The 137,643-nt window shown below is 44.5% G+C and overlaps 14 protein-coding genes and 2 non-coding genes across 23 annotated transcripts; 9 read left to right on the forward strand and 7 right to left on the reverse strand.

Moving 5' to 3' along the window:
• Positions 1-7,985: 7,985 nt before the first annotated feature.
• LOC133885007 (AAA-ATPase At3g50940-like) lies at positions 7,986-10,036 on the reverse strand. The gene is made up of 2 exons (XM_062324633.1): positions 8,896-10,036; positions 7,986-8,790 (listed from the first exon to the last, which is right to left on the reverse strand). The coding sequence occupies exons 1-2, from the start codon at positions 9,886-9,888 to the stop codon at positions 8,368-8,370; spliced, it is 1,416 nt and encodes a 471-aa protein (XP_062180617.1). The 5' UTR covers positions 9,889-10,036; the 3' UTR covers positions 7,986-8,367.
• Positions 10,037-11,690: 1,654 nt separating this feature from the next.
• On the forward strand, positions 11,691-15,174 carry LOC133885080 (uncharacterized). The gene is made up of 9 exons (XM_062324714.1): positions 11,691-12,063; positions 12,817-12,931; positions 13,013-13,125; positions 13,426-13,551; positions 13,648-13,768; positions 13,867-13,951; positions 14,067-14,180; positions 14,271-14,310; positions 14,742-15,174. Exons 1-9 carry the CDS (start codon positions 11,881-11,883, stop codon positions 14,892-14,894), a joined length of 1,050 nt encoding a protein of 349 aa, XP_062180698.1. The 5' UTR covers positions 11,691-11,880; the 3' UTR covers positions 14,895-15,174.
• Positions 15,175-15,674: 500 nt separating this feature from the next.
• TRNAV-UAC (transfer RNA valine (anticodon UAC)) lies at positions 15,675-15,747 on the reverse strand. The gene has a single exon. It is a non-coding gene; the product is annotated as a tRNA-Val (tRNA).
• A 188-nt stretch (positions 15,748-15,935) lies between these two features.
• Positions 15,936-18,794, forward strand: LOC133885006 (uncharacterized). Its single transcript, XM_062324632.1, has 7 exons — positions 15,936-16,169; positions 16,518-16,681; positions 16,755-17,330; positions 17,446-17,673; positions 17,786-17,926; positions 18,027-18,227; positions 18,314-18,794. The coding sequence occupies exons 1-7, from the start codon at positions 16,067-16,069 to the stop codon at positions 18,593-18,595; spliced, it is 1,695 nt and encodes a 564-aa protein (XP_062180616.1). The 5' UTR covers positions 15,936-16,066; the 3' UTR covers positions 18,596-18,794.
• Positions 18,795-18,909: 115 nt separating this feature from the next.
• On the forward strand, positions 18,910-18,983 carry TRNAV-AAC (transfer RNA valine (anticodon AAC)). Its single transcript has one exon. It is a non-coding gene; the product is annotated as a tRNA-Val (tRNA).
• A 4,107-nt stretch (positions 18,984-23,090) lies between these two features.
• LOC133885234 (transcription factor MYBS3-like) lies at positions 23,091-24,490 on the reverse strand. Its single transcript, XM_062324913.1, has 2 exons — positions 23,806-24,490; positions 23,091-23,697 (listed from the first exon to the last, which is right to left on the reverse strand). The coding sequence occupies exons 1-2, from the start codon at positions 24,424-24,426 to the stop codon at positions 23,443-23,445; spliced, it is 876 nt and encodes a 291-aa protein (XP_062180897.1). The 5' UTR covers positions 24,427-24,490; the 3' UTR covers positions 23,091-23,442.
• A 3,556-nt stretch (positions 24,491-28,046) lies between these two features.
• On the forward strand, positions 28,047-31,284 carry LOC133885210 (RGG repeats nuclear RNA binding protein A-like). 3 transcript variants are annotated; one of them, XM_062324883.1, is made up of 7 exons: positions 28,047-28,430; positions 28,609-29,023; positions 29,124-29,268; positions 30,302-30,460; positions 30,550-30,609; positions 30,708-30,928; positions 30,960-31,284. In XM_062324883.1, the coding sequence occupies exons 1-6, from the start codon at positions 28,265-28,267 to the stop codon at positions 30,915-30,917; spliced, it is 1,155 nt and encodes a 384-aa protein (XP_062180867.1). In that variant the 5' UTR covers positions 28,047-28,264; the 3' UTR covers positions 30,918-30,928; positions 30,960-31,284. The 3 variants fall into 3 exon arrangements, with proteins under 3 accessions (XP_062180867.1, XP_062180865.1, XP_062180868.1); XM_062324881.1 differs by having other exon boundaries at positions 30,708-31,284; XM_062324884.1 differs by having other exon boundaries at positions 28,048-28,430; positions 28,609-29,014; positions 30,708-31,284.
• A 6,361-nt stretch (positions 31,285-37,645) lies between these two features.
• Positions 37,646-44,429, reverse strand: LOC133885009 (probable receptor-like protein kinase At2g42960). 2 transcript variants are annotated; one of them, XM_062324637.1, is made up of 9 exons: positions 44,178-44,413; positions 42,663-43,347; positions 42,431-42,535; positions 41,578-41,700; positions 41,310-41,480; positions 40,997-41,126; positions 40,591-40,800; positions 40,411-40,502; positions 37,646-39,127 (listed from the first exon to the last, which is right to left on the reverse strand). In XM_062324637.1, the coding sequence occupies exons 2-9, from the start codon at positions 43,328-43,330 to the stop codon at positions 38,002-38,004; spliced, it is 2,625 nt and encodes an 874-aa protein (XP_062180621.1). In that variant the 5' UTR covers positions 43,331-43,347; positions 44,178-44,413; the 3' UTR covers positions 37,646-38,001. The 2 variants fall into 2 exon arrangements, with proteins under 2 accessions (XP_062180621.1, XP_062180620.1); XM_062324636.1 differs by lacking the exon at positions 37,646-39,127 and adding an exon at positions 43,436-43,470 and having other exon boundaries at positions 40,069-40,502; positions 44,178-44,429.
• Positions 44,430-50,216: 5,787 nt separating this feature from the next.
• On the reverse strand, positions 50,217-54,085 carry LOC133885173 (uncharacterized). Of its 2 annotated transcripts, XR_009903199.1 has the most exons (4): positions 53,762-54,085; positions 52,299-52,985; positions 51,016-51,788; positions 50,217-50,754 (listed from the first exon to the last, which is right to left on the reverse strand). XR_009903199.1 is itself a non-coding variant. In XM_062324838.1 (3 exons), exons 2-3 carry the CDS (start codon positions 52,838-52,840, stop codon positions 51,719-51,721), a joined length of 612 nt encoding a protein of 203 aa, XP_062180822.1. In that variant the 5' UTR covers positions 52,841-52,985; positions 53,762-54,085; the 3' UTR covers positions 50,217-51,718. The 2 variants fall into 2 exon arrangements, 1 of the variants encoding a protein (XP_062180822.1); XM_062324838.1 differs by having other exon boundaries at positions 50,217-51,788.
• A 14,739-nt stretch (positions 54,086-68,824) lies between these two features.
• Positions 68,825-72,329, forward strand: LOC133883895 (probable cytokinin riboside 5'-monophosphate phosphoribohydrolase LOGL8). 2 transcript variants are annotated; one of them, XM_062323289.1, is made up of 7 exons: positions 68,825-69,104; positions 69,407-69,504; positions 70,027-70,057; positions 70,595-70,694; positions 70,792-70,862; positions 71,591-71,792; positions 71,872-72,329. In XM_062323289.1, exons 1-6 carry the CDS (start codon positions 68,865-68,867, stop codon positions 71,765-71,767), a joined length of 717 nt encoding a protein of 238 aa, XP_062179273.1. In that variant the 5' UTR covers positions 68,825-68,864; the 3' UTR covers positions 71,768-71,792; positions 71,872-72,329. The 2 variants fall into 2 exon arrangements, with proteins under 2 accessions (XP_062179273.1, XP_062179272.1); XM_062323288.1 differs by having other exon boundaries at positions 71,591-71,734; positions 71,872-72,323.
• Positions 72,330-85,425: 13,096 nt separating this feature from the next.
• Positions 85,426-90,554, forward strand: LOC133885013 (serine/threonine-protein kinase PBL34-like). Its single transcript, XM_062324638.1, has 6 exons — positions 85,426-85,860; positions 87,316-87,653; positions 87,748-87,883; positions 88,649-88,785; positions 88,867-88,990; positions 89,685-90,554. Exons 1-6 carry the CDS (start codon positions 85,683-85,685, stop codon positions 90,296-90,298), a joined length of 1,527 nt encoding a protein of 508 aa, XP_062180622.1. The 5' UTR covers positions 85,426-85,682; the 3' UTR covers positions 90,299-90,554.
• Positions 90,555-90,985: 431 nt separating this feature from the next.
• Positions 90,986-94,928, reverse strand: LOC133885014 (hypersensitive-induced response protein-like protein 1). 3 transcript variants are annotated; one of them, XM_062324639.1, is made up of 5 exons: positions 94,720-94,928; positions 92,736-92,949; positions 92,104-92,224; positions 91,672-91,860; positions 90,986-91,574 (listed from the first exon to the last, which is right to left on the reverse strand). In XM_062324639.1, the coding sequence occupies exons 2-5, from the start codon at positions 92,922-92,924 to the stop codon at positions 91,213-91,215; spliced, it is 861 nt and encodes a 286-aa protein (XP_062180623.1). In that variant the 5' UTR covers positions 92,925-92,949; positions 94,720-94,928; the 3' UTR covers positions 90,986-91,212. The 3 variants fall into 3 exon arrangements, with proteins under 3 accessions (XP_062180623.1, XP_062180625.1, XP_062180624.1); XM_062324641.1 differs by lacking the exon at positions 94,720-94,928 and adding an exon at positions 93,913-94,062; XM_062324640.1 differs by lacking the exon at positions 94,720-94,928 and adding an exon at positions 93,803-93,959.
• Positions 94,929-96,581: 1,653 nt separating this feature from the next.
• LOC133885016 (protein RESTRICTED TEV MOVEMENT 2-like) lies at positions 96,582-98,144 on the forward strand. The gene is made up of 2 exons (XM_062324643.1): positions 96,582-96,912; positions 96,995-98,144. The coding sequence occupies exons 1-2, from the start codon at positions 96,807-96,809 to the stop codon at positions 97,825-97,827; spliced, it is 939 nt and encodes a 312-aa protein (XP_062180627.1). The 5' UTR covers positions 96,582-96,806; the 3' UTR covers positions 97,828-98,144.
• Positions 97,969-101,778, reverse strand: LOC133885015 (ATP-dependent Clp protease proteolytic subunit-related protein 1, chloroplastic-like). The gene is made up of 9 exons (XM_062324642.1): positions 101,485-101,778; positions 100,305-100,420; positions 99,995-100,204; positions 99,791-99,895; positions 99,629-99,691; positions 98,721-98,832; positions 98,546-98,607; positions 98,270-98,452; positions 97,969-98,194 (listed from the first exon to the last, which is right to left on the reverse strand). Exons 1-9 carry the CDS (start codon positions 101,675-101,677, stop codon positions 98,093-98,095), a joined length of 1,146 nt encoding a protein of 381 aa, XP_062180626.1. The 5' UTR covers positions 101,678-101,778; the 3' UTR covers positions 97,969-98,092.
• Positions 101,779-105,188: 3,410 nt separating this feature from the next.
• LOC133885705 (plant cysteine oxidase 2-like) lies at positions 105,189-107,963 on the forward strand. The gene is made up of 5 exons (XM_062325440.1): positions 105,189-105,854; positions 106,572-106,690; positions 106,805-106,970; positions 107,082-107,285; positions 107,480-107,963. Exons 1-5 carry the CDS (start codon positions 105,545-105,547, stop codon positions 107,566-107,568), a joined length of 888 nt encoding a protein of 295 aa, XP_062181424.1. The 5' UTR covers positions 105,189-105,544; the 3' UTR covers positions 107,569-107,963.
• Positions 107,964-120,370: 12,407 nt separating this feature from the next.
• Positions 120,371-121,865, forward strand: LOC133883862 (plant cysteine oxidase 2-like). The gene is made up of 4 exons (XM_062323247.1): positions 120,371-120,592; positions 120,707-120,872; positions 120,984-121,187; positions 121,382-121,865. The coding sequence occupies exons 1-4, from the start codon at positions 120,458-120,460 to the stop codon at positions 121,468-121,470; spliced, it is 594 nt and encodes a 197-aa protein (XP_062179231.1). The 5' UTR covers positions 120,371-120,457; the 3' UTR covers positions 121,471-121,865.
• The last annotated feature ends 15,778 nt before the right edge of the window (positions 121,866-137,643 follow it).

Below are 137,643 nucleotides of genomic sequence, written 5' to 3' on the forward strand. Positions count from 1 at the left end.
GCTAGCTAAGCTTGGCAAGTACGTGCATGCATGTCCCATGCATAAAGCTACTACAGTAGGAGTACTATTTTGCTTCCCGAGTAGCACAAGTGTGCTCGTCTCACTGGACGTAAGTAGAAATATTCATGAAACAGCAGCCACAGGGTGCCGACAGCATCTCAGGTAGTGTTGGTCCCGGAGCGGATGCCCTCATGCGTCGGGGTGGCCCGACAGCGCACCGGGACCCGCCTCCTTTTTGGCGCAGGACACTTGTGAGCGCAGCATTGCTGCAGAGAAAAGCAATGCCTCGAGACTTGGTCCCGTGCATGGTGTTGGCTCGGTAGGACCGCTCAACACAGTGCATCGTAGGGATGCAGTTACCCTGTCAGATCGGGTTTCCACGACTTTTATACCTGACGGAGCCAGGTTCGAGTTGAAAAACAACCCGTGAGGATATCGGGTTGGGCCACAACTCGGATTGGGCTCGGAGCCGGGACTGTGTTTGTCTCGAGGGACGGTGATATTCTATGATAAGAGTGGATTAAAATATTTTAAAATATAAATTAAATTAGGTCTAAAAACTTTATAACATAAATATATCTTAATTTCTATCTAAATATGATCTAGATTTATCTAGTGTGTCTACTCTACCGCTTAAGATGATTACAACCTACTCTAATAATGTTATTGTACGTATGTAAATACAAAAATATAAATATATTGGAGAGATAAACTCAGTATAAGTGATTTTATATAAAAGATACCAATTGTGAAACTAATATCTAAAAAAAACTAAAACTAATAAACTATGTAAGTTGCTCATAGGTTAGAGATAAACACAAATAACCTACCATATAAAAACCTACACTGAATATTGCAATAAATTAAAATAAACATATATAATCCTAGACAAGGTAATGGTTCAAAAAGCAAGAACAAAAGTCTACTATCATTAACTCATTACCTTTGGATGGGAATTTGGATATATGATTATCATTCTCTTCATTAATGCGTCCAATCTTGTACATTTGACTTCTTTGCAACGATTAATTTAGAATCACTAAACCAAAAATGCATATGATCAATCCATTGCAACGATTAATTTAGAAACTAACTTGGTGCTTTCTGGAATACTTAGCTAGAATAATATATTTGAATACACACATACAAATATATACATATTCAAATATATATTTCCTTGATTTTATACTGGTTTAATAATTAGAAAAAGTTTTAATTTATAGCGAATTTTGCTATATTTTTATATGCTAAAATTCAGGGTGTTACAAATCTACCATACTTAAAGGGATCAGAGAAATACTATCTTCCATCGGATCTTTTGTTTGATCAACTGTTACTTTATCCTTTATGTGGAAATTTCGTAATGCTAGTCGAACATAATTGTTATCCCTTTTACCTAGACAATCTGTCATATCTAAAATATATTTTCCGATATAACACTAAACTAGGTTATCTTCCGTTTCTGAACCACTCTGTCATTAATAAACTTATCTCGTGCAATTTCTTATGGGTTTTCACTTAATATCGTCATGACTCAAGAGATCCCAATATTTCCAATCTCAGGGCTTAATTCTGAGTATATCCACTAATCAAATATGCTTGATATCCTATAATCAATTTTAGCCCAGTGATAAATCATGGGATCATCCAACTTCAGGTGTTATTCTCTTCAGAATACCAATATTATCATCTATAATCCCACTGATAACTTTGATTATTTATGGGTTGTTTGGCATCCACCGAGACCCTGCCAATGATTTTCTTTAATTCATTGGATATACTAATAACTCTAGGGTTCTGATTCCATAATCTCTACTAATCAGCTGTGGTTTACCAGTCCTTGCATGGTAATCATCCTTGATTCCAACACGTACTTGTGTTTGTATCCTTAAACGATATTGTCAGTGATATGAGAACCAGGGGTCCCCGAGTCCCGAGGCCAGGACAACAGAATGCCACGTGGCTCCTTCACTCTAGTACCATCTCCCCGAGGGCCGAGAAGAGCCAGTTCCGGGAGGGGTGCTCAGGGCCATGAACAGTAGTTCCCGAGTACCCAGAGTTCCCCGAGGACCAGAGAAGAGCCAGTACCGGGAGGGGTGCTCGGGGCCATGAATAATTGGCCCCCGAGTACCCGGAGTTCCCCGAGGACCCTAGAAGAGCTAGTACCGGGAGGGGTGCTCGGGGCCATGAACAGTTGGCCCTCGAGTACCCGAAGTTCCCCGAGGACCCGAGAAGAGCCAGTTCTGGGAGGGGTGCTCGGGGCCATGAACGGTTGGCCCCCGAGTACCTGGAGTTCCCCGAGGACCCGAGAGGAGGCAAATCCGAGAGAGTGTGCTCGAGGCCATGAACAGTTGGTCCCCGAGTACCTAGAGTTCCTCAAGGACCTTAGAAGCCCCTTGCCGGTGGACCCCACAAGGACTTCAAGGTGAGGTGTCAATCGGTGGGAGGCCCGATGCTGCATTTAAGGGGGAGCGTGGCCGGTCACATCCAACCACCCCCTCCCACGCCTGTTGTACTGAGTACGTCAGTCCCTGCCACCGCCTGGCAGGAGGGCGTGGGGATATTTAATGCGATGGGTCCCATCGCATGTCACCATGCGGGGCCCAGAAAGGAAACGGTTTGGAGATATCGTCACTGGGCTCGAGGCGTATCGCTGCCACCTTGTCGTGTCAGATCTGCTCTGACCGAACGGGCATGCAGGGCAGTTCAGCGGCTGCCCGATGGGTCCCCCTCTGCACCTGCTAAAGTCGGGCGTAATGGGCGACGGGACTGGCCGAAGGCGCATTTTCAACCCCTGTAACATCAAACTGTAGCCCCACAACGATTGCTTTCTATTTATGGCTCATGGGAACTCATGCCCCCGTTCTGTGCACGCCGAGCCTCCCCTGATAGGATAAAAGGGGGATGCACTCCGTAGAAGAAGAAGCTTTTTGAGAGGTCGAAGTCAAGCCAAGCTAAGGTTCAACAAGCGAGAAGCAAGACCGAAGCTCAACACTTAGACAAAAAACCTTGTAACACAGAGATCCAGATAAAGGCATTCCAAGAGCATTAATAGCACACCAGACACACAGGAGTAAGGTATTACGCTCCGTGCGGTCCGAACCTGTCTAAAATCCCTTGAGCATTCTCTTACTAGCCGACGATCATCCGTTCCGCCTAGATCTCATATATTCGTATTAAATCCACATAAGAGGTAGATCCAGAATCAGGCCCCGGCCGAATCTCAAAGGGGGTCCCTCATGATCCCCGCTTGCGGTGTTCATCCACCGACAGATATGGTTTCCAAGTCAATGCGAGGCTACCCCACTTAAAAGGGATTCCGACATAAGGGTGCCTAAAAGATATCTGATACTTATTCCGAGTACACGGAACTCAAAAGACTTTCACGGCTATCGGAGTTTCCATGATCGAAGATACTCTCCGAAAGGTGAACAAAAGAACAACTCCAAGGTAAAACTAAACAACGACTCAAGTTGAACTAGCTGGAGTATCCATTGTGACTGATATCCATTGATTTATGGGTTTCCGATTATGGGTATCTTTTCCAAGGGTCTACATAACCTTCCATAGTTGTTCCAGTTATTGATGGTAATACTTCGATGATGTAGACTAGCGCAACAGTCAATTACTTCTAGGGACAATTCTTGTAAAGTGGCATGAATCCTTGCAATTAAAGCAGAGCTTTTGTGTGCCTTTGGGTGTTGCACTGGGTCACTACTGGACAACTTGCTATGGAATGATCAGGCTGCCTATAGTTGTAGCAGATCTTGCTGGGGTCTGGTATCTTCAAAGTTCCTTTTTGTCGCAGGTTTTCACAATTTTGGTTACAGAACACTGGATTGGTTTGGTTGGAGATGGATCATGGGGCTTCATTCTGCATAGATTGATGGTCTTCTAGCTTTCATCTCTTGTAACTAGATTTCCTCTTCTTGGTGTTTCTGGGGTCTTGGTCAACATTTCCTCTTCTTGGTGTTGCTGGGGTCTTGGTCAACATTTCATATGCCAAGAGCTTGACTGATGTTACTGAGTTCTTGAGCAATTGCCTAAATCAATTGGGTCTGATTGGCCATCATTGCGAGAAAGTTACTAGCAATGAGTGCCTGTGTCATGTGATGTTCATTCTTGTTATCTTAATTTTTCCTGTTACTTACTCAATTCCTCTCCTTTAGGGACTTTCTGTATTTCTGGATTGCTTTCAGTGCCTTGAGTGTCTTCTTCATTTGATTTGACATTGTCGCTTATCTGATTGTTTTTGTCTTGTACAGACTTTGTGGATGGGCTGCTTATAGCTTTTCGTCTTGCGGCTTGAGTTTTAAGCTCTAGGTGTTAATCATCTTCGCTTGATTTCTTTAATAACATAACCGGTAGCTTGTTGTTCTTCGAGGATAGAGTAGAAAGCATAAGATGAGTTAAGATTCAATTTTGGTAGATGTGTAACAGGAGCACACAACCAAGAACACGCAATGAACAACCAACAAGAACCAGCACTACAGCATGAACAATCACAATTAATTTTCCGTTACTACGATACGATAAAAAATAGAGGTTAGGCTTCATGCTTCACACAATTCCTTGTGTAAGCATTAATCTTGTTAGGGTTCTCCACATTTAAGTTTTGAGAAAGGGTGGGTAAAGAGAAATCAATAAGTTTTGCAACAAAGTGCTAAGGAAATGTAAGATCAATAAGAGGTAGATAGGGTAAAGAAGAGTTTTTCTTTAAAGAGTTTGTAATAAAACTGAAGTATAAGTAATGTCCATGCTAAGGTTGCGACCTACATCCAATTACGGCTCTGATACCATGTCTGTTAAGACCCCGAACCCAGGTTCCCCTGTGTCTCCTGTATCAGTCATTGGATCAAGTAGCTGATACACACAAAATTAAACAGAATAATATCAAATACATACTTTGAATACAAATAAATAAAATAAATACCTGAAAAGAGAAAAGATGGTCTAGTGGACAAGAATCCACAGCAGACCATCCAGGCAGAAGAGCCAACAGCGCAGCGGAGCGAAACGACGATGCAACTCAATGCCACAGGCAACAAGGGTGCGGATGCGACCTTAGACTTCTTCTCTTTGACTTCATCTAGGTTGAGGCTGATCTCCAACTCAACAATCTGAAAGCAACAATACTGAGTACGGATGGTACTCAACAAGTCCTATACTACTTCAAGGGTTGATAGATGCATAATAGGTATTTCAAGGATAAGGCTTTTCGGCATAGTTTTGAGCGTAAAGCAGGTTTTTATGCAGATATCCAGTTATATTCTCCATTATTAACCTTTTGAAATAAATGTAACAAAGCTTTTAAAAACAACTGCAGGCATCTTCTATTAGTACTGAGTATCACGTCAAGTCCTCAATGTATTAGAAGGTAACCTGGTAGCAAGGATCGATGGTGGTGGACTTGGTGGATCGATGGTGGTGGAGGGTGTGGTCCACCATGGACCTATAGCCATGGACCAGGGCCTGTGGGGCCCACATGGCGGTGAGAGAGGGGGCGGAAAGGATAAGGTCGGTCGGCCTTGCTTGTGCCGGTGGCTCGCTGAGAGAGAGAGGCGGAGAGAGCTCGAGGAGGGGCGAGCTGAGGGCACCGGTGGAGATGGCCAGGAGGGAGAGAAGACCAACGACGGCAGGAGGAGACGGTCGGAGGGAGAAGCGGCGGTGTGGCCAGGAGGAAGTCCGGTGGGGTGAGGCTGGAGAAAGAGGAGGGAGCTCAGCGGTAGGGAGTCCGGCCAGGGAAGGGGCTCGTGGTGGTGGCTGCCGGAGAAGGAGGAGGTCGGCCGAGGCGAGAAGGCCGGAAAGGGGCGGAGATTGGCGGTGGAGGGACGACGGTCGAGCAGAGGGGAGCGGTCGGTGGAGCGACGCGTGTGGCGCATCGACGGAGGCTAGGCGGCGCGACGGGATGCGCGACGCGGCGGTGCCGGAGTTTGCGCACGGCCGAGCGGAGCGGTGGTGAGACTAGGCAGAGCTCGGTCTGGTAGCGCATGCTAGTGGCTTGGGCTGGCGGCGCGGTTGCGCAGGGGAAAAGGAGGAAGGAGGAGGGTTCTCACCGTGAGGACTTGGGCGGCGTTCACGGCAACTAGATGCGGTGGTGCTCGTGCGGCGACGCTTGCAGAGGAACACACGGTCTCGGGACGACAGCTCGACGACACGCGCACAGCTGGGTGGCGACGGCTCAGCGCACTCGGCAACGAGCACTTCGACGGTGCGCACGGCGGGGCAGCACGACTACGCGCGGGAGGCAGCCGAGTGTCGCGGCGCGGCGACGACCGCACAGCTGTGCGCGGATGAACAGCAGCACGGAGGAGCACGCGGCGGTGCGCGAGGACGCACGGGCGCGAAGAGGAGAGGCAGAGGAGCGCACGGTTGAGCACCTGTGTGTATGTATGCTTGTGTGATGCATATGGCTGGATGGCTTGTAGGTGAAGCAAGAGAGGAAGAGGGAAATTGTCTTTTGGCTACTCAATGGAAAGATCAGAGGAGGCATGAGCATGGGAGAGGATCGGCATGAGAAGTGGCAACTGTTGATCTTTGTTGCTGCTATTGTACCAAGAGAGCAAATGAGAGGGCAAAGAGAAGAAAAGAGATGAGAGAGAAAGAGAGAGAGATGACTTTTGTGCCATAGTGAACAGAGAGAGAGAGAGAGAGCTCAGGGGGAGAGAGAACAGAAAGAGATGAGATGTAAGAGAGAAGGAGAGATATTTGTGATAAACCAATTTGGATTGCATGGTGTTGTAATTGGAATGTGTGACAATTCGAATAAAGGTATTCGAATTTGAACTAGATTGTATTATGATTTGATAATTCAAATTGATTGCATTTGAATTGAGATATATGACGATTGAATGAATGTACCGAATTTTGAATTCGAATATGTGATGATTCAATTGAATGGGATTAGATTTGAAATTGGATGATTCAAAGGGATGTATTCAAATGATTTGATTGGCATGCGGGTATGAAATCGACAACGATTCGACAAAGATTTGATCGAATCTGAATTTAGGATATTTGAGATCAAATTCAAATAGGAGTATTTGAATTCGGATCTAAATTTGGATTCAAGATAAGATTCGATACTAATTCAAATAAGTTTATTTGAATTAGGATTTGGATTTGGCATGGAGTTTGGTATTCTTAGGAATGGAGCATCGGGATTTGGATTAGGAAAGGCCAAGAGAAACTAAAATGGATTCGAATTTGAGAGAACTTCAAATTTGAAATGCCACACAATGAACCATAAGAATCACTAAACCAAAAATGCATATGATCAATTCATTGCAACGATTAATTTAGAACTAACTTGATGCTTTCTGGAATACTTAGCCAGAATAATATATTTGAATACACACATACAAGTATATACATATTCAAATATATATTTCCTTGATTTTATACTGGTTTAATAATTAGAATAAATTTAATTTATATCGAATTTTGCTATATTTTTATATGCTAAAATTCAGGGTGTTACAGAATCTTCATCTTTACTCACCCATCTTCTCATGTTTGCAAATGCTTTAGCTCTTACCCTTATTTCTCTTTTGCTCTTGGTCTTATTCTCCTTCTTGATGTGATCAATAGTTTTAATCAAGTCTTTTATGGAGATTCGATGATCAATCTTGACATCGATCTTCTTGATATTTTTCTCCACTTAAGAGATGAGCTTGCCGACTTCGGGATCTATTTCTTCATCACTTGATGTGTTTTGCTCATCATCTTCATTGCTCTTTTCATCTCCATCTCCATCTCTATCATATTCGCTTGAGTTTGACTCTTGCTCTTGTCTTCTCATCTTCATATTCATGTGTGGGCATGGTGCTTATTTGCTTGTGAGAGTAAGGTTCTTAGCGTCGGATAAGGAAGAGGCTTTCACCTCCATATTCATGATTATCTCACAGGCGATGATCTTACCAAACACTTGACTTAGAGTCATCTTCTTAATATCATTGTTGTCGTAGATGATGCAGACTATCAACTTATACTTTGGAATATTTGATGTTATTAAGCTTAGTAACAAGCACATGATATTTCTCATCCCGTACATTATTTGTGCCTTTATGTATTTCAATGAAACTATTCCAAATATCATGTACATTAGTAAGAGAATAAATATGATTAAATACATCAATATTTAAAGATGATAAAAGGGAGATAATGGTAACGAAGAAAGAAGAAGCCACAACAAAAGTGATTAAATAGTAAGAACAAGCATCTAAGCAATGTGCTAAGATTTTATACTCTTTATGATTGATATCATTTATTATTTATCACTTGCTTTCAACCAGATCGCTAATTGCTTTCATCTCTTCTATTCTCTTTTGTTTGGAGGGAATTTGCTTGGGGTTTCATTTTTCGACACTATCTCTGTTCGTCTTTCTTCTCACCCAGCTGGTTATTTGCATCCTTGTGTTCGGTCCTGATCACATTGGCATCCTTCATTTTTAATTTCAGGTGATCGATAAGATCATGGAGTGCGACATCAGTGTCATCATTCCTCATCAGGACCTCAGAAACCTCTGCGGGTGTCACCGTCACCTCGTTGATCAGCTCCTCAATATCCGGATATGTGACATGGTAGTCGATAGAATGATAATTCTTGGCAAGGATTCGGAAAGCCTCTGGGGTGCAATACCCCATGTGGATGTGCATGTCCATCCTTCCAGGCCGCAATAGAGCTGGGTCGAGCCGCTCCTTGTAATTGGTCGTGAAGACGATAATCCTTTCCTCCCCACTTGTTGACCACAACCCATCAACAAAATTGAGCAGTCCGGACAGTGTTACCTGTGCAGAGCATCCAAATTCTCATCAGCAGGGGTGAGGAAGTCGTGAAATCAAGAAGAGAAGGGGTGTGTACACATAAAGTATTCTGATTCCGAAGTAACTCACCTTGTCTTCTCCCTTGTTTTCTTCTGTAGGATTCGATTTGTCACCTCCCTCAGCTTTGTCCCGTTGTTTCAGCTCGATGGTGCAGTCTATATCTTCAACCACGAGAATGCATCGGTTGCTCATGCCAATAAGAAGCCTCCTGAGGTCTGAGTTGGACTTGACCTCAGTTAGCTCGAGATCATATATGTCAAACCTGAGATGATTGGCCATGGCTGCGATCAGGCTGGACTTGCCGGTCCCAGGTGGACCATACAGCAGGTACCCCCGCTTCCATGCCTTTCCAATCTTCTTGTAGTAATCCTTTCTCTTGATGAAGCTGTTGAGGTCATCAATGATGGACTGTTTCAGCCTCTTGTCCATGGCAAGTGTGTCGAATGTAGATGGGTGGTGGAGGTCAATTGGGGACCACTCGTCCGAGTACTCGGTCATGTATATCCTTAGAGTTCTATCCTGGTCTTTTATGGCCTTAGCTGTGGTCAAAATGAACGGGAGGTATGATTTGAGGGCTTTCTCCTTGTGCTTCTTGTGGAAGCTCACCTCAAAGGAGCGGACCTCTTGCTGGCTGCCATAGCAATTGTTGGAGTCACTTGAGTTGTCACGGCAGATGAGGCACCATTTGAATTCAGTGCCATCATACACGTCAGACATCTCTTCACCCTCCGCCATGCTGACCATCATCTTGTCATTTTCGTCCATGCTACTGACGCGCAGGCGCTGCTGCATGCTGGTGTTGATGCGCGTCGCAAGGTAAGTCTTCACGGCATTGTAGATGTGGTTGTTGGTGAGGCCATCATTCTTCTTCTCAATGATGATCGTGTGCTGCGACGACATGTGTGATCGTAGGTAGCCGACGCTGGAGAACAGCATGTCGCGCACCTCATATGGCACCAGCTCGTTTACCACGCTGCGCACCAGCATCAGAGATGCCGCGACGGATGCTGCTGTAGTGATGGCCTTCTTGTAGGTCTCGAAGGCCTTGTCGCAGGACGCCATGGTGAGCAAATTCTTGCTCCTCTCTTGTAATCCTTTTGTTATGAACTTCTCTTGCTCTTTGTTCTTGTTGATATGGAGCGCTAGTATGAGAAGATGAGGCTGAGGAAGGGAGAGGAGTTGGTGTTGAATTGAGGTGGAGCACTGGAGCTTGGGTGGTACTTGTATGCTTGAGTTGGGAGTGATTGATGACTTCGTCTAAAAGGAAGAATTCCGAATAAAATAGTATGCTCTTCCAACTCCTAGTAGTGTGGTCTTAGTCAGAGGAAAATGACATCACATTATCACATACCCAGGTTTTATTGTTGAATTGTAAATGGACATTTGCTGATGAAGTGTGATAACGACCTTTTGCTAATTGATTCCTTGAAGCATTGATCCTGCACTGAACACAACTTTGAATAATATCTAATTCATAGTTCACACACTGTAATAGTATATTTCAACTACCGAATAAAGTGAGAGGAGAAAAGTAGGAGCATCTGCTTGATTTCCTTGCCATCCAAGCTTCCTCTGAAAATGAAAAATTCTTTTCTTCAGAGTGCCCTGTGCTGAAAGTTTCCAACTGGAAGGAGGAAGCTTCTGCTGGCAAGGCAACGGCGTCCCAGGACCGCTCATTCTCCAGGACCCTCCAGATCCCGGGCCGTCCGCGTTGGCTGAAACGGCACGTGTTGAAGACTGCAGATCAGAGTCAGATTGCAAACAACTGACGACGAAACGCAGCCTGGAAAGCATCTATTCTTGTGTGTCTCTCTCGTCTCAGTTTCGTTTGCTTCCGTCGAGACTGCAAGTTGCAGCCCAAGTGTAGCAGATTGGCTGTGTTAAATTGGACTGGAGCTCAAACGATTGACCGCGTGTCCAACTGACGTGTTGCGCTGTGACACGACGAGTGGCTGCATGGGCTCCTTCTGGTTGGTAGCTTCTGTGCTCTTGTGATGTGGACGACTGTGAAGCCCTTGGTGCTATTTCTCATGAAGGGGTGTTCTGAGGAGGGGATTGTTTAGAGAATTTTCGGGATTTAATTCAGATTTGAATGAATGCCCAGCGATTTATCCAGACGTTTTTTAATTAATATATATAGGAACAGGAAATTCCATCAACTGCTGGTTTCCAACCCGGCATATCAGGTATCACCGGAGACCAAACACGGGATGAGCGGCTAGAGAATCCCCTACACTATTACACGCTACCGGCAATAAGAAAACTCTGTAAGCCTTAAGCCCCTCCTCTCCCTGAAAAGCGCACTAGGTTCGCTTGGAACAAAGGAGCCACTACTGTATACCACCACTACCAAACTGCAGATCCTCATCCTCGCCGACCGCAGTTCTTCTGACTCCCCATTTCAACGACTTGTCGCCTGCTAGAATGTATCGTCCTTTCAACAGGAGATAGATACCGACACTTGTCTATCAGGTCAAGTGGACATATCGTCCTTCTGACGGACGAAGGAGGATAGAATTACAAAATTTGAAATTAGTATTTGTAATTTTTGGATTAAAAAAATCTACAAGCCACATCCCGACTTCTCACGATCTAAGGCTGTGTTTGGTTGAGACGAGTTTTTTGGTTTTTGATTGAAAAGTTGCCTTTTGACTTATGATTTTTTACTATTAGTTTTTGCAATAAATTTTTAGTTTATTAGCACGTTAAAAGGCAAAAAAACTCATTTCAATCAACTTCTCAGTTTTTAGTTATTTCATAAAAACTAGTTTTTCAATTTTTCAAAAACCAATTTCTCAGCAGTATGTTTGATTGAGTTTTTCCTAACTTAAAACATAAGGAAAAAAAAAAACAACCAAACAGGACTTAAATGGGCTAGGCCAGGATCCGCTTTGTTACCAATGCTCCCCGACAACGACGACCCACCAGCGACAGCGGAGCATCGTCATCGGGTTCGCCGAAATTCCCCAACTCGCGTCGCCACTTGCCGGTGTCATCCCGCTCGCCGTCGACGACCCCAAGTCCCCAACCCCGGCGGGCGAGGCCAAGCGAACGATGGCTGGGTCCGAGGCGGAGCAGGACCAGGAGCAGAAGCGTGCGGCGGCGGCGGCGGCGTACGACTACGAGGGCGACGCGCGGTGGGCGGACTACTGGTCCAACGTCCTGGTGCCGCCGCACCTCGCCTCCCGCCCCGACGTCATCGACCACTTCAAGCGCAAGTTCTACCAACGGTACATCGTGAGTAGCTGCTGCCGCCGCCCCCGAGGCTCTCCTCCCCAAGCTTAGATTCCTTCCCTTCCCCGCCGCTGCTCCTCGAGCCGTCCTCGTAGGGTAATAGGATCTCATCTGACGCGCTCTCCGTGTTTGCTGGAGGTCTGATGATGTGCTGCTCTGCTTAAGCTTGTTGAGGTTGAGGTGGCGATTGTGGTCTTGTGGGGGAGGTGCTCGGAGTGATCCACTGGTGTGGTTGACTGGGCAGAGATTTGAGCGTGCTGGACTGCTTGCTTCGGTGGTGATGGTAGTAGAGTTGCTTGCTTGCTGTAGGCTGTACTTGAGCACGATCTCTTGGATGTATTGCTTGCTTTGAACCCCGGATCGGTATTTCCAGTTGGTGGTGACCTAGGATGTGCTATGAACTTGGTGCTACTGGTATCAAGTAATTCCTTCTTTCTGTTACTGCCTGCTGTCTAGCAAGCACATCTCGAGACTTGAGCTACATCTCCTTCGAGCTTGTGATTTCACGAGCGTGGAATGCAACATGCTCATTCTTAGTTTAGTTTCTTCATTCAAGCCATCTGTTAAGTTTAGTTAAGATAACGGTTATGCAACTGTGCATGCAGAGGACGTTTATTTGTATCACGAAGTTTAGATATTGAAAAAAAAAACCTTGCCAGTGGTTAGCTTTTCAATTAATGCTATCGATTGTGTGCAACTAAAGAGCAAAGCAACACGATAATACAAGCATTTTGTTTTCCTCTCTTAATTTGGTAGGATCATGACTTGGTGGTTGAGCCGATGTCATCTACTGGTTCCACTCTGCCCACCAAGCCAGAAGCAAGGTCTTCATCTTCAACATCCAGCGAGAATGTCAGGGTTCGTAATTCAGGTAATACCTTTTGAACTCTACTGATCATAAGATCCATCATTTTTTTCATCTATCTGATAGCTGAATTGATTTCATGTGTAGGATCTAGTTCCAGATCAGCGCCACCGCCACCACCAACTGCAACACAAACAGACAGGGCTGCAAACCCTTTACGGTTCGATGCACGGACTATCCATTTCTCCATTAATGCCTGGGTAAGGAATATGTCACCTTTTTCCTTCCTTTATTGAATGGCGGATTACCTATGCTTAGAATATTTATTGTCAGAAGAAGTTTATTGTTCTGTTTGCTCCTATAATTCTGATCATCATTGTGGGCGTGGCATCTCTCTTTCAATTGGCCGTAACGTTAGTTACGAACTGGCCAGCTATCATGTGTAAACACCATTGCAATGGTTTGTGTTAGATATCTTGTCCTGTTACTCTTGTCCTAAACATTATCCTTGCTTGTGGCAGTTTACATGGGCATGGCATACTCATACTGTTATGTTTCAGGTACTCATAGTTGCTGCTCTGGGAATGCTTCCAATTTTGCCAAAACACCTTGCAGACAGAGCTTGCAAACTTTCATTGCTGGGAACAACATTCTCCTCAGGATATTCTCTATACAGTACTTATGGGGTAAGTACCTGCCTTTCTGAAGGAGGAGTAATTCATCTTTATTTCACTGCATTCTTTTTGCCTGATGGGACTTTGATCATTTTTTTCTGCATAAAGAAACCAAGAGCATGGAACATGCCAGCAATTCAGGGTTGGTTGCAATCTGTACTTGGAACCAAGGATTTTATCCATTTGATGTTCTCTTCTATGCTCTTCATGTCTCAACTGCACTTAAAGAGTATGATGCACTTTTTCCATTGCAATTTCGTGACTCTGATGCCTGCTTTTTGCTTCTTTTGGTTATGCTTGCTACTTCTAATTTTCTCCTTGTAACAGTTGCCGCACTACCTGTGCTTTGCTGGGCACTCGATCATGTTGCCAGATTTCTAAGGCGTAATTTTGCCCGTTCCTCTTTTTATAGGTAGTTGCATGTTCCAGTATCTGTGACTGTGTAACTCATTTCTATGTACTCTGGCACAATTGGTGTCCACAGTGGCACAGCCCTATTTTTAATGGTGTATTGCTGTGTTGTTCAGGAGATACTTGGAAGATCCTTGTCTTTGGGTAGAGACAAATAACACTACACTGAGCCTCCTTAGTTCAAATGCTGAAATTGCCCTAGGCTTTCTTCTGATCATATCACTGTTCTCGTATGTTAATTCAGCTTTCCATACAATTCTGAGAAACTTATGATGCCTGAGGAGTTACATCTGATGAGCTGTACCTTTTGTATCTTGCAGGTGGCAGCGTAGCATTATCCAGACATTCATGTACTGGCAGGTAAGTTATCCCCAAAACATTCTAACTTCTGTTTTATCTATCATTATTTCTTTCCGTTTACTTCCATTAATAAGGATAAAATGCATGAACACACTACGTGCTGCGTTGCTTTGAGAATATTATCAAGTGCATCTTAATTCCTAACATCTGACTATATCTGGTGAAGTACTACTGACTAGTTGGGCATATATACTGATTTACCTTGTTTACTGTACCATTTCAATTCCGCCCTATTTTTTCCTACAATGTTTTTATCCATCAATGACTGGTTAGTATTTTGGTTAACAATTGCTTCTGGATTAATATTTCTAAACATCAACTGTTAGGTGCACCGTTGCTCTTTAGAAAGCAATATATCAACAGTTAGCAACCAGTACATTTCTTGACTGCTTTGCTTATCAGCTTTGTTCACATGCTTGTATGTTGTGCAGGTGTTGAAGCTGTTGTACCATGCTCCTGTAACATCTAGCTATCACCAGAGTGCCTGGGCGAAAATTGGCAGGATCGTAAATCCATACATACATCGCTATGCCCCTTTCCTCCAGACGCCCATTTCCGCAATCCAAAGGTGGTGGTTCAGGTAGAAAGACGGGGAAATGATACCTGCTGCTAAATATTGAGGCTCTCCGATGGTTCCAGACCATTACACAAAGCCTAGCACTTTGTTGCTTTCTTCTGTAGTGCAGCTATGCACTATAACCCTTGCAGGTAGTGACTTTGTACAATGGTTAATACCTCAGACTTGTTGAAGGGGGCGAATCATAAACTCTGAAAGGTGCTGTTTGCCTGTAACCTCTGAAAGGTGTACCTTAATCATGGATCACGAGGCTGAATTATAATTCCTGCCTGATTAGGCGAACTCTATCATTTGTTTGCACATAGTGTTGGTGTGATGCTCCGGGCTTGTGCTTCTGCCTGTGTTCTCGTCGCACTGCTGTCGTCGATGTGTAAAGAGCTTACTGCCTAGCAGGGGTACTATTCTGCCTTGGAGCCTCCGTTAGGTACAAAAATGAAACGCGTAAAGACTAACACGGCGTAAATCAGTTCCCGGCATCTAAATCAGCAGCAGAAGTGCCATAAAACATCACGGAGATTTGCCTTTGGATATATCTACAGATGAAATTTGTTTTGATATGTTGATGGGTTGGCTCTAGCAAATGGGAAAGGCACGCACACGCTAGCTATGTACTCTGTCCATTTCAAAATACATGAGGTATTTAGATTCAAATAAGTTAAACTTCATAAATTTTAACTAACAATTAGTTAAATTATACGTATGTTTAATATATAAAAGATGTATCAATAGATTTGTACTTCACATATTTTTTAATAACATATCTTTTAACTTGGCAAAAAAACACTTGTGTTGCTGCCCAGGATCGAACTGGAGACCTTCAGTGTGTAAGACTGACGTGATAACCACTACACCACAGCAACTTTTCTGATAATTAGTTCGAACTTAACTGTCATAACTTTAATTTTCATTGCGTGAGCAATTCCGCTCTTGTTTGGCATCTGCATGCGTGTGCTCTGATTCCTGAAAAGAGGGGAAATATCTGACGAGAAAAGATCCCAACTCGTTTTCAGCTCAAGATCTTTCTGCCTACCCAAGTCCAACCAAAAGCAAGGCCTGGATAGGGCAGCAGCTACAGGTGGCAGCTAGGCCCCAATTCTCTCCTATCTATCCCTGTTCTACTTCATTCCCCAGTCAGTCAGCCTCCCATCTGCCATTGCTGCAAACTGGAGCTCTATCTGTATGGGTTTGCAGGTGATGCATGGCAGGCCCTGCGCCTCGCGCTGCTCCTCGTCCTCGTCTGGGGTGATTCAGGTCCAGCCCCTGAAGCAGTCTCACCATCCATGTGAGTGCTTTTGTGCTAATGAGCGATGACTAGTTTCCATGTGCGTTTTCCTTGCTGCTATTTCCTGCACGAATACGTGGTACTTCTTTTCCGTTTTCTTTTGATGGAACAGAAGATACTGTGAAGGCGACAAATATGCACAAAAAGGAAAATTATTCATGATCCTTGACAAATTCATGTTAGAATTCAACCAGATTTGTTCTGTATTGCACTTTGGGTCGCATGTGAGACCTCCACTGGAACTGAGGCAGGGAGAAATAATCATAGCTTTATTTGTACCATATAGCTAGATAGGTCCCGGGTCCTGACTAATTTACTGAGGTGTTATCCTCTCTGTGCTGTTTACAGTGAGTGGAAGGTCACTTTCCTCTGAATCCCTTGCTGTACTGGCTTTGCATCTCTTGCTCAGACGTCACAAATACCATAATGGGGACATTGTGAGAACTTCTGCATCTTCATCCGGTGTGCTTCAAATCACAGAGAACAAATCAAGTAGCTGTACAAAAGAAAAGGTCCTCACTGTCAACAATCCACCCCATTGTTTTTGCGCTCTACTATTGGAAATATTTACGGTGCAAATTTCAGGTGGATGCAGAAAGAAAGGCCCTGGACGATGCTCTCGACAGAAATAAGCAGCTTGGCAGTCTAAATAAAGAGATGTCCTATTGGATGGATTTGGGTTGCACAAACAGCAATTTGCAGTACAGCTTGTTAATGCAAAACCTTGGCGAGTTGGAAAATAGTTTGGCTGGTAAAGAGTTAGCAGTGCTGGAAAAGGATATTCACGTACATATCGAACAACTTGGAGCATTGAAATCGTTTGATGCGTCCATGTCCAGGGCCACCCTAGACACCCTAACGCATGCCTCACATGAATCGGATTGTTCTCTATTTGACAAAATTATTAAGTTTGATCCTGAGACTCCTCTGAAGGAAGAAGACACTGAGGTGATTATCCGAAGCGGCAAGAATCAAGAGAGGAAACTGAAAAGAATAAGGGCATCAGAAAAAGGATCTGGGATCTCCTTGAACGTGTCTAAACGAAAATCAAGAAAATCACGGACATTGAGCAGTAGTCAATTTATATCCGAGTGGAAGAATTATCCGGGACGGCGAAGGAGCATTGCACGTGAACAATCAGCATTGTTAGTGACTATCAAGGTATATATTCTCATCATCAGCATTCTTGTTCCTACTAATGAATTACAGCAATCCATGTCATACAATTCAAACTTTCACTTCAGCTGCTTGTCCCTTTTTTTCTTCTTTGGAATAGGAATGCGCAAACCTTGAGAAAATTAGAGAGAACATGGTAAAGGAGGGGCAGGAGGTCAACTATCACAGGTGGGCAATGGCAGCTGGAGTTGATGAAGCAGAGCTGAAGAGCAGGCTGCAGGCAGGTTACTGCAGCCGAGAGAGGTTGCTCGTGACCACCGAGTGGCTAGTCAAGTACATTGCAAGAACATACACCGGAATGGGTACGGCTTTCGATGATCTACTTCAGGTTGCAACATTTCATCTTAAGCCACCCTTTTGATTATCTATCTCCCATAAATGCCTTGATAACAACTATTGTTGTGTAACTGATGTAGCTTGTTGGAACTACACTATTACAGGCTGGGAAAATGGGAGTCCTTGATGGCGCCGAGAAGTTCGACAGCCAGAAAGGGTGCAAGTTCTCCACATACATCAAGTACTGGATCAGGAAAGGGATGCTAGCTCTCCTGGCTGAGAATTCAGGAGTGACCCTGCTGCCTGTACGTATGCCTCTGAAACCATCTGCTGACTGACATGTTTTTCTTTCAGTTTGTTTCATGTGAGAGACTGGTTGCTGATGAATTGGTGATGCAAGTGTAGGCAAGAATGGAAAGCATCATTCGTAAAGTGAAGGAGGCGCGGCGCGCAATCCGGCACAGCGCAGGGAGGAATCCATCGGATTCAGAGATCGCCACCATGGTTGGCGTGTCGGTAGCCAACGTCAGGTTGGCGCGGAAGTGCTCTCGGAGAGTGGTGTCACTCTACACAGATATTGGAATTGGTCAGAATGCAAAGTTCGCGGTATATATCACCACCGCCGGCACATTCCCGACCAGCATCCAATCAAACAACCACTAAAGTCTGACGAGAATAGTTGAACATTGCAGGAGGTGATTCCGGACACATCTATGGAGGCTCCAGACGAGGCCATCTTCCGGAGCCAGCTGAGGGAGAGGCTGCTGCTCGTGCTGGACAGGCTCCCGGCACGGGAAGGCCACGTACTGAAGCTGCGGCACGGCCTGGAAGACGGCAAGTGCATGTCACTGGAGCAGATCGGCGGCGTGTACCGTGTGTCCAAGGAGTGGATCAGGAAGATCGAGAAGTCGGCCATGGCGAAGCTCAGGAACGAGGACGTGCGCCGTGAACTCAACGACTTCTGTGGGTTTTAGTGCTCCTGGATTCTGATCTATCCTGTGCGCAGCAAGAACCTGGCATCTGGTACATAACTGCACAAGGGTAGCATGTATAGCTTCCAGAAAATTTGTCAACATACTTTCTGAAACTGTGATAGCATCAGACAGAACTTGTATATATCAATTGACATTTTTCGCAATATTCACATGACACTTATTGCTCTGGTGAGTAGCATATGTAGATGTGGCAGTGTGTCGCACCATTATAGGTTGGTGTGTATACTGAAAACTGAAGGTGACGACTGACAAACATCTGAAAAATAGAAAATGAAATTAATATAAGTGCAAGCGGTGTCGTGGTGTAGTTGGTTATCACGTCAGTCTAACACACTGAAGGTCTCCGGTTCGAGTCCGGGCGACGCCATTTGCTTCTCTTTTTGCCTTTCTTGTTTTTCTTGATCTCGGCCTAGTGTTTGATTGACCGTCGTCGCCAGCCAAGACGCGACAGGGCCACTCGTCTAGTCGTCGGCGTCCACCGTGCGCCGTTGGCATTGAAGATGACGGACGATGAGGCGAGCTAGTATGGGTGTGATTAGTTTTATGTATGGGACTAATTTAGTCTAATGGATACCTATAATTTTATAGAGAAATGCATTTAATTATTCATGTGTAATGTTTTAGTCTGATCTGATAGATATAAATATACGCTCGTAGTATATTCTGATCTTATACGTATAAAATTACTTATCAGTATTATAAAATTATTTTCATACAAACAACTAATTATAATATCAACTATTACATTTACTCGTATAACCTCAAATTCGATTAAAAAAAAACTCAGCTCGATCTGTTCAAACAAATACAACTAAATAAATATTTTTACAATAAATATGATTCTATTTAATTTATTTCCCCTCAACCTACGTATACTATCTGTATAATCAAAATCTATATACGCAATGTATAATCAAAATCTATATACGCAATCAATCGCACCCTATTGGTATTGGATCCCGATGTGGCAATGTGTCACCGGCGGCTGTGTGCGTGTTGGTATCATGTGGCTACGGAAGCCTGCACTAGTCAAGAAAGGAAAGGAAAAGGCCGCCGCCTATAGATCCACCAGAACAAAGTAAAAGGCCAGAGACAGGGTAGCTCTGGCTCACACCTCACTGACACTCAAAAGGCTCTTTTTAATTTGCAGTGCGTCCAAAATTCCACTACTACAGTCAGATTTCCCTGCAGGATGATGATACCTTGGCTAGCCAAAGATTACACGGCCAAGAAATGCCTGCATGCTCCTTATCCCATACAAGATTACATCCCCTGTGTGTGTCAGGTGACTAGTCATCCCATCTGATTTATGTTCATGTGGCATACGAATCTTGTGTCACTCCACCTGCACATGCATCCATCTAATCTGTCTCCAAGTAAGGCTAGTGTATGTGCATAACCTTGGTATTTCTCTTATTAACCTTATTTTGTGATAGCGATAGCAGGTTGTTTCGCTTTTGCAAAATAATGCAAAATACCAGCCCGACAAGTAGAGATATCATACGAAAAAGGGCCGTCTTTTATTTGAATGAGATATCTGAATCTTCAGTCATTGCTGGTGGATAAGCATCGGATAACCACACTCGTCCCTTGCTGTCAATTGCACAACAGAAAGCCGATTTGCAAGGTAGAACGTAGTATCTGGACATGTTTCCATCTTTGTACTGACAGAAAGCATGCATATAGGTTGTGGTCTGTGAAAACGAGATTACACCGTAGAACAATAGGCATTCAAGTTGGTGCCCTGAAAGAGCACACGAGTGACTGAATCCGGACTATGGACCTGCACCTAACTCCATATATGCGACGCTCGTATTTTTCTCCTTCGCTCTATCTGACGTGTGGGCCTTGCCCGTTCACCCTTAACCTCCCTCTCACCGCACTTTCCCTGCAACCGTTGCACGACGCCCTCGATTCGGCATGCGTCCCCCTCCCTTCGTAGCCGCAACCGTCCCATCCCTCTGTAAAACACAAATCAAGACCATCACCCAAGTCCCACTCTGCATCGCCGCACCCACACCACTTCATCCCCACGCAAAACCATCACTTGGGCACCATCAACTTATCGCCGAAGTTTGCCGCCGCACTCCACCGTTGTCGATCCTCTACGCTCAATCCCGACATCGTATGAGCACATTCCTACATTCCCCGACCACACCTCATCGTCGCCCGTTGTTTCTCGTTGCAAGACGGCCACCGCATGGAGCTCTAGCCGCCACCGAAGCCTCGTCGTTGAAGCTCGATGCCACCAGGACATCTTGAGCTGCTCCAACTCCGTCCAAGCCCTCAAACGAACTCGTTGTCACCTGCACATTGTCCTTCGCCGCTTGACGTCGAAGCTCGGGTCTCACGACAAGGTTTCCTCTCTTCTCCGACCGTGCACCGCCGTCCGAGCTCGCTGTCGACGCCACTCACTACCGATTATGAGGTAGACCCAACTCCCGTTGTACGATCCCGCATGTAGGGCCGAGATTAGATCAAGGGCATACCTCTCTCGCTAACCAATGAGATTGTGCCATGTCCTCTTTAACCCAGTCAGCCTATGTGAACCATGTCAGCACCACATGGCAACACGTGTCGGCCACGTCATCCAATCTAGCCCCGTCAGCGGCCACGTCAGTGCACTGACATCAGCATGGCTCGATAAAATAGAGTTTTCTACATAAATAAATAAATATGTTAATTCTTTTGAAAAGGTAATTTTGCATTTAGGTCTATAAACATTTTGGTTTTCACAAAAGGCCCTTGCCAGCTACCATTTTTACATTTAGCCCCTTATAATTTATTTATTTACATATAGGTCCTTAAATTTTATAAACAAGCCCTTATACTTTTCTATTTTACCAAATAGTCTCTGTTATTTTACAGAAAAGGCCCTATAGCTTAAAAGCTTTATAACTTTTTTATTCGAGCTCTGTTTTAAGCGATTCTTGCGCTCATAGGATCGTCGTAACAAGTACTTTCTATTAGAAGGCTTTTATAGCACTTTGCTACTGTTTGGTATGTTGTTATTAGTGTTTACTTTTTGTTGTTTGTCGGCAGTCACCATGATTAGTTAATAACGTTCTAGAATAGTTCGAGAGACTTCAAGATCAAGATTTCGAATATCACCGAGCAGCATCCAGTCAAGTATCCTTGATCACATTGATCCTATTGTAGAAAAGTGTGTATTTTACTTTTAGTTGCATGCTTGTCAATATGAATCTCATTGCTATGGTTTACTAGATACTTCTATGATTATCATTGTCGCTTGTGCTATAGTTTGGATACCAAGGGTAGAAATGCTTAGTCATGTTGTCGGTTAGGGTGATTTAAATGTAAATCTGTTAAATGGTCTATGCAACATGAATTGGTTTGGATAATCTTTTGTGGCAATATGGAACATAGGGATTCTGAGCAATATGTGGTATGATGATGGTGCGAGTATGCACTGTGAGTTGGTGGTAGTAACTGTTTAGGATTCTAAGGATCGGTTTATGGACATGTAACCCAGCACAACAACACAATCACGAGACTTATATGGGTATGACATGGCCAATTAATTAGTCACCCTCCGGTTCTGTAGGCATCAGTGGACAGTTGAGTGACACAAAAGAGGACCTCTGTAGTAATAGAATCACTGTTAGCAGTAAAACCTTAGTGGATGTTTACGGGTTAGCAGGAACTTTGTAATGGTCTTGTAGTGCTCTCCTGGTGACACAACATAAGAAGTATGTAAGTGCTTGATCAACATAGCAACATAGAGACTGTCATCTGGTAATGCGAGTAATGAAATTACGACTCTTAGGTAAGGTGTGTAAACTCTGCAGAGTATAAAACTGATCGATCAACCGTTTGGTATGGTTGGTTCTGGTAGTGAGGTAGTGGTAAATCGATGAGTTGGTAGTCAAATATAGAATATCTAGTGAGTTTGGTAGTCAGATGAAATTTGATGAGCTGCTTCTCTTAATGTTGGTGTCGTCACATATAATAAATAGGACTATGTCTTTTTGAGTCCTAGGTTCGGATGGCTTAGTTGCAGTAAGTCTGAACCAAGCTTTTCTTGTTTCAAGCCCTCATGTCATATTTTTCCACACCTGCGAAGTATGGTATGCACTTACGTTTGCTATTTTCAATAATAAATGATGTTCAATTAGAAATTACTACGTGGAATTAAGGAAGTTGAAGACTCAATGAAGACGAAACGTCCTATGTTATGTTGCTACCAGTCGTTTGCTTGTGGTTTTTGTTGGAGTGTTCTCGTATTCTTCCGCTGCTGCTCAAAACTTTAGTATTTGTTTCAATAAAATTGTTTTTATTCGATACAGTATTGTTTATTATTAATAACGTCACTACATGTATGATAAAACTGATTCCGGCATATATATAGTTTATATCTGGTTTGTTCTTTTAAAATTTGGTGTGACAATATATTGCCAGATTAAGGAGTGTAGGACACTAGGAGCCGGCCATAAAAGACAGGCACTATTTAGAATTTAGATTGCTTGCAATGGACAGGCCATATCAGCTTTACAATTAAGCGGATGATAGGATTTGAGTCACACCGCAAGGATAACGTTCAGTAAAGAATATTTTTCTGCTTCATTGAGCAGCAGAAGTGCTAAGGTAGTACAGCTGCTATTTTCAGGTAAACAGCATTTTGATTTTTGTGATGAGTATCTGGATAAGGCAAGCATACAAGATTACAAACTTTGTCTAGAACCGTTTCCATGACTCTCGGCCAATTAGCTTCAGCACATTTGCCATTTGACTCTGAAGAATTGCTGACATAGTATGTTGTGAATTGATAGACGACGACGACGACGTAAGTGGCATGGGCACGCATGCTAGGTTCCAATAGATGGAGTCGACAGGGACATGCCGAGCTCTAGGTCCAGCGGGGAGCAGTGGTGGTATCCATGAGCTTGCTCCGTCATCACTGCAACTGTCTCTGAAACTGATGTTTCTGACGAAGGCCTCATCCTGTCAATGGCCGTCGACTCCTTGCACGATGTTTTCGGAGACAGAAATGTAGATGTGCCCTTGCAGTTCAATGGGTCGGATACAGCAGAAGCAGATCTTCCACTCTCACGATTCTGAACCTGCCATCCAAACAACTAGGCATTCAGAAATATCATTGATGCTAGAGTAAATTGAAAGATTCAGACGAGTGCAGTGGTGATTCAGTGAATGCAACTGCTGCGATTTACCATGTCGAAGAGGCTGGACCGGCGTTTGCTATTCTTCCCCGCGCCGCTCTGCCTCAGGAAGAATTTCTGCGCGTGGCTAGCGACTTGCGTGGGCGTCCTCGTGGTGACGAACCCCCGGGAGATGCCTCTCCAGTCGCCCTTGCCGAGCTTCTCGAGCCCCACCAAGAACAACCTGTGTTCCTCCTCGCTCCACGGGACTCCTTTCTTCCTCTCCCGCAACGCCATGCCGCCACGAGCACCATCATCGGAGAGGTAGCCGCCGCCGTCGGTGGCTCTCTCGTTCGAACTCTCATCGATCGACAAAAGCAAAGAAGACGACGGCGACGATGGCAAGAACAGAGGAGCTGCGACAAGAGCATAGGCAGGAGAAGAACCCTGCAGCTGCAGGCAGTCCATGCTGTAGCTCTTCTGCAGCTGCAACGCCGGCGAAGCGGCCCCGCCTGCCGCAGCAGCAGCATGGAGCTGCACCCCGAATAGCCTCAGCCCCGCGGCGGCGCCTCCGCCGCAGCGCATGGTGGCGGCCTCACTTCCTCTCTGGCCTGCGGTGGCGATGTGGCAGCAAGCTATCGAACCATGGCCGTAGCTGCCACAGTGAGAGCATCTGCTTGCCACGGTATGCATGTATAAAAGGGAGGCTATCTCAATTCTCAGGGGAATTATTGACTTGCAGGCTGAAGAACAGCCACTTCAAATATATGGCTATATGATATACTATTATTGTTCTGGCCTTTCCAAATGCCAACACTGAGATAAGAATAATTGGAGCCGTCATTTTCGTGTACGTAGATTGGATTCTTTAATTTCTAGGTGGCCATACCGCCATTGCACTAATCTCGTACAATATATATCTATTATATTATTATTTGAGAAAGAAAATAAATTAACCTGTTTGTTCTCAAAATCACAAAATTATCACGTTAACCGAAAAAATCTAGACCACTCATTGTTATGAATATCTAACGTTGTAAATTAAAACAAAGAGCCCATATCAAAACAATTAATAAATAGCTAAATCGAAATCAAAAGTACATATCAAATACGATTAATAAATACCTAAATTTGAATTAAAATTATAAAAATAGCAGTTCGATTTTCATACGGTGAGAAACAAAGTATCTGAATAAAGAGCCCATATAAAATATAATTAATCAATAACTAAAATTAATAATAATTAAAATTAGGTTAGAATAAAAAATAAGATCCATATAAAATAAAATCTTATAAAAAATTAAATTATTATTAAAATAAAATATCTAAATAAAGAGTCCATATAAATACAATTAATCAATAACTAAAATTAATACTAAAAATAATGAAATGTTCAAATATCTTACTAAGATAATAAATTAAGAAGCGTCGTGTAGCTCAAGTTCGTGACATCAAGTAGCCAGCATGTATGGCATAATACGCAGGCAAGATAAACATATTCTTATTTTGGTTGAGCTATCTACATCTGACAAATAGAACCAATACATATATACAATCTAGGTACAAGTTTGAAGTATAAATAATTTTTTTTTCACTAACATAGTTTTTATTTCATCTAATAATTTTATACATTTTATAACTAAATGACTCTAACCTCGGAGAAAACTAAAGAGACTATTTTTAATCAAATATTATCATAATAAAATATTACAACGATGCTAGCCACGCTATTAGCGTTGGTCAACTTACTAGTTATATTATTATTTGAGGGGAAAATAAGCTACCATATTCGCTTTTAAGGTCACAAAATTACCACATTAATTAAAAAAATATTCTATACTACTCATTGTCTTGAACATTTAACGGTTTAGATTAAACCAAAGGCTCATATCAAATACGATTAATAAATAACTAAATTCGAAATTAAAAATTATGAAAAATTAGCAATTCAATTTCCATATGTTTGGGAAGCAAAATATCTAAATAAAGAGTCCAAATAAATTAAGTTAATAATAACTAAAATTATGGTCATAATAGAAAAAATAAGGATCCATATCAAATATAGTATTATAAAAAATCAAATGCCTAAATAAAGAGTCCATGTAAAATACAATTAATCAATAGCTAAAATTCATAATAAAAAATAAAAAGATTAAAAATTCATACCGAGATAATAGATTAAGAAGTACAGTGTAACTCAAGGTCGTCACATCAAGCGAGTAACAGGCAAGACATATCACGCAGCAAAGTCAAACATATTATGATTTTGGTTGGACTGCCTAAAATTGACGTACGACTTTGATATTTGATCAAAAACATATACGAATCAAACCAATATGTGTATACTATTCGGTACAAGTTTAGAACATAAATAATTTTCATTTCTACTAACATAATTTTTTTTCTAATATTATATGTTTTGTAACTAAATGATACTAACCTCATAAAAAACTAAAAGGACTTTTTTTAAGTCAAAGATCATGTAACAAAAAATTATATCAAAATTAGCCAGACTATTAACGTGAAACCACTTGCTAGTTTTAGCTAGTTCAATCAGTACGAGCAAAAAATTTCAGTAAAGCGCCTTTTGTCAGCCCATGATGGAGACAGGCATTACATGACCAAAATCACTGTTCTTGATCAATTTGAGAAGAAAAGTTAGTATATAATTGTGGCAGTGTTTTGTTTAGGTTCAGGCCCCCCCTCCCCCCCCCCCCCCGCCCCCGGGGCTATCTTTGCTTTCGGCCTGAAGATATCGGATAGCTACCTAATTGACCACTACATAAAATGCTAATCTTTGAACCACTAACGCTTGCAGCCTCTAATCTCAGGTACATAAAAAGTGAATGGTCTGCAAGATCCAAGATCTCGATTACTCCACAGATTTATCTAATCCAATAATGCTCCTCAGCCAAAACACACGCACACAGCTGCTAGTAATCATACTGTAGTGCCATATTATTCTCTCTTATCTTTTTATGACATGCTTCTTTCTCTTATTTTTGGAGAGGATATTATCGAATTGCTCAGTTTTTTCTCATTTTTTTCAAAAACATTACACTTTTGTTTTATAGGTGAAGTAGTGAACACCAACATCGATCACAATTACAGAAGCCGTCACAGCTCAATTCTCTCGCTTATTGGGCTTAATTACGCTGGTCCACTATAGTATCGAAGCCCGAGCCTTTTCATTTTTATATTTTTGAAAATAAAAAATTACAAAGTGAATGTCTATTTGAAAAAATTACAAAAATAAGCTGCTATCGCCCGTTGAAAAGGCGACAACCACCTGTCACACATCCAACAGGAAATTGTTTTAATAAATAAATATATCACATTTTCAACGGACGATAGGTTAAAAAAAATAGTGTTTCATTGCTTCAAAATTCAAAACACTATCAAAATAATCATGAAAAATTCTATTTTTTTTGTTGTGTAGAGAATACTATGATCTAACTCTTTAAAAAATTTCAGACAAAAAAGTATTTGTACAATGAGAAAAAATACAGATTATGTATAATAAAATCTGTCTTTTTTCTCATTGTAAATATCATATTTTTATATGATTTTTTTAGAGTTATATCATAGTATCCTCTACAGCATATATTTTTTCAAAAAAATTTATAACTATTTCGATAATATTTTGAATTTTGAGAGCAATAGAACATAATATTTTTTATTTTTTAACATGTCCCTCGTTGGAAGGATGCCATCTTTATTTTTTTAATGATGTCACCTGATGAAAGGATAACATCATGTTATCGCACTTACAACGGGTGATAATAGCTTATTTTTATAATTTTTTAAACGGTTGTCTAGTTTTGCAATCTTTTGATTTTTAAAATATAAAAATAAAAAAATCCATCTACCTTTGAGCGCAGGCCCATAAATCCAAAGCCCAACAAGAAGCTTCTCGGGGTACCCAGGCAATTACCAAATTAAATGACAAAAATACTCCCAACACGGGACTCCCAAGTTGGTATAGCCGTAGTTATCTTGAAGAAATGAACCCATTTTCTCGTTATTTCATAAACGGTGGTCTGAAGTAAATTGTATAAGGAAATTTTATAAGATCTAGTTATAGCGTGAGAAGTAAATTTTGTGGGATTGAATCTCATACGTAGAACTTAATATTTATATGATACATATTTTTTTATCATATTTATATGTATATGTGTATGACACAAATAAAGATTTTACGAAATATTTCTTAGACTCATATAATTTACTTCCTCATCATGATATGTATCTTTTTTTTTCCTCCTTCACGCGCCTAATTGTTGGATAGAAGATAAACAGTCTAAATTAAGTTTCTGTAATGGTCTTTCACTAGTCTAATAAAATTTCCTCCCGTCACACCCAAGCGAAGCTATTGGCGGCTAGGGTTTTGCGGTTTCTTACACTGACCAAACCCTAGAGCTCTCGCACCCATCCATGGCGATCTCGTCTCGGGCAGTCGCGTGCTAGGTTTGTATTAGGGGTTTTGTGATTGGAGTGAGTGGTTGCTTCGGCCTGTGGATTGCGCGCGGAAATGGCGTCGAGGAACCAGTTCGATCTCCTTGGCGACGTCGACAACGACGACCCATCCCAACTCATCGCCGCCGCCGAGAAGAAGGCGGCCGCGTCGCCTAGGCCGCCGCCGGCGGCGCCCGCGCCGGCCAAGCCGCCCACCAAGTCTCCGCCGCCTGCGCAAGCTGGTGAGTTGACAGTGATACGGTTCTAATGTCGTGGTCGATTTTCGTTAGGGATTATCGAATTCGAGATCCGCAGTTAGTTGTTCAAGTCCATAGTTTCGCTTTGTATGTGAAATTTCACATTTTTGTTGCGTATTTTAGTATTCGCCACTTGTGATATATTGCTCTTTTGTTATTGCAGTGAGGGAGGCAAGGAACTATGGTGCGCCACCGCGCGATACAGCTGGACGTGGCGGCCCAGGACGTGGAAGGGGTGTCCGTGGAGGCAGGACTGGTCCAAGACGAGATTTTGGCAACTCCGATGCCAACGGCTTTGAGGGAGGCTATGGTGGTAGATTTGGAGATGAGAGAGTGGCTCGTGGTGAAAATGGTGAGGGAAGGCAGGCAGAGAGGGACCAAAGGCCGCGCCAGCCATACCGTGGAGGTGGCCGTCATGGTGGCTATACTGATGGGCAGGATGGGGATGAGTCTGGTCATCCGCGCCGGGCATATGAGCGCCACAGCGGCACTGGCCGTGGCTATGAGATGAAGCGTGAGGGGGCTGGACGAGGCAATTGGGGAACTGTGACTGATGAAGGCCTTGCACAGTTAAGATGGTTCATTGAATCTTCAATTTTGTGCCTGGTGACTTGTTTTTAAGTTAAGATGAATCGATAGGATTAGAGAGCTTTGACATTTTTTGTGCGTGGCTAATAGGGACGCTGTGGATGCTGTTAATGCTGAGGAGCCTGCTGCTGTGGTGGAGGATGAGAAAAAGCCTGAAGATGCTCCACAGTCCGAGGTTGAGAAGGACAAGAAGGGTGTGGAGAATGAAGAGGAAGAAAAGGAACCTGAGGATAAGGTATGTTTCTGATCTGTATGTACTCTGATGCCACCACCTCATCACATTATAATGTATATATATGGGCCTGGATTGGCAAGTGCATTTTGTACAGGGTGGTAGCACTCTTTCTGGACATGCCAAGTATCACATGTTTCATGGTTTTGGATATTATGCCATTTTGTAAATGCTCAGGAGCTCTGGATATATTGCTGAACTAAAATGTAGAGTATAACCAGTAGACTTATTTTGGGTTTCTTGGTTCCATTCCCATCAAGCTTCACCGGACCGTCTAGTTATGTACTGCAGAGTTTCTTCCTTAAGAGTGAGATTTTTGTCACAGTACCAAAATGGGAGTTGCGTACCTTATTGGTAGCTACCTTGTTTTTTTTTTCATGCTCTTCTGATTTTCAGTATATTAATTATGCTCCTTTCTGAATGTAATAAGGCCGTATCAGATGTTCACTTCACTATTTTTTTCTGCTCATCAGTTTTCCAGTCATTCTGAATTTCACATTGTGTCAGATCATTTTGCCTGCAACTAACTGTAACTACGGTGAGCCATTGAATCACTGTATTCACCATTTCTTAACATTGAATTTGCTCACTGAAAATTCCGAGTAAGGATATCTTGACTGACTGTTTCCGGATCCTTGGGGTAAAAATTCTCCAAGTACCCCTCCCCCCCCCCCCCCCCTCTCATCCAAACACCCTCTTAGATGTAACAATGGCATGCATCAGTTGAGATGCTGCCACATATCGAATTGTGGACTTCTGCAATATTTTGGCCTAGAGTTTCTGCCACATAATCGATCTGTTTGTAATTCCCTTTTTTCTGGGTGGTTTTATGGGACTTTTGGGTTTTGCAAATTCAACTCCTCTCTGCCATTCAGGTGCTTTTATGTGGATAGATGTTTGCGTTCTTTCTGGTGCTTTTCCTATCAAATGCCTGCATGTTGAATGGGATTACAAGTACTTATTAAGAAGTTAGGATGCCGCTTTATCATCCAAAAACACCAGTTAGTGAAAGTACATTTGCTCTGACTGTTTACAGGAGATGACTTTGGAGGAGTATGAGAAAGTACTGGAGGAGAAACGGAAAGCTTTACATGCACTTAAGGCTGAAGAGAGAAAAGTTGAAATAGATAATGAGCTGCAGTCTATGCAACAACTATCTGTTAAAAAGGATGCTGATGAGGTGTTTATTAAGCTGGTATGTTTTATTGTTTTACTCGTGGTGCTCCTTGTTCTGTCTATGGTCAGCTCATGTTGATTTTCACTCAACCCTATGCCTGATTGTAGGGCTCGGACAAGGACTCTAAAAAGAAAGAAAATGCCGAAAGAGATGAACGTACTAAGAAGGTATCTTGTATTTTCACCTTGTTAAACTTCTGAGTTCCTGTTTGATCTCCTAACCGTTAAGTGTGTTTTCTGTTTCCTTTGTTCCCTGCTCCTTCAAGTCCCTCAGCATCAACGAATTCTTGAAGCCAGCTGAAGGTGAGAGGTACTACAACCCTGGTGGCCGCGGCCGTGGGCGTGGGCGTGGCCATGACAGGGGTCGTGGAGAGCGTGGGGGATTCCGCGGTGGTTACAACGGTGGCTATCGGGGACCAGCTGCTGCTCCAGTGATCGAAGACCCGTCTCAGTTCCCAACGCTAGGTGGGAAATGAAGGATCTCATCCTCTGCCCTGGTCTAGCTTGCTCGGTTCATGCTCTGCCCTGGTCTAGCTTGCTCGGTTGTCTCCTGGCTTTGCCTCAAGATGGTGTCATCGTTGTTGAGTCTTCTCTTCTCCGCGTCAGTATTATGTTGTTGTTTGTTGCTGCTACTGGGCCTTTTCCCAGGTGTTTATCACCGTGTTGTGTGTCCCGTGTATACCCGAGGTGCACCAAGTGCTGTGTTGCGTTGTCAGAGGTAGCTGCTTCTATTTTTCTGGTAGGACGATGCATTCGACGTTTATGATGTGCTTCTTGGTTAAGCGATTTTGCTCAGCTGAGAATGAAATCGTATTTTATTCAAGCGGCTATCTGCGCTTTTCACATCCACAGTTTTTCCTTTGAACATTGCAATTTCTCTCCTAGAGTCTTGCGTGGTCGATCGCATCTGTATCCTGTTACGTGCTCGAGCCACAGGCGTAGGGACAGTAGATGACAACGCACCTCAGCTCAACGAATGAATTGAACATAATCCGCACGAGTCTAAAGATGGCCAAATGGGCCAATCGGGCCGGCCCGGTATGGGCCCATCTCGGCACGGCCCGAAATTGGCACGGCCCGATTGGCCCATTTACTGTTATGGGTCGTGCCGTGCCAGCCCGCGTGCCGAGCCGTCGGCCCACGGCACAGCCCAACTGTCACCGTGCCGTGCCGGGCCGGCCCACGGCACGGTCAGCACGATGGGTCCGGCCGGCACGATGGGCCCGTTCGGCACGATGGGCCAGTTCGGCACGGTGGAGGCACGACAGGCCCGTTTGGCACGACGGGCCCGACCGGCACGGTGGAGGCACGACGGGCCAGGTCGGCACGGGAAGGCACGACGGGCCCGGCCGGCACGGTGGAGGCACGTTGGGCCCGTCACCACTCAAAATATAGGAAAAAATCAAAAATAATAGCTAAAAAAAATCCAAAAAACAATAAAAAAAAATATGAAAAATAAATACATAACATCTTTATTGATTGATTGCCTCGTTAAAAACCTTTCTACTAGAAGGAAAAAAGAGTACAACCAATGATTATGCTCCGAAAATTACATGGTTTCATTAGAAACCCCAGAATTTTGCTTGCAATTTTTAATATGCTTCCTCAAGTGTCCCGTTCCATGTGAAGATCTGGCACCTATTTCTATGCTGCATATATTACACTTAGCAAATCTTACCTGTTCCCCGTTAATTTCTTTGAAGACCTTTTCAAAATGTTGTCACACTTGGGACCATGCACGTGAGTTCTCGGCGTCTTGATCCATGAATTGAAATATGGAATTAGTTTCTTGATGTGAAGTGAATACTGGCTACTTGGCTAGCAAATAGGAAAAGAGAGATGGGTGGGCAGGGTGGGCAATGAGAATACATGGAGTTTGAGATGGAGTAGATGGTATTTATAGGCCACGATGAGAGGAGAGGTAGGTGGGGGTGGGGCCGCGGGGGTATTTTAAAAAAATAAACAAAAAACATGAATAAAAAAAACTTAGAAATAATAGGGGCACATGATTAATTCTAAAAATGAGCTTTATTGATAGGTTGCCTCATTAAAAACCTTTCTAGCAAAGGAAAAAAGAGTACAACCTAGCTCAGAAAATTTAAAATTACACGTTCTCATCAGCATCTAGATACAAATTTTGGAATGATTCTTCAAGCTCAGTATTTTCTGCAGTGTGTTGCATTCGTGCTTCAGCTTGTTCCCAATCCTTTACTATGGTGAGTATTTCAACCATCTCACTTGACAGATTTGTTCTTCTCTCTTCGATTATCCTTCCTATAAGACTGAAGGCAGCCTCAGAAGAAACTGTAGATACAGGAACCGTTAACAAATCTCGCGCTAACAGTGAAAGCACTGGATAATTCGTCTTGTGCTCATACCACCATTGCAATATGTTGAAGTTTTCTTATTCGTGGCTGATAACGTCACTGTCGATGAAGGTAGTTAGCTCCCCTCCGGATGTTGAAATTCCGGTGCCCGTAGACGATCGTGACGAAGAGTCTGAACTTCTTGATGAAGAACCTGCACCAAATATTTTCCCCCACGTTGTCATCTTCTTACTTGTTGTGGGTGCTAGTGGAGGTCGTTGCAGGCGAACTCCGCCATACTTTGTTTCATATTTACTATAAACTTCGAATAACTTAGAACGAACATTAGTATAATAATTAGAATAATCATGGCCAAGAGCATCATCACCTAGAATTGCGAGAACTCTACAGAAAGCTGCAATTTTAGCTCTAGGATCTAAAATAAAGGCAAAGGCGTATAACAAAGGAATTTCTTTCCAATACTTTAAGAATTTAGATTTCATAGGAACTACACAATCTCTTAAAAGATTGTCATTTTCATAGTTGTTTAAATGAGTAGCAATTTCAACAATATTATGCACTACTAAACAAGATATTGGATAATAAACTCCTGATAAACTCACAGTTGAATCATAAAAAAATTCAAGAAACTCCAGTATCCTTTCAGCAACATACTAATGCGCTTCCGTGAGTAAAGTTTGACCCCCATGCTGATGGTAATGTGTATAAATAAGCACATCAAATGTGCTCTTATATGGTATAATATTTTTAAGCATCAAGAAAGTAGAGTTCCATCTCACCGGTATGTCCAGAGCAAACTTACGTGGACGCACACCCATTGCAACACAATACTGTTTATATGCTGCAATTCGTTGGTTAGAGAAGTTCACAAAAGATATTGCAGTACGAAAATCTTCTAAGTATCGCGATAACCTCTTCAAACCGGATTTTACTATAAGATTGATAATATGACAAGCACAACGTTGATGTAATAAGAAAGATTCAGCATAAGTACTAAACAACGGAGTAAGAATATCCATTGCTCTAGAATTTGCACCGGCATTATCTAAAGTGATAGAAAATATTTTATTCGTGAGGTCAAAGTCTGCAACTACTTGAGATATTTTTTCAGCAATATTTTCACCGGTATGCGTGTTGTCAATCAAGCGAAAACCTATTATTCTCTTTTCTAATTCCCAATCATTATTAACAAAATGAGCAACAACACTAAGATAATCCTCTCTAGCCCTACCTGCCCATATGTCCGAGGTCAAAGCAACTGAAAATGTACATGTTTGCAACATTTCTTTAAGTTTGCTACGACACGTATTGTAGTATTTTACCATATCCCTACTAGTTGTCTGTCTAGAAACATGCATGAACCTAGGATTATGAGCTTGCTTAATGTAATCTTCAAATACAACAGACTCACCGATATTGAGTGGTAGATCCGCTCTTGCAATGAAGCGACATAGCTCTTTTCAAGCATTGGCAGAGTCGTACTCCCAATGATGAACAGAGCCGTCGGGGTTGTACTGCAACACCGTCTGCTTCATGGCTGCTCTACTCTTTCGCTTGCAACTTATGACGTGCCTCTTCAAGTGCCCCGTTCCACCCGAGGACTTTGCAGATAATTCATTTTTACAAATATAACACCTAGCATACCTGACACTTACCCCATCTTCCTCTTTGTAGATCCTTTCAAAGTCTTGCTAAACTTCGGAAGTACCGGCTCTTGATCTTTTAGACCCGCTGCTTGCTAATGTGTGCGTATTTGTAGAGCCTGACGATGGAACTGCTGCTGCATCACCTGGATCTGGATGTGAACCAACCGGAGGTTCACCGTCGGGTCCATCATCACCTGCAGCACTAGTATCAAAGGGGCCGTAGACCCCTGTGAGTCCTTGGAGAAAAAAATCATGATCTATGGATGTATCATGATCACCGGCATCCATGATCAATGTCGAATGACACTACAAAAATTGCAAATATTCAGAGTTAGAAATAATCAAATAATAAAACTAATAATAAAATAAGACTCAACAACGATGCAAAAAAATCACCAAGATTTCTTCAACTTCAAGATAGCAAGTCAGCAGGATGACGATTTTGGAATTGCTCGGATTTTTTTGCAACAATTCAAACTAATTTTGCCAAATTATCGCTAATTCTCACGAACTTTGAGACAAGAATGAGAGGAGGAAACAAGAGAGAAAATAGTGTTGCTGGTGTGGAATGGAAGGGCAAGGTGCTCCTCTATTTATAGGTGAAAAATGGTGATTTTTGCAATTTTTTTCGAATTTTTTGGAGCTCAAACGGTCACAAAACGGCTATAAAATTCAAAAATATCGGGTTAACGGGTTAAACGGGCCGTTCCCGGCCCGTTTAACCCGTTAACCCGCGTGCCCCCGCCGGCCCATCGTGCCCCCACGTGCCGGCCGAGCCGTGCCCCCCGCGGTGGGCCGTGCTGTGCCGTGCCGGGCTGGCCGTGCCGTGATGGGCCGCCACGTTCCCGGGCCGTGCCTCCTGGGCCACCCGTGCCTGAGCTGGGCCGTGCCGGCCCGCCGTGCCGCGCGCTCGGCCCAGGCACGGCCCGTGGCCTCGTGCCGTGCCGGCCCGGCCCACCTCGGCTCGGGTCGTACCGTGACTGGGCCGTGCCTACAGTTCCGTGCCTCGGGCCGGTCCAGTAAGCACGGCCCATTTGGCCATCTTTACGCACGACGACCTTGCAGAGAGCCGGGTTGGGGGGAGCGCACGAAGGGCTTGCGGTCGTCCTCCCCTCCCCCCCTCACCCCGTACAGCGCGTCGCCGCCTCCGTCAGGTGGTCGCCAGCCACCAGATCGAGTTCTACTCCACGCGACTGTGGCCAAAAGTCGTGGTTGTCTTGCGTGCGAACAGGTACGAGGAGGGAGAGGCAGTTGAGGACACGTGTTCACATGGTGGGCCCGTCGTGTATTGGGAGGAGCAAATCGTACCACGTTGGCGAAATCCAAAGTCAGCTACTGCTGCATCTGTTTTCTTTTACTTATTATTTAGGATATTGATACGATCTCTAATAAATATATTTGACTATTATTATTAATAACTATTTTTTAAGTAAAAGTTGATAAAAATTAGATGATGTCAAAGTATTTTTTATGATAAATTCACTACTAGTATTTTTATATACTAAATCCTAATAATTTTGTGTATATTAGTGATCAAAATTTCTGAAATTTAACTACATACATTCTAGAACAACATCTATTTAAGAATGAAGATAATATAAAGCCACCTCATGTGCTACAGTTGGAGAAATTCAAAGGGCCCAACAGCTCGATTTCTTGGTCTGGTCTTCCCTGATCCAGCAACTGTCCGCTGCGTGTTTCGCATTTGCGAACAAACCACTTTTGTCATCGGCGCCATCAGTAACCATCGCCGCCGGTTCCACCTCTTACGAAGGCTACTTACTAGTGATTGAACCGTGTTCTTCGGTAGACGAACAACCTACAAGAACACCATCATTGACTCCACGATGCTATTTGACGAGATATATAACTATTCCATATATTCATATATCTTTAAAAAGTTATATAGGATCGTCTATATCTTGGTACAGGGATAATCATAGTTCATAGCTGTTACGGAGTAAGATATGACAATAAAATACAAGAAAGATGATGATTTCCAACCGGAAAACTCTCTCTTATTCAGAAAGAAATTTTAGATATTCAAAAATTTAATAAACATAATAGATTATGTCTGAAGGAGTCCAAATAAATTACATCCGAACACCAACTGACTATATAAGATGGGGAGGAGGGACACGTCAAGATATATCATCTCACATCTAACCACAAGTCTTTAGATCTCTGAAGTCATGAAACCCCTCAAAAAGTAAATTAGGTCTTAAGCATTAAACACAGCTAAATTCGTCTACTTTTTAGAGTTAGACATCCAATACTTTATCATTATACTGTGTGATCCAAGAATAATCAAAGAAAGAAAAGATGTTTGGTTATTACCCAAATCAAGAAACCTGAAACTATATAAACCTTGTATCTTTGTGTGCGATATACTTCTACGGCTACACATGTATCTCTATTTTCCTTATCACAAAATAATATACAACTGAGTTTCAAATCCTCGATACTATGCTAATAAAATACATCGTGCCAACAAAAAACATGGCTTCCAATTGCATACTTAAGCAGCCATTTGCAGTTCATAGTCTTCGTTATTTTGAATGCAAGGCTTGTCACCAACAGCAGTCTAGATTATAGCAGAGCACCAGAGCAAAGCCACCTGTAGGATTCTCACCAACTTACCCTGGTAACTTAATCTTGGAGGAACCCAACAGTACAGCCAAAATAAAAGAACCTAGCTTAGCCACATGCAATTCAGCACAGCATACGCTAAGTTATCCATCAAAGAGCATGAGGATGTTCGCAAAAGAAGAAGAGAGCCTATGGCAACAGTTAGTTCGTAGCCCTAAATACATGTATGCCATGACTTGTTAAAAAGACTAAATCAATGATTAGACATATAGTAGCACCTTCTTAGTTACACGGAAACTTGAATCCGTTCAGAAAGAAAAAAAAGTGCATTTTGAGCAATGGCACAATTAATTCCATGAAAGAGGTCCTTCTATTTTACCATCACCAACTTGTTATTGTTTCATTTTCATTACCTTGTCCTAGAAAAACTTATAAAGGAACAAAGAAGAGTACAACTTATCAAGTACAAAACCTCACATAGTACCTGGTGGTCTTAGTTGCCCTACTATCTCTAGGAACTGTTCAGCTAATGCAGAGTGCAAGGTGATCAGATCAGGTCAGGTGGGCAAAGCGACGGTGACCAATAGCAGATGCTAATCTAGGCTGCAAGCAATGAAATCAAACCTGTTGTGTGCAAATATCTAGGACTCAATTTTAGTTTATTAATCCAAGGACAGAGAGAGCTGAACCTCTTACAACCACCAAGTTATATTCTAATTTCTAAAACTAATGCATTGAACCATCAGAGACAAAATATCCATACAAAGAAGGGATACAGAAGAGATATAGGGATTTATCGGTGCATCAAGAAGTAATAGTCTTGCATACAAGTGCTAACTGCTAAGAGCAAGATAAAATACTAACACCACCATCAGAAATCTTTATACTTCTTATGTATTCAAAGCATGGTGGTCAACATATACTCATGTAGGATGGCAACAATCCTGTTCAGAAGATAACTTCAGTGTCCTAGCAGATTCAGATGACAGGATTCATGTTCACCAATAGTCGCCACAAGAGCACTTTCCATCCTTGAAATGGTGGAACCGCTTATTGTCCCTCACAATGAGCTCCCTCCCAACAATCCTCGACATGATCTTGATGGCATTGTGGCAGTCCCCACAAATCCTGAGGTTCTTAATGATGCGAAGCGGAGTCCTTGCTGGGGTGCTAATCAGACCATAAGCAATTGCAAGCCTCTCACTATGGTACAGTAATGCCTGCTCCTTTGCCTCCTGATCAATGTCATGGAGCACATACCTTGTATCTGGGACATACCTCTGCTCGTTGACCACCTTCTTTTCAATCTTGGGTGGCAGCCGGTACTCTGCCAGTTTGTTCCTCCCATCAAGCATGTTAATCCCAAGCCGCCTCTTCGGGGGTGGGGTTGGGAGCTTCTTAGGATTTGCTTTGGATGGATCAAGCGAAATCAGCAACTCTTCTGCCCGGTCCTCAAGATCAATGTCGCCATTCATACGCGCCAGGTTCAAGAGTGACTCCCACACCATGGCAGTGGGCTCGAAAGGCAGCTTTTCAATGTACTCCACAGCCTCATTGAGATGCCCCGATTTCCCCAGGACCTCAATGATCCCAACATAATGCTCCACACCAGGCTCAATGCCATGGTCCCTGGACATGGCATCAAAGTAAAGAAACGCCTCCTCAATGGCCTCCGAGTTGGCACAAGCGTTGAGCACAAGCATGAAGGTGTGGCTGGTCGGCGCCATGCACTCCTTCATCAGCTTGAACAGCCGAAGTGCCTCGTCGCCAAGCCCGTTCATGGAATAGCCATCGATCATGATGTGCCATGAGTCAATGTTCCGGTCGGGCATATTGTCGAACGTCCTGCGGGCGTGGGGCATGGCAGCGCACTTAGCGTACATCTCGAGCAGCTTGTTGTTGACCTTGAGGTCGCCGCGGAAGGGCGAGCGGAGGAAGAAGTCGTGCACCTTCCTGAGCTCTTCGAGCAGCTTAGGGTTGGAGCAGGCGGCGGCGAGCTCGTAGAAGGCGGGCGGGTCGGCGCGTGCCCCCTTGGCGAGCAACTCCACCGCATCCTTCACCCGCCCCTCCCGGCATAACGCCATCAGGTCCCCCGGCCCTGCCATAGGCTCAGGAGGCGGCGGAGTGGCGTGCTGCTGCGGGGGCGGAGGTCCGTAGCTATGGGGCGGCGGCGATGGCGCCTGCTGATGCGGGGGTGGAGGCCCGTAGCCGCGGTGTGGCGGAGGCGGCACCTGCTGCTGCGGTGATGGAGGCCCGTAGCTGTGGCGCGGTGGACGCGGCTGCTGCTGGTAGTTCATCGGCGGCGGTGGCGGGGACGGCCCCTGCTGCTGGTAATTCCTCAGTGGCGGCGGAGGGGCCTGTCCCTGCGGGGACCACTGGGGAGGGGGACCGGGAGGAGAAGGGTGCCGCGGCGGCACCCACTGCTGCTGCTGGGGCTGGTGGACATGGTTGGGGGCGGCGGAGGAAGGGTGGTAAGCGTAGGACGACTGTGACGAGGAGAGGGGCCGGGCGAGGACGTGGAGGAGGGAGCGGGACCTGGCGGAGGAGAAGGCGAGGGAGCGGAGCGGGCGCGCGGCGGCGCGGTGCATGGCGGCCATGCCGGACGAGGGCTTCTCTTTGGGATTGGTTTAGGCGACGCGAGCGAGATGGGGAGAATCGGGATTCGATTCGGGTAGATGAGATACTCCATTTCCGGGGGCGCGAATGGAATGGGCTCCGCTGGTGGCCCATGGGCCGCGCCGGTCGCTAACCACCACGACCAGCCGGCTCCGGCTGCAATCCACACTCCACCCTCAGCCGGGGTGGAATTCCATCTTACTCCCACTTTTCTCAGAGATCAGCACTCGCTGCTCGCAGTTTCAACAGAATCATATAGAATCCACAAGCAGAAGGCATACCAAATAGGGATTCTCTCAGTGATCAGCACTCGCTGCCAGCAATTCTATTCCACCTTTCCGTTTGAAAATTTGCAGAGATTTCACCAAAAATAGTATATATCCGACAGGAATTTGTAAAATCCCCGTGATCAAAATGACGGCTTCCACAAAATTATAGCTTGGCAAACAGAAAAGGAAAAGAATACTGATACTAATAGTAAAAGGTTCAAGTCACTCATCAGGAAAGAGGCGATCATCTTCTGTACTGGCCGAGAGATCCTAACCAAAAACCAGAAAAGAAGTTTCTGTACAAGCTGCTGGACCAACAGAATACCGAACCGGAATCACAGTAAGTCTCAGGGGATCGACCAGACTCTGCCTCTCTCGCTACTGCCACCAAGGATAATACCTACATTACAAAATGCAATGCCCTCCAATGCTCGTCGGTCTGAAATCGAGTTCTTGGTCATGACGATGACCTGCTGTGCTCTCTTCAGGAGTTAAGACTGAAACCTCGCGGACGGCCCAGATTCTCTTCGATCACTGCTTATCTCGAACTCGCTTGAGCTTGCCTTGGGCTCGCTGCCTGCGTTGTTGCTGTGGCCCCTTCGGCTCCGACGGTCCTTCAGAAGATCAAAACAGAATATCCAGACTTAATGAACAAGGGTATGGAATGGTTGTATCAGGGGAAAAAAGGAGTTGTTGTACAACCTCCCGTGACGGCACATCTTCTGCCTCGAGCATCCGAACAACCTGACCCATAGTGGGTCTTTTCTCAGCATCTGGGTCGACACACCGCAGTGCCACTAGAAGAGCACGCTTGAGAGCACGTGTGGCTGGTTTCAACTCCATGTCAGGGTCCACTACCTCTTCGGCTCTTCTCGTGCCGACCATCATTTTCAGCCACTCCACTAGATGCACCTGCATGAAATCCGTGCTGTAGTTAATCAACATTCCAAGCCAACAAGGTATTGTTCAAGAAAATATCCGACCAAAGCAGGGCAACTGGAATGAAATAAATTGTCTCCCCTTTAGGTGCTATTTTGCTCTCAAACAAATGAGCAACAGTATGGAGTGCTTCAGCATGCATGATACACCAGAGATGGTAGATGCCCACCTCATTAGAAGGCCGACCATAGTCAACTGGATCCCTCCCAGTAACTGCTTCCAGTAGTAGCACACCAAAACTGTAGACATCGCTCTTCTCGTTTAACAGACCTGTGTTGGCATATTCAGGGGCCACATACCTGAAACGGTGGCAAAACAAATGATGAATGTTTGTTTCCATGTCGAGCTCCCATAAAGTTCATAGCTTTCAAACATGAAGAACAAGGTTCTTGACATGTAAAAATTCCTACTGCCAATGAATACCACACATTTTAAGTGAGCCAAGCTAAGTACTACAAAAGAATAACAAGTAAACAACATACCCGAAAGTTCCCATGACTCGAGTTGTGATATGGCTCTTCCCTGCACCCAAGAGCTTGGCCAATCCAAAATCAGAAAGCTTGCCGTTGAACTCTTCATCAATTAGGATATTGCTCGATTTTATATCACGGTGCACAACTTTTGGTTCTATGGCTTCATGTAAATAAGCAAGCCTGTATATTGTTCAGTTACATTCAGTTATAGAAAATGCCTTATACAACTGAACATATGCATAGAAAGAGGCAAAATGATGAATGGTTCATTTCTTACGCCTTAGCGATCCCAAGAACGACTTTCATCCGGGCTTCCCAAGTAAGAACACCATGTTGACGCATGGCACCATGAAGCCACTGTTCTAAGTTCCCGTTATTGACATATTCATACACAAGCATCCTAGAATGGGGCAAGGTAAAGGAATGATGGGAAGAAAGCTCAAATAGAACTGCAAAACTAAATGATGCATATGGAGCAAATATATTTTCATGAGGTACATTCAGCGCTAGAAATGTTTAACAACAGGGTGAATATATATGGAGAAGGCAAAAGCAAGCATGACTATTACCAATGTACCACTAAATCATTGATCCGGTAGTAAAAACGAGGAGCATGTGTCTGCTAGGTTCAATTTGTCATGGAACTGAATGGAAAAAATACACTGGTGTTGACTACAGGAACAATCCTCAGAAATCACTACCATAAATGTAATGGGTGTTTGGTTCAATGAAAAGACATGTTTCAGGGGTAGAAAAACATAAAGATATGTAAAGAACAAGGAGCATTCAGAAATTGGTGAATTGTAGAAGTACATTTTCAGAAAGGAGTTTATTACAGCAGAGTGATGGACCAATAAAAAGATGCACACCTCCTAACTTCACAAGGTTTGCCATTTCTATTCAATATGGCATCAAAAAATAGAAAAAACAAATGAAATAAGAGAATGCTCAATTGAGGACTTGGTTGCAAGCCAGATAAAAAACCTTTTTTTGGGAGGGGCGTTGGGGGGGGGGGGTGCTATAGTGCATTTCGCTATGAATCAGTAATCATCTTGTGCAAGTAAATGAATGCGACGGCGGAAACAAAAGGTGGGCATCAGTCAGTGCATTTGGTCGGGTAATATCTTTACCTGTGGATTCCCTCAACGCAATATCCTAGAAGGCGAACAAGATTCTTATGCCTGACATGGCCAATAGCCTCAACTTCAACCCTGAATTCTTTTTCTGCTTGACCCCTACAGCGACATATCAAACAAAATCAATACAACGAGACTGTCAAAGAGGACAGAGTAACAGACTAGTACTTCAAGTTCTATAAAGAAGCTGTCCTCTAAGGTCATAATAAATTTCAGAGCTTCTTACATGTTATTAAGAAGCTTTTTTATTGCAACATCACTCCCATTTATGAGTTGGCCACGGTAAACTATCCCATATCCACCCTCTCCAATGACATTCTCCTTAGAAAACCGATTTGTTGCATGCTCCAAATCCCTCAGAGTAAACCAATGACCCCAACCCAGATGTGAAAACTCTGGGAGACCAACCAAAGGAGATGCAGAGACAGTTGCATATTGAAGATACTGCCTCCTAGCATTTCCCGAGCTGCCTTCGTCACCAGAATATGAACTCCCAGCCCTGTCACATTGGTACGCTGAGCTGCATTGGCTCAAATTATCAGCATCGCATGATTTGCTCCTGACTAAGTGCGCCAACATTTTCCCTGAATCTTTTTCATAATGTTTCTCCTGCACTACCAGGGCATGGCTTTCTTGCACACGAAAGTTTTCAACGATTGCATGCTCACGCGCTTCATCTACTGTGATCTCCTTGGAGACATCCGGAATTTGAGATGCCGGGATCATATCAAAAGGCTTCTTTGGCTTCCTCGGATATATGGACCAGAAGCACATGAAACCTAGTATAAACAATATTACGACCCAAATACTGATGCCAATAACAATCCATAGCCTAAGACCGAAAGGCGGCGTCCTGGATGATAGTTCTGCCCGCAGGATTTCACCTATCGACATCTTTATTCCTCAGCAACCTACACACCACTACCAGTAATGTGATGTGACGTTAGCTTAGCATTACACTGAAGAAAGAAAGACAGGCACAAAGTAAGATCAGAATACCCATATTTGCATTGGCAACCGGAGGAGAGTTGCATCTACACAAAACCATACAAGCTTGAATGAACACACCAACAAAAGTACAGCAATAATAAGCTGGCTATAGCTCGGAAAAACAATCATCATTCATCAGGAACACCAAAATACGAGGGGGAAACGGGAAGAATATGGGGTGCAAGGTCCATGTGATGCGGATTAAATGAGCAAAAGAAGCAGAGCATTAATGAATCGTTTTTCGACTACCTGCCCCTCCCAAGGTGAACAGTGCTAACACCAAAGAGCGCATCTATTAACTCTGGAAGTGCAGAGAGCCGGATCAAGAACACCCGCATTAGGAGTAGAGGGGAGGGGAAAATCGCACCTTTGTGGAGGAATACTAGGCAATCCTATCCAATAAGAGGGAATGCATAGCAAATAATCCAAACTTCCCTCTATCCTTTCTTGAAAAAACTGGATCTAATTTTCAAGCTGCACTATCCAAGAAAGGAATCCAGTCCAATTAATCTTGAATGAACAGCGACCTCATTGGATCAATAAAAAGAATCCTCTCGTTTCCGAATGAAAAGGATTAGGCGATGACTCAGATGTTTAAGATTTAGGCATAATAGCTCACACCATCCGCCAAGAGTAGCTTCCAAGCAGAGGCAGCACTGGAGAAGGCATTGTGCTCCAATGCCAACAAAACAAAAGCAAATGGAAAAGGAAATATGTGGGGAAAGAGGAGAGAGATCACTGCCCTTACAACCTCTTGATGGGGCGCCCCTGGTTGGCTTCTTCGATCAGTCCCTTTGCTGCGTCAGTGTGGGCTTGGAGGAGATGGCCATGGGAGGCCAGCTGGCTCATGGGAGAGGAAGGCAACGTCGGGGATGGATTTGTAGAAGAGAAAGAGGCGACAGTAGAAAGGAGAGAGAATGAGAAAAAAAAATGGTGCGAGGAAATGGAACGAAACAGCTGTAAAAGGATATGGGGCAGCCAATTTGCTACGGACAGGACAGCAGCTGAGTTTGGTAGGATGTGGCTCGTGAGTGCCGATGATGGCGCAGGTTTGCTAGAGCTGCTGATCTAAATTTGGGAAAGTTGTCTTTTTAAGCCTACAGTATCTAATTTATTTTAAAAAATTAACCTCACATAATCATTATGAGAACTAAGAATTATAAACTATTATTAAATAGAACTTTTAATTTCACTCCAAAACTGGTCTAGGAGCTCTACATCTTTCTAATAGAATGGTCATGGGTTGAATGCTGTACATTATTATTATCCTTTATTATTAAGTGATTACTCAGTCTCGGGTCTAGATCTGTTCATGTGCAACATGTTTCGAGGAACCCGATCTGACCTAATCCGAAAAAGCCCAACCCAATTCGATCCGACCAATGCATGGGTCGGGTTCGAGCTTCAAAACATAGCCCCACAGTTCTAGCCGGGCCGAACTCGGGCTTCAAAACAGGCTCGAAACTCGAAAAAACCCGAAAAACCTGACCCAATCCCAAAAAACCAAAAAAAAAACCCAAGCACGATCCGAAAAATCAAATATCAGGCCAGGCTCGAACTTAGCAACACGGGCCGATGTCAGGCTCGGACCTGCAGGTTTCCTGTCGGGCTTTTCAAAGCCTCACCTAAAACTCGGTCCAGCCTTACGTTTGAACAGGCCCACTGTGTTTTGAAGTTAGCGCCTAAGCCAAACTTTAGTTAAGATTCAAGCTTGACGAGATGTGTTATGGAGCGATTAACCTAATTCATGGTTTCAAAATTCGTCAATAGCCATTTGATATTCATGAAAAACTGGTCAATTCAATTCGTAGTAAATTCTAAATTCGATCGGTTTTCAAATTTAAATTAAAAAATCACAAAAAATAAAAAAATACTAAGACAATTATAAGACCTTCTATAATTTTTTTAAAAAATAATGTTATTTGCATCATATTTTATATAGAGAAATTTTTAAAAGAAAAAGAAAATTACTAAAACAGGTCGTACGAACATGATGATTTGTCCATCACGTTAAGAAAAAAATATAACATGAAACACATATTTTTCTTATGTAAAGTGTATCTTAAGATAATCTTTAAATTTTGTTTCACTTCACTTAGAGTTTTATTAATTTCTACATAATTTCTACAAAGTTCATAAAGCATAAAGCTTATGTGTTAAGAAACAACATTGTAACTAACTTTTTCATGTCTACCACTATTTTTCCTACATAAATTACGGTATAAGTGAACTAATACAAGTGGTTTCACTATTTTTTGAGGTGTGATGGGTTAGTTATGAACTAATCTAGTTGCAATATATTTATACAATCCTACATGTTATAGTAAATATTTCATGAGTTCATGCATTTTTAAAAGACATAGGATTATGTAAGAAGACTAAAAAAATTAGTTTCATAATTTTTGGATTAGCAAGAATTAACTATGCATTTAACCCGCTTTAGCAATTAAATTTTCTAATAGAAAATATACAACTTTTTTCATGATTGTAAATACCTTTATCATGTAGATCATATTACAAGAAAGCCAACAAAATTGGTTTCGCTTAATTTGAAACTCATATGAATTAGTTGTTGATTTTACAAGGTTGAGTATTTTTTTGTTTTTCTTGAACTTTACTGAAATTTTATAAAAACCGAACAGCTTTTTAAGAAATTGAGTGTTTTTTTATCACAAATAAAATGCGGGAAATACGGTCAGTTTTCGGTTGAATTCAGTCGGTTTTTAGTTAAATTCGACTGGTTACCAAATGATCGATTCAACCGGATTGTCTCGATCAAACCAGTTTGACCGGTTGAACTCAGCTGAATTCTCATCAAATTTTGACTGTATTTCATGATATTCATGAATTTCAAAAATTTACTAGGCTACGGTTTTCGAATGTCAAATAAATTTGTGAACCTACCTTATCACAATACTCTTATGAAGCAACTTAGAAAGCTAGGATAAAATGATACATGATTTTACAAGAAATGTTACACATTTCGTTAGAGATATTACAATTAAGGACACGAGGTGAAGCGATTGATGCGTACTTATTGTGCCACAAGGAACGGTGCAAGCTGAGACTGACCCATTTCAAGGGTATTAAGTCTAAGGTTTAATTTCTCACATATTATTGACTAAAATCTAAATATCTAAAATATCATTAGACTTCACGTATCAGTATGAGTCTACACGTCAGAGATACACGGTGACATATTATATATTGGTAAGTTTTAACGGTGACGTATAAAGGATTGTCCCTAAGTCTAAAGACCAAATGGAAGCATGGCTTGGAACAGCAATGTGGGCCATTGAGAGTACCACAGCCATGGGGTTAGGATCTTTCGAAATTGTTGCGACTTCACTCTAAACTGAAAAATACTAGTATAAAATTAATAGAAAAATGTTACATAATTAACTAAAATATATTAAAATTATAACGGTGAAATCCGAAGATCTTGATCACAGCCGTGTTGCATAGCAGCGTGTATGCTACAGAGGGAGCAGTGCGTATAAGAATCAGTCTGATAGCAGTGCGTATGCTACAGAGGGGTGCACGCTCCCAGTACAGATGATTACCCATTATATTTTCCTGCAACAGCTTGGTGTTGCTAGCAGTACTGTTTAAGAGTAGATGATGGTCATTTTGTCAAGTACTCAAGTGGCAAAATGATGGACGATCGATGCAATTCTTCGAACCTTTTGGTGCGTTTGGTTCTATGCATTTGATTCATTGAATATTCAATGAAGATGTTGGATGGAGCGTTCAGAGCAAAATGTCGGGACCGAGCCATCCATGATCCAAGTTTGCTACCTCCCATGCTCATTTCCGCGGGGTGTGTTCTGCTTTTTATTTAATTTTCGATTTTATTTAGAAGTATAAAAGTAATTACAAAATTACAAAATTTTAATAAGTAAATTAGAGCTTATTAGCAATCTAATTTAATTAGTTTGATCTAAAATCATGAGCCAATATTTAATTTAAATTCTTAAAAAATCTATTTTTATAACTTCTAGATTTTAAATGTCTCAAATAAATTCTTAAAAATCCGGAAAAATCACTTATATTCTTCTCATATGATATACTAATTTATAAAAATATTTTCAACCCTAGTTTATTTGGTAAAAAATGAGTTTTTTAATATTCTATTTATATGCATTTTTATCATTTCATGTGATATTCTCTTTTTAATTTAATTTAAATTCAAACATGCACAAATTCATCTAAATACTTATAAAATACATATAATATGAATAAATCATCCTGCTCACTCTAATCCCACCAAATAAATAGAAAACTAGCATATTCTATTCACTCTAATCAACCAACTAAATAAAAATTTAACTCTTTCTATTCATCCTAACCAAACAAAAAATTAAACTATCATATTTAGAAAAATATAAATAACTGTACCCTATCTGATCTCGCCTCAAACCAAAGTAACCCTTCATTCCACAAGTGGGGTCGGTCGATTGTGAGATTGTTAATAGTCGTCGCATCGCATCCCTTGTCGCTTTGGTTTTCTTCAAGTCCAACGGTCGTATGATTACGACGAATGTTGCATGTCTCACGAGTTGGGATGGAGAAGGCATGCTCTTTCCATCTCCCGAAGGGAAAGAATAAAGTTTTTTTTTTAATTTCTTTACGGGCCACAGGTTAATGACTTTAGTGGAGTTGAGGCCCCACTAATGACTTGAAAGTTCACGTCGGCGTCTGTTGCTTTGAAGAACATCCTGTCGATTTTTTCCTACCAACCGAGCTCCTGCCAGCTCTCAATAATATAAATACATTTAAAAACTACACGTAAATATTTTAAACTTATGACAAACATACCTATTTCTAATTAAAAAATTGTATAAACATGAGTATTTTATTTTATTTTTAGATTTTTTTCATATGAACTTGCAATATTTATCTATGACCCACTTCACTATATGACAAAAAACAGAGAAAACATTTGACAAAAAATTTATTTGTTTGTCTCTTTTTAAATGCAATTATGTAAGTAACTTTGTGAAAAATCGTAAGTCAATTCAAATTGATCCGTGAGTATTTTAAGAAATAGGTTAAGACAATTTAGATCGGATTTTCAATAAATTTTATGAATAAATTAGAATAATTTAAAAACAATATCATATCTAGCTGTTATAGATTTTCAATAAAAATAACAGTAATTTTTGAACAATTTTGTTACAAGAAATTTTCAAAAAAACAAATTATTTTAAACTCATAAGTAATTTTGTATATTTTTAGGAGCAAAATATGTATGTCTATTTGCTAATTTGTTTGTAACAATTAGATATTTATTGCAAAACTTGCAACATTTTCATTCGTTAATAGCGTAAGTGCGAGGTCTGACTTGACATATTGTTCTAGCTAATGATCATGTCCTCTCCTGTATGCTATCTGGAGGGAGGCATCTATTACATATATTAAAGGCCAAGAACTGGAACAATGCCAGCGAACCAAAGGTACTGTATTTAGGTCTCACGTGTATATATGGATACATATATGTATCTACATATATGAATTTGTATGTATATATATATTTATACATTTTTTTTGCAAAAATGCAAAATAATAGCGAGAGGAATAATAGTTATATTAATAAATCGGTTGAAATAATATAAAAAAACATAGAAAATATCTAAAACTCAAAAAATATGAAACAAATTTAGTTAGGTTCGTATTACTGTCGTCTACATGTTGAAATTATATGTATGTATAAAAGTATCATTGTTTTCTCCATAATTAAATGAATATATTAAATATTGATAAATTCATAAATAAATATTGAGATGCTTAAAATTAGCGAATCTAATTTTTTTAGTCTTATTTTATTATACTCTATATAAAAAAATAGGCGCATGTAGGCCCGCAAGCCGCCTAGTAATATAATGTTGTGCCATGCAAGCACAACGCATCTATGTATCGTGCGAGAGAGGCGATCCATCCATAACTTGCTGACAGATGGATAGATGGAGGAAGTACAGTCAAGGATCATTGCTTTTTCCTTAAAAAAAAAGAGAGAAAGAGATGCTATACTTGAGTCGTCTGAAAATCAAAGATTTTCCAGTCAACAGATCTCGACCGTTGGATGGGGTTTTAACGATGGACGAAGGCGCACGTGTTCCGCAATGATGACGACCAGTCACAGCCAGTGAAGGGCAATACTGTAGGAGAGAAGACACTGGCTGGTGCGGAGTAGACACGGACATGGCATCCACGCAACGGCACGGCATGCAATTTGCTCGCTCACAACTCACAAGCACGACTACATCTACCATGCAGTGCTCTCGGCATCACAGCAACGTGAACACAATCTTATTAGGGTAACTGGAGGAGGATCATGATGACGAGCCAAAAAAGGAGAGAACGATCGCAGAGAAGAACATCAACAAGCAAGAGCTCGCAGCCTTCCTTCCTTCCTTAGGCCATTTTGTGCCGTGCTTGAGCTTTACTCTACTCTTCCTTAGGTCAGCCCAGCCTAGGTAGCAGCTCTTGGGCACGAAGCCGCCGTCCAACACCACACGAAACCCCTGCTGCTGTATGTTGCCGACGATGGACACGCTGCCGTCCGTGCCCGCGAACGCGTAGCAGAACTTCTCCGGCGGCAGCGCCACCTCCGCGCCGCCCGCCAACTGCATCGACAGCGTCGGCACCTTCACCACACTCCGCCCGCCCGCGGTCGTGGCGGCACGGTGTCTACTCCGGTTTCTTTCACGGTGTCTCATGTTCAACAGAATTTCTTGACAAAACTATCAATATGTAAACCAATGAACAATTATCACTGCAATTTTTTTTTTACACGAGGCATTATCCAGTTGTTGTATGCAAAGCAAAAAAAAATGATACATAGGAACATCTATGCAGTTGACCCCTGCCATGCGAGATTGACAAATTATGGTTAAAGTCTTGTCGAGTTTCTCCGTGACCTTCTCAAAGAGCAAGGTGAAACACTAAGGTAATAATGGCATGTTCAAACTGGGTACTTGTTAGGTATAACTTAGCTTTAACTTTATCTCATAAGACCAAGAATATTAGAGGCTCTATCATGTTAGAAAGATGAGCAGCAGTTCAATGTTCCTTCTTCTTAGACATGAACAGAATTTCCACATATGTACTAAAGCACTGAACTAAAATTTTTTTTTGCCTTAACAAAATGCAAAACCTGGTGTATTATACTTATCATCAAAAAGCAAAGTCTATAGTAGTATCATAATGCCACCAGACTCAAGAACCAAGGCAAAAACATCAATTGTGGTCTTTGGAAAAGTGTGTAGCATCACTGTGCCTTCCAAAGCTTTATGAAGTATTGATGAGCACTCTTTGTTGTCGGATCCCTGAAACTAAGATGAATGCTATCAACTCCAAATACTTTCCAACAGATAGCCCAATTTCAGCGACGAGAGAGGAAAAGTGCAAGCATTTACTGAAAAAAAAAATGAATTGGTCTATAGAACAACACTAGTGCACCTCATTTGATAGTTAGCACTTTGATAGCAAAAATGAAATGACAAATCGGAATTATAACCTATTGTTTCCATGGCTAATGCTACTTGATCTGAAGGAAAGAACGGAAAAGAGGGAACATGGAGGCTCACCCAGGGTAGCTGGACCAGGGGAGAGATGGCGGAGGAAGGAGAGGGCTTCTCGATCTCGCCTTGCAGAGGAGTCGGACAATGAGAGATGGCCAGGGACGACGGCGGAGCGGCACCACGCGACGAAGACGGGCGCCGGTGGAGCGGCACCACGTGATGTGGACGGGTGACAATGGAGCAGCACCACGCGACAAGGACATGCGGCGGCGAAGTGGCTCCACATGATGATGATGGGCGGCGGGGAGGAAAGCGAAAAACCAAGAGAAGGGAATCATGGGGAGGTGACGACTACGTGGACGGTTCAGGCCCAAATGGACTTCCAGTCTAGACTCCAATAGCCCGAATCCTCAAGTGATGCGTAATTAGACGAAAGGTGTTTTGTGATTCGTGCCTCCCTGTTTTCTGAAAGCATAGAAGCACTTCTCGATAGGGAAAGGGAGAATAGGTTGGAGGTGAATGTGAAACGACTAGAAGTAGTCAACCATGACAAAATTGTAGCCCTACATATTATGTGCACTAACTGAACATAAGAACCAAGGTAGTACAAAAAAAAAAGTTCCCAGATTCCTCCTCGAGTATCTGTCTTCATCGGAAGGAAGCAAGCAGCCTGTGCATCTTGTCATGTATTACGACCACAAAGATCAGAACTGCAAGATCCCATGAAGCACCGCCTCGGCTCGGCCAGGGCACTTTGCAGAAGTGAAGATCACTGGATCACACATTCGCATTTCCTGAAACCCTCGTTTTCTTGGTCATCTTCTGGCAGACCATCATCGCTGTTGAAACATAACTTCAATAATCAGATAGTGACACATCCAAAAGAACAACTAAATCATAATACACTGAGCATGTCCAAAAAAGTTCAAATTTAAAGCTACGGGAATATCATCAGTGTCAGTGCTTCCAGCAAATTCAATATGTAAATCAACCAGAGATTCTGAACAAGGGTGGCTGTAACAGATCATTCGCTTCAATTCCAAAGACCAAAAACTATCCAGATTTATAGGAATAAAATATTCATATTTATTTAAGATTTACACTGAATTCCACATTCTGGCAAGAAACCGATCGTTCAACCAAGACAAAAGAAAAATGTGGATGAAAGCTGGGATACTCGATATTGTATTGGAGGTTCTTGATGAGCTAAATTTAGCAAATTTATGTGACTATGGCAACATTAACAAATGGTATTTAGTATTTATGATCAGCACGAATTTGGTATTTGAAACAAGTACGGCAAGATGCAAGGAAAATTACAGATAAATAGGGGCAGGGGGGGGGGGTACCTGCTCTCAAATTCTTTTATCTCGAAAAGTTCCTTCCCACAAGAGTCAGTCCACTGAACTTTTCTCTGTTCCATACCAAATCTCAAGGTTTGCACCTCTTCAAGCGACTCACGTGGCTCCTCGCCGAAACTTAATGTAGAACGCTCAGATGAATCCCTTTTTAGGTTGTTCTTGAGACAACCTTTTCTCCCACTTCCATTGATGGAACCATTAGCTGTTGATGTGGTTGAACTGGATGATTGTTCTGATGTGTTCCCAGACCTGTTACCTGAACTCAATTTTGGAGGAGATGCCCCCACAAGCCTAGCAGGTGTGCAGCCAAAGCAGATAAAGGAAGCACATTTACCAGGAACATCATTTTTCGCTGATGGCACTTGGCAGTCATGCCCAGCTTCTTGACCAACTAGTCTGTATTGACTACATGGTGATCCCTTGTCACGCTTCTCTTCACCTTTCCGTCCAAGTAGCAAGAGAGCGAGGCCATGGCTATATCCTGATGCTGACGACGAGAAAAACCCTCCCCCCTCCACAGTCAGTAGCATTTCAGCTGCTCATGCAGCCACCATGAGCTGAATTCTTGCAGAAAATCTGATCGAGGAAACCTAAAATGGTATGTACTGAATACTGATGTAGAGTATCTTCGGGTGCTACTTTGACACACCGCAAAATGGTTCCTCAAGAAACATGCTGTGATAGCAATTAAGCATTCATCAGGTCAAGCAATTATTGGTCATGGAATCGACATATCTATTACTAGTTACATGCTATCGATAAACTCGTGTAAATAAAATGGTCACTGGGATGGTTAGTGATCTAATTTCACCAAGTACATGATTAAAGGACCAACCCATTCTTTGAAAGACTTGTCTACTACAGTGCGGACCAACATATTTTAATCTAAAGAACCGCAATTATTGGTTGGTGCATGCAGTTGATACTGGTTTCCCCACCAAATATACTTGCATCCAGGAGAGAGCTCCCTGCCTATCTGAACCAATTATGTAGTCACGAAAACATCACGAGTACACGATACACTCTCTCTCAAATGCCTCGAACTGCTCCTAATCATGTCGGCTCGTAATACTGCAGGAGTGAAAGTCCACAAACATCCATTCAAACAAGCAGACATCTTTAATATTTTTTTACCCAGTTCTTAAGCGTATCCAAATCCAACTCCACATTACGAAGCCATACCATAACCAAGATCCTATTACTGCTTCAAACTTTCTGAGGTGCTTGGAGAAGAAGAAGTATTTTCCACAGATCTATGAGGTGACGGGCGGAGTTTGACATGGGCATTTTACGGAAAATGGTATTCGTAAATAGTCGACACGGAATACAAATCCGCAAGAAAAAGGATGACTTGGATGTGATCGCTCACAGCAAAGACACGACCCCAGAAGAAGACTCGATCTTGTAAGAACAATAAATTCATCCAAGCAAGCAAGGCAGAATTCAGTTACCAAGGAAAAGAAGAAATGAGCGCACAAGTCCGGGTGGATCTGCACTCCTCGCCAGCCAAGAGTTGAGAAGAGAACGACTACGAGTGAAGAAGTGACTGCGGGTGGCGTGCTTGGCTTGACTCTTGAGTGGAATGAGCGCTAGAGGGGCGGACGGGAGTTGGACGAACGCGCTGGGGAGCCGGAAGGATGTAGCCGCCGCGAGCGGAGAAGTTGTAAGGCGAGCTCGGAGGTGGATGGAAATGGCGGAGGAGGACTGCGGTGGAGCCAGTCAGCTTTTTTGGGTTGGGAGTAACCGTGGACTGCGCGTGCCACTGACGGGTGGGCCCCGCAGGTGGTGGGTGGAGTAGAAGTAGACGGGCTGCTCTGCTGGGTCGGTGGGGCTCGGATCTCCATGGCGGCCGGACTTTGATCCTCGCGGGAGGTTGAACATTGGTGGAATTTTTAGATTTGAACGCTTTTCAGAAAACTTTTTCTATGCATGGATATATGGGCCATATGGCGGAACAATGTTAAAAAATGATTTTTTTTACGATTTTATGATATTTGGTGTCGTAATCGAATAGCTATCACGTATAATCTTTTAGGTTCAAAATAGAAAATAATACAAGGCAGTTACCACGATGCCAATTATTGCAGCGCTGTGAAAAAAGATTCATTTTCAAAAAATTACTTTCACATGAGTCTATTTGTAGAATAAATATTTTTTAAAAGTTATAATGTAAAAATTTCAGTTGGACGTTGGAGCTGCGCTGCAGGGCCCGGCCCAGATATATTATTCATAGTATTCTCTTCCGTTGGTTCCTTCTTCTCCTTCCAGACAGGGCAGTACAGTAGTACAAATGCACAGCACTTTTCTTGTACAGGAGTAGTACGCTACACTTGCTTCGGTGCTCTGCTCCCAGGCTATCGCCAAGCAGAAGCAGTCCTTCCACACACTCTCCCTCACCTCTTCAAATTTCCCTTCGATTCTACCCATCTGTTCCATCTGCACGGCTGGGAGGTTTCGGCTTCCGATTGCTGCGGTGGGAATCGGGATGTCGTCGTCCGATTCGCCATTGTCAAGTTAGTGCACAACAGACAAGCCATTAATTGCATCTAATATATAGCTGCTGCTGCTACTAATTAGTATACATCAAAGAAGAATACATGTCAAACTGTTCACCAGAGAATTTAAAAATGCATTTTGTAAATTGCAGCTAGTATAGAGAAGCTCATTGAAATGGGTCTACTCGTCAGAGTTATCAGACAACAGAATTCTGGATAGCCGTTTCATAAATCGGAACCTGCATTGTTCAATTCAGACGCTGTTGTTTTTTTTCTCTCTCCACCACTGAATACAACTATAGTATCTGAACATGAACACGTGCACTCACCCTACACACACTCCACACACACCTAACACACTCATATGTTAATTCTACAACTATACGGAGTTTGAAGAAAACGTCCATCTGAAGATAACCGGGACCCATCAAGAATCTCGTAGACGACAAGCACGTCGTAGTCCTTTCTGTAACGCCACGCCAAAAGAGCTGAAGAAATCCAAAATAAATCGGAACCCAGTGCGTCACCCAGGCATCGAGCCCGGACGGGTTCGACTCACCACCCGAGCCAGACGCTGTTGTTCTTGTCCAAACTTTGTTGTGCCACCTTGAGAATCAGAAACAAACTTCATTGAGACTGTACTTATTGGATTTTCATGTTGTTGCTGCAGGAGAAGTAATACCAGTGGAGTAATGGTTCATATCCAGGTACAGGCCAAAGCCACCAAATGCATTGTTGGATTCAGTTATGAATTTGAAGTAGCAGCATGCTTCTTAGCTCTGCACTTCGGATGGCATCTGATGCTGCAATCCAGATGGTAGCATGCAACATCACAACTTGAAGTAGTTCATTTGCTTTAGCTGCCCATGTTGAAATCTCTCTGCGATTCGGATATGGCTCCAAGTAGCTACAAGGTGGCTTGTGCACTTAGGATTTTAAAGCCTTATGAACCTGCTAAAGTGCAAATTTGTCAACTTCTAGATGTCAGTGTGCAAACTTATCATCCTTTAGTCATGTAGGTAAAATGGTGACAAAGTCTTACATGTTTTATCAACTTTTTTTCCTGCAGCGTGAGATGGACTACGGAGTGAGTGATGCACGAGTTGCTTCAAGAGTATACCAATATCCTCAAAGTGAAGGGCAACAGTTTGGCAACTCAAGCAACCAACACCCAGCTGGTTTGCCCGGCCAGGCATCCTCTCGGTCCATCAACAGCGAACAGTCGAAGAATACCATATTCTCAAATGCCCTGTCTAGTCCCGTCCGACGGAGCTAGCCTTCAGAACTATTAACCAACTCAAGCTCAAGGAGTAGGTAATGGTGGCCAGAACAGCACCGAAGCCAACTCTGAAGCACAAAACAAGGAGACCAACTCTGCAGGCTCTAATGACATGGCAAATCGGCAATGGACATGATTTCAGACAGTGCAGCGAATGAGTACTACTGAGATGATGGATGGCGAGAGGGGCCGCCCTATCTGTGAGTTAGGGTGTTTTATGTTTTCCTAGATGTCGCCATCGTTTGGGGTTTTCCCTATATTCTGTGTGTGATTCGTGTTTGTTCAAACCCGTCTCAAAGCATTAAAAGAGAAAAACAGTATCACTGAAACTTGCTGGTGCAGAGAAATATATGCGCTGTGCAATGTCTTGTGATATGCGTGTTTTTGATCATCATGCATGGATGTGTATCAAAATTGCATCGTGCAGTAGTGCAATTTGAGTTTCTTGTGAGAATGTTCTTTGATTCACTGATGAGATAGTTAGTGGTGCGAGCATGAGCCGATGGAAGCCTGAAAACTCTCGGTGGACTGGTTCTTTGTAAATGGTCTGGCAAGGGGTAGGCCGGACGGCAGTGCAGCGCAGGCAGAAAGGGTGCAGGTCGAGGAGGAGAGACGAGCCGAGCGAGGCGACTGGGACTCCACTGTTGGACTAGTCACGTCAGCTAGCAGCAAGGAAATCATTCCGCTTCCATTTCCGTCTCCGCTTTCCACGGAGGCGCTGCATTCCAAAGTTCTTCTTCTTCTGTACCACATCCCTTGGGCTTAGTCCTCCCCTTGTCCCCTCCACTGCCTGCAACTAGTCCTGCACTGCAGTGCATTCAAAAAGCGATCCTCATCTACAGCAAGCATCCTCATTTACTACATATGGCTAGGAAAGCGAAGCAAACAGAAACAAATGCAAGGCCCGCTGTTTCTCTGCGCGCGCCATTCATGAAAAAGACCATTCCTGATCAATAATAGAATAATAGAAAGATAGATCCAGGGGAAAGCGCATGCACGAGGCAGATCGAAAGATCTACTCCATCCAGTAGTACGATGTATCTGGTAGGAATAAGTACTAGACTAGTGCGCTAGAATGTAAGCTGCTCAGGCATTTCTCTGTCCGCCCGTCTTCGTGCAAGTAATGTTGATCTTCCCTGCAGCTCCATCTTGGCGGACTGTGGTTACTACTAGCACTAGTGATTGCATCATTGCAGAGTACTGCGGCTTCAGCGCATGGATGTTTCTGCACCTGCCAATACATACACTGCTTTCTATCTTTACCAGTGCTAGCTCTCTCCGACAACCACAAGTGCAACTCAACTCAACTCACTCCAGAGTCCACAGAGAGAGAGAGAATGCGTACGTGTGCGGTCGTGTTAGGTCACAGTCCTCAGCTACCCGACATGCAAATATACGCAAGCTAAGAGCTAGAGAGAGAGAACGCATATCTAATGATTACAACTTTTGATTCTTGCATGCATGCCATATTGCCATGTCTTTTGGCTTGCCCTCTGGCCGGCTTGGACTTGGGGCGCTCCAGTCTCTCTCTTCTCGGAAATGGAGTGGACAACAGTTGCTAGCTAGAGCGCATGCAGCAGCAGGCCTCCGTCTGTAGCTATGTGATGTCTCGCACGCGTGGCGATTCAATGCGGAAAAGACCCAGCATACTATACTGTATGTACTAGCTATAACACACTGGTGCAAATTTCAGATTTTGCTTAATCAAAATCCATGCATGTTACGATAGGAACCGATCGATTTTGCTAAATAAATCCACTTTTATTTACGTAGTAGTTTGGAAACACAAGTATAAAATCTCAGTCTAAGGACAAGGAAACCAAACGAAGAGAAGGCGTTTGAAGAGCCGGCGCGCTTCTGTTCACCGGCCGGACAGGACAGGAGAGGAGCTTCAGTATGTTGCCGCCGGCGGCCGCACACGTACGCCTTGCCTTTGCCTCGGCGGCTGTGCGATAATCCGCGCCGCTCCATCGTGCGTGTGCATGTTCCCGGTAGACACGGCTCCGACCGTGACGCCCAGGGGTAGCGCCGTAATTCCGGGTCGGGCGCCCGCCGCGTCGTGCCACTCCGCCCGTGTCCCGACGACGGCGGACCGGCCGGGACGCGTCGCCAACTCGCCGTACGTGCCAACACGCCCGCAGCATTCTCGTTTTTGCCAAGGTGTTCGGAGCAACAAATTAACTTCGTCATGTAATTACATGTGTGTGAGCCGAGCCGGTTATACATGTAATTACTGGAGTACTATCTATATTATGCATGCAGTGTTTGAGGAGCATTGTCTGCTTTTTCTGACAAGTAAACGGCCGGCCGGGCTGTTCAAATGAACTCCAGATCCAGATCCCTCAAATTAGACATCTGGAGTACCTTGTTGCTGTTTAGTGGTAATTCTTACTATCTATCCGCCGATTACTGATATAAGCTGTTTATTGATTATTACTGATTAATAATGGGAGCTGAGGTAGCTAGCTCCTTCTGATTATTAACAGTATTATTGTATTATACGAGAGAAGTTATAGTAGCTTTAATTTGTTAGCTTGATGTGATTTGCCGGCTTAATTAGTTTGTGTCCTTAATTGGCCTCTAGAGATAGTCAAATGCCAACGTGACATTACGAACGTCGATGTGAACACGGAGGTGACCAGGACCCCTGGTTGCGTGCAGTTTCGGATAGCGAAGCAACAGGCAGCAGTTGGTCGCACTTGGAAAGGAGGACCGACAACAACAGCCAGCCAGTCGCCCAGGCATAGTCGAAGTCTTGCTTCGGACGGACATGCAAACTTGATCAAGGAGATTATAGAAATGGCCGGAGAGGAGATTGACCGATACTACACAACATGATCGACGACCCTGGACCAACTAACCCATCGACGGACAAAGAGTTGCATTGGGCGTATTTTATACAGCAACAAGCACAGACACAGATATGCTAAGGCTACATATGAGTGTGTTTCGTTGTTATTCGTATGGGTTTTTATAGAGCTACGACGTATATATTGGATGAGTAGAAGTAAGCTGACCAAATATAGTATTTTTTTAAAAAAATGTGCTTGATTGGCTATATAAGCGGATACAATGATCTTGCACATACGGATATAACGACCATGTGAAAGTGGTTGATTATCTGTATGGCCGGATACAATTACGTTGCACTTAAAACTAATGAGTGGACCTGTTGCAACACTATAGCAGACACAATATATCCACCGAACTAGGCTCCAAATATATAATTTCATCAATAGATACAGAAAAAAAAAACACTGCATACAAGAAACCAAACTACCTTCTCTGCAAGAATATACGCATGGATACAGCTAGAACATCCCTGATGCGAGCAACCAAACACGCCCAATGTTTCCCGGATTTCCTCCATCCTGACCAAGTGGATGCATAAAATTTCAAAAACAAAATTAGTTTGGTTACATACATCCACTATTGCAGCCTAGTCCATGGGTGCAAATATAAGATCTACTCCTGCTATGTTAATGAAGCTCGATTCGTAGCCTGCATCTACTCATACAAGCAATCCCACTAGCCAATGTTACAATCTTAACTTTTACATCCGTTTATGCAACCTTAGATTCAGTCAAATAAATAGAAACTCAACTCAATCTGTTCACACAAATACAACCAAACAAACACTCTTCTTTTCAACAAATATGACTCTGCTCAACCTGTTTTCTCTTAACTTGCTTATATAATACAGCTTTATAAAACCTTATATGTGATGGTCCTAGCCCGATAGATGTGTATAACCTTAGGAAGAAGTGTATTTAATTGATCACATACACTATTTAAGCCTGGTTCGACGAAGGTAATGTAGGTGTCGTAGCTTGACCCAATGGATACACGCTCTTGTATTCCTAGTGTCATAAAATCACCTTTATACGAGTAACCAATCATAAGCTAAACTGTGGCATTTGCTCATACCGCCTCATATTCGGTCAACCAAACAAAAACAAGCAACAAGCACAGATACAATGACGCTAAGGCTGCATATAGGTGCGTTTGGTTATCCGTATAGATTTTTGTAGAGCTATAACATATATATTGGACGAGTAGAAGCAGGTTGAGCGAATACAGTAACTCTGGAAAAAAGAGTGCTTGATTGTCTGCATGGGCGGATACAATGACCTTGCACATGCGGATGCAATGAACATGTGAAAGTGTTTGATTGTCTATATGGGTAGATACAATGACCATGTGAAAGTGCCTGATTGTCTGTATGGACGGATACAATAACCATGCAATTAAGACTAATAAGTAGGTCTGTTGCAACACTATAGCAGACGCATTACATCCGCCAAGTCAAGCTCCAAATGTATAATTGAATCAGTATATGCAGAAAAGAACAGTACATACAAGCAACCAACTACCTTTTTCGTGAGAATATATGCACGAACATAGCTAGGATATCCTTCATGCGGGCAAACAAACACGCCCAATGTTTACCCGATCTCCTCCATCGTGGCCAAGTGGATGCATAAAATTTCAAAAAGAAAATCCATTTGGTTGCGTGCATCCACTATTGCAGCCTGGTCCATAGATGCAAATATATGATCTCATCATGCTATAGGAATGAAGCTCGATTCGCAGCCTGTATCTACTCATGCAAGCGGTCCCACTTATCAATGTCACAATCTTAACTTTTAGATCCGCTTACGCAATCTCAGATTCAGTCAACCAAACAGAAACTCAACTCAGTCTGTCCAGACAAATACAACCAACCAAACACTTTTTTTTTTCAAAAAATATGACTCCGCTTAGTCTGTTTCTCGTTAGTTTGCTTATACAATACAACTTTACGAAACCTTATATGTGATGGTGCTAGCCCGGTGGATCCGTATAACCTTAGGAAGAAGTGTGTTTAATTGATTATATACACTATTTAAGTCTGGTCCAACAGAGGCAATGTAGGTCTCGTAGCTTGGTCCGCTGGATACAGGCTACTGCATCCACTCATGCAGGTGTCTACTTACCAGTGTCATAAAATTACCTTTATGCGAGTAACCAATCACAAGCTAAAATGTGGCATTCGCTCACACTATCTTATATTCGGTCAACCAAGTAGAAACTCACATCAACTTATCTAGACAGATACAACCAACCAGATACTCTATTTTTCAACAAATATCACTACACTCAGTCTGTATATATGGTCCATGTGGATAACTAGTCGAATTTGCCCCAGTCTGGCCCTATGGATGCATATAATCTCAAGAAAAAATAGTATTAAACTGTTCTAGTTTGACTCGACGGATGCAAATATACGCATTCAGCCTTACCCAGGAGTGACACTCAAATTTGAGCTTCACTCCATAACTGTGACACCTGTTTCTCTCCCTCTCTCTGTTTTCTCTCTGGCATGTGGGCCTGCCATCATCCTAAATCTCCTGGCCCTACTCCCCGCTCACCCACTTGGTCGAAACCGCCACCACGACCTCCCCCAACTCCGCAACCACTCCCCTGTGTCTATAAAATCCATATCGAACCCCTAGTCGAACCTCTTTTACCTCACCGCACCCACACCGTCAAATCCCGCCAGATTTCATCCACCTACATGCTTTTAAGCCGCTGTCGAACTCCGCCGAGCAACCCCATCATCGTCGAGCGTCTCTGCACAACCCTGACACCATTCGAGCCCATGCCCATGTTCCCCGCCCACACCTCATCGCCTCCCGTCGTTTCTTGTTGAAGCCCGGCCACCTCACGAAGCTTTAGCCTCCCCCGAAGCCGTGCCATTGAAGCTCGCCATCGCCAGGCCATTCCGTCGCGCTCCGACGCCGACGTGCCCATCAAACGGACTCCCTGATGCTTGAAGATCGTCTTCTGCCGCTCGCCAGAGTTCCCCGATCGTCATAGCGTCATCACCGACCTTCAACCATCGTTCGCCGTTGTCCCGACCTCGTCGTCGTCAACATCCCTAGCCGGATCCAAGGTAGGCCCCACAACCATCCGATTGTAGATGAACGACCACGATTAGATCCCATACCCCTTCCTGACCCACTAGGAATCCGCCACATGTCACATAATCCCAGTTAGCACTCATAGTCCATGTTAGAGCCACGTGCCTTCCACGTGTCAGTCCATGTCAACCGAGCCGAGCCAGTCAGCAGCCACGTCATCGTGCTGACATCATAATTAGGTTTTCTAAATTAAAATTAATATTTTAATTCTTTTAAATAGGTAATTTTGCAATTAGGTCCCTAGGATTTATGGGTTTCATAAAAAAGCCCCTTTCAGCCCTTGTTATTTTACTTTTAGCCCATTGTAGTTTTATTTATTTGCAAATAAGTCTCTAGAACCTTTTATTTCTACAATTTAGCCCTTGTTCTTTTATAGAAAGACCCCCAAAGCTTCTAACCCTCATAACTTTTTATTATAGCTCCGTTTTAGACGATTCTTCCGCTCTCGCGATCGTAGTAACGAACACTTTCCGTTAGTAAGCTTTTTCTATTGCTTTGCTATTGTTTGGTATTTTGTTCTTAGTGTTTTATTTTTGTTGTTTGTCAGTACTTCCCGTGATTAGTCGATAACGTTCCGAAACAACTCGAGGGACTTTAAGATCAAGATTTCGAAGATCACTGAGCAGCATCCAAGTAAATGTCCTTGATCATATTGATCCCATTATAGGAAAGAGTGTCTTTTTACTTTTTAAGTTGCATGCTTATCAATATGAATCCAGTGGCTATGGTTTACTAGATTCTTTCATGTTTATCCTTATCTCTTATGTTGTAGTTTGGATGTCGTTGGTAGAAATGCTTAGTCATGCTATCGAGTCGGGTAGTTTAAATATTAATCTGTTTAATGGTCTATGCAACATGAACTGGTCTGGTACTCCTGGTAGCAACATGGATACCTAGGGACTTGGGTAAGTGGACCGAGGGTGGTTGTGACATTATTGTTATCTCTGGTGATGGTATTCTTCAGTTGGCCTATGGACGCGTTCCAGGCAGTTTGTTTACTCTGGTATTCATGATGGTTAATTTACTCATGTGGTTATTCGTAGTCTTGCCCAAGTCAAAGGCTAAGGATCGGTTCGTGGACATGTAACCCGGCACAATAGCGCAACCACGAGGCCTATGAGTACGACTTGACTAATTAATTAGCAATCCCTCTGGTTCTGTGAGCACCATTGGATTGTTGAGTGGTAGAAGAGGAGGCTTCTGCAGTTATGGAATCATTGTTAGCAGTGAAAACTCAGTGGGTGCTTACAGGTCGGCGGAAGCTTTGTAAAGACCTTGTAGTGATCTTTTGACGCACACCTCGAAAGTGTGTAAGTGCTTAGCCGACACAGAAACATGGAGACTATCACATGGTAATGCGCGTGATGAAATCATGACTCATGGGTAAAGTGTGCAGACTCTACAGTGTATAAAACTCATCGATCAGTCGTGCTCACGGTCAAGAGCGGACTTGAACTTCTTTATGATTAGTGGGGATTTTAGATGGTTGGTTTTGGATAGTCGGGTAGTGGTACTCCGATGAGTTGGTAGCCAGATACGAGATATCTGATGTGTCTGGTAGTCGGATGGAATCTGATGAGATGTTCATTTAATTTTGGTGTCATCACACATAGTAAATAGAATTGCTAAGTCATTTTTGAGTCCTAGATTAGGATGACATAGATGCAGTAAACCTGAGTCAATCCTTTGTTGTCTTAAGCCTTTATATCATGCTTTTCCACACTTGCGGAGTACTCTATGTACTCACACTTGCTGTTTCCAACAATAAATATTGCTCAGTTGGAGAAGACTATGTGGATATCAAGGAAGCTGAAGACTACAATTAAGATAGAACGTCCTAATTCGCGTTGCCCCCAATCGATTGTATGTGATGTGCGCTGAAGCTTTTGTTGGACTTCCCTTTTATTCTTTTGATGCGGTTTAAAACTCTGATATTTATTTCAATAAAGTTATTTTGTTCAATATAGAACTGAGTATCACTTATAATATCACCGCATGTATGACAAAACTGATTCTGGTATACATGTGAAATGCACCTGGTTATTCTTTTGAAAACCAGGCATGACAATAGCTGGCCCGGTGGGTGTAGAGCTTGAATCGCTCATGTTGCCGGTCCCGTTTATCAATGTCACAAAATCATATTTATGCGAGAAACCAATCACAATCTCAACTCTTGTACCCGCTCAGGCGGACTCAGATTTAGTCAACCACTCAAAACCTCAGCTCAGCCAATCCAGACAAACACAACCAATCAAACACTCTTCATTTCAACAAATATGAATCCACTCAACCTACTTCCGCTTAAACAGATTATACGATGCATCTTTACGAAACTCCATCCGGAGAACCAAACACACCCCTACTGATCCATCCAATGCACGCATATGCATCGTAATCAATGGCCATATGCACTGGAGAAGATGAATTTGGTGTAGCTCAGTTGGTTAGCGTCTTTGTGGTGGAGCTTGTCTACCCGTGTTTGAGTCATAGACTTAGCATGTCTGTGTCGGTGTAAAGAATAGTGAGGTCCCCTCATAGGTGGACCCACGCTGGTAAGATATCAGCAGGTGATGTATGTCATGTTTGTCTGCAACCGTGGTCACCCCGTGCAACTAGTTAGCGACCACACGACCAGCCAGCGACCACGCAACCAGGCTCTCCGACCAAGCTCCACGACTAGTCCCCAGGTCGCAGGAGCAAACCCCGCGACCAATCTCCTCTGGTCACGGGGCAAGTATGTGTCTAAACAGTCTAATCACAATAAATGCTTTTTCACTCGAGTATTTCCCTTTCCTATGTCCTCTTTCTGGTTTGGTCGGAGCGGAGACTATCGTGTCCCGTCCCGTAGCATTTAATGCTACAGGACAGCCTGGCAGGCATGTTATGAGGTTTTTCGTAGGTGCGCAGGTGGCACGTGGGGACGAGACAGGGCAATCCAGGTGACAGGACGACGCAGACGGTGGAGCTATGTGACAGGCTCTGTAGCACCGTAGAGCAAGTGGGATACGTTTGCTCTTAGCAATGATAGATCTAGGTGGGAAGCTCTAGTTAGACCTGGGTCTATATCTTGACTCACGTGTAAATTCTCTCTCCCTCTGATATATAAAGGGAGGAGTATCAGTCTTGTAAAAGGCTCGGAGGCGAAGAAGGAGAAGAAGAAGGCTTGGTAAGAATATCATCTACAACCAACTTAGACCATAAGAAAAGAATACATAGGATATATGGCTACTACCCTAAGGGTGGACTAAATATGGATAATTCTCAGTGTTCTTGAGTCACACATACACAAACAAATTTAGTATGCACTCCCCGAATAAAGATCACGCACCCATCGTCCGATACACCTCGGAATTATTATCAGGGATTTTTACCCCCCCCCCCCGACAGTGTGCTTGTATTTTTTTGTGTGGTAGGACGCAACTACATGGATGTGAGTATGATGTGTGTGTGTGTGTGTGTGAGTGAGCGTGTGTTTAGTTGGAGAGCGAGGTTACATGGTATAGTGCCATTCCTATTTTTCAGGATGGGGTAATCTAATTTTTTGTTTAATTGAAATGGATAAGCTGAGTCAGTATTCTACTTGGTTGGTGAGATTAAAGTGGACATGGTGAGTAGTTTTCTGTCTAGTTGGATAGATTGGATAAGCTGAGTTGATTATGATAGTCTTTTGGTAAACTTATCCCTTGATTGTGAAGCATTTGGATGAATTTATGCATATTGGCTTAGGTTTTTTTTTATCAAACTAATTAAAATAGGTTGCTAGTGAGCTCTAGTTTGCTCATGAAAATGTTTAGGATTTTTAAAACACTATTATACTCCAGATAAAATTGAGAGTTAAATGAAAAATGTAGACACAATCATATAGACACGAGCACAAACTAGTGAACCTGGATGCCTCGGTTCGGCTGTTTTTGCTGGATCACCCCATCTAGCATCCTCAATGAATATTGCATTTTCGTGGCCACCTCATCCACCTATCCATCTAACAAAACACCTCTAAAATAGAAAATGACTATTATCAATGTAATAGATAAGAGGTGCCCCAGAAGGTACGTCCCATATCGCCAAATGTCAGCTAACAATATATTCTTACAAGACCACATAACTCGCGCGACCAAAACGGAACTCGTGCGACCATTCCCCTTATCGCAGACGATAACCCTAGGACCATGCTGATCGCAGGACCGGTATTCATCTAACTTGTCATAATACACATAATTATATCTACTCAAGTGTTTTTCTTCCCCAAGGATTCCCTTTCAGCGAGCGAGATCATAGGCAGGTGTGGTGGAGAAGTGACGTGTCCTGTCACATTTAATGCAACGAGATGGCCTAGCCATTGGTTGTGATGTCATTCGATGATGGGATATGACGTGTAGAATGGGCATGCCTATTTGATATCATGATGAGGTAAGGGTAGATAGCTTTGTCAGGGTATATCTTACGTGACGTTTGACATGGTCTGTAGGTATAAATTTTTATTTTCCCTGCTATATAAAGGGAGGAGGGAGTTCGAGAGTAGGGAACACTATATAACAAGTTCATCAATTCTAGAAGTAAATACACAAGATGTTAAGTTATTATTTTACTAGATCTGAACCTAGATAAATTCTTGTATTCTTAAGTTTAGAAACATAGATCAATACGTCCGTCGTCCGAGATACCTAGATTTATGATCAGAGATCATCATGACAACTATTTCCCACCAAACTCATTCATCCAAAGACACCTTATACATCTGACCTTATTAAAAATATAGATCAAGATCCTCTGTAGTTACCACTGGCATTGATTTTGAGAGAGATAGGTTAGTTGCCACTGGCATTGATTTCGAGAGGGATAGGTTAGTTGCCACTGGCATTGATCTCGAGAGGGATAGATTGGATCAACTGCTACATGGTGCTACAGGATTGATGATACAGTACAGAAGCTATGCAGTAAAAGTAAACACTGTTGCTACAGTGCTACAGTAGACAATGGTCCATTAGTATAGGAAAATTGTAGCAGTAGATTTATATTACTGCTCAACCAATAATACTATGTATTAATGCCATTAATACAGAGGATCTGTCTAAAAAATATGCATACGCACTAGGACAGTCGTGCTCATTTCTTGGACATTTGTCGTAATGGATGACGTCGCGTCGGCCGCGTTTGATCTCATTTTTTAATCGGAAAAAGTTGAGGGTACGGCATGACAGTCGTGTTGGGGAATTAGATTAGTATTCCGTAGCTGCAGGTCTTACTCTGGATGTTTGCAAACTGCAATAAACAAAGCACTAGCATCAATTCATTGAGAAGTAACACTTGAATAGCATCGCCTCGAAACGTAGGAATATAAATAATGGTCATTGCAGGTGTCATACTGCCTGCAGCAGCTCTTCCATCTGACCGTGTCTTGTAAACTTTCGTTTTTGGATAAATAATCAATCGCCATGCTTAAGGCTCACGCAAACTCTAGCCTAATCTCGCAACTAGTATTAATTAATTAATTAATTACGACGACATTAGAAAAGCAGCAGCTCCTGGATTTATAAGATCCTTTTCCACGGATCTTGGGGAGACTACGGCCAGTTCGATAGGGGTAGCTCTTTTTAATTGTTTTTGAGAGTGATTATAAAAGTGATTTTATGATTGAAAATAATTTTTATAGTAGATTTTATAGAGAAAATGATTTCGTGTGAGAAGTGAATCAATAAAAATTATTTTTTTAACTTTCCAACATCTAATTTATTTTAAAAATCACTCCCATAAAATTCACTCTAAAAATTAAAAAAAATTAAAACTATTATGTAACGCAACTCATTTGATTCTAGAAAAATAATACAAACCCCTCAAAGTCACTTGGATTTTGACTTTCCCTTCATAAGTTATTTTGTTGCAAAAAAACCCCCAAAGTTTGGTTTTGTTAAAAAAACTCTCAAAAATTCAAAAACAAAATCACAAAAAATTCTAAAAAAAGAGAGACAATTCTAAGATCTTATGTGACTTTTTTCAAAAATAATATCCTTTGCATCATATTTCATGGAGAGGAGATTTAGAAAAAAAAAAAAAAATATGTAACTCATTTATTAACTCATGTTATTTTAACTTTGTCATGTCTACCATTATTTTTCCTACACAAATCATTATTTAAGTAAACTAATAAAAGTGATTTCACTAATTTTAGAGGTGTTATGAATTAGTTATGAATTAATCTATCTGTAACACATTTACTCAATCCTGCGGGTTACAATAAATATTTCAAGATTTTATGTATTTTTAGAAGATAGAGCATCATGAAACAAGACTAAAAATTTGGTTTCTTGATTTTTGATTAGTAAATAATTAACTATACATTTAACTCAAATTAATAAATGAGTTGTATGTTTTTCTTTTTTCAAACTTTCTCTTGATAAAATATGATACAAAGGATATTATTTTTGGAAAAAAATACATAAGGTCTTACAATTGTCTCTAATTTTTTTGAATTTTTATATTTTTTTTAATTTTTAGGTATTTTTCAACAAAACCGAACCTTTAAGGATTTTTTTAATAAAACAATTTTTAGAAAAAGTTAAAATCCAATTTTAAGAGGATTTTTACATTTTTCCCATATTCTACTCAAGGGCTGAAAAAAAAAACGTGCCTCTCCACACGACTAGTCTTGCTACAGGCATGGATTTTGTGGTGAATAAAAAAAATACCGTACCCTTGGTAGCCAAGGAGCCAGAGGAAAAAAAAGCCGCAACCGGGCCCACCTCACGCCTATAAATCGGCCACGGCGGAGTCCTTCTCACCCTCTGTCTCCCCTCGCCCTTCCTCACCCGCGCTCGCCATGACCACCACGGCGGCTGTTCCGTTGGAGTCGGCCGCGCTAACGGTCGGGGCCGCACCGCCTCCCGCGCTCACGATCGGGGCGGCGGCGGATGATGAGGCGTCCATGAAGGCGGCCGCCGGAGGAGATGGCGGGGCGGAGCGGCGGTCCCGGTTCCGGCGGATCTGCGTCTACTGCGGCAGCGCCAAGGGCAAGAAGGCCAGCTACCAGGACGCCGCCATCGACCTAGGCAACCAGCTGGTAACCATCAAACGGCCGCCCATCTCCTACAAGCACGCGCTCGCCATCATTTGGGGGTTCATGGGAGGGTTACGGTAAAATTTGCGACCAGAGAAATGAGACTCCTTTCAATTTGATTGGTTCATTTGCCTCGTTTGCGTTTACCGATTAACTTGGGGGCGCATGAATTGTTGGTTCAATTCCATGTGGGGTTCTCTGAGCCGGTGATGGGAATGCACTTGACTAGTAGAATTTTCTGGTGAGTCTGTCTGATGAGCATGAGCTTGTGTTTGTTGTTTTGTTCTCTATCTATGACCGTGCAGGTGGAGAGGGGCATAGACCTGGTCTACGGAGGTGGCTCCATCGGTCTCATGGGCTTGGTCTCCCATGCAGTTCATGCTGGAGGCCGCCATGTCATTGGGTTAGTATGCATCTCTATCGCTACCTCCTAGTATTTCTATCTAGCTACCTGGCTGGCCCCAATGCCATTCTTCTTTGCTTGGTGTTTTTATGGTCTTCTTGCTCTGGGTGCTTTCTTCCTGCACCAAAACGGCAGCCTTAGGCACAGAAATGGCAGCTTTGGGCAGGTTGCTGTTGGGTTTTGGGCTCCATTGCCCGTTGGGGGGAAGCGGGGGGCAAGCCATGCCAATTGCACTCGGTTGCACCGAAATGGAAGCAACTTTTCGGTCTTCTTTTCGAAAGGCTAGCTGTTTCCATGCTCACAATGGGCGGTTAGGGTGTTCACCTGCAAGCTGGGTGGCTCCAGTTGAGGTGTCAAATTATTGCGCACTGGTTATCTTGTCCAGCTCTTGAAAGGCATACCTCCCTGTAGCTATCTCTAGGCTTGCCAGTTTCTTTACATGGGAAAAGACCAGCTTGTTGCTCTGCTACTTGTTTGCCTGAAACTAATGTGCCTTTTTGCTTGCCCTCTTCCCTTTGGCAGGATCATTCCAAAATCACTGATGCCCAGAGAGGTGAGTCAAAAGCCTGTGACATGTATTCTTGGTGCTATTCCATATACTTCAATCCGCATGGTTAGGTTTGCTGAACAACAGACTCAAGATATAAAGTTAATTCTTCATAACGTAGATGCATGTGTGCCATAATAACAGTTATGTGCCTTGTTTAAACGATGAATCAGTGAATGTAATATGCCTTTCTAATGACATGCATAATAGAACTCATTAGTGTTAACTATGTTTGGAATTTGCAATGTTTAGTAAACCTTCAATTAATATACTAGCTCATACATTGTCAAGCACGTATTCTTCATTTCTTGTTTAGAATTTTTCTACTTGTATGTATTGGAAAGTAACATATCCATTTGTAGTTGTTGCGGTTGTGGACTGATGCATAGAACGTTTCTTTTCTTCGATTTCTACATGGCAGATGAGATACGCTGTGAATGTTAGCTTTGACGTATCTGTTTCGAAAATATTTTCCATGTAATGAAACCTGCAGCTCAAAGTTTATAATTGGATTCTTAACACCCTTGATTCATGCTTCTGTAGGTAACTGGAGAGCCTGTCGGGGAGGTTAGAGCTGTTTCTGGCATGCATGAGAGGAAAGCCGAGATGGCTCGGTTTGCTGATGCTTTTATTGCTTTACCCGGTATAGTAGCCTAGTCGTTTTTTTTCTCTCTTTAAGTAAGATCTCAGAAATAAATTGTATGTGTTTTTAATTTCTTATCCTTCAAATAAACTCGTAGGTGGCTATGGAACCCTGGAGGAATTGCTTGAGGTCATTACTTGGGCACAACTAGGAATCCATAAGAAGCCGGTAAAAATTATTAACTTTAATTTGTTCTAGCTGCTTCTCGTGCAAAAAATCATCCATTATTTATTATCTAAAGGTTATACACTTGTATGCTTGTGTTGTCAACCCACTTTGCTTTTGTAGATGTGTTCAGTACTGATTTGTTTATTAAAATGTCATTAGAGTCGTTGTGATCCGATGCTACCATCTTGCTTCGTTCACATGCGACTAAAAAGTTTCCCCTCACAGTCACAGGCTCACAGCAACAAATTATTGAATGGATAGTTAGTCAACATGTTATCGACATCCTTTCATCAGAATATTATTGAGACCGTAGGGCATGCGCTCCGCGTTCTCTTATCTTTTATATCTGGCTCTAATAAGATATACTTCGTACTTTATGAATATTCCCACACTGCTGATGGAATGATGGTTGGAGGATCTTATACTTCATTACGTTGCATGCACAAGGTAATGTATTGGTCTCTGTTTGTTATATAAATGCTTAGCGAGATACAAAACGGTGAGAGGTTGTCAATGATAAGAACAGTCAAGTCTATGTTCTCTGCCTTGTCTGTCACTGTTATGAGTTTGATGGCCGTACCAAATTGCTATTTATTTGTAAGAGGTGATATCAGATACGATTCTCTGGGTGTGAATCGATCATTCAGTACTCATATTCATGACTTGACATTATTATTACTTCCGTTTCACGGTAGCTTTCATGTAACTGCTTAAAAATACATTACCAGGTTGGACTTTTGAACGTCGACGGATTCTATGATCCCCTTCTATCATTCATCGACTTGGCTGTTAACGAAGGCTTCATCACGGAGGAGGCAAGGCGCATCATCATTTCAGCTCCGACAGCCAAGGAGCTAGTTAAGAAATTGGAGGTTAGGCGACCCCAATTCTGTACTTATCCCTAGTGTTCCTACAGTTCTGAAGTTTCAGGTTAAAATGTTTCTTTAGTTCCATCTTTGTATATCATGGCTTAATTCCCTGGGCGCTAAATCTGTTTTATCTGCCACAGGACTACGTCCCCGAGTATGACATTGGCTTGGTTTGGGAGGACCAGATGCGCGCATCTTAGTGTCATACTAAACAATCGGCGACTTGTCACCGAAGCAGGAAATATTTTGTTCTTTTGCTAACCAAGGGGCAATAGATTGGAAGGAATCAAGGGGATTATACCAGTATGTTGATGATCTCATGTGCTGTCACTATTAATGGTCGTTTTGGTTGCACAACATGATTAGCAGTCCAGTCAGTGCTGTAGATCTTTCATAGTAGCATGATTACGAGTCCAGTGCTGTAGAGATCTTGTCTTGATCCTGGAAGAAATATAGTACATATTATTATCCAAGATGAGTAGTGCGTGTCCATGCCTTCTGCTCGTACTGAATTTTGCATTGCCTATGTTATGCTGCGTGCGTGTCCAATCTGATTGTGCAGAACGGTTTCTAACGAGAGCTCCAGCTTGTGATTGCAAATCTGCATGCACATGATTGGTGAACCTCTTAAAATAAATGTGTTTTATGAGGCTTGACAGATTGATTGTAGGTGACTAGTTCTTGTTTCTCCTTGATATTATCTGACCAAAGTCCTGTGTACATCTAATTCATAACAGTAAAGTGCTCAAGCTATTAACTGTGTATGGAGGTTGAATCAGTAATATCCTGAGGTTCTCGAGACGATCGTAAGCAATATTTACAATAAAAAAGAGCTTAGAAAGCTTTCACTGAATGTCACATTTCTAAGCAGGGTTAATGTGCGTTTTTTTTGTGAAAGGGATACTGGGTTATTGTCGCTAAGCCAGATGTAAAAAATAGTGAAGGCGGCTAAAAATGGCCCACCCGTTTTTTTCTCTCGGAGCAAGAAAATGCCCAGCCCATTTTTTGTTGAACCAAGAAAATGGCCACCCCCATTTTCTTTTTGAACCAAGGAAATGTGGCCCACACATAAGGCTTTTGGGCCTTCAAACTGTGACAGTAGGTTCACTCGCCAACAAAAGTCAGAATCCACGAGGCCAAGAAATTTGGGTCTGTTTCATCGCATCTGGCCCAGAAAGTTGAATAAATCTTTGGACACATTCTAAAACGTCGTGAAACATTATTTTTACTCAAAGTAGAGAAATGGCCATACTTGTGACTGTGAGGAGGCTAAATCTTTGATAAAAAAAATCTAAGTACGGCCTGTTCTTGTCGAGATGTATGTGACCTTGTGCAGACGAAATGCATGCGAGCTGTGAAGAGCCCCCCGCATCCTTGTCAGGCCTATGCAAATTTCAGCTGGAAGATGATCCATTGCCATCAGCATGGACCGTGGATTTATTTTGTGAGGTGTCAGATGACCGATAAGGGTCCGTTTGGTTGGCTGGCCGAGCCGATGCAAGCGCGCGTGTTCGGTTGATTGGCCCAGTGCTCGGGCTAGACCCCGCGCATGCAAAAATGATGTGCCGGTCGGACTGAGACTCTCTGCATCGGAGAACCTAGCCTCTCTGCATTAAGTGAACGCCGTCCGACCACTGTTGGTACAGTGCAATGATTAATTAATACAAGCTATTGTAGCTGTTAACTCATTACACTGTTCACACGGTGATTCTCTACACTAATCGCAATTAAAGCAGAGGATACAGGTCCGTGCCGGCCAGGCTCGTGGGAAATAGATTTATCATGTTTCTGACAGGGTTATTAATTTTATTTAGCGATACAAGAGTGTTTTAAAAATTCTAAATAAGCAAGTTAGAGCTCATTAATAACCCATTTTAATTGATTTGATTGAAAACCTAAGCCAGTATTTAATTAAAAAGTTTCAAAGAAACATATTTTATAACCTCTAGTAATTTTTTATGCTTTAAATAAATTCTCAAAAATCAGAAATAATTCACTAATATTCTTATAATATGATGTACTAATTTATAAAAATATTTTTAACTCTAGATTATTTGATAAAAAAGTAAAATACTTTTTAATACAACATATACTCACAAGGCAACTAAACATAATCTTTTTTCAACCAAACTGAGCATATACAACCAAATAAACAAATTTTACTGTAACTTTCGAGCCTGCTCACTGGATACGAGTCAGGCTGAGTGAGCCATGTGGACAAATAAACGGGGTTCAGATTTGTCACAACGATGAAAATGCTGTTTACAGGCAGGTTGATATCATCAAGATCTCAGTCTATTCTAATTTATCATCTGAAAAAATAGCATAGCTAATGTCATTGTCAGCTGTGTACCATCTGTAAAGACAGAACGGCATCATGAGCTCAGAGAAATCGTGGCAGCATTTCCAAGAGGATTATCTGCAAGGCATGGACCTTGCTAAAGGAAAACCAAAATATCTTCCCTGACCGATTTCTTCCCTTTTTTTCTGCTAAGGTAACTAATTAAGATAAAGATGCAATAAACACAATACGAAAGCGATCATATTACTACTAAACATATTTCAGATAGCGTTCGCAGAAAAAATCAGATAGGACTGAAGAACAACTAAGATTAGTAAACTGTAAGAAGCAACCTCATTATGGTGCCAACAACAGTAATGGAAAGAAATACCATGTTGTTGTGAATGACGGCGAATAAACGACGAAGAACACAAGATCAAATCACAGCGGAGACACAAGATTTAACGTGGAAAACCCCTCCAATTCGAAGAGAAAAAAAACCACGGGCGCCAGCCAGCAAACACTCCTCACTATTATCAAGAGTCGGGTTACAACGCCGTGCGGCGGCTTACAAGAGAATGAATGAATCAGTCGCAGTGGAACCCTAGCGACGGGTATATGTACCCAAGCCTCCCGGCGACGGGCATCCGCTTCGCTCCGTCAGAAGTCGGCCTTTGTCTTGGGCAATGAATTTGGAACATCTTCAACAAACTCCACCTTGAGACAAATTCACCTTGTAGCATAAATCAACACCTTCATCCTGAACATAACAAAGAAAATACCACTGGCGCCAAATAGCCTCTTGGGCTAATCCACTAAACCAACTAAGCTTGAGCACAGCTCAAACTTAGCAACAGGAACAGGTTTAGTCATCATATCAGCAGGATTATCATGAGTACTGATCTTGCATACCTTTAACTTACCATCTTCGATCACATCACGAACAAAATGGTACTTGATGTCAATATGTTTAGTCCTCTCATGAAACATCTGATCTTTAGTAAGATAAATGGCACTTTGACTGTCACAAAATAGATTAATGCAAGAATCAACTCCACACAGCTCAGCGTATAAACCTTTCAGCCAAATTAATTCCTTGCACGCCTCAGAAACAGCCATGTACTCTGCTTCAGTAGTAGACAAAGCAACAACAGACTGCAATGTAGCCCTCCAACTCACAGCACAACTGCCAACTGTAAACACATAACCAGTGAGAGACCTGCGCCTGTCCAGATCAGCAGCATAATCTGAATCCACATAACCAATAAGTCCCTTCTGAGTTCTGCCAAATTTCAAACAAGAATCTGCTGTGCCTCTGAGGTACCTGAAAATCCACTGAGCTGCCCTCCAATGTTCTTTACCAGGATTAGACATATATCTACTAACCAAACTCATAGCATATGACAAATCTGGACGAGAGCAAACCATGGCATATATCAAAGACCCAACAACACTAGAATAAGGAACTCTTGACATGTATTCAATATCTGTATCTGTACTAGGACACTGTGCAGCTGACAATTTAAAGTGAGGTGCAATAGGAGTACTAACAGGCTTTGCATTATGCATGTTGAAACGCTGAAGAACTTTCTTAATATAATTTTGCTGACTAAGAAATAACAAACCAGATTTTCTGTCTCTAGTAATTTCCATACCGAGAATTTTCTTAGCAGCACCAAGATCTTTCATGTCAAACTCACTACTCAACAATTTCTTCAATTTAGTGATTTCAACCTTACTCTTGGCAGCAATCAGCATATCATCAACATACAACAGCAAGTATATAGGTGATCCATTAACATGCTTGATGTAAACACAGCTATCATATTTAGACCTCTTAAAACCGTGCAACAGCATAAATGAATCAAACCTCTTGTTCCACTGACGAGGGGACTGCTTCAAACCATACAAGGATCTCTTCAACTTGCAAACAAATTTCTCCTTGCCAGGCACTATGAACCCTTCAGGCTGGTCCATGTATATATCCTCCTCAAGCTCTCCATGCAAAAACGCAGTCTTCACATCTAACTGCTCAAGCTCAAGATCATGTGAAGCAACAATACTCAAAAAAGTACGAATGGAACTGTGCTTTACCACTGGAGAGAACACATCATTATAGTCAATACCGGGAATCTGACTGTAGCCTTTTGCTACTAACCTTGCCTTAAACTTTGGAGGCTCACTTGGAGTTAAACCCTCCTTTCTCTTGAAGATCCATTTGCAGCGGATGGTCTTCTTCTTGTTAGGCAAAGGAACAACCTCCCATGTGCTATTCTTCTCAAGAGACTGCATCTCCTCATGCATAGCTGAAATCCACTTCTCACGGTCACTACAACCAATGGCTTCACGATAAGTTGCTGGCTCATGAGTATTCTCCACCTGTTCAGCACAACTCAAAGCATAATAAGTCAAATTACATTCTTCAATAAGACGGGCTGGAGGTCCACAGCCCCTCTTTGACCTGCGATGAGCAATAGGCAATTCCTCCTCTGACTGCAAAACAGGAGGTGAGTGCTGCTGAACATCATCATGAGTGTCGTCATCAGCAACTTCATCATCATGAGTATCAACTGGCTCCACCTGCACACCTGCCTCATCATCCACATGCTCCACCTGCACACTGGTAAACTGCAGCTCCCTTTCAGGACTCTCTGGAACATGATCTGAGGACAAACTGTCATTAAACATCACAGATTCATTGAAAACAACACTTCTACTCATAAAAGTCTTTCCTGTTTCGGGATTCCACAATTTATATCCTTTAACTCCCGAACCATAACCAAGAAAAAGACACTTAATAGCTCTAGGCTCTAATTTTCCATTATCAACATGAGCATAAGCAGTGCAGCCAAAAACTTTCAACTGTGAATAATCTGCAGGTGTACCAGACCATACCTCAATGGGAGTTTTCTTATTAAGTGGAATAGAAGGCGACCTGTTTATCAAGTAACATGCGGTGTTAGCTGCTTCAGCCCAAAAACGCTTGCTCATCCTTGCATTTGACAGCATGCAACGAGCCTTTGAAATGATGGTTCTGTTCATACGTTCGGCCACACCATTCTGCTGCGGAGTGTGCGGTATGGTGTGATGCCTAACAATGCCTTCTTGCCTGCAATAATCATCAAAAGCATCCGAACAAAACTCTCCACCATTATCAGTACGAAGCAATTTCACCTTTCTTTCAGTTTGTCTTTCTATCATAACTTTCCAATTCTTAAATGCAGCAAAGGTATCATCTTTATTTTTCAGAAAATAAGGCCAAACTCTTCTAGAGTAATCATCAATAATTGTAAGCATGTAACGAGCACCACCAAGAGAAGGCTTACGGGAAGGACCCCATAAATCAGCATGTACATAATCAAGAGTACCTTTGGTGGTATGAACTGAGGTGTTGAATTTTACCCTTTTATGCTTCCCAAAAATACAATGCTCACAGAACTTTATGTTACTCGAAGTGCAGCCATCCAGCAAGTTTCTCTTCATCAATTCTGCCATACCAAGTTGACTCATATGTCCCAAACGCATATGCCAAAGGTTAGTCTTACTAGGTTCAGCATTAGTAACAGCAGCAGCAGCGGAAACAGAACCATGTAAAGTACTTCCTCTAAGGACATATAACTTTGCAGAATTAAGATCACCTTTCAAACAAAGAAGAGAACCTTTTGATACCTTTAGAACACCATCTGAACCGGAATAATGAAAACCTTCTGCATCAAGCGTGCTGAGTGAGATGAGATTTCTGGACATCCCTGGTATGTACCTCACATTCTTCAGCGTGCGTGTTATGCCATCATGTGCCTTGATCTGAACAGAGCCGATCCCCACAATGTCACACGGGTTGTCGTCTCCCATACGCACAACATCTCCTTTCTGCACAGGCTTATAGGAACTAAACCAATTTCTGTTAGTGCAGATATGAAATGAACATGCAGAATCAAGTATCCATTCATCATGACCAGAAACACAACCAGCAAAAACTACCAGACAATCTCCAGATTCGGAATTTTCAGCACCAGAAACAACAGAAGCATTACCATCATGATTGCCTTTCCTCTTCTCCTTATTCTTAAGTTTCAGACAATCCTCAATAAAATGGCTTTTCTTTTTGCAATACTTACAGAACTTTTTAGGCGGCTTGGACTTTGAACGGCCTCTGCCATCGTAGCTCTTGTCACGACCGTTGTTGTCATTGGAGGATCTATGCTCAGATCTGCCTCTCACATGCAGTGCTTCGCCCTTGGAGGACGACTGCCCGTCAGACTGCACCATGCCTTTCATCTTCTCCCTGGACTGGAGTGCCTCAACAACTTCCGCAAGGGTTAGTTCATCACGGCTCAAAAGTATGGTGTCACGGAAATGAGAATACGAATTTGGCAGTGAACATAACAGTAAAAGACCTAAGTCCTCATCATCATACTTAACCTCCATCGACACTAGGTCGGCCACGATCTCCTTGAAGGCAGATAAATGGCTCATCACTGAATCACCCTCCTTCATCTTGAGAGTGAACAACTTCATCTTCATATGCATCTTACTGGTTAGATCCTTGGACATGCAGATCGATTCCAGTTTCAACCAGAGCTCTGCAGCAGTCTTTTCCTGCAGCACCTCTTGCAAAATATCATTATGGAGATGAAGCTGAATTAAAGACATAGCCTTACGATCCCTCCTGATTTCCTCAGGAGTCCACTCAGCCTTTGTTTTCTTCCCGAAGCCCTCCAGCGCCTCATCATAATCATCCTTCTGCGCCAGGATGGCCCGCATCTTGACTTGCCATAGCGAGAACCGAGTCTTGTAATCCAGCGGCGGTAGATCGAACTTCATCGACGTCGTCATGATCTGCAACCACAGCTCTGGTACCACTTGTTGTGAATGACGGCGAATAAACGACGAAGAACACAAGATCAAATCACAGCGGAGACACAAGATTTAACGTGGAAAACCCCTCCAATTCGAAGGGGAAAAAAACCACGGGCGCCAGCCAGCAAACACTCCTCACTATTATCAAGAGTCGGGTTACAACGCCGTGCGGCGGCTTACAAGAGAATGAATGAATCAGTCGCAGTGGAACCCTAGCGACGGGTATATGTACCCAAGCCTCCCGGCGACGGGCCTCCGCTTCGCTCCGTCAGAAGTCGGCCTTTGTCTTGGGCAATGAATTTGGAACATCTTCAACACATATAACCAATCAGCCACAGATGGATAGAAATTCAAAAAAATAAATCCAGTGGACCTCGGATGCTCAGAGATTAAAGGCATTTCATGTGCTTTCTTTCATGCAAAAGATAAAACTTTCGCTTACAAATGCAAGCAACTCAACACAACTCTGTGTTTGACTTTTGACCCCAGCGGCGATCACTGAACAGTGAATGAACACTACTACTGTGTAGTATATATGTCTGTGCCTTAGCCGTGACAAAGTTCCTGACAATGATTTTAAAGTGTATCAGATGACGGGTGCGTGATTTTTATTCGGAATATATCTACTGAATCTATTTGTATATGTGTAACTCAAGAACATCCAGAATTATCTAGGTTCACTCCTCAGAGTAATAATCATGCATCATGTATATTATTTTCTTATGATCTAAGTTGGTTACAGATGATATTTTTATTCAGCTTTTTTCTCCTCAGAGTTCCCCTTACAAGCATGGTGTTCCTCCATTTATATATCAGAGGAAGAGATGATTTACAAGTGAGTCAGGATATAGACTCAGGACTAGCTAGAACTTCCCACCTAGACCTATCATTACTAAGAGCAGACGTATTCTGCTTGCTCTACGGCCCTACAGAGCTTGTCCCATCGCTCCACCTCCTACATCATCCCGGTCGTCTAGACTGTGCTGTCTTGTCCCCACACGTCGCATGCGCACCTGAAAAAACCTCCAAACATGCCTGACAGGTCGTCCCATAGCATTATTTAATACTATGAGATGGGACACAACAGCTATGCGTCGACCACGCCTTGGTCGACCAGAAAGAGGATCTAAGGAAGGGAAATACTCGAGTGAAAAAATATTTATTGTGATTAGACTATTTAGACACATACATGCCCCGCGGCCAGAGGGGACTGATCGCGGGGTTTGCTCCTACGACCTGGTGACTGGTCACGGAGCTTGGTCGAATAGTCTGGTTGCGGGGTCGTTGGCTAGTCGCGCGGACGCTAGCTGTTCGCGCGGGGTGACCACGGTTACAGACAAACGTGACATACAACACCTGTTGATATCTTACCGACGTAAGTCCACATGCGAGAGGACTCCACTATTTTTTACCCCGACATGCACCCCGAAAAAGTAATAATAAAGCACTTTATCATGAAAATTTTGGCTTACAACATGTTAGGTCCAAATCCTGAGTTCACTGGCAAATCTCTATGATTAACATGCTGGACTTACTTTATATAAAAAAACTGGACTTTGGATGCCTATGGTGCTTAGCTATAATGCGATACGATTCTGAAAAAGGATCTCATAATGTCACAAATCAGCTGCATAGATGTGGCTAAAATAAAGGCAATTTTGTCTCCTGGCACTATTTGACTGATGTCGAAATGTGCTTGGTTAGCTGGATTAGTGCATTCTGAAACAATGGACATGGTATTGTCGTATAATATGTTCCTCTTATGTTTTCACGTGCTAGATGAGTTTGCTTGCATAATTTCACCAACAAACTTAATTAGATATCTCGTAGAGTACAAAATAACACTGCCAACTCCCTAAAAAAATATTGTAGCGCGACTTTTAAAGTAAACCATCAATTAGGGTTTATTCTGGTGTCTTCAATTTAAGATGGATTCCATTGTGCCGGGTTAGGTCTCCTGGTTTCTGTAGGAGTTTTGAGTGACTTTTTTCTTGAATATGAATTACAAATGACCACTATGTTTTGTGTAGGGAACCATAAACCCGCTGTTTTTTCCCATCAAAAGTACTTTTCATACAATTATGATTTTATTAAATCTTTTAATATATACTTAAAAAGAATAATGGACAAATGTGTGCACTAGGGACCATATTGGGGATTTAGAAAAACCAGCAAATCAGATGAAATAACCTCTTGGTATAAACAGATCCTTAGGCTCTAGTCTTCTTTTCTTCATTGTAAAAATAAATAAATAATCCAAATTGATTCCGTTGTCACAACTTTTCAAACAAATACAGACACTCATTACGTACAGGTGCGTCATGCTCTCCGGTGCTCCTACTCCTCGCGGTCGGCGTGCTCGCGCGCAGTGCCAGCATCGCCCCGGAGCTCGCCATGCGCGGGCGAGCACGCACGCCCGTCGAGGCCGACGTCCGGATCGAGGAGGCTAAACAGGCCGTACGTCGCGGCGCAAACGGGCCGGCGTCTGGAGGGGAGCTGCTCGTCGTCGATGCTCCCCACCAGCAGCGTCCTAGCGCTGAAGCTGTTCCAGCAACCAAAAGAAACTAAGCCATGGAGACCGCCGCTGCGCTCCTCCTGCGTGAGCCAGCCGCGATAGCAGTTATAGGAGCCGACGGTCCCACGCGCACCGCCCAATTCTCAAAGCTAGCCGTGGCCGGTCATCTCCCCGCCCCCACGGACGCATGGCAAGACCAGGAAGATACGTTCTTGAAGGAAGTAGGCAACCAAGAGGTTGTCAGCCGCCAGTGTCCTCGACTGGCGGCCTCGCCGTCGAGCTCCTCCCTCTGCTGCGGCATCATGCTTTCCTCTCACAATTGGCATCCGCCATCTCGTTCCCAGCCTCCATGGGCGCGCGAGCGTGACCAGAGCGAAAAGCTCACCTTTTCTCCAAAGAAACAACTTTGAGGTTGTAATTTGTCAGCGACCACGACGTGCGGGCGGCTTCCCATCTAGTGTCGCTGCCTGGGGCTCCGCCATGGGACTCCCGAACCCGAGGAGGACGAGCTCCGAGTGCAACCCACCTGCAAATCCGGGCCGTACGGGTCCGATCGGGCGGTTACTAGGGACCAAGGGCGGTTGCTAGGGAATACCGTCCACCGTGGTCGGCCTGGTACGAAGATTTAGCGATATGATTTGTGTCTAATAATTTCTTCTATTTGAATACGTTGGTCTTTAGTTAATTATGTTTTATCTACATCACAGTTTATACGATGTTTGTGTATTGAATTTTGTAATAATGTACGGTTATATGTTCCTGAGAGGGTAGAGATCGAAATTCTTTCATTGTCTAGATGAAATATAATTCCCTTATTAAAAAAAAAGCACCTCCTCCGCTGCACGCCTTGGCTCGCCCTAGCGCCGCCACGTCCCGGGCGTCGCTTTCCTCCCTCTCCTTCCTCCTTTAAGAGGCGGGCCTCCATGTTGGCATGTCGCCCCACACAGCTTGCAATGGCCATGACCAAGGACAGGAAGAATTAAGAAACAGAACTTAGCAGCGGACTGAGCTGAGCCCTCATACAGGAAAGGCCCCTCGCACGAAAATCTCTTGTTGCTCACCACACCAGCAGATGCTTTGCGAATCGATCAAGAACATAAAATGCCTCTAAAATGACAGGATGCAGTTTCAGTTTAGTTGGTGGATGGTTGTTCTGAATGAAGTGTTCCATTTCATTGTTCTTGGCTGAAGACTCTGAAAGTTAATATCTCTAAAACAATAGCAGGAGAGCACAATTCTTAAAATTATGTATATGTGTTGTTGGTTTCATCTTAATTTATCTGTTGGTTCATGAGTTGTGACTCAGATCACGGAATGGTGATGGATATTTTTCCTTCTTCGCTCGCTGCCTCGTTGGGCGGAGGTTGTTGATGCAATTTTTGTAAATTTTTCTCCTAGTTTTGAATTTATAATTGACCAAAAGTACCTAATCAAGTGTTGCAGTTTGAGTAGGGAATTGACAAATTCTTGCATATGAAAATTGGATCCCCATGTGTGTGTTTTTTCATTACCTAGATGGAATATAATTCCCTTATTTAAAAATTCATTGAGCTTGGAAGACTGAACCCGACACAGAGAAACAACTAATTCAGGATAAAGAAAAGTTAACATAAACGATCTAACAATAAGTCCTAGCAATTTTTTTTGGCTGAATTTGGTAAGGTTTTGAATTAAAAAGACAAACAAAATTGGAATCTAGGAAAGAAAAATCTGAACGTGAACCTAAACTTCTGCACAATAGCTGATATAGTAGTGTTTCGTAGCAAGCTAATCTGGAGGAGGCCATGAAACATCATTTCTTTTTAGAAGATTGAACAATGTATGCAACATAACCAATCAAGAGAAAAAATTGGAAACTGCACAAACGCAACAAATTTGCTGCAAATTAAGGACCTGATCAAGTAGGTGGCTGCAAGCATGTGAAGTTCGCGACGATGTTTAGCCCAGCAATAGCCCTCAGATATGGAGCTTGCAAATTGTGCCTGGTGTGTTGTGCTCTCCTGCTATTGTTTTAGAGATATTTGCAGTCTAGGTAATGATACATATATCAGAAACTGATATATTTCCGTGATCTGAGTCACAACTCATGAACCAACAGATAAATTAAGAAGAAACTGATACATATATCAGAAATTGAACATACATGCAGCAGAGACAGGACAGGGTACTTATATATATAATCCATACGGAACTACGAGCATTATTCCTTGAGTGGGATGGGATGGTGATAGTAGATAATCTGAGGCCTAACCATCACGGAACTACGGGCGCGTGGCCAGATCAAAGCAAGGCGCTGAGCTCCGCTGCCTCATCACGCTAGCTCCTCCACCATGCATCCAGCTCCCGAGCTTAATCTGGGGCCTCACGAGCCTCAGATGGACCAGGGGCTGCGCTGATGAAGAAGAGGCCATTTTTGGTAGTAAAGGAAAAGCAAGGAATGCAAATCTTTGGAAAAAGTTCTAAAAGTTGTACACCATTTATTTCATCTCAAAAGACCAGCATTTAATTCATACTATGCCATGATATTTTGATAGAGCCACATAATAAAATCCAAATTAACCTACGCATATCTATAACATCGCAAATAAAACGATTCCAACAAATTAATTGCCTTTCCCCAATCGTTTTAGTCGAACGACTAAAAAAGAGTGACAATGTTTGGACACTCTAGTACGTGGAACAACATTTATTTCATCCTAGAAAAAAAAAACATCAATTAGTTCATACCATATATACAAGATATTCTCATATACCCAGTCAATATTTTCACAATAAATTTATGCATATCCGTTCAAGTACAATCAGAGGGAGTGAAAGATTATTGATGTCAGAAGAAACATGGTTAGTTGAAATGGAACTCTTGTGTCTAGCGCCGGTAGATCAAGGGTGTTCGTGTTTCTAAGAATAGAATAATATCAAAATATGGGAGCAATCGTATGTTTGTTCGTTCCTAAATTTCTTTTAAAAGCGAAATAACGATTCGTTCCCACTTAAGATATCTCTTTTATAAATACTTTACTTCATTACTCATCAAACCTAGTTTTCGTTACCGTTACTTGTCGCTATTTTTGTCGTCGCTCTTGCAAACCACAACCCTACCTCCTTTCTTCTTCAAGTTTCGATGCCAACAACTCATGAAGTACAAACACCTCACGTCCTTGTCTCTCTAGCCAGTCATAATTTGTGTTCGTAGGACATGCTATAAAATACCACCATCGCCCTCCTACGCTTAGAACGTAAAGGTTTTAACATTAGTTTACAAAAAACCCTAGCCCTTATCTAGGGATCTACATCATTCGCTCTCATTCACATCCGATAACCAGCGCTCCATGTCAAGCTATTATGGACCTCTGAAAGCCGGCACCTCATCTCACCACTTCGCCACCGCCGCACGTTAGCGTCATCAAATTCCAATATCTCAAGCCTACATCGTCACACTGTCGTTGTCCCCAGAACCGGCATATCGCACCATTTACACCATCTTAGCACCATTACCTTTGTAGGCGGTGCATGAATCGCCACCTCCGCCCGCTGCCGCCGCACGTTAGCATCGTCAAACTCCACATATCAAGCCTACATTATCATATTATTGTTGTCTCCAGAACCGGCATCTCACACCATTTACACCATCGCTTCTGAAAGCGGTACATGAACCACCACCTCCATCGCCATCGCCGCCGCCGCCGCCGCATGCTAGCGCCGTCAAACTTCATATCTCAAACTTGCATCGTCATGTTGTCGTTGTCCCCAAAATCAGTATTTTCGCACCGTTTTCACCATCTTAGCGCCGTCGTCTCCCGAAGCAGTGTATGAACCACCGCCTCCATTGCCGATGATGAGCACCACCACCATCACCGTAGCCAAAAGAGGTGGTGTAAGCTTTTGGCAGAAGCTCCAAAGAAAAGGGAAACGGAAGGCTCGTCACCCTGGCGTGAGCGCCTGCCGCTTGGAGGACAGCAGCACCAACGCCTGGGTCTCCGCTCGGCTATAGTAGTATTACCACGGGACCCTGCACCGCCGTCCCCACAGGCCCTCTCTCTCTCTCTCTCCGGTTTCTCCCCTTCCTTCCCTCCCTCCCTCCCCTTCCAGCTCCAACACTCTGCCGTCTCCACTGCCACACTCTCCTCCACTCCTCACGCCATCCCTCCTTCAATTCCCATCAAAGATCGCCTCGCCGCTCTCGCTTGCGCCGATTCCTAGCCGGGTGGAACTCCCGCAGCCTCCTTCGCGGCTTTGATTTCTGTTTCTTGTTGTTTCGGTGAGCTCACAGTTTACAGGACTACAGGAGAGGAGACATGGGCGTCGGGAGGTCGGTGGAGCGTCGGAATGAGAATCCGCGGGGCGAGGAAGGGAGTGGAGGACGGAATGGTTCGGGCCGGGTGGGCTGCTGGATCCGCCTCTGCGTCTCGTCTTCCCCCTCCCGCTCCAAGGTCGACACCGCCCTCTCCGGCGCGGCCAGCGCCTTGGCCTCCGGTAACGGTTTCTTGCTATCCTCTCTGTACTCGTCTATCGTTTGATGATTGCTTGTGGTGGCTTTTTTATGCGGTGCTTGTCTGTGTGTGTGTCCTCTCCGGTTGTATCGTCTGCCTCCGCGCTTCTTGTTCCGGAGGTTGTGCAATGTATGCATTGCCATATGATGATCCCTATATGCTGTCTGTGTGTTTGCGATGGGGGAATTTGGGCTTAGATCGTGGTGTCTGTTATCTCAGGCGACAATGCTGTGGTTACGCGATTCTTATCGTGCTGGTTTGCTCCGTCCGGGAAATTGATGCTGATATTGGACAAGGTGAAGGAATAGACTAAGGGCGAGAACTTTGCAATGTTGTTACATTGCGATGGTTATCATGTTGGTTTGCTCAACGATATCGATGCCCAGATTGGTACCAGAGCTACCTTTACAGTTCTGCAATTTTGTAATTGTTATCATGACGGTTTTTATTCTCTATGATACATGCTTAGATTGGTACTCGAGTTACCTTGTTGCAGTGTTGTCACTTTGCAATAGCTTGATGTAGATAGCAGTTTTACTTTGCTTTGAAACAGGCATATAGTTTTGGAGTGTTTTAAGCTTTATGATTATGAATACACAATGGATCGAGGGATCGTGCCCTAGTCCTATGGACGGAACAGGAAAGTTGGGATGGCTCTTTATTCGGATAGGCTTCGCAACTGACGCTGCTAAAATGGCAACACGTCGTGTGCTTAAGGAATATAAGGAATAACAGGGTTTGGCCATACATGACTGCTTATGTCCAAGATAATGTGCATATTCAGCTAGATGTACAAAATAAAGGGAACGCTAGATTTTTTTTGCCCATTTTGTCCATGAGTTCATTCTGGTTTCCTGTATTTCTTCTCTCTAATTAATTGGAACGTGTGGTAGGAAGTTCTGTGCGCCAGAATTTTGCTTGTTTTGCTGTTGCATAGATCACATTCCTTTAGTGAAGCTCATGTTTTGCACTACTAAAATGATTTTGAAGCATTCCTTCATGTAGCTAGCATGTACTTTTCTTGCTGTGTTTTGGTGCTGGTTATCTTTCCTGTTCCGGCTGCAAAGCAGAAAAGAGCCTATATAGTATTTTAGTGCATATATAGCATTCACTGGATTAAAAAATAGTAGCATACACATGAGGTTAGAATAAATATCAGGCGGGCACGGTTCTTGCTTTTTGACATCACATGACTGTGATATCGCCTTAGGTGCTCAGCCTTCCATTGTTGCCTAAGGTAATGGGAGAAAATCCATAAAGTTAATACTAAATGAAGGAAGGCATCTTCCCTGTTGTTTAGATTCATGAGGCATCTGTCTTAGGGTATGCTTTATTTTGTGGCAAGTTTCATTGAGTTGATTCAAGTTTACGTCTTTTCAATCATTCTGTGTAGGGTTTATCAATTACCATCACTTAATATATATGTTTATACATGCAGAAACCAGGCCAAAGAACGATGTTATCCAGGACCAACCTGTTCAACAGATAGCGCCCTATTTGACAACGACCAATAATGCTGAAAATGCTTCACCCTCATCTATAGTTGCAGATGGAGTGAAAGTAGCATTCCAATTGCGGAAATTTTCGTTCCATGAACTTAAGTCTGCCACCAGAAACTTTCGACCCGAGAGTCTTCTTGGGGAGGGAGGGTTTGGCCGTGTCTTTAAAGGATGGATTGAAGAGAACGGAACTGCCGCTGTGAGACCTGGCACAGGGTTAACTGTTGCTGTAAAGACGCTAAATCGCGATGGGCAGCAGGGGCATAAAGAGTGGGTGGTATGTTTTTTACTTGTCTTTAATATTATCAGGATATGAAAATACCGTTTGTATTGTCATGTGTAAGTCTTACATGAACATTTTGTTTTCTCAGGCAGAAGTCAACTTTCTCGGAAACTTACAGCACCCTAACTTGGTGAAACTGATCGGCTATTGTATCGAGGATAATCAGAGACAGTTAGTATATGAATTTATGCCCCGTGGAAGTTTGGAGCACCATCTGTTTAGGAGTAAGCATCTGGCATTTCTTCCATTTTTATTTCGAGTATACTTTACTAGCTGGATTAGGAGTAACTATCACATGGAAGTGTTTTAGTATCTATGCACTTGCTCGGTACTGATTGATATAAAAAAATATGCAAAGCCTCTTTTTACACAAAGATGTCACCAATTTTTCATGCAGACATTTTTATTTATTCTTTGCCACTATCATATAAATTATAAAAATTCTCTAGATTTGTCATTGAATACGATACTATTGATTCGTTGTGAAATGTTATATATTGCAAACCGTGACATTGTGCAAAACATCTATTTCTGGACAACGCAACTTGCATCATGCGATTTTTTCTGACCAAGAGGCAGTGGCTTGTAATACGCTTTGTCATTACATGTGTTTTTACAGTTTTTTTTCAGTTCTCATAGCGTGCAAATCATTGAAGATTATACCCATATTGTGTTTCTCATTTGTGCTTAGTGGCATCCATTTTTTGTGATTGAGGTTAGATCTGATGGTAGTAAACTTATATTCATACATAAGCATGTGTTGGGTCTTGAACATCCAGGTATTTCTGTGCACTTTAAAAGAACTGATCTCAGCATGCAATGACTCATACAGTTTGTTGGTTATGCCTTATAACCTGTTAGTCACCCTTTGTTCCTTTTTTTTGTTGTTTTCCAAATGCTGATAAATGTGTTATGCTTGTTATTGGATTTTATATTTACAATAGTTGTTAATTAACTCACAATTTTGTTCAATAACTCTGATTAAATAGAAACGGTGCCACTTCCTTGGTCAACCCGAATGAAAATCGCACTCGGCGCAGCAAGGGGCCTTGCCTTTCTCCACGAAGAAGCTGGAAGGCCTGTTATCTATCGGGATTTCAAGACTTCAAATGTTCTGCTTGATTCAGTATGTATCTTTTCAGCACATTTACATTTTTTTGTTTAGACCTTTGTGTTTGTCTTTTGTTCAACAAATTCTTATATCCAGGACTACAATGCGAAACTCTCTGATTTTGGGCTTGCTCGAGATGGACCCGAGGGTGATAAGACCCACGTGTCCACACGTGTAATGGGAACATACGGCTATGCTGCACCTGAGTACGTAATGACAGGTGAGGTGATCATTGTTCTTTTTTTAGCAAAATCATTTATTTTAGTTTCTTGAATATAGTTCAAACTTGCATTTGAAAAGGTTTACTGATTTGCAACACTGCTTGTCTATACCTATCTACTCTGGCTATGTTAATATCTATTAATGTGCATTTGCATCTCCACTGTAGCTAACCATCCATGTGACATGTTCTGTTTTGTTCGACATTTAGGTTGATTATTTGTTCTGTAAACGTAGAGATGATCCTTGACTCTAATGTTAGTGATTTGACAAAAATGATGCTGTCTGTATGTAGCGTGCGCTGTACATTTCTTTTAAGCTAGCGCATTTTCAACCATCTCCACATTTATCTCAATGTACCATGTGCACCATCTTTTTTTTTTTCTGTGATTACAGATATTTATGGTGTCCATGTGCACTCTAGGTTGTGCACTAGCTATCAAGTTTGTTGCTATATTAAGTGGTCAGAGAAATGATTATAGTGAGCACTGGGTTGAAGTGATTCCTCCGCTTTGAACTTCAAAATTTTTGCCATTCAATCTGCCATTCTGCATGATTATTGGTACACATTACGAGCGTCTAGCAGGATGTAGTATTGATTGCATTTGCATGCATAAACAGAAGTTGCTATTGGTTGAGTCGTTCCGAGTTTTCAGTCCTATTTTATGCACTGCTAATCTACTTTCCATTTCCAGGCCACTTGACATCGAAGAGCGATGTATACAGCTTCGGGGTTGTGCTTCTGGAGCTCATGACAGGCAGGCGATCGATGGACAAGAACCGGCCAGGTGGGGAACACAACCTGGTGGAATGGGCTCGCTCCCATCTCAAACAAAAACATGGATTCTGCAAGCTGATGGATCCCCAACTTGGTGGAAACATCTCCATGAAAGGTGCTCAAAGAGTGACCCAGCTGGCCCGTGTCTGCCTAGCCCGGGATCCCAAGGCCAGGCCTCTGATGAGCCAGGTGGTGGAGATGCTCAAGCCTCTTCCTGACCTCAATGACATGGCCTCTTCATCCAGCTTGTTCCAGTCCTTGCAAGCAGAGCATGCTGCCAGGCTTGCCTACCCCAGTGGTAGCCAAAGCATGAAGCCGCAGGGTAGCTTTGCGAGGAGCCCGCAGCAGCCGATGAGGAGCCTCTCCTATGGCCCCCATGGCAATGCTTCTCCGTACCGCCCCCATGGCAATGCTTCGCCGTACCGCCCCCATGGCAATGCTTCGCCTTACCGTGCCCAAGGCCAGCAGGCTTCTTCATCCCGCCCTCAGGCTTCTCTACACCGGCACTCGCCGAGGTCCAATGCCAAATAGCGGCATCCTTGATCCTATACAATTGAAAATTGGAGCCGGCCGGCGAGGTAATTTAGTCATATGGTGGTGTGATCTGCTTCTTCGTTCTGACATAGAAATCGGAGGTTACCTGCATCTGCAGACAAAGTCGTTATCTCATGGATTAGAGCTGTGGACAGTTTCCTGTGGTGGTTTAGCTTGTAGCTCTTTGTACATGTCTGGTTAAGTAAATTGGAGATGGGGGAGCCTGGCAAGATTTTGGCTTCCCTCCCTGGATAGAGCCTTTTTTTTTTCTTTTCCCTTCTCTCTTTTGATTTGAGAGGGGGGGAAAACTAGATTCGCTCTCGGTCGCTTTGTAATTGATATCATTGGATTGGATTAAACAAAAAGAAAAAGGGGTAAAGCAACATATCGCAATCATCAGCATCATCATCATTTCGTGATGATATGTGAAAGCAATACTCCTAGTATTCATGTGCCATTCATGGGATGACAGGTCCTTCTGGCAATATTTTGGCGCATCCCATTCATTCATTCATTTGATGCAGGTTGCCTGTGTCGTACCAATGCAAACTTATTACCTCTGTCCTGTCCCAACAATTGATTTTCACGGGCAGCAAATGTTTGCAGGTATTCAAGAAGGGGAACCTGATTTGCAGGCTACAGAATCGATTTACTAGATTGCAGGCTGAATGAATTCAGGCGACATTTTTAACACACTGCAAACTCATGCTGCATTCCCAGTCCCTAAAAAGGTTCAAATTGAAGTTCTCAGCACGCATCAGTCTAAGTTATAGTATTCCACACATCGTCTAGACAGAAAGAGAAGGCGACAAGACAATATAGACAGGCATCATACGGAGTGACACTAGTACGATAGCATAGCTAGTAAACCGGCTGTGAGTTCGCTCAACTGCTCCAGTCTAGTGATGCGGCTACTGCTGGGTCGCAGAGCTCTGGAGGAGGCCGTCGCGGATCTGCGTGGCAACGTCGCGCACCGCGCCGGGGCCGTGCGGGATGAACACCGACGAGGCTTTGGATGACGCGCCGATCTCCTTCATGGTGTCGAAGTACTGGGTGATGAGCACCATGTCCATCACGTCCTTGGCCGTTGTCCCGGGCACGTTCACGGAGAACCCCAGCACGCTGTCCCTCAGCCCGTCCACGATCGCCTGCCGCTGGCGGGCAATGCCGAGGCCGGACAGGTACTTGGCCTCCGCCTCACCCTCGGCATGCTTGATCTGCACGATCTTCTCCGCCTCCCCCTTCTCGTTCGCAGCCACCCTCAGCCTTGCAGCTGCAAAGAGGCCAAAGCGTCAGAATTCAGAGAATGTCATGTCAGAGTATGTAAGTGCTCTGATCATGATCATCTTGGAGCTTGATTGTTGGCTAACCTGCATTGATCTCGTTCATTGCGCGCTTGACGTGCTCGTCTGGCTCGATGTCCACAATGAGTGTCTGCACAATCTCAAAGCCATAGGCCGACATGGCCTTCTCAAGTTCATCCTCCACAGCCCTTGCTATATCGTTCTTCTGCTCGAAAACATCATCCAGGTTGAGCTTTGGGACACCTGCTCTGATCACTGTTGATACCAATCACAGACAGGCAATAGGATCAGGATAATAAATTACATTTAGCTGTAGGCGAATCCGCAATTCCATATCCCCAAATACCAGCGTTACCTAATATAGCAGGCACGCACCTGCCTTTTATTTTCATATAAAAAGATTCAAAATACTCTCAGAAACTAAAAACAGAAACAGCACATAGATGAGAAAAGGTGGTATCTGATATGATAAAATTTCATTGTTTTAAGAATTCCTACCGTCAAAGACATAAGCTTGGATCTGGGACCTTGTGTTGCTTAGTTTGTAGAACGCGTCACTTGCTTTGTCAGCCAGAGCTCGATACTGAATAGATGCGACAACATTGACAAACACATTGTCCTGCAGAGCTTCAGGTGTTAGCAGCATCATAGTAATTGGCAAATCAAAACAAAAATATAAAATACATACACAATATCAATGGCAACGTCACCATTCAGATGTCAACAAGGATTCACAAATAAGGTTACATAGAAAAGCCTATGCATATGTTGTAGCTATTTTAGTGTTGTATCCTCAAGGCAGATCAACGAGCAGCTGATCTAGACATTATCATATCAACAAAATACATAGCTTTCAGCTTCACATAGGTTCGCTAAAGGAAGTCATTCGCAGCCAGCCTGTCTTTGAACAGTGTCCTATGTTACTTTGATTTCACTTTTCCTAAGCTTTATAACCCAGAAAGAACTAAATAATGATCAATCCATACTTTGGAACTTATGCTGGAACAAAATGGTAGTCCTCTCTCTCTTTTCTTCTTTTTTTCACCGTGGCTTACTTGGATGGGAAAGTAGTAGATACGCGAAAAAAAGCAGCTATGCATCCATTTAACTCTGCAGTGTTTAGGACTAACCTTTGTCTTAGTTTCACAGCGCACATCGAGTTGCTGCAGCCTGAGTGTGAGATGACCAGCTACACGTTTCCCCACGAACCAAGGCAGGCAGTGGCATCCTGGCTCAAGCACACTGTCAAACTTCCCGAACTGCTCCTTGATGGCCACGGTAGACTGATCAACCTGAACACAGCAGCACAAATTGCCCATAGCTGCAGTTCACTTCTGGTAGCACCTGAATGTTCCATATATCATTAAGCCAACTTAGTACTGAGAATGGTGTGAATAAGCACTGCAATAAGACTATTAATCGCCAACAGCAACTACGCGAGGAGAGACACTTCAATTCAAATTTTCCACGTAAACGCCTCATTCTGTCAACAAGCATCCCTGTACTCAAGATAAGTACAGAATCAAACACCTTCTGAACTTGTGCTTCCAAACTTGAATCATGATCATGATAGCCAAGAAAACAACCATCATCTAAAAAACGCTAAGAAAATCAAACTATACCACACCAAAGATCTAGGAATCTACATTAAAAAAAAACTATTTATTCTAGATTTCAGCCAAACTGACGCTGAATTTTCATTTTTCTCGGCGCTTAATGCTATCTGCAACTTAGCCTTAATTATTCCATCTCCATGAAGCTATTTTTTCTTTAACAAACCAAAATATTCTTGGAAAGCAAGAATTTAAATTGCTTGTAAACATTACAGAGCTTCAGACCACAAACAAACTGTAAAACCTCAGCAAATGGAGGTGACATGAGTTACAAGATTAATCACACCATATAGAACAAAAGCAATCAAGGAAATTCTTAACAAAATCAACTATTTACTCTAGACTTCATGCAAACTAATGCTGAATTTTCATTTCTTTGCACTTAACGATGCCTGCAACTTAGCACTTAGTAATTCCATCTCCATGGGGTCAGGTTTTCTCTTTCAGAAACCAAAATCTTGTTGTAAAGAACGACAATTTAAAGAAACCGATGCTATATGTTTATCCACAAACCAGGGCTAAGGAGATTTCTGTAAAACTCGGCAAAACGGGATAGACAGGCCAAGGTAACTAACACCACTTACAAGATTAACCACACCATACAGAACAAAAAAAAATCCCTAACTAATTCTCCAGAGCATTTTTTTCCAAGGCAGAACAAAGAATGGTTAAAGAATGCAACGACAGAGCTAGCCTGGGCTGGAAGATCAGGAGAAAACACTATGCTGGCATCAGGGTAGGACTAGTTGACAGGGTGGAGTTGTCTGCGAGGCAGGGAAGGTATCTGCATTCTGCATCTTAAATAGCATCTCCGCAGTGCAGCCTGCTCAATTATCACCTCATTATCTGTCTCCACGACCAGTCTGGTGGGTCTACATCATCTAGGAGGTTGTCTAACCCCCGCTCGAACGATTTGGGCTAACTTACAAGCATACCATGTCACTTTGCTGATAATAAATTGGCGAGCAATTGCGTACGAAATGATCAACTTAGACATTGACAATATCCGACGACTTGCGGCAAGTCATCCAGAAGTTGTAGCACCAAAAAAATAACCTGGAACTTTCGGTATGTAATGTATGTAATTAGCGGAGTAGAAGAAAAAATCGGTGCTAGGTTCCAACCAGGCGAAAGATATATGTGGCAATTACAGGCGTCGACATATCTTGCAGAGAAAGAACACGTGATTGGTTCGTGTCCAAATCAGAAAGGTACTAACTACGACCTTGTCGCCGATCCTTTTAAGAATTATGGGGTACTTGCGGTGGAAAAGATTCGGAAGTTCACTAGACTTTGGAGTCATCGCACCAAACAACAAGAAGGAAACAATATGTGACGAAGGATTGGGTAAAGCAGAGTAGGATATTTTTGGCCAAAATTAACAAAAAAGAAAAGAAAAAGGCGAGAGAAAGTAGAAGAAGAAACGCGAGAGTGACGCGGCCCAACGTGGAGACTTGGCGTTAGATAAACACTAATCGAAAGAAGAAGGAAAACAGATTACCTTGCGGATTGTTTCCACCGGGCGAGGAAGACGATGGAGCGGTGAGAAAGGCAGGCGTGGTGTTTCTTTCCACTAGGGCAGGGCAGCTGATGATCCAGATCCTGGGGATGAGGGGGAGGGATCGAGGCTACGGGAAGCGTCGTGGTGCTAGAGCAGAGAGCAGAGTCTTGTTCCTCCTTTGTTGACTGGATGGATCATGGATGGAGTATACTTTGGCTTGGGGGTCCACACCAGCAACCACCCTACTCTTGAGTCTTGACACTAGGTTCAATCGATGATGAAGAGGCGGAGTGGGAGTCACCATCGGATTCGAATTGGATTGCCACGACGACTGCCTGGGCCCAAACGCTTTGCTTTTGTTTTCGGGCGTTGGCTAACCATGATCACGGCAGAACTCGGATCTCTGACTTCACCTACGGGTGAAGTTTGGTGACTTTAAAGTCCCGTAGTCCGTTAGATTGTATGTGGATGGATGAGATTTTATGCTACAGTGCATTGTGGATAGTAAGTACCTGAAGTGTTACAGTAATTAATGATATTCTATACGTGTATTTAAATAGTAATCGATGATATACTCGTACATTCTGATTCTACACATATCCTACCGAGTTATAAAGATATCCGTAAAAATAATTTTCATATCAGAAACTCATAATGATAACAAAGATAAATATCTCTTCGTCACCGAGAATAATGGATGTGAGAAGAAAATGATTGAAAAAAAATCCTTCTTTATAATATAGATCGTATACATGCATCAAACCCGCTTCACATGTTGTGTTTAAGATAACTTTTAAAATCTTGATAAATTCAAGACTTGGCCTGATCGTTATGGTCATCTTGGGTTAGGGATGATGAGAAAAATTATTAATAATTATATTGGTCATAACATTAAGATAGCAAAATTCCAAAATACTCGGATTTTATGTTCACCACGTGTACTAAAGGAAAAATAATTTTGAGATCTTCTTACCTTAAAATTAAGAATGAGCCACTCAATTTTCTTTACGCTTTCAGTGAAATATATATGATCCTATTCAGCTATTATTTGAATTATTCAGGAAATTATGATGCTCATAGATACATCTGCAAGATGGTCACATGTGTGTCTCATATCTATAAGGTACCATGCTTTTGCTAAATTTATTGCTTAAAATATCAAATTAAGATCAAATTATCCCGAATACATGATAAAATTCATTCAAATGGACAATACCGTTGAATTTACTTCACGGACCTTCAATAATTATTGTATGACGTTAGGTATTAATTTAGAGCATTCAATACCGCATCTGCATACTAAAAATAGTTTAGTTGAATCTCTTATCAAGATATTTAAATTAATTGCAGGACCAAAACTTCAAAATTGCAATTTACCGATCTCTTGTTGGGGTATTTCAATATTTATTTAAATTCAAATAAATATAAATTTGTAAAAATAATTTTCCTGATGTATTTAGTGACTATAGAAGGTGTCACTAAATCTTATAATCACATTATTAATGTGGCAGAAAGAGTACATATATCTAATAAAATATTCAGCTCCTAAATGCAAATATGAGGAGGTGAAATATGGTCGCAGGCGATTAATTAGCTTCCCAAAAGTATCTTCAAAAAGACATGAGGTTATTTGTTCATCCTGTATAAATTCGTGATTGAATGCAATGGAAAGATAATGAATCGCATTTTTCGAATTCAATCTCCCTGCTACTGTCAACAAAAACAACAATTCAATCACGAAGGTACATGTGAACCGGGACGCGGCGGGCGAGGGGTTAACTTGCGACAACGACATTGGAAGCACTCACGACATCGTCGGGTGCTCATCTAGCTTCCTTCTCCTCCCTCCCACTTAACTTCACAGCCACTGAAAGGGAGGCCCTGCACGTACATAAGTAAGATTCCTAACCTTTCCCCATGTACATATCTATCGACGGAGAATTCCCTCAAGCCAGATTTGGAATCATCTCACCGGTCGATCGGCACCTATTTATACGCTACGGGTCGATCGGTCATGTACATCTCACACCATCGACCATCACACGGACATCAGTTATACCGAACCGATCGACCTGTGCCACCTGATCATGGCGACCAAGATGCAGGCCGCGGCTGCAGCTGATCAGGAGCTGGATCCCAAGTACGAGTGGCAGGAGAATGCCGCCAACTTTGTCCTCCGCCTCCACCTCTCAGGTAATCTTCTTCGTCTATCCCAAGTAGTACGACGAGTACACATGCATGGCTTCAAAGTGTCGCTTTGTGCTGGTGGTAACAGGCTTCAGGAAAGAAGACTTCAGGGTGCAAGTGGACGGCGCGGGCCGCCTCACCGTTAGCGGCCAGCACGCCGACGGTGGCAAGCTTTCCCGCATTCACAAGGTGTTCCAGCTGCCTGCAGCTTCCAACCTCGACGACATCAGCGGCCGCTTCTACGCCGGCGTCCTCACCGTCACCGTGCCCAAGCACCCCGCTGCACCGACGGCCAACGTACTAGAGGAGATCAAGAAGCAACCAAAGGAGCTCGACGGGGCAAAGCCAAAGGCGCTGGTCGACGAGGCCAAGCCAGAGGTGGAGACCAAGAGGCCGCCCAAGGACGAAGGCAAACCAAAGGACGACGCGAAGAAGCAGGCCGAGCACAAGGAAGAGATCATGAAGCCAAAGGAGGACGCCAAGAATACTGAACAGATCAAGGAGGAGGAGGAGGAGGCCAAGAGAAGCAAGCGAGAGCAAGAGCACCACAAGACGGCGCCACCAGCCGTGAGGAAGGAGGAAGGGAAGCCAAAGGTCGAGGATGCAGCCGCCGCACCAGCCCAGAAGAAGCAGGCGGAGCCGGAGGCCACGGTGGTTGATCGGGATAGCCTAGCGGAGAGGGTGAGGCGCCGCGACGACGAAGAGAGGGTCAAGGCAGCGGCTGCGGCAGAGGAAGCTGAGCGCGAGAGGACAACGGCGCGCTGTGGCTGGAAGGAGCGCGTGGCAGAGGGGCTCACCGGCACCGAGTGGGCGGAAGGGTTGGTGGAGACGGTCAAGAAGAACAAGGAGGTGATCGCAGCAGCCGTCGCCGCCTTCTCGATCGGCCTCTTCGTCTCCCGCAGGCTCTTCTCCAGGAACTAATCATGCGTGTCGATCCGCAGCTGATGCGTCACATGTACATACACACACTATATGTAGATACACACTTACAGAAGCCAAAATGTGAAAAGTAAGCATGTTTGTAAGTGTGCGATAGACCACAGCATCTGTTAAGTTGGATACTTGGTTAAATAGGCTTGCATTTTCACTGGTGAAATATATCGGAGAATACAATAATTGCGGCCTGAAGGTGACAAAAATTTCATTAGCCAACATCTATCCCAAGCTCCATACGCAAAGTTCTAATCTATCTGGGCGCAGTTGGAGTTGACCATCTCCCAGCTCCAGCTGCCGCACGCTTACCAGATTGCCGCATCTCCTGAGCTTTGGCCAGCTGGGCGGTCAGATCCTAATCCACAAGAAGAAAATAGTCAGCGGAAAGCTATCTATAGAAATCGAAGGTGCATGAGAGATCGAATGATACCTTTGGCTTGAACGAACCATCCAATGAATGCAAGATCGTATCAGCAAGACCATAATCGATGGCTTCTTGTGCACGGAAGTACCGTGGGCCTTTGAGAAATTCTGCTAGCTCTTCCTTCGGTTTACCAACTCCTTTACACAAAAGATCGAGGTAGTAGTCTGTGTTTGTATCTAATTCTTTTGCCTGAGTACAAAATAAAATATTCAGCGCGTGGTACAGGCAGAAGCGTAGCAGAGAGTAAGACTTGAAATACTGAACAGAAGAGTTGAATGTGACCTTAATCCACATATCAATGGCAGCTCCACCAGATTTGTGGACCTTAGGCAGGTGCAGTTTTGCTGCATTTCAGTAACACACATCAGAGATCTTTCAGGACCACCATATCACTGTTATACATGGGTGCACACGTGCGATTGCAAAAGGAGTAAGGAAACTTGGAAATGTAACATACTGATTGAATTTGGCAGCACTCCTCTTTTGCCCTTGACACCAAGGGAAAGAAGCATTGCAGCCTGGCCATATGCCATGCTAAGATTGATTGTATAAACCTTGGATTTGCTTCGCTACAAAACCAAGAAAATGCAATACAAAAGTCAGAGTAAGCATTTTCATTTTTTTTTTAAGAAAAACTTCACTATTGAGTCCAAGCAAATAAAAGGAGCGCAATGTATGAAAGAACTATAATTTATGCCTGAGACTCTGGGGTATGGTATTCCCTGACTGTGCCATAAATCCAATAGGAATTAGTAAGATATAAGCGGCTACTCTCTACCAGCAGTGGTCACGGCACCTCACTCAAATAGTACGAAGGAATAGGACCCAAACTGTAACTGATTCAATTAAGACCTTCTTTACACATGCAAATTGGTTCTGCCACTTTAAATTCATGCCATGTGCTTATTCATGAAAAGAACTTTGTTAGTGTGTACATGCTCTGTGTGAAAGGACGAAGCAACCACCTTCTTCTGTAGATTGAATTTTTCATGGTTGGTTAATCATTGCTCAAGTCAAATCAAGTGCCCATAGAATGAAAAGTTTGTAAGCGGAAGGCCAGAACCTAAAAATTCTACAAGTTAGCATCTCCGACGGCAAACAATTTTTGCTTGGTTCGGATTTTTCGGCAAAAAAAAAAGACTAATGAACATGCAATGTATTCAACTGTGGACTCAAGATCCCAATGGTCCCATGCTCACAGACTTTGAAGATTATACCCATAGATGAACCGATTCCTGGGCATGGCAATACAAACAGTACACTGTTGATGCATGCATAGTTTCATGGATGCACCCCGATGTGCAAATAGTGCACAAGTATGTATTCTGAATTTCCAGTTTATCTGAGTGATAGATAAGGCCTTACATTGATAAAATCAGCAATTGTGTATGCATCAGTTTCAGATGCAACAAGCTCGTTATTTTCGTCCTGTAACAGCACAGAAGATATAAACAGTCATACTTCAATATTGTCAATATAGCCATGGAAGATGGCATGCTATTATCAATTCTTAAAACAAGTACTTACCATTGTTCCTGTGGAGTTTATATACAGATAAATTGGTTTGGTACGGTCATCGTAATCTAGCCACAGAAATTGAGCAGCAATAAGCTCAGTTACTGCTGGAACAATCTACCAATATAACATTGAAAACAGAATGTTACCAATTTTGTTAATTGAAACCTTATAAATATTATGAGGATAACGAAATAAGGTAGGTTGATCTCTTACGGGCATTCCAAGAAATATAATTCGAGAGTCCAACAGCAATGATGGCAGATCTGGGGCTGAGCTTCTCATTCTTCGATATCCTCGCCCTCCTCTGCCCATGCTCATGCTGGCCATGCCCATACCCATGCTGTAACTTGCAGGGCCTTCATGCATGCCTGACAAGGTGTACATACCAAATTCATCATAACTCCTAGCAGCAGCAATGCTTTCCTGCAGTTCACAGGGAAAATATTTTCTCAACTTTGTTGTATTATCATCAGAGAAAAAAAGAGAAATGGAAATGAAGAGAGATCTAGACATCATTAATAACCTCAGTTACTTTCTGCGATTGCCGATTGTAAGGGTTGCCATCATTCAAAAACAATTCCATCTGAGCAGGACTTAAGCCGTAAAGGAATTGGGGAACATTCTTGTAATTATCCATCACTGCCAGAATAGATTGCACTTTAGAGTGGTGCACAAACAAAAGGGTACCAAAAGTATCGGGGGATAAGATACTTTCTGAAGCAGAATACTTTGTGAATCTTAGATAAGACTAAAGTGGGACAAATCGTAAAACCAAACAAAGATGGAAAATTGCTTGCCACCTCACCATAAAAAGGAGCAACTGCTATAATTAATATGCATGTGTAAAACATGTACAGTTTGAGAAACTTATAAAACATTGATGACACATTAGGAAGTTAAAATAAGTAACTGGCATGTACAACACTGTCCCCTATTGCATATTCAACTTGCAAACATCTATTTGGAGCCAGCTAGTAAATTTGATCCTAGACAATTCTGTTTCCTTCTACATTCTGGTAAATTCAAATTTGGCTCACAAATTTGCCAAAAGCTAAAATGAAGATATCATAATGCACATCAGGGTTTCTTTTTAAAAAAAAAAAACCATCAGGAAACTTATTGATATTTGTCGTAGACCTTCGCAAGCAGATCAAATTGGCCTTATCTCCTAACTAAAATCACTGTTATTTCTGAAGTTCTAACACACTATTTTGTTCAAACAGAAGGAAGCACTGACAGAATCATCTCACCTTTGATTTGACTCCTAGTACAAAAGGCTCATTTGAAAGTATTTCTTGTTTGATACCATCTTACACAGCTCTATACATTAGTCAATTAATTTATAAACATTGAAATTGAGCCAACATGTCATGGTTAGCTTTCGGTTAAAGCAGTACATCATTTAGATATCAGTGGTGGCCAGCATAATTAGGTTGTGCTCAGTACAGTGCTCTAGCACATGTGGCAGCTGCCTCAAATGTCATCTAACACTCTCCGAGACGAAGCACCAAAAAAAAAAAAAAAAAAAAAAAACCACTCCCTTTCCAACCTTGTTCGTAAGCAAATTCGCACGTTGATTATTCACTTGACTACATATTTTCACAGTCCGCAGAGATGAGACTCTACATCGCATCACCTACCAAGATCCTATCAATAAAAAATACAATCGGCGGGGAAAGGTACTAGGAAGCGAGAGAGCTCACGTCCATCCTTGAGATTCTCCTCGCGGAACTGCTTGGGGATGTGGTCGTAGTTCTTGCGGAAGCCGCCGCCGTCGCCGTAATAGTAGTGGCACCTGCAGCTGGCGGCCGGCCTCCTCGGGTGCCTCGCAGGCAGGGAGGGGTTCCTGGCCAGCGGCGGCGAGGCGGCGGCGGGGCAGCGCAGCGCAAGCGCCATGGGGGGAGGAGTGCGTGGAGGCGCGGAGGGGGTAGAGACGGGTGGGCTGTCTGCGTGCTGTGCTTCACTTCGTCTTCCTCTGCTGCGGGGATTGGATAACTGCGGAGGGTAAATTGGGAAAATAATCCTTTTCTTTTTCTTTTTCTTTTTAGTATTACCCAGCCCAAACGAGGCCCATTCTAGTGTAGCAGGCTCGAAATTTAGCCCATCGCCTCAAGGTAGGCCCAGCTGAGCAAATTCTCAGTGGTTAGGGTGTTTTTTTAGTCGAATTAATATAATTCCTCGTTAATTATCAGTCAGCAAACCGAAGAATCTAGTGCCACTAGAACTACAACTTAAAGTCTCTACTAGTAAATTGCACGTGATAACTTAATGCATGGTCTAACTATGTTCTAATATTATTTTTCTCTTTTGCTCCTGTAGAACACTGCTTAAAGCTATGAACCTAGTGGCCACACAGGCCTAGATGGCTGGCCTCATCCCTGTATTCTCCCGTGTGAGGGTTTCCTCACGGTGATAAAGAGGGATGGTGGCACACGCCATGGCCACCTGAGTCACTCGCGTGCTCGCACGTCATGCAATCGGAGGACGCAGACGTGAGGGCTGGTGCGGCTCTCCTCTCCTTCCTTCGCTCTAATTTGTAGGTCTCAAATGCTCTCCCCCTCTCCTTCGCATAGAACTCGACTAGTAGCTCCATCTCCTCCACCTCTTTCTCCCCGCGTCGTGAGCATCCTCTTCAGCAAACAGCTACGCTATTCCGACATCCCCATCTCACCCTTCTCATCCTCTCGGCCTCCTACCACTCCTGTGCGTGAATACTTTATGGATTTGCCTCCTGCGGCAGAGGCTAGGGTTTGACGGTTGTGCGGCTCGCGGTGATCGATTTGAGGTGTCGCGTGTGAGTTGGAGATGATGGACGTGCGGTGGAAGACAATGGTGCGATGCTGACTGGCTAATTATCTTGTCTGTGTTTAGCAATATAGGAGCGAGGCAGACAAATAAACTGAGCAGTGTCAGGGCAGCACGCAAGTGGAAAGGAAAGTCCTCTATCGCGTGTGCTTGGAGCGGTGCTTGAGATGGAGATGAGAAATTTTAAGCACCACTACTTGTGCTGTGTGCAGTGACGTCACAACTAGCCGATGCTAAAAAATTATAGAGAGGTGCAAGTACTTACGTTGGCTCCAATTGTTAATTTCGTTTAACTGTAACATGATGATAGCGTGGGAAAATTTCTCTCCGGCAAACCGAGCAGTGGTTAGAGATAAGACTATCGTATTTTATTTCATACGGGCCCACTTTTATAGTTGGCGTCGAAGCTATATATAATGAGACAAAAACCGATCGAATTTATCTTTAACCTAACAGTTAGGTGAATTTTCATGCTTCAGTCACACTATGAAAGACCCTGACGCCACCCTTGCAACTTGTGCCATTAAAAATTAGTTTTTCTTCCCTGAGGAGCTGCATATATAGAGCTAGCTTGCATTGTCGCCATCCCTGGGCGCCAGAGCATATATATATAGAGAGAGAGAGTAGTGTACTATAATTTATTGCAAGTAGCCAGTTGGATACTTTCGACGATATACAAGTAGTGGCTGCTGCCTCTTAGCTTTCTCAACGGGCATCTAAGCATATAAATATCCTCAACTCGATGATTTATTTACCGTATTAAATTTAATTAAATATGTAAAAGGAGAGAGCTGATATTGCATGCGCTAGGATGAAAATAAAGTTGGAGAGTCGTAAGCCAGTTAAGCTTCTAATAAACTCGGCTCGATGGACACACGAGCTAAGTCTGAACTGCTTTCCTAGCTCGGTGACCAAACGAGCTGATTCCAGCGCCAACCTAGGCCCAGTGAGCAAATCCCAGCCGAGTAGCCGACCAATAGTCAGCAGTGTCGGGTTCGTGCATGGGGGTGTGGGCGTCGGGCCTTAGTGCTTTAGGGTTCCTCCACTCCAAGTCCAACAGATAGGGCTCCTGACTCCCGCCGTCACGCCTCCATCCATGGACAATCACGGCCACGCCTCCGTCGGCAAAGCGCAAGCGCGGTCGCAACGCAAGCCGAAGCCGCCCCCCGTAACAACCACCACTCTTCCCCTCCTCCTCGCCCCTCGCTGCAGCCGTTGCGTTCGACTCCCCCGATCTTGAGCCGGCCTCCTCCTCCCCTGTGCCCCGCCGCCATGGCCGCAAGTCCCGACGCATCCGCCACAAGCCCCCCTTCGAGGCCGAGGCCGAGGCCGAGGCCGATGCAGCCTCCCCTCCCAAGCAGTGGAGTCGTCGCGACGGGAGAAGGTGGTGGAGGTCCCTGCGGCAGTGGAGTGCCTGCGCAGTGGGAGCAGGTGAGTCACTGACATGACGCACTGAGTTCATTTGTCGTCACTTTGTCAGAGGGATATCAGATATGCCTATTAACCAAAGTTAGTATTTCTGTTGTTATCAGAGATACAGTGATATTTTTATCTGAATCTCAACTACGTGTTTCCTTGCTGTCTTGCTGATTTAGGTTTCTGACCTTTGCTCGCAAGGCAGCCGAGCCGGCAACAAACCCGAGCAGCTCGGTGATCTAACCAATCCCAGTCTGCCTCAGCTCCACACAGGCGAGCTCGTTTAAGCCAGCAAATTTTATATGAACTGTTTCCAACAGCAAATTTTATAGAACTGTTCATACAAAAGACTATCTCTTATATAATAACATATATTTATTTTTTATTTAGCTCAATCATTAAATCACGAAATAGATAATATAAATAAGATCTAAAAAATCTTTCAACAATATACTATAAAATTTACTTCCTTAATCTACCATACAGTACTTTGGAAATGTAACTCTATATATATGCACAGTAACACAGAGCACCCTTTCAGGAACTATAGTCTATAGTAGTTTTGACGACGCAAAGGTAGGTAGGTAGGTGGTAGGCAGGCGAGTGGCCTCGTGTCGTATGCTGCGTCTGCATGCCCGCTCGTACAACTGTACAAGCTACTGTAACAGATACAGGCATGCATCCACACCCACAGGCACAGGAATTGCATGCAGCTCAAACTAGGCTACCTCCACTTTGGTCTCTCAACTGAAAAGTCGATGAGGTACTGCGCGCAACCGATCGATAGATGCCTTAACCTCAAAGTTGGATGGACGGAGGTAGCTAACAGCTACCTTTTTTGACTGACTGACTCCCCACGCGTCGGGGAGAATGGAAGGCATCAGGGGCCTACGCCTACTGATTGTTGTTCTAAGATGTCCAATGTTAATAGCCACTCCCGTTAAATATGATATATACTAGTAGTACAGTATTAGCTCCCAGATGGATAAAAAACCCTATGAGACTGACCTAGTGTGGAAGGCTGACCTGGCAACGCAAGCCTCCGAACCAGACTACCAGAGGCCTAGTCCCAGAGAGAGAAACCGGATTTTGTGGGAGAGCGGAGGGAGTGCTAGCACAGTACTACATTTAATAAGAGAGAGAAACCGGAAGCAGTATGGGTTGGAGATTCAGCTCAGCCCACAGGAAAGGTTTCCCGTTTCCTTCCTCCCCTCATCGCCCCTGGTTTTACCTTGTCCCTCCCCCCCTCGCTGTATTCTGCCTTCCTCCACTACTTCCATGCATGGAAATATCAATCCAGTATCTCCTAGTCCTAGTCCTCCCCCCGATTTATACCCACCCCCGCCGTCCCACATCGCCACCACGCTGCCAGCCCCGCCGGAGCCAACCAGCTCCCTGGTCTCGCCCCTTCCGGCCCCGGCACGACTGCCGTACGTCTTGCTGCCGCCCTTTCACCGACCAAAGCGAACCAAGATCCCGTTTTGGCACGCTTTCCGGGACCGGCGCTAGCGGGTCGTAAATCCCGAGCGGTCTCGCCTTGTCATGCCGGTGCAGGGCGGAGTAGGGAAGGTGGCGGAGCCCAGAGGGAGGGTGGAGCTGTCGTCCACCGCCGTCGCCGAGAAGGCCCGCGCCTCGTCCAAAAAGAACCGCCGCCGGCAGAAGAAGGCGTCGGCTGCAGCCGCCGCGGCAGCTGCAGCAGCAGCAGCGGTGGCAGCGCCTTCTTTCTCGACCGCGTCCGAGCCGGTGGCCGCGATGCAGAGGCTGTTCGACACCAGCAGGGAAGTCTTCGCGGAGTCGTCGCCGGGCTTCGTGCCGCCGCCGGACTCCGTGGCGCGCCTCTCGGGCCTCCTCAGTACGTATCGCGCCCAGCCTTGCCTTCAGTAGAGTAAAGCTGCCGTCTTTGTGCCATGCGCTTTGATGCTTTTTGCGCCGATGTGGAACAGCCTCAGGGGCGTCTTCTGTCGAATAGAATACATGTTTCTCGTGCTTAGAATGTAGCGACGGCGATAACTGTGTCGATGGACCATAAGGAACTTTTTTCTCGGGCGTCGTCGGCGTCGTCGTTGTTCCTTTTCATCTCATCTCGTGAGACGTCTATTTTTGGCATGGGCAGGCCCTGGTCTTTGGGATCATACCTGATTCAGCGCAGCTTGTCACCCGTGCTTTTGCTATGCATGCAGCAGCAGGTTTGCCATGCCATGGCATTGCAACAGTGCTCTGTAAGAGGGATATTATTTTAGTATTTCTCAGCCTGACAAACAGTTATTAGTAATTCCCTCGAAAACAAACGGTTACTCATACTGGTAACGTAAAGCTTGTTCATGTGTGTCCGTATCGATCTGAATAGCAAATTTTCTGGGAAAATTCTGCTACAGTGCGGCTCCAGCATTTAGCTGCTTAATATCCATAACTTGAACCTAAAAGAGATCATTTCATGATCCATTACTTGATTCTGAGTGAATGAATTGTCGCTGCTAATGCTATGCCAATGGCTATAAGTGCAGTTTATTCAAATTCTAACGGAAATTTCTACTGCCATTTTGTCTAATCTCTATGCTTTTGGATGCAGATGATTTAAAGCCACATGATGTTGGGATAAACTCTAGTATGCAGTATTTCGAGCACGTCGATTCTAAAGGGCCGCCTCGAGTTACTTATTTGCATTTCTATGGTTGCTCCAAGTTTTCGGTAATTTCTTCATTTGTGTGCATCGCTTGTTGGTGTATTTTAAAAAATGTGTGTGATCATCTAAAGAACTTGTTAGCAAATGCCTCTTGCTGAAGCTTTGCATGCTTTGTGCAGTTTGGTATCTTCTGTTTGCCGAAATCAGCTGTCATTCCCCTCCACAATCATCCTGGGATGACAGTCTTTAGCAAGATATTATTTGGTTCCATGCACCTGAAGTCATATGACTGGGCGAAAAGTCCCCCGGATAGTAGTAATAACAACACACTTGAGGCCTCAGATGGTTAGTTGATAGTTTGCTTTCTTTTCCTTCATTTCTTCGAGAATGATCGCACTCTAGGGAAGTATGTTGCTAACACTTCATTTGCATATCTGTTTGTTGTCGTAACCACAGGAGCTCGTTTAGCCAAGGTAAATACAGATGCTGTTTTCGACGCTTCAGCTGAGACCGTAGTTCTATACCCAGAAAATGGAGGGAATTTGCACTGTTTTACTGCTTTGACTCCTTGTGCTGTGCTTGATGTGATGGGGCCACCATACAACCGTGCTGATGGAAGGGATTGCGCTTATTACGATGAGTCGCCGTACTCGAGTTCATGTGAGTTTCTTTTTCCAGTAAAATCTGCTGCAGTTGTTGAATCCCATGTAGCAGAAGGCAAATGCAGTATTCAGCATGGAATATAAACGATAAAACAACAACAAACTAATCTGGAAAAAATGTTAACTTCAAACAATGAGCATCATTATCGCTCGTTAATCTGATGGCTGAGAAAAATGTCATCTGATTTTCAGGTGGAGATAAACAATATTCTTGGCTCAAAGAGATTCGTAGCACATTCGAAATGGAACCTATACCGATGGTGCGGAAGTTTATTGTCTAGATATCTTTAACTGTCGAAGACAGACAGATGGTACAAGGGGAAGACTGGGCCAGGAAACTCGACAAGTGACACACTTCACAGTTCTTTCGCTTATTTCGATCTGGGTTGAAACAGTCTCTTGTGATTTCGGATGACTCTGCTTCTCTTATGTTATCAAATCGCGCGCGATTCAATTCGGGCGTACACTGCCCACAGGACTTTTCTAGGACATGATCATTTTTTGTTTCCCAGTACAACTAACTGTACGCGGGTGTTTTTGAAAGTGGTCGTACACCAAAATACCAAATTCAGTGGGTCATTTGCTTGGTCTGTTGAGCAGGGAGGTCAGTCCTTTTTGCCTGCTTGTTTGGGGCATCTCTTCTGTTCATGTATCAAGGGTTTACCTTTTTTTCCTTGTCTGGATGCCGTTTTGCTCTTCGTGTATGATGCAAAACCGTGAGTCCATTTCGCCATTCCAGTTTCGCTTGCGCTAGCATCTGTCTGCTCGTATGGACATGGACTTCCAGAGCATAATGTATCACTGCGTTTGAAGGTGTAGTTTTGCTTTGATGCCCCAAATGGATATGGTCTAACTCTAACCTCCCAGTCATTGCTGAGAAAACAAACTCTACAGGAGGCTCCAAATGGATACGTGTGGAACCCTTGGATTTAACGTCCAAGTCCATCCGTGTTGCCATATCATCATTCCCTAGATCGGCAAATAGCGTATATAGAAGCATTTCTGGCCACAGTAATCATACATAGTACTAGTTTTGAATTATACATGGATTGTGGTTTACAATATCAATCACGAAGGCTTTGACAAACATATGGACTACTGGCCGAATAGATATTTAAAGTTCATTCAAAAGATAGCAGTAGAAACTAAGCGATGTGATGGAGTCCCATGTTATAGCCCAAGCAAGCGACTGGGGTTCCAGACCTTCGTAGGCTCGTGGATCCTCCTCCCCTGTTGATTTATTTATAGAGAAGTACTTCTATACTTTTTGAAAACAGAGAGACACGTATCCTAAAGCTTCATTAGCAGTCCCACCTAATTACACTTAGGGGCATATTAGTCACTTAGGAAGGGAAGGGGTCATGAGAGCCCGGATCCAAAAGCCTAGGGCAGACCCGAGTGAACTGTCGATGCTCCCTCTCCCCTACGATTCCCTTCTCTCATCGGTTGTCTCCCTCCCTAACTCTTCGTCCTCTGCGACATGGCTGCCCTCCACCTCCCATTGCCAACGACACGCCTCCCATCATGGCGAGCTCGTATTTCGAAAACCTCGGCACATTCGTGACCCGTCGGCCAGAAGCCTCCAGCGTTGCCGCCTCCTTCTCCTCCCTCCCCTGTGCTGTCGGCGCAACCGTTCATCCATTGCTGGCGTCGTGCCTCCGATCACGACTGGATCTCATAAACCTTCCATCTCGTATTCTGCTTTCTTCTCCTCGACCCCTATCGCTTCTTCTTTAGCAAGTCTTGAACCGGAGAAGAAGAGGATGAGCTTCTTCTGAAGAATCTGTTCTGGTGTGATGCACAGTCGCGCATGGACTACCAGTCATTTGGTGACGTTGTTGTATTTGACAGCACATATAGGATTAACAGGTACAAAATGCCATTTGGTCCATTTGTGGGACTGAACCATCGCCGCCGAACTACAATATTTGGTTGTTGTATTTAGGAGATGACTATGTTGAGTCATACATCTGGTTGCTTGGTGTGTTCTTGAAAGCAATGTGCTAACATAAGCCAAAATCATAATAACTGACAGTGAAAATTCAATGATGAATGCAATCCGATGTATGCTACCAGATACCAATCATAGTGTTTGCTCTTGGCATATTGAGAAGGGTATGTATAATCATCTTCACCATTCACGGCACAAAGAATTCAGATCATTTTTATATGATGCTTCTCACCAGTAGCCTTTGAAGAGAACTGGAAATCCTTTGTTTCAAAGTACGAGACTAGTAGGAATAGGAAATGGTTGAATAGGATGTATAGAAAGAGGAAATTGTGGGTTGCTGCCTTTTTATCTGACAAGTACGTTTTGGGTGTTGACATTTACAGGTGCGAGCGAGCGGCTGGGGATGGGCGACGGCATGGAGCGGCGATGTGGCTATAGCTGCGCGGAGAGACGGTGGCGTTGGCACATGCGATGATGTGGGCGGCGCTATAGTGGAGGTGAGGATAGGAGCAGGTAAGCATTGTTCTTCCTTTCTTTTTTTCTGAATTTTATTTTTATTTTTATTTTTCTGATGATGTTACAATACAGTCCACATTTGGCATGAACTAGTCTTTATTCCTACCACCAAAAAAATCAAAAGGATGTTTTGTGCATTGTGAATTATTTGTTTTCCCTTTTAGGCAAAACAGTCATGAGAAAAGAACAAGTGACAAAAACAAACATAGGTGAAATTGGTCACTGCTCAATCCAAATTCAAACTCATATGCAGCTAAAGACTGATTATCCAAATAAAGGCACTCCTCCCCTCCCCAAGGGAACCGTAGCATGGGTAACACACTCCCCCATTTATTAAATGTATCTTTGGAACAATATTACCCAAAAAATGGGTGTTTTTTAGACCTTACCAAATACTAATTTTATCCTCGCTGCTTAAAGAATTTAGCCAAGGAGAGTGAGGTAAAAACCTCATATACTCCACCTCTCCCGCCACGTGTCTACTAGGCTGTTTTATTTTAACATGTCATTCATCACTGTGCACAGATTGTGATTGTTTTGTAAAAGTGCATCTAACCCCTGAATGTGTTCTTGGTAATTAATAATAATATAAAAACTAACAATTGTATTGAGAATTGTTTGTAGTATGTGTCCATAGGTGATGCATGATTAATAGAGAAAGTAAATACTCAAAGTAAATACGGGAATGTAAAGAGATGAACAAGAGAATATCAGATTTTTTCTCGAGGTATCGAGGAATTAACACTCTCTCTTAGTCCTCGTTGGAAGTGTTTTTCTGACTTGTGCAAATAATGCTACAATAAGACCAATAACACAACCACCAAATCATCCGATGAGACACATTTTTCTGAGCTCATCCAAAACAAACTTTTCTTGAGCTCTAAGTTCTCAACATCTCAATCACGGACTTCTATGAGCTACCTAGTGCTAGAATTTTATAAGTGTGCATCAAACCAAATCTAGACTCAACTAGATCAAGCTACTACTTTTAGCTCCTCTTTATAGTATGATCAAAAGACTGAGAAAAAAAACTTATATTACTCTAAGTGTCCTTCATCTACTTTGTGACACTTAGAACTAGAAGATCCTTAATCTTGATGCACATATCCTTTGATCGACTAGATTATCGCTATAGAGACCAAGAGTACTCAAATATCATTGTATACTAAATTTTTTGATTCCCTTCAAAATAAATTGTTAGTCACAATGATACGATGGTCATTAATCACCAAAACACTTACTAGTTACCTAGGGGTCTATATGCTACAATCTTTCTATTTTTGGTGATTGATGACAACACAAATAAGAATATGAGATATGAATTGAAGTATACCATATCATGCCAGGCAATGATAGCATATGGCAATATAACATGCTAGAATAAATAGAATTAAGCACGTAAGAAATTAAACACGATGAGATGACAAACGAAACACATCAATTAAGAACTAAATGTCATGTCATTACAAATCCATAAGATCCAACAAGCCAAACCTAGCTACATAAAAACCTAAACTCCCCCTAAAACAAAAGTTCTTTAGCCATTCAAGCTAATAATCTCTCTCCAAAACTCCCCCTAACACTAGACTCTCTCTCTCCCTTTTGCATCTAAGCATTGTCGGTGTATTTAGAACCAGGGGTCCCTAAGTCCCGAGGCCAAACCGGCCGCCCACCACATATCACCACCCTGCAAGGTAAAAGCAGAGACTCGGGAGAGGGTGCTCGGGGCTGCGCGTGGCAGCCCCCGAGGACTCGGTGCCCCGAAGGTCCCTCTAAAGTGCTCGGGAGAGGGTGCTCGGGGCTGCACGTGGCAGCCCGCGAGGACTCGGTGCCCCGAAGGTCTCACTCAAGTACTCGGGAGAGGGTGCTCGGGGCTGCGCGTGGCAGCCCCCGAGGACTCGGTGCCCCGAAGGTCCCTCTCAAGTGCTCGGGAGAGGGTGCTCGGGGCTGCACGTGGCAGCCCGCGAGGACTCGGTGCCCCGAAGGTCTCACTCAAGTACTCGGGAGAGGGTGCTCGGGGCTGCACGTGGCAGCCCGCGAGGACTCGGTGCCCCGAAGGTCTCACTCAAGTACTCGGGAGAGGGTGCTCGGGGCTGCACGTGGCAGCCCGCGAGGACTCGGTGCCCCGAAGGTCTCACTCAAGTACTCGGGAGATGGTGCTCGGGGCTGCACGTGGCAGCCCGCGAGGACTCGGTGCCCCGAAAGTCTCACTCAAGTACTCGGGAGAGGGTGCTCGGGGCTGCACGTGGCAGCCCGCGAGGACTCGGTGCCCCGAAGGTCCCCCCAAGATGCTCGGGAAATAGTGCTCGGGGCTGCACGTGGCAGCCCCCGGGGACTCGGTCCCCAGAAGGTTCGCGCAAGATCGTTCAAAGACTCAAAGGGCCCCGTCGCCAGAGTATCATCCAGTCAAGGGCCCGATGCCGCATTTAATAGGCGCGCGTGGCCTGGCATTCTGACATCCTGACATTCTCGGCTGCCCACGCCCCAGTGTCAGACCCGGCCATGCCCTGGCTGGGGGGCGTGGGTTCATTAAATGCACGGGTCCCGTCCCGTTTCCACTTGCGCACCTCGGGATAACGTTACCAGAATCGAAGCACTCGGCCTGCCACCCTGCCCTGGCAGGAGAACAAGACAGAGTGGACGCACCGGGCACCTCTGAGGCTGTCCGGTGGGCTTTTTTTTTATGGCACCCCGAAGCTTCCGCAGCGGCTAGTGGTCGAATGCGCGCCGCCTTCCTCCACCGCCCCTGTCACTTCGCCAAAGTGAAATGATTAGACCTTTCTCCGTGGCACCTGGGCACTCGCGTCCCCTCTTTCCCATTCAGGATATGTCGAGGTCGGCGCATCTATAAAAGAAAAAGAAGGGGGGCACCAAGAAGGGGACGGAGAGACGAACAACGAAAAAGAGGAGGACAAGAGAAAAACAAGAGGTCAGTCGAAGAACAAGAAATCACCACCCCCGATCACAAGACAATCAAGAAACCAGCTAGCTAGAACATAAGAGCCTCCTGCTCTTTGTAAACAGCTCTCCCTCGAGAACCAGATATACCCTTGAAGGATCTCCTTCAAGGATAGATATAACACTCATACAGGAGTAGGGTGTTACGCCTCCGCGCGGCCCGAACCTGTCCAAAAACCCGGTGTCCCCGCAAGCCATCGCATTTTATTTCCTTTTCCGCTCATTTCCCGTGCAAGCTTTTCTAGGATCATCCCCCCGGCCGAATCTCTAAAAAGGGGTCTCTCGGGATCCCTGCGACAGGAGTTCACTCTCCGACAGCTGGCGCGCCAGGTAGGGGGGAATATCCTTAGATTGTTTGTTTCCCTTTTTTCTCCACAGGAAAAGATGGCCGGTGGGCATCGTCTCCAGTGTTCCGGCTCCACTTCCAGTAACGGAACGCCGCCCCACGGCCAAGAGGTTTTTCCCGCCCAAGGGGATCAGGGCGCTGGGCCCATCAGCGCCGCCGCTGCCGGCGTGCTCTCTGACCCCCAGCAGATGGTCAGGGCCCCGGCCGCTAGGCCCGCCTCTGGATCACGTCGGGCGCCGCCCCGGCGCAGGCTCGCTTTTAGTGAGGCCAGCCCAGGGAGTGCCTTGCTTGCAGCGCAAGCCCTCCTCAGGCACCCTCCCATTCAGGCCACGCCAAACACTCCGGAAGGCCGGTGGATGCAAGACATCGCCGCTTTGGTCGGCACCGCTCGCCGCCAGGTACAGGTCGAGAGTCCTCGCGCCACTTTTCAGCGCGGTGCCGCCAGAGTCGGCTCCTCAGCAGGCAACACCCGCACGGGCCGGGGGGTCTCCAGGCGGAGCGTCATCCCCCCGGACGTGTCGGAGGCCCGGGACCTCCGCTTGCGCCTCGACGAGCGCAGGGGCCACGAAGATGCCCGGGTCACTCTCGAGCGTCAGCGGGAGACCCGGCAGGGGGTTGGGGCAGAGGACCAGGCTTCCTCTCTCCCGGCCCACGACCACCGGGGATCCCCGGCTCGCCGTTCCTCTCCACCAAGAACCCCCGCTCGTGCTGCGGGGTACGGCACCGGTTGCCGTGCCTTCACCGCCGAGCTCCGTCGGGTGAGGTGGCCTTCCAAGTTCCGCCCCGAGCTGCCAGAGAAGTACGACGGGTCCATCGACCCCGTCGAGTTCCTCCAGATCTACACGACGGCCGTCCAAGCGGCCGGAGGCAGCGAAAAGGTGATGGTAAATTACTTTCATGTTGCCTTGAGGGGTTCCGCCCGCTCCTGGCTTATGAACTTACCCCCAGGATCTATCAGCTCCTGGGACGACTTGTGCCACCAATTTGTGGCCAACTTTCAGGGTACGTTCGCGCGTCCCGGGCTGGAGTGCGACCTCCACGCCGTCCAACAGCAGGAAGGGGAGACGCTGCGTCGATTCATACAGCGTTTCAGCCAGGTTCGCAACACTATTCCGCGAGTGGCTCCCCATGCTGTTATTGTTGCCTTTCGGCAGGGCGTACGCGATGAGCGGATGCTCGAGAAGCTAGGCACGCACGAGATCGAGACCCCTGCGGAACTTTTCGCACTGGCCGATAAGTGCGCCAAAGCGGCGGAGGCCAGGGCATGGCATGCTCCTCGCCCCACTTCCGATCGACCAAGTTCTTCCCGCTCTGATAGGCGGGAAAAGAAAAAGAGGAGGAAGCGCGAGGCTGCTCCTGTTGAGCCAGCTCAAGCCCCCGCTCGTGGAAGGCAGCAAGAGCCCGATCGCCGACAAGAGCGTCGGCCCGAAGCCGATCGGCGCCCCGTCAGGACTCCTGCTCGGGCTCCTCCTAGGGCCTCGGCGCCCGCGAGGGCCCCAGCACCGGTTAGGGCATCAGCTCCAGCAAGAGCCCCGGCCCCTGGTCGGCCCCCTATTCCAGCGAGGGTCCCCGCTCCCGCGGGGCCTGAGCCAGGTAAATGGTGTCCCATACACCAGACCAGATGGCACGATCTCACGGAGTGCCGTACGGTCAAGGGACTCGTAGAGCAGCGCCAGAGGGAGCGCGACGAATCCCGCGGGGGAGGCAATACCGAGGTCATCCCCGACAATACCGAGCTCGGCTTCCAGGAGCCCGAGCATACGGTTGCCTTCATCAACGGAGGCGCCTACACACCCTGCTCGCGCCGTGGCATCAAAGTCATGCGGCGCGAAGTGTGCTCGGCAACCCCGAGCGAGGAGGCCGCAAGACCCCTGAGGTGGTCGGATGCTCCGATCACGTTCAGCATGGCCGATCACCCCGTCAGTACTGCAGCTGTGGGGCGACTGCCTCTGGTCGTGTCTCCCACTGTCTGCAATGTTAAAATCGGCAGAGTGCTGGTCGACGGCGGCGCCGGTCTCAACCTCCTCTCCAAAGAGGCCTTTGAGAAGCTGCAAGTGCCTTCCCGACGCCTGAAGCCGTCACTCCCCTTCTGTGGAGTAACGCCCGGGCACTCCCTGCCCCTCGGGCAGGTTGAGTTGCCTGTCACGTTCGGAAGCCAGGACAACTTTCGTACGGAGAGCGTCCTCTTCGATGTCGCAGAGCTCCCTCTCCCCTACAACGCCATCCTCGGGCGTCCGGCGCTTGCCAAGTTCATGATGGCCGTGCATTATGCATACCTTACGGTTAAGATGCCCGGCCCCGCAGGCTCTATCTCCGTGACCGCTGACTCCGGTGGCGCTGTCTCCTGCGCCGAACAAACCTATATGGCCTTAGTCTCAGCGCAAGCCGAGGCTGATGGCTCTTCAGGGGGCCCGGGACCCTCTACATCCAGACCCCGACTCGCCGCCAACACTTCCGTTCCAACGAAGGAGGTCAAGGTGGGCGAAGACGCTGCCCAGGTTGTCCGTATCGGCAGCGACCTGGGCAGCAAATAGGAAAGCGCGCTCGTCGCCTTCCTCCGGGCTAACGCAGACGTGTTTGCCTGGCAACCGTCCGATATGCCCGGGATCCCTAGGGAGGTGATCGAGCATCACTTGGCCGTGCGTCCGGACGCTCGCCCGGTGAAGCAGAAGGTCCGGCGGCAGGCGCCAGAGCGCCAGGAGTTCATCCGCGAGCAAGTCCGCAAGCTCCTCGACGCCGGATTTATCCGAGAAGTCCTCCACCCCGACTGGTTAGCAAATCCAGTCGTCGTCCCGAAGGCCAACGGCAAGCTCCGCATGTGCGTGGACTACACCGACCTTAACAAGGCTTGTCCAAAAGATCCTTTCCCTTTACCTCGCATTGATCAAATCATAGATTCAACTGCGGGATGTGATCTTTTGTGCTTCCTAGACGCGAATTCTGGGTATCACCAGATTCGCATGGCCATAGGGGACGAGGAAAAAACTGCTTTTACTACCCCGGTGGGGACTTATTGCTACATGTCAATGCCCTTCGGCCTGCGCAACGCTGGATCATCCTTCCAGCGCGCCATTCGAATCACACTTAACTCGCAGGTCGGCCGCAACGTCGAGGCCTACATCGACGATCTCGTGGTCAAAACCCGAGACCGCGCCACCCTGCTCGAGGACCTTGCCGAGACTTTCGACAGTCTCCGCTCTACCCGCCTCAAGCTCAACCCGGAGAAATGTGTCTTCGGGGTCCCGGCGGGCAAGCTCCTTGGTTTCTTGGTCTCTGGCCGAGGAATCGAGGTCAATCCGGAGAAGATCCGGGCCATCGAGCAGATGCGACCCCCGGCTCGACTCAAGGAGGTCCAGCGCCTCGCCGGCTGCATGGCCGCCCTCGGGCGCTTCATCTCCAAGCTCGGGGAACGGGGGCTCCCCCTCTTCAAGCTTCTGAAGAGATCCGGTCGTTTCGACTGGACGCCGGAGGCCGAGCAGGCCTTCCGCGACTTAAAGAAATACCTTACCTCGCCGCCCGTTTTGGTGGCTCCTTCTCAAGGTGAGCCCCTGCTACTTTACGTTTCGGCCACTCCTCAGGTTGTGAGCGTAGTATTGGTGGTGGAGCGAGACGAGTGTTCAGGGCCGGATGCTGGGTCCCAGCTCCCAGAGGCCCCCGACCACTCACCTGTCCTCGTGGCTCCCCCGGAGCTAGGGGTCGAGCCCGAGCACGCTGCTCTTCCTAGCCAAGGAATCGAGCTCGAATGCCCGGCCAACCCCGACCATGCCGTCGCCCCTGGGGGCTGTAGCAGCCCCCCGGGCGGGGCCACCGTCCGGGCCCGCCGGGCACAGCGACCGGTGTACTTCGTCAGCGAGGTCCTCCGGGAAGCCAAGACAAGGTATCCTCAGGCTCAGAAGCTGCTCTATGCCGTGCTCGTCGCCTCCCGGAAGCTGCGCCACTACTTCCAGGCGCACAAAATCTCAGTGGTTACCACTTATCCACTGGGACCCATTCTCCGAAATCGGGAGGGCACCGGGCGCGTTGTCAAATGGGCAGTAGAGCTGGCGGAGTTCGATCTACACTTCGTTAGTCGCCAGGCAATTAAAAGCCAGGCGCTCTCCGACTTCTTGGCAGAGTGGACCCCCATCCCCTGCGTCGACCCAGAAGAGTTTTCTGCCTATCCCGGGCGCGACATGCCCGGGTACTGGGTCATGCACTTCGACGGCTCCCTCTCGCTGAAAGGCGCAGGGGCCGGAGTGGTTCTCACCTCCCCAACGGGTGAAGAGCTCCGGTACGTCGTACAGTTGCATTTCCGCGCATCCAACAACATGGCGGAGTATGAAGGTCTCATCGCCGGCCTCCGGGCTGCGGTGGGGCTCGGGATTCGTCGCCTCCTGGTCAAGGGGGACTCCCAGCTGGTCGTCAACCAGGTCTCCAAGGAGTACCAGTGCACGGATCCTCAAATGGCGGCGTACGTGGCCGCAGTCAGGAAGCTCGAGAAACGCTTCGATGGCCTCGAATTACGGCATATCCCTCGCCGCGACAACGCTTCGGCCGACGAGCTATCTCGCCTGGCCTCATCACGTGCGCGCGTCCCTGCCGGAGTCTTTGAAGAAAGACTCACACGGCCTTCCATCCTGCCTGCCGAACAGGGTGAAGGGGAAACCTCGAACTCAATTCAGGGGACCCCGGCGGTGCCCTCAGTGGGAAGCCCCGTCAGGGCGCCGCCGTCCGGCGAGTGCGCTGTGCTCACCGAATGTTCTCAAGATGCCTCGTGGATGTCTGACATCCGAGGGTACTTGAAAGAAAGGTTCCTACCCGAGGATGAGGCGACTGCCGAAAGGGTTGCTCGGCAGTCCAAACGCTATGCCATAGTAGACGGGGATCTCTACCGACGTAGCGCAGGAGGTGTTCTCCTGAAATGCATCTCTCGGGCAGAAGGCGGCGATCTTCTCGCTGAGATCCACGAGGGCGAGTGCGGTGGCCATTCATCGTTCCGCACGCTGGTCGGGAAAGCCTTCCGGCAAGGTTTCTACTGGCCCACAGCTCTCCAGGATGCTTCCGAGCTGGTTCGGCGCTGCAGGGCATGCCAGTTCCATGCAAAGCAGGTTCACCGGCCAGCTCAGGCTCTCCATACCATTCCCCTGTCATGGCCTTTCGCGGTCTGGGGTTTGGACATTTTGGGTCCATTCCCCCGAGCAATCGGGGGCTATGCGTACCTATACGTCGCTATCGACAAATTCACCAAATGGCCGGAGGCAGTCCCAGTCGTCAAGGTGACCAAAGGCACGGCGCTCCAGTTTATCCGCGGTATCACTAGCCGTTTTGGTGTCCCCAATCGGATCATCACCGACAACGGCACCCAGTTCACTAGTGCCTTGTTCGGGGACTATTGCGAGGATCTCGGCATCAAGCTTTGCTTCGCTTCCGTCGCTCATCCTCGGAGTAACGGGCAGGTCGAGCGTGCCAACGCGGAGATACTAAAGGGCCTCAAGACCCGGACCTATGACGTGCTCGCTAAGCACGGGAAGGGATGGGTGGATGAGCTGCCGGCTGTGCTATGGGCCAACCGGACTACGCCAAGCCGCGCTACCGGGGAAACTCCTTTCTTCCTCGTCTACGGCGCCGAGGCGGTCCTCCCCTCCGAGCTTACTCTCGGCTCCCCTCGAGTGCACGCGTACTCTGAGGGTGAGCAGGAGCATCAAAGGCGCGACGACGTAGACTACCTGGAAGAGCGCCGGCGGCGTTCTGCTGTCCGGGCGGCTCGGTACCAGCAGAGTTTGCGCCGTTATCATCTGCGTCACGTCCGGGCCCGGTCTTTCGAGGTGGGGGACCTAGTTCTCCGGCGCATCCAGTCGCGCGAAGGAATGAATAAGTTGTCCCCTGTGTGGGAAGGTCCGTTCACCGTGATCGCAGTCCCCCGGGCAGGTTCTTTCAGGTTGGCAACGGAGGAGGGGCAGCCACTCCCGAATCCGTGGAACATCGAGCATCTCCGACGCTTCTACCCGTAGATGGTCAAGCTCGCGGTTCAGGTTGATAAGGCCGGGGGCTTCTCCTCGCCCGAGCAATCTGGAGGCTTCGCCCCGTATGGTAAATCGCTGTCGCCCAACCTTGTAAATATCGTACATTCAGTATTTTAATAAAGCAATCACTATGGCAAATTATTTCTCTGGATTCCCTATGTTTAACCTGTCTGGTGAGGTGCTCGGTTGTGCGAGAAAAAGTTCGCTCTCTCGTTTTTTCCCATTGATAAAAGAATCCCAATCGGTATACATGCGGGCAGTCGCCACTGACTTACGTCCGACATGGTAGGCAGTGGTATTCGGTGTCGTAACGGGCTCCCGGGTACTAACCGAGTTTCGGGGCGCTCTGGGTAATCCCATCACTCGAGCTGCTCGAGTAGGCCGGAGCTCAGGCCCCCGGAGCGAGCTGTCGGTGCTCGGTCTGGCCTGTCATACCCGGGCGCCACCGAACCATAGGACCTCTAGGTTATGCCTCTGACCGCCCTTGTCTTCCGGTTCGGGTATTCGAGAGGTCTCGGGTCGAAAAAACAAGAGCAGTCTAAGGCAAGTACCGCACTAACAGAGCGCACCAGACAAAGAAATTCTACTTTTTCTCTATCAAGTCACAGGACAGCAATCACAAGCAGCTCGGCCGCGAGGGCTTCAATGCCCCGGTCTCTGGTCGGCCCCCAGGGTTCTTCGGGTGGTCCTACCGCCTAGGCTTGGGTGGTCGAGATCACCCGACCCTAGGAGCCTCGTATGCCCATGGGCGGTCGGGCGCTCCGTTGAAAGGATCAAGTTCCCGGGCCCCCGGGCTTGGAATCAACCCCTTCTGGGTCGGCTGGCCGGAAGGCCGACGGCTGCCCGGTGAGTGGTTATATTCAAACAAATCTGCTTTCAGTAACTTTATGTTCCCGAGTCATTCTCGGGGGCTCTCGCACTTTAATCTGCTCGGTGAGGTGGTCTCCTGGCCCGTGAACAAACCCTGCCGCGTGTCGGCCTTTTTCTAGAACGACAGAGCGGTTCGTAGAAAGGAGTACCGTGCGTGCGATAACGTTCGACCGAAGCCCTTCGTGGTGGTCGTGGTGGTCGGTCCGCTCTTAAGGACCCCGAGCTCTACCGGGTCCTCAGGTGCCCTGGGTAATCCTATCACTCGAGCTGCTCGAGTAGTCCGGAGCTCAGGCCTTGGGGGCAGGCTGTCAGTACTCGGTCCGGCCCTTTCTTGAGCCCGGGCACCACCGGACCGCGAGGACTCTTGGTCACATTCTCGCATTACTTGAACCTAAAAGAGATCATTTCATGATCCATTACTTGATTCTGAGTGAATGAATTGTCGCTGCTAATGCTATGCCAATGGCTATAAGTGCAGTTTATTCAAATTCTAACGGAAATTTCTACTGCCATTTTGTCTAATCTCTATGCTTTTGGATGCAGATGATTTAAAGCCACATGATGTTGGGATAAACTCTAGTATGCAGTATTTCGAGCACGTCGATTCTAAAGGGCCGCCTCGAGTTACTTATTTGCATTTCTATGGTTGCTCCAAGTTTTCGGTAATTTCTTCATTTGTGTGCATCGCTTGTTGGTGTATTTTAAAAAATGTGTGTGATCATCTAAAGAACTTGTTAGCAAATGCCTCTTGCTGAAGCTTTGCATGCTTTGTGCAGTTTGGTATCTTCTGTTTGCCGAAATCAGCTGTCATTCCCCTCCACAATCATCCTGGGATGACAGTCTTTAGCAAGATATTATTTGGTTCCATGCACCTGAAGTCATATGACTGGGCGAAAAGTCCCCCGGATAGTAGTAATAACAACACACTTGAGGCCTCAGATGGTTAGTTGATAGTTTGCTTTCTTTTCCTTCATTTCTTCGAGAATGATCGCACTCTAGGGAAGTATGTTGCTAACACTTCATTTGCATATCTGTTTGTTGTCGTAACCACAGGAGCTCGTTTAGCCAAGGTAAATACAGATGCTGTTTTCGACGCTTCAGCTGAGACCGTAGTTCTATACCCAGAAAATGGAGGGAATTTGCACTGTTTTACTGCTTTGACTCCTTGTGCTGTGCTTGATGTGATGGGGCCACCATACAACCGTGCTGATGGAAGGGATTGCGCTTATTACGATGAGTCGCCGTACTCGAGTTCATGTGAGTTTCTTTTTCCAGTAAAATCTGCTGCAGTTGTTGAATCCCATGTAGCAGAAGGCAAATGCAGTATTCAGCATGGAATATAAACGATAAAACAACAACAAACTAATCTGGAAAAAATGTTAACTTCAAACAATGAGCATCATTATCGCTCGTTAATCTGATGGCTGAGAAAAATGTCATCTGATTTTCAGGTGGAGATAAACAATATTCTTGGCTCAAAGAGATTCGTAGCACATTCGAAATGGAACCTATACCGATGGTGCGGAAGTTTATTGTCTAGATATCTTTAACTGTCGAAGACAGACAGATGGTACAAGGGGAAGACTGGGCCAGGAAACTCGACAAGTGACACACTTCACAGTTCTTTCGCTTATTTCGATCTGGGTTGAAACAGTCTCTTGTGATTTCGGATGACTCTGCTTCTCTTATGTTATCAAATCGCGCGCGATTCAATTCGGGCGTACACTGCCCACAGGACTTTTCTAGGACATGATCATTTTTTGTTTCCCAGTACAACTAACTGTACGCGGGTGTTTTTGAAAGTGGTCGTACACCAAAATACCAAATTCAGTGGGTCATTTGCTTGGTCTGTTGAGCAGGGAGGTCAGTCCTTTTTGCCTGCTTGTTTGGGGCATCTCTTCTGTTCATGTATCAAGGGTTTACCTTTTTTTCCTTGTCTGGATGCCGTTTTGCTCTTCGTGTATGATGCAAAACCGTGAGTCCATTTCGCCATTCCAGTTTCGCTTGCGCTAGCATCTGTCTGCTCGTATGGACATGGACTTCCAGAGCATAATGTATCACTGCGTTTGAAGGTGTAGTTTTGCTTTGATGCCCCAAATGGATATGGTCTAACTCTAACCTCCCAGTCATTGCTGAGAAAACAAACTCTACAGGAGGCTCCAAATGGATACGTGTGGAACCCTTGGATTTAACGTCCAAGTCCATCCGTGTTGCCATATCATCATTCCCTAGATCGGCAAATAGCGTATATAGAAGCATTTCTGGCCACAGTAATCATACATAGTACTAGTTTTGAATTATACATGGATTGTGGTTTACAATATCAATCACGAAGGCTTTGACAAACATATGGACTACTGGCCGAATAGATATTTAAAGTTCATTCAAAAGATAGCAGTAGAAACTAAGCGATGTGATGGAGTCCCATGTTATAGCCCAAGCAAGCGACTGGGGTTCCAGACCTTCGTAGGCTCGTGGATCCTCCTCCCCTGTTGATTTATTTATAGAGAAGTACTTCTATACTTTTTGAAAACAGAGAGACACGTATCCTAAAGCTTCATTAGCAGTCCCACCTAATTACACTTAGGGGCATATTAGTCACTTAGGAAGGGAAGGGGTCATGAGAGCCCGGATCCAAAAGCCTAGGGCAGACCCGAGTGAACTGTCGATGCTCCCTCTCCCCTACGATTCCCTTCTCTCATCGGTTGTCTCCCTCCCTAACTCTTCGTCCTCTGCGACATGGCTGCCCTCCACCTCCCATTGCCAACGACACGCCTCCCATCATGGCGAGCTCGTATTTCGAAAACCTCGGCACATTCGTGACCCGTCGGCCAGAAGCCTCCAGCGTTGCCGCCTCCTTCTCCTCCCTCCCCTGTGCTGTCGGCGCAACCGTTCATCCATTGCTGGCGTCGTGCCTCCGATCACGACTGGATCTCATAAACCTTCCATCTCGTATTCTGCTTTCTTCTCCTCGACCCCTATCGCTTCTTCTTTAGCAAGTCTTGAACCGGAGAAGAAGAGGATGAGCTTCTTCTGAAGAATCTGTTCTGGTGTGATGCACAGTCGCGCATGGACTACCAGTCATTTGGTGACGTTGTTGTATTTGACAGCACATATAGGATTAACAGGTACAAAATGCCATTTGGTCCATTTGTGGGACTGAACCATCGCCGCCGAACTACAATATTTGGTTGTTGTATTTAGGAGATGACTATGTTGAGTCATACATCTGGTTGCTTGGTGTGTTCTTGAAAGCAATGTGCTAACATAAGCCAAAATCATAATAACTGACAGTGAAAATTCAATGATGAATGCAATCCGATGTATGCTACCAGATACCAATCATAGTGTTTGCTCTTGGCATATTGAGAAGGGTATGTATAATCATCTTCACCATTCACGGCACAAAGAATTCAGATCATTTTTATATGATGCTTCTCACCAGTAGCCTTTGAAGAGAACTGGAAATCCTTTGTTTCAAAGTACGAGACTAGTAGGAATAGGAAATGGTTGAATAGGATGTATAGAAAGAGGAAATTGTGGGTTGCTGCCTTTTTATCTGACAAGTACGTTTTGGGTGTTGACATTTACAGGTGCGAGCGAGCGGCTGGGGATGGGCGACGGCATGGAGCGGCGATGTGGCTATAGCTGCGCGGAGAGACGGTGGCGTTGGCACATGCGATGATGTGGGCGGCGCTATAGTGGAGGTGAGGATAGGAGCAGGTAAGCATTGTTCTTCCTTTCTTTTTTTCTGAATTTTATTTTTATTTTTATTTTTCTGATGATGTTACAATACAGTCCACATTTGGCATGAACTAGTCTTTATTCCTACCACCAAAAAAATCAAAAGGATGTTTTGTGCATTGTGAATTATTTGTTTTCCCTTTTAGGCAAAACAGTCATGAGAAAAGAACAAGTGACAAAAACAAACATAGGTGAAATTGGTCACTGCTCAATCCAAATTCAAACTCATATGCAGCTAAAGACTGATTATCCAAATAAAGGCACTCCTCCCCTCCCCAAGGGAACCGTAGCATGGGTAACACACTCCCCCATTTATTAAATGTATCTTTGGAACAATATTACCCAAAAAATGGGTGTTTTTTAGACCTTACCAAATACTAATTTTATCCTCGCTGCTTAAAGAATTTAGCCAAGGAGAGTGAGGTAAAAACCTCATATACTCCACCTCTCCCGCCACGTGTCTACTAGGCTGTTTTATTTTAACATGTCATTCATCACTGTGCACAGATTGTGATTGTTTTGTAAAAGTGCATCTAACCCCTGAATGTGTTCTTGGTAATTAATAATAATATAAAAACTAACAATTGTATTGAGAATTGTTTGTAGTATGTGTCCATAGGTGATGCATGATTAATAGAGAAAGTAAATACTCAAAGTAAATACGGGAATGTAAAGAGATGAACAAGAGAATATCAGATTTTTTCTCGAGGTATCGAGGAATTAACACTCTCTCTTAGTCCTCGTTGGAAGTGTTTTTCTGACTTGTGCAAATAATGCTACAATAAGACCAATAACACAACCACCAAATCATCCGATGAGACACATTTTTCTGAGCTCATCCAAAACAAACTTTTCTTGAGCTCTAAGTTCTCAACATCTCAATCACGGACTTCTATGAGCTACCTAGTGCTAGAATTTTATAAGTGTGCATCAAACCAAATCTAGACTCAACTAGATCAAGCTACTACTTTTAGCTCCTCTTTATAGTATGATCAAAAGACTGAGAAAAAAAACTTATATTACTCTAAGTGTCCTTCATCTACTTTGTGACACTTAGAACTAGAAGATCCTTAATCTTGATGCACATATCCTTTGATCGACTAGATTATCGCTATAGAGACCAAGAGTACTCAAATATCATTGTATACTAAATTTTTTGATTCCCTTCAAAATAAATTGTTAGTCACAATGATACGATGGTCATTAATCACCAAAACACTTACTAGTTACCTAGGGGTCTATATGCTACAATCTTTCTATTTTTGGTGATTGATGACAACACAAATAAGAATATGAGATATGAATTGAAGTATACCATATCATGCCAGGCAATGATAGCATATGGCAATATAACATGCTAGAATAAATAGAATTAAGCACGTAAGAAATTAAACACGATGAGATGACAAACGAAACACATCAATTAAGAACTAAATGTCATGTCATTACAAATCCATAAGATCCAACAAGCCAAACCTAGCTACATAAAAACCTAAACTCCCCCTAAAACAAAAGTTCTTTAGCCATTCAAGCTAATAATCTCTCTCCAAAACTCCCCCTAACACTAGACTCTCTCTCTCCCTTTTGCATCTAAGCATAAAAAGAGATAAACAACTAGGCACCTTGTGGTCTACTCCTTACTAATGACTCAATACATAATACTTAGAGTTGAGTTATTATATGTACTCATTGTGGATTAAGTCTTAAAGAGAATTTTCATACTTACGCTGTTTTTTCAGGTTCCACATATGAGGAGGAGCTCGTGTTTGGTTATTTCACGCCCATCGAGGTAGGTGCCAGGAATAAGTGGTGCAAACTGCTCGAGTGACATGCTTTTAGGTAGAGCCTAAGTGCATATGGCTTCACCTAGCTTGTATTGTTCATAGTTGTTACTTTTCTGCTGCGTAGTTCTTTAATATTTTGTTGTAAATTATTGTAAATGATGATCATAAAAACTTGTAATATAATATTAATTACTCTTTCTTTCTTAAGCTTTGTTGTGATATCTAAGTTGGAAAAACATTTATTCCGATCTTAAGCACAAAACATGTGCTGTGACTATTGGGATGGTATTTTGATTAATCATCGTGGTCGTGATTAAGGAAATGATCGTCCTGATGATTAATTGAAATATTATTTCATCAGTTCCTCATATCCATATACGATAAAGTGAATTCATTGAAGATGCCGGATACAAAGTATTTTTCTAGGACAATACGGTGAATGGCAAGCAATGCTCGACTGCGATGGACCATTCAGTAGTGAAAGGCAAGCAAAGTGCTTGGCGTCTAAGGACAAAAACAGTGATGAAGGGTGAGTGAAGGTTTTGTGACAATGAACCTTGCGAGGCTATATGAAGCTAATGCTGATTCGCATCAATTACATGAAAAATCAAGATGAAATAAAGTGAGAATTATATGAACGTTGGCAACCATCAAGGTGTGAAAAAAGATATTTGAAGGTATTCAAAGGCTCAAAGTGGTTCAAATGAGTTTATTTTATTTTATTTTAAGTATATATATGCCACACTATTAAGAGATATGCAACATAGAACATTTTGACGTGTCTCAGTGCTCAAGATTATCTAACCAACCCAAAGTGAGAGACATAAAAACACCCACAAACAACGGGTAATGCTAACTTGAGGTTGTGTTGAGAGTTCGCTTTAGAAGTCTGGTGCTGAAAGTGTAGAAGCGTCTAAATTGATTTTTGGAGTGTTGCTAGTTTTGATCCAATATATTTGAGATCATGATTTCTAGTGGGATAGGTAGCCCTCTGAATAAACTTTTCGTAGAGTCTAAAATTGTCAAAATACCAAATTCAGTGGGTCATTTGCTTGGTCTGTTGAGCAGGGAGGTCAGTCCTTTTTGCCTGCTTGTTTGGGGCATCTCTTCTGTTCATGTATCAAGGGTTTACCTTTTTTTCCTTGTCTGGATGCCGTTTTGCTCTTCGTGTATGATGCAAAACCGTGAGTCCATTTCGCCATTCCAGTTTCGCTTGCGCTAGCATCTGTCTGCTCGTATGGACATGGACTTCCAGAGCATAATGTATCACTGCGTTTGAAGGTGTAGTTTTGCTTTGATGCCCCAAATGGATATGGTCTAACTCTAACCTCCCAGTCATTGCTGAGAAAACAAACTCTACAGGAGGCTCCAAATGGATACGTGTGGAACCCTTGGATTTAACGTCCAAGTCCATCCGTGTTGCCATATCATCATTCCCTAGATCGGCAAATAGCGTATATAGAAGCATTTCTGGCCACAGTAATCATACATAGTACTAGTTTTGAATTATACATGGATTGTGGTTTACAATATCAATCACGAAGGCTTTGACAAACATATGGACTACTGGCCGAATAGATATTTAAAGTTCATTCAAAAGATAGCAGTAGAAACTAAGCGATGTGATGGAGTCCCATGTTATAGCCCAAGCAAGCGACTGGGGTTCCAGACCTTCGTAGGCTCGTGGATCCTCCTCCCCTGTTGATTTATTTATAGAGAAGTACTTCTATACTTTTTGAAAACAGAGAGACACGTATCCTAAAGCTTCATTAGCAGTCCCACCTAATTACACTTAGGAGCATATTAGTCACTTAGGAAGGGAAGGGGTCATGGGAGCCCGGATCCAAAAGCCTAGGGCAGACCCGAGTGAACTGTCGATGCTCCCTCGCCCCTACGATTCCCTTCTCTCATCGGTTGTCTCCCTCCCTAACTCTTCGTCCTCTGCGACATGGCTGCCCTCCACCTCCCATTGCCAGCGACGCGCCTCCCATCATGGCGAGCTCACATTTCGAAAACCTTGGCACATTCATGACCCGTCGGCCAGAAGCCTCCAGCGTTGCCGCCTCCTTCTCCTCCCTCCCCTGTGCTGTCGGCGCAACCGTTCATCCATTGCTGGCGTCGTGCCTCCGATCACCACTGGATCTCATAAACCTTCCATCTCGTATTCTGCTTTCTTCTCCTCGACCCCTATCGCTTCTTCTTTAGCAATGTAAACGTAATTAGAATTGAATTAATATATGGGAGTACATATAGGGGCCGGGGTGGCTTATGAGCCAACCACGCAGGCGTGATACATGCCACAAATCAAGGGCTACATACTATAATTACAATAGGCTAACACTCCCCCGCAGTCTGACCGGGAGCACAGCGAACGTTCAGGCTGGATCGAAACTCCTGAAACACAGAGGTAGGGAGGCCCTTGGTGAAGACATCGGCGTACTGAGATGTCGTAGGGACATGAAGAACCCGAACGTGGCCGAGGGCGACTCGCTCCCGAACAAAATGGAGATCAATCTCAACATGCTTCGTGCGCTGATGTTGTACTGGGTTTGTGGAGAGGTAGACAGCACTAATGTTGTCACAGTAGACCAGCGTTGCGCGGCGAGGTGGGTGGCGAAGCTCCATGAGTAACTGGCGCAGCCACGAAGCTTCAGCGACACCGTTTGCCACGGCTCGATACTCAGCTTCTGCACTCGACTGGGAGACTGTGTGTTGAGCTTGGAGGACCAGGACACCAAATTATCCCCAAGGAACACGGCATAACCAGAGGTCGATCGGCGAGTGTCAGGACAGCCGGCCCAGTCAGCATCAGTGTACACAACAAGCTCAACTGGCGAAGACGGACGCAGTGTCAAGCCAAGTGATAGAGTACCCTGTAAGTAGCGCAAGATCCGTTTGAGAGCAGCTAGGTGTGGCTCTCGAGGATCATGCATATAGAGACAGATCTGCTGGACGGCATAGGCAATGTCTAGACGAGTGAACGTCAGATACTGTAGTGCTCCAGCCAAACTGCGATACTGAGTAGAGTCGGCGACTGGAGGACCATCGGCGGACAATTTGGAGTGCACGTCAACGGGGGTGCTGCTAGGCTTGCAAGCACTCATCCCGGCCCGCTCCAATATGTCCAGAGTGTACTGCCGCTGAGAGAGAAAGAAGCCGTCATCTGAGCGGGTGACGGAGATGCCAAGAAAGTGGTGAAGTTGGCCCATGTCTGTCATAGCAAATTCATCCTGGAGAGCGGCAATGATATGGTGAAGAAAACCAGCTGACGAGGCGGTGAGAACGATATCATCAACATACAGTAGCAAATATGCAGTATCGGATCCTCGATGATATGTGAATAGTGAAGTATCAGACTTGGCCTCGACAAAACCAAGGGACAGGAGGTGAGTGGCGAACCTGGTGTGCCAAGCACGGGGAGCCTGCTTCAGGCCATATAGAGATTTGTTGAGCCGACAGACAAAATCGGGACGGGATGAGTCAACAAATCCTGAAGGCTGCGCACAGTAGACAGTCTCGGTCAAGGTGCCATGAAGGAAGGCATTCTTAACATCCAACTGATGAATGGGCCAATTCTGAGAGAGAGCCAAAGACAGAACCACCCGAATAGTTGCTGGTTTGACCACTGGACTGAATGTTTCACCATAGTCAATGCCTGGCCGTTGTGTGAAACCTCGCAGGACCCAACGTGCCTTGTAGCGATCAAGAGTACCATCTGCTAGCAGCTTGTGACGATAGACCCACTTGCCAGTAACAAGGTTGACGCCAGGAGGTCGAGGAACAAGGCTCCAGGTGTCATTGGCAAGAAGAGCATCAAACTCGGCTTGCATAGCAGAGCGCCAATTGGGGTCTGACAAGGCATCACGAACCGAGCGCGGCAATGGCGACATAGGCACCGCGTGGAGGTTGAGATGATCCACGGGCTGCGCAATGCCAGCCTTGCCACGCGTACGCATGGAGTGCGTGTTGGTGATCGGTATGATGGCAACCGGTCGTGTAGCAACGGTGCGGCCGGTGCCGCTGGCAACAGCTTGAGCGCGAGGCTCAGGGGCAGCAGAACCGGCAGCACGGGGTGGTGCCGAGGAGGACGGGGTGGCGCTGCTGGCAGCAACCCGTGCGGGATGCACGGGGGCAGCAGCACCGAGCATCGGGGGCGGCACGGAGGGCCCAGCTAGGGGCGACCTTGGTGACAGCGGCCCAGGTGACGACGATGACCCAGACGCGGCATCCCCATCCCCATGCATGTGCACAGTGACATGCACGGCACGTAGGGGCTCAGGTGCCGGGGCTGCAGTGGGCGTCGGAGTACCTGCAGACAAAGTACGGGCTCCGGAAATTGGAGCAGTAAAATCATTCTCGTCAAGTAAAAAATCCAAGGCTGAGGATGCCATGGGTGTGGTGGACATATCGGAGAAGGGAAAGAAAGATTCATCAAAAACGACATGTCGGGAGATGATAAGGCGATTCGACTGGAGCTCGAGACACCGATAGCCTTTGTGTTCCGAGGAGTAGCCGAGGAAAACGCATAGGGATGAACGCGGGGCGAGTTTGTGGGGCGCTGTGGGGGACAAGTTGGGATAGCAAGCGCACCCAAAAACTTTGAGGTGGTCATAGGAGGGCTGGGTGGAGTAGAGGGAGGTATATGGTGTCGAGAAGGTGAGGGTTTTAGTGGGGAGGCGGTTCACAAGATATGTCGTAGTGTGAAGGGCCTCAACCCAGTAAACCGGAGGAAGACTCGCCTGAAACAAAAGGGAACGCAGAATGTTATTAATAGTGCGAAGGGAGCGTTCTGCTTTTCCATTTTGTTGAGAAGTATGTGGACACGACATGCGGAGTGCAACACCGTGGGAGAGAAAGAACGTGCGGGCCGGAGAATTATCAAATTCACGGCCGTTGTCGCACTGGACGCTCTTGATGGTGGTGCCAAATTGCGTGCGAATGTAAGCGAAAAAATTGGCAAGAGTGGAAAATGTCTCAGATTTAAGGCGGAGCGAAAAAGTCCAAATGTAGTATGAACAATCATCCAAAATGACAAGGTAATATTTGTATCCCGACACACTAACAATAGGAGATGTCCAAAGATCGTAGTGTATTAAATCAAAATTATGAAGAGCTCTAGAGCTAGATGATCCAAAAGGCAAACGTGCATGGCGACCAAGTTGGCACGCATGGCATATATGATCGATATCATCTTTATTACAAGAAATGACGCTGGAACTAATGAGTTTGGACAAAGCTTCACGCCCAAGATGCCCGAGACGACGATGCCAAAGTGAGGTGGGTGCAGCGATGAACGCGGAGGCACTGGTGGAGGGTGGACGGAACGGATAGAGGTCGCCAGAGCTATTGCACCTGGCGATCACGTTCCTGGTGTGCAAATCCTTCACAGAAAGGCTAAAAGGATCAAATTCAATGGAACAGTTATTATCGGTGGTAAAACGACGAATAGAAATCAGATTCTTAATAATGTTGGGAGACACCAAAACATCGTTAAGAACAAGATTGCGACCCGGGAAAGAAAAAGTGTGTGATCCAGTGGCAGTGACAGGAAGTAGTGCACCATTTCCCACAACGATAGATGAAGGAGTAGATGAAAAAGGTGGGGAAATGGTAGAGAGTTTACCAGCGTCCGCGGTCATGTGGGAACCAGCCCCTGAATCGTCGTACCACTCGGGTGATGGAGCCGGCGGGTGGAGCGTCATGGTGTTGAAGGAGTGCGCCAGGGAGTCCTGATGCCATGAGCCCCCGTGGGTAGGATTCCAGGGCGCCGCTGGAGTGACCTGGTGGGCCGGTGAGGGCGCCTGGAAGGCCGGCAGTGCTGGTGGTGGAGGCGCGGCTCCCCCGTAGTACGAGCCGGCGCTCCCGAAGGACGGGCCGTACTGAGGAGGCGGAGGGCCGTAGGTACCACCATATGCGCCACCGAAACCGCCATACTGAGGAACGGCGGTGAACGCCGGAGGCGCCGGTGGAGGGCGCCCAGACCGGTCGTAGGGCCACATCTGCACGGTGCCGACCCACGGGTGCGCGAAGGACGGGTGCATGCCGCCGTGCACGCTTGGGGGCGCACCACTAGGGGGCGCCGATGGGGCGCCACGTCCACCGCGTCCGCGACGGTGGCCGTTGCGCTGGCCACCAGTGGGTGCACCAGGAGGGCGCGCAGGGGGGAACGCCCCCGGGCGTGGAGGCGCTGGTGCCCCGGGCACCGTCGGGCGCGGAGTGGCAGCAACGAGAGCGGATGGCGGCGATGGTGGCCGGGCGTCGATCTCCATCTCCTCCAGCAGGAGGTGTGTCCGGGCCTCTGCAAACGTCGGGAACGGGCGATGCATCTTGAGGATGGACACCATATGGCGGAACTTGCCACTCAAGCCACGGAGGAGCGTGAGCACCATCTGCCGATTGCTGATGGGGTCGTCGAACTCGGCGAGAGAGGTGGCCATCGACTCGAGACGGTGACAGTAGTCGGTGATGCTCAGGGCGTCTTGGCGGAAGTTGCGAAACTGCGTTTCGAGGAGGAGCGCGCGGGACTCCCGCTGGCCGAGGAACTCGTCCTCGAGGTAGCACCAGGCCCCGCGAGCTGGTCGCTGCCGCATCATCAGGGACTGCTGCAGATCGTTGGAGACAGTGCCATAGATCCACGTCAAGACGACGCAATCTGCCTGCACCCATGCCGGGCACGAGGGGAAGGCCTCGTCATCGAGAACGTGGCGAGTCAGGGCATATTTGCCAAGGACGGTGAGGAACATGCCGCGCCACTTGCTGTAGGTGTTCGTGGCGTGATCGAGGACGACGGGGATGAGGGCCTTGACGTTGACGACGGCAGTGGCCTGTGCCCAAAGGGCCTCGTGGGCGCTCTCGTACGCGTCCAGCGCGGCGGCGCGGAGACGGGCCTTCTCGGCACGGCGTGCTTCTTCAGCGCGGGCTTTGGCCTCAGTCGCGAGGCGACGTTCTTCGGCGGCCGCGGCGAGACGGCGATCTTCGGCTTCCTTGGCGGCGGCGGCCGCAGCAGCGTCGTCATCATCCGCCATCGGGAAACCAGCGGGGCAGGCAAGCAGACCAGCGGCGGCACCCGGTGACGAGGTCAACGACGGGGGCCGGCGATCGGATCGACGTTGCAGGTGGAGGCGCAGGCGATGGGACCGGCGATGCGCCCAGCGACGGTGTCAGCGTCGGGGGCAGCGATCGGATCGGCGGCTGGCGAGGGTTGCGGAAGAGTAACGGATCGTAATCGCGATTGATACCATGTAAACGTAATTAGAATTGAATTAATATATGTGAGTACATATAGGGGCCGGGGTGGCTTATGAGCCAACCACGCAGGCGTGATACATGCCACAAATCAAGGGCTACATACTATAATTACAATAGGCTAACAAGCAAGTCTTGAACCGGAGAAGAAGAGGATGAGCTTCTTCTGAAGAATCTGTTCTGGTGTGATGCATAGTCGCGCATGGACTACCAGTCATTTGGTGACGTTGTTGTATTTGACAGCACATATAGGATTAACAGGTACAAAATGCCATTTGGTCCATTTGTGGGATTGAATCATCGCCGCCGAACTACAATATTTGGTTGTTGTATTTAGGAGATGACTGTGTTGAGTCATACATCTGGTTGCTTGGTGTGTTCTTGAAAGCAATGTGCTAACATAAGCCAAAATCATAATAACTGACAGTGAAAATTCAATGATGAATGCAATCCGATGTATGCTACCAAATACCAATCATAGTGTTTGCTCTTGGCATATTGAGAAGGGTATGTATAATCATCTTCACCATTCACGGCACAAAGAATTCAGATCATTTTTATATGATGCTTCTCACCAGTAGCCTTTGAAGAGAACTGGAAATCCTTTGTTTCAAAGTACGAGACTAGTAGGAATAGGAAATGGTTGAATAGGATGTATAGAAAGAGGAAATTGTGGGTTGCTGCCTTTTTATCTGACAAGTACGTTTTGGGTGTTGACATTTACAGGTGCGAGCGAGCGGCTGGGGATGGGCGACGGCATGGAGCGGCGATGTGGCTATAGCTGCGCGGAGAGACGGTGGCGTTGGCACATGCGATGATGTGGGCGGCGCTATAGTGGAGGTGAGGATAGGAGCAGGTAAGCATTGTTCTTCCTTTCTTTTTTTCTGAATTTTATTTTTATTTTTATTTTTCTGATGATGTTACAATACAGTCCACATTTGGCATGAACTAGTCTTTATTCCTACCACCAAAAAAATCAAAAGGATGTTTTGTGCATTGTGAATTATTTGTTTTCCCTTTTAGGCAAAACAGTCATGAGAAAATAACAAGTGACAAAAACAAACATAGGTGAAATTGGTCACTGCTCAATCCAAATTCAAACTCATATGCAGCTAAAGACTGATTATCCAAATAAAGGCACTCCTCCCCTCCCCAAGGGAACCGTAGCATGGGTAACACACTCCCCCATTTATTAAATGTATCTTTGGAACAATATTACCCAAAAAATGGGTGTTTTTTAGACCTTACCAAATACTAATTTTATCCTCGCTGCTAAAAGAATTTAGCCAAGGAGAGTGAGGTAAAAACCTCATATACTCCACCTCTCCCGCCACGTGTCTACTAGGCTGTTTTATTTTAACATGTCATTCATCACTGTGCACAGATTGTGATTGTTTTGTAAAAGTGCATCTAACCCCTGAATGTGTTCTTGGTAATTAATAATAATATAAAAACTAACAATTGTATTGAGAATTGTTTGTAGTATGTGTCCATAGGTGATGCATGATTAATAGGGAAAGTAAATACGGGAATGTAAAGAGATGAACAAGAGAACACCAGATTTTTTCTCGAGGTATCGAGGAATTAACACTCTCTCTTAGTCCTCGTTGGAAGTGTTTTTCTGACTTGTGCAAATAATGCTCCAGTAAGACCAATAACACAAACACAAAATCATCCGATGAGACACATTTTTCTGAGCTCATCCAAACCAAACTTTCCTTGAGCTCTAAGTTCTCAACATCTCAATCACGGACTTCTATGAGCTACCTAGTGCTAGAATTTTATAAGTGTGCATCAAACCAAATCTAGACTCAACTAGATCAAGCTACTACTTTTAGCTCCTCTTTATAGTATGATCAAAAGACTGAGAAAGAAAACTTATATTACTCTAAGTGTCCTTCATCTCCTTTGTGACACTTAGAACTAGAAGATCCTTAATCTTGATGCACATATTCTTTGATCGACTAGATTATCGCTATAGAGACCAAGAGTACTCAAATATCATTGTATACTAAATTTTTTGATTCCCTTCAAAATAAATTGTTAGTCACAATGATACGGTGGTCATTAACCATCAAAACACTTACTAGTTACCTAGGGGTCTATATGCTACAATCTTTCTATTTTTGGTGATTGATGACAACACAAATAAAAATATGAGATATGAATTGAAGTATACCATATCATGCCAGGCAATGGCAGCATATGGCAATATAACATGCTAGAATAAATAGAATTAAGCACGTAAGAAATTAAACACGATGAGATGACAAACGAAACACATCAATTAAGAACTAAATGTCATGTCATTACAAATCCATAAGATCCAACAAGCCAAACCTAGCTACATAAAAACCTAAACTCCCCCTAAAACAAAAGTTCTTTAGCCATTCAAGCTAATAATCTCTCTCCAAAACTCCCCCTAACACTAGACTCTCTCTCTCCCTTTTGCATCTAAGCACAAAAAGAGATAAACAACTAAGCACCTTGTGATCTACTCCTTACTAATGACTCAATACATAATACTTAGAGTTGAGTTATTATATGTACTCATTGTGGATTAAGTCTTAAAGAGAATTTTCATATTTACGCTGTTTTTTCAGGTTCCACATATGAGGAGGAGCTCGTGTTTGGTTATTTCACGCCCATCGAGGTAGGTGCCAGGAATGAGTGGTGCAAACTGCTCGAGTGACATGCTTTTAGGTAGAGCCTAAGTGCATATGGCTTCACCTAGCTTGTATTGTTCATAGTTGTTACTTTTCTGCTGCGTAGTTCTGTAATATTTTGTTGTAAATTATTGTAAATGATGATCATAAAAACTTGTAATATAATATTAATTACTCTTTCTTTCTTAAGCTTTGTTGTGATATCTAAGTTGGAAAAACATGTATTCCGATCTTAAGCACAAAACATGTGCTGTGACTATTGGGATGGTATTTTGATTAATCATCGTGGTCGTGATTAAGGAAATGATCGTCCTGATGATTAATTGAAATATTATTTCATCAGTTCCTCATATCCATATACGATAAAGTGAATTCATTGAAGATGCCGGATACAAAGTATTTTTCTAGGACAAGACGGTGAATGGCAAGCAATGCTCGACTGCGATGGACCATTCAGTAGTGAAAGGCAAGCAAAGTGCTTGGCGTCTAAGGACAAAAACAGTGATGAAGGGTGAGTGAAGGTTTTGCGACAATGAACCTTGCGAGGCTATATGAAGCTAATGCTGATTCGCATCAATTACATGAAAAATCAAGATGAAATAAAGTGAGAATTATATGAACGTTGGCAACCATCAAGGTGTGAAAAAAGATATTTGAAGGTATTCAAAAGCTCAAAGTGGTTCAAATGAGTTTATTTTATTTTATTTTAAGTATATATATGCCACACTATTAAGAGATATGCAACATAGAACATTTTGACGTGTCTCAGTGCTCAAGATTATCTAACCAACCGAAAGTGAGAGACACAAAAACACCCACAAACAACGGGTAATGCTAACTTGAGGTTGTGTTGAGAGTTCGCTTTAGAAGTCTGGTGCTGAAAGTGTAGAAGCGTCTAAATTGATTTTTGGAGTGTTGCTAGTTTTGATCCAATATATTTGAGATCATGGTTTCTAGTGGGATAGGTAGCCCTCTGAATAAACTTTTCGTAGAGTCTAAAATTGTCAAAATTAGATATCGGGATCAAAAGTTATTGCCTTTTTTAAAGGGTATACTATGCTGATTTTAGAAGTTCCAGATTAGTTTGGAAGTTCCGGATGACATCTAGTTTGGCGTTCTCTATCATAGTTTGAAGTTTTAATCTGGAAGTTCCGGATTGAACATGAAAGTTCTAAATTTTATGGTCGGTTCGGAGGTTTCATACTTGATCCAGACAGGGATCTCGGGTGGGTCTAACTCGAGTAATCTAGAAGTTTTAGATAAATTTAGAAGCTTCGAATTGTACTGATTGTTGGTTCTAGCGGCTAGTTTTTAGGGGTTGGCTATATATACCCTCTTACTGTTCCCTTGATCAGTGCTGGTGTTCCCACGAAAATACTCAAAGCCAAAGCTATTAGAGCTCTCCCTACTCTACTTTAGTGCCAGATTTGAGAAGAAAAGTGAGTTGAGTTGAGAGATTAGAAGATTGAGTTGAAGTGAGCATAACTCCCATCTTGAGCACTCGAGTTCATCGGCAAGAAGTTCAGGCGGCTAGGTGTCATTGACGAGCATCTAAGGTTGTAGTGTGCCGCATGAAGCTTGTGAAGGCTTGAATTTTACCTCCGCAAGGGACGAAATTAAGAGTGAAAGCCTAAGCTTAAGTGTGATCAAGCTTGGTGAATGAAAGAGTTGAAAGAGATCCAACTAAAATGTGACTGAACCTCTCAATGAAGATGTAGGAACCTCGAATGGAGGTGTTCGAACTTCAGGAAAAAATCATGCGTCTCCTCTCTTTGTTTGCTTGTTCTTAAGTTCTTGCTCCCTATTTGTGCAAATTTGCTCGATCTACTTATTCGTGTGAAATTGACTACAGGTACTCCGTGGATCTGTTTGGAACTATCATTTGGAACATATAATTTCATTTGGTTTGAGCTAGAACTCATTAGACATTTAAGTTTAGTTTCATGTTCTGAACCTGGAAGTTCCGGGCAAGATCAAATTTTTTGGTGAACAGTAATTTCGAAACTTCATGAGAACAGTATCAAAACTTCTGGTGAGCAATAATTTTAGAACTTTGATTAGAATTTCTTGCATATCTTACTAGATTTGGATATTATTTGTTACACCCTAAGTTTGTAACATTCACACTTGTTTAGAGTGTTTGTGCACTAGTTGAGTTTAACATGTTTAGGCTTTTTACTTGTGAAAAATTCGTTAGTTTATTTTCGCTGCAAATTTAGGCTAAATAGTAAAAAGATTGAAGTTTTGTAAAATGAATTCACCTCTCTAGATGAT

This window comes from Phragmites australis, chromosome 11 (genome assembly GCF_958298935.1).
Source record: "Phragmites australis chromosome 11, lpPhrAust1.1, whole genome shotgun sequence".
In the NCBI taxonomy this organism is placed as follows: domain Eukaryota; kingdom Viridiplantae; phylum Streptophyta; class Magnoliopsida; order Poales; family Poaceae; genus Phragmites; species Phragmites australis.

Excerpts from the sequence above, each read along its gene's own strand:
- LOC133883862 (XM_062323247.1), top strand. The coding sequence starts at position 120,458 with ATGCTTTTGGATGCAGATGATTTAAAGCCACATGATGTTGGGATAAAC. Across the intron at positions 120,593-120,706 it reads ATGGTTGCTCCAAGTTTTCG|TTTGGTATCTTCTGTTTGCC; the intron begins GTAATTTCTTCA and ends TGCTTTGTGCAG. Across the intron at positions 121,188-121,381 it reads GTCGCCGTACTCGAGTTCAT|GTGGAGATAAACAATATTCT; the intron begins GTGAGTTTCTTT and ends TCTGATTTTCAG.
- LOC133883895 (XM_062323288.1), top strand. The coding sequence starts at position 68,865 with ATGACCACCACGGCGGCTGTTCCGTTGGAGTCGGCCGCGCTAACGGTC. Across the intron at positions 70,058-70,594 it reads AATCACTGATGCCCAGAGAG|GTAACTGGAGAGCCTGTCGG; the intron begins GTGAGTCAAAAG and ends ATGCTTCTGTAG. Across the intron at positions 71,735-71,871 it reads AGCTAGTTAAGAAATTGGAG|GACTACGTCCCCGAGTATGA; the intron begins GTTAGGCGACCC and ends TATCTGCCACAG.
- LOC133885173 (XM_062324838.1), bottom strand. The coding sequence starts at position 52,840 with ATGCTACTGACTGTGGAGGGGGGAGGGTTTTTCTCGTCGTCAGCATCA. Across the intron at positions 51,789-52,298 it reads ATAAAAGAATTTGAGAGCAG|CGATGATGGTCTGCCAGAAG; the intron begins GTACCCCCCCCC and ends ATGTTTCAACAG.
- LOC133885009 (XM_062324637.1), bottom strand. The coding sequence starts at position 43,330 with ATGTCGATAGGTGAAATCCTGCGGGCAGAACTATCATCCAGGACGCCG. Across the intron at positions 42,536-42,662 it reads AAAAAGCTTCTTAATAACAT|GGGTCAAGCAGAAAAAGAAT; the intron begins GTAAGAAGCTCT and ends ATGTCGCTGTAG. Across the intron at positions 39,128-40,410 it reads ATAAGCAGTGATCGAAGAGA|TCCGCCGCCTCCTGAGCCTA; the intron begins ATCTGGGCCGTC and ends GCAGCACGCCAC.
- LOC133885234 (XM_062324913.1), bottom strand. The coding sequence starts at position 24,426 with ATGCATACCGTGGCAAGCAGATGCTCTCACTGTGGCAGCTACGGCCAT. Across the intron at positions 23,698-23,805 it reads GGTCCAGCCTCTTCGACATG|GTTCAGAATCGTGAGAGTGG; the intron begins GTAAATCGCAGC and ends TTTGGATGGCAG.
- LOC133885080 (XM_062324714.1), top strand. The coding sequence starts at position 11,881 with ATGGCTGGGTCCGAGGCGGAGCAGGACCAGGAGCAGAAGCGTGCGGCG. Across the intron at positions 13,126-13,425 it reads ATTTCTCCATTAATGCCTGG|GTACTCATAGTTGCTGCTCT; the intron begins GTAAGGAATATG and ends GTTATGTTTCAG. Across the intron at positions 14,311-14,741 it reads AGACATTCATGTACTGGCAG|GTGTTGAAGCTGTTGTACCA; the intron begins GTAAGTTATCCC and ends TATGTTGTGCAG.
- LOC133885014 (XM_062324639.1), bottom strand. The coding sequence starts at position 92,924 with ATGGGCAATTTGTGCTGCTGTGTTCAGGTTGATCAGTCTACCGTGGCC. Across the intron at positions 92,225-92,735 it reads GCTGTGAAACTAAGACAAAG|GACAATGTGTTTGTCAATGT; the intron begins GTTAGTCCTAAA and ends GAAGCTCTGCAG. Across the intron at positions 91,861-92,103 it reads CCAAGCTTATGTCTTTGACG|TGATCAGAGCAGGTGTCCCA; the intron begins GTAGGAATTCTT and ends TGGTATCAACAG.
- LOC133885210 (XM_062324881.1), top strand. The coding sequence starts at position 28,265 with ATGGCGTCGAGGAACCAGTTCGATCTCCTTGGCGACGTCGACAACGAC. Across the intron at positions 28,431-28,608 it reads TCCGCCGCCTGCGCAAGCTG|TGAGGGAGGCAAGGAACTAT; the intron begins GTGAGTTGACAG and ends TTGTTATTGCAG. Across the intron at positions 29,269-30,301 it reads AAAAGGAACCTGAGGATAAG|GAGATGACTTTGGAGGAGTA; the intron begins GTATGTTTCTGA and ends GACTGTTTACAG.
- LOC133885015 (XM_062324642.1), bottom strand. The coding sequence starts at position 101,677 with ATGGCGCTTGCGCTGCGCTGCCCCGCCGCCGCCTCGCCGCCGCTGGCC. Across the intron at positions 99,896-99,994 it reads TTATATTTCTTGGAATGCCC|ATTGTTCCAGCAGTAACTGA; the intron begins GTAAGAGATCAA and ends TTATATTGGTAG. Across the intron at positions 98,833-99,628 it reads CAATTGCTGATTTTATCAAT|CGAAGCAAATCCAAGGTTTA; the intron begins GTAAGGCCTTAT and ends TTGGTTTTGTAG.
- LOC133885013 (XM_062324638.1), top strand. The coding sequence starts at position 85,683 with ATGGGCGTCGGGAGGTCGGTGGAGCGTCGGAATGAGAATCCGCGGGGC. Across the intron at positions 87,654-87,747 it reads AGGGGCATAAAGAGTGGGTG|GCAGAAGTCAACTTTCTCGG; the intron begins GTATGTTTTTTA and ends TTGTTTTCTCAG. Across the intron at positions 88,991-89,684 it reads ACCTGAGTACGTAATGACAG|GCCACTTGACATCGAAGAGC; the intron begins GTGAGGTGATCA and ends TTCCATTTCCAG.
- LOC133885006 (XM_062324632.1), top strand. The coding sequence starts at position 16,067 with ATGGGTTTGCAGGTGATGCATGGCAGGCCCTGCGCCTCGCGCTGCTCC. Across the intron at positions 17,674-17,785 it reads CTTTCGATGATCTACTTCAG|GCTGGGAAAATGGGAGTCCT; the intron begins GTTGCAACATTT and ends ACACTATTACAG. Across the intron at positions 17,927-18,026 it reads CAGGAGTGACCCTGCTGCCT|GCAAGAATGGAAAGCATCAT; the intron begins GTACGTATGCCT and ends ATGCAAGTGTAG.
- LOC133885016 (XM_062324643.1), top strand. The coding sequence starts at position 96,807 with ATGGCGACCAAGATGCAGGCCGCGGCTGCAGCTGATCAGGAGCTGGAT. Across the intron at positions 96,913-96,994 it reads CCTCCGCCTCCACCTCTCAG|GCTTCAGGAAAGAAGACTTC; the intron begins GTAATCTTCTTC and ends TGGTGGTAACAG.
- LOC133885705 (XM_062325440.1), top strand. The coding sequence starts at position 105,545 with ATGCCGGTGCAGGGCGGAGTAGGGAAGGTGGCGGAGCCCAGAGGGAGG. Across the intron at positions 105,855-106,571 it reads GCGCCTCTCGGGCCTCCTCA|ATGATTTAAAGCCACATGAT; the intron begins GTACGTATCGCG and ends TTTTGGATGCAG. Across the intron at positions 106,691-106,804 it reads ATGGTTGCTCCAAGTTTTCG|TTTGGTATCTTCTGTTTGCC; the intron begins GTAATTTCTTCA and ends TGCTTTGTGCAG.
- LOC133885007 (XM_062324633.1), bottom strand. The coding sequence starts at position 9,888 with ATGGCGTCCTGCGACAAGGCCTTCGAGACCTACAAGAAGGCCATCACT. Across the intron at positions 8,791-8,895 it reads AAAACAAGGGAGAAGACAAG|GTAACACTGTCCGGACTGCT; the intron begins GTGAGTTACTTC and ends TGCTCTGCACAG.